At 40.3% G+C, this 144179-nt stretch overlaps 2 protein-coding genes across 5 annotated transcripts in view; one reads left to right on the forward strand and one right to left on the reverse strand.

The window, feature by feature from the left end:
* Positions 1 to 13994: 13994 nt before the first annotated feature.
* On the reverse strand, positions 13995 to 110504 carry wu:fa11c10 (protein FAM110B). 4 transcript variants are annotated; one of them, XM_061902726.1, is made up of 3 exons: positions 110486 to 110504; positions 18291 to 18557; positions 13995 to 15642 (listed from the first exon to the last, which is right to left on the reverse strand). In XM_061902726.1, exon 3 carries the CDS (start codon positions 15630 to 15632, stop codon positions 14244 to 14246), a length of 1389 nt encoding a protein of 462 aa, XP_061758710.1. In that variant the 5' UTR covers positions 15633 to 15642; positions 18291 to 18557; positions 110486 to 110504; the 3' UTR covers positions 13995 to 14243. The 4 variants fall into 4 exon arrangements, with proteins under 4 accessions (XP_061758710.1, XP_061758709.1, XP_061758708.1 ...); XM_061902725.1 differs by lacking the exon at positions 110486 to 110504 and adding an exon at positions 105911 to 106000; XM_061902724.1 differs by lacking the exon at positions 110486 to 110504 and adding an exon at positions 54903 to 55135.
* An 18334-nt stretch (positions 110505 to 128838) lies between these two features.
* LOC133554237 (cytochrome c oxidase subunit 4 isoform 2, mitochondrial) overlaps positions 128839 to 144179 on the forward strand; it is an 18950-nt gene continuing 3609 nt past the window's right edge. Inside the window, exons 1-4 of the mRNA XM_061902728.1 lie at positions 128839 to 128959; positions 138135 to 138243; positions 138317 to 138472; positions 141838 to 141969. Coding sequence (XP_061758712.1) covers positions 138135 to 138243; positions 138317 to 138472; positions 141838 to 141969 — 397 coding nt within the window. The 5' untranslated portion in view covers positions 128839 to 128959. The remainder of the gene's footprint in view (positions 128960 to 138134; positions 138244 to 138316; positions 138473 to 141837; positions 141970 to 144179) is intronic.

Consider the following 144179-nt stretch of genomic DNA (forward strand, 5'->3'; position numbering starts at 1 on the left):
GGCTGTTTTTCTGCTAAGGGGACATGACGATTGATCCGTGTTAAAGAAAGAATGAATGGGGCCATGTATCGTGAGATTTTGAGCCAAAACCTCCTTCCATCAGTGAGAGCTTTGAATGCTTGACCAAATACTTATTTTCCACCATAATTTACAAATCAATTCTTTAAAATTCCTACAATGTGAATTCCTGGATTTTTTTTTTCACATTCTGTTTCTCACGGTTGAAGTGAACCTATGATGAAAATTACAGTCTTTTGATTTTTCCCAAACCTACACATTGCGCTCTACCACGGTATCGAGCACTATTCTCTGGATAATCCAATCAAGACATATATATATATATATATATAAATATATATACATATATATATATATATATATATATATACATATATATATATATATATATATATATATATATATATATATATATACGCACAGGCATCCTCCATAAAGGGATACACCCCTACCAGGCGGATCGTCATACTCGTTCGAGTGACCGCCGATGATGACGACGTTAGCAACATTAGCAGACCTATCTGAGCTACACGCTAACAGGTTAGCAACGCTAGCATAGCTATGTGAGCTACATGCTAACACTACATTGCATTTAAACACCATAATAAGTTTATCCTTGCAAGAGTCTTCATTTAAAAAAAATAGGACATTTAGAGAAGCCTGCCTTCTTTATAATTATTTTTCTTGGTGAAAGTGCGGATTTATGAGCAAAACATTTTTTCCTTCATAATGTCAAGGAAAAAACTTTGGAAAATTTCAGCGCCTCTTTTGTCAAAAGTGACGCAAAAAAGTGAAGAAAATATATTTTTTATTTGATCACATATTATTGATGCAACGTTATTAAAAAAGTAGGCGTATGGATGCAGGTCCTTAAACGTAATAATCCTTTTTTGCTGAGATTTTTTATATTTTTTTATTTACTCATGACAACTACTTACAGCGCAAATCAGTAATATTGGAATAAAATAAGTTAATGTTTTATATGGTGAAAAGTAGAAGGCGGAAGATAATCAACTGAGCAAAGTAGCAGCGATTAGCGTACTCATCTCAGCACGCACAAACAGGCAACGGTAAAGGACGCCTCTCGGGGCCTTCGATGAAACATTTATGTTATGGTCTGGCCCTGTTTGCTGTGTCAGCTAAATATTTCATCGGGCTCACTCTTTTTGCGTTCATGTTGGCGAGTGTATGTGGGACAGGAAGTGCACCTCTGCCACTTCCTGTCTGATAACGCCCATCTTTGAGGAAACAGCAGGGAGGGAGAGAAGACAAAGGTGGGGTGGAGGTGGGAGGGGGGGGTACATTGATGACTGACAGGTGAAGAACAATAAATGACCATTGAACTTCTTAATTGAAAATATAATTACACCAAATAAAAGACACAGAGGATGTCCAAGTACGCGCGTGTGTGTGTGTGTGTGTGCGTGTGTGTGTGTGTATGTGTGTGTGTGTGTGTGTGTGTGCGTGTGTGCGTGTGTGTGTGTGTGTGTGTGCGTGTGTGTGTCACACTGAAAAATAATAAATGAAAAAACAGGACTGAAATGAATGAATCCATGAGGAAAACAATCTGAAAAGAAATGGATGAGAAAAAATGACTAATTATTAGTCAATGAGGGAGAAAAGGGCTGAAAATGAATGGATGAGAAGAAAGGACTGACAATGAATGGATGAAAAAAAAAGACTAAAAATTAGTCAATGATGGGAAAAAGGGCTGAAAATGAATGGATGAGAAGAAAGGACTGACAATGAATGGATGAAAAAAAAGACTAAAAATGAGTCAATGAGGGGAAAAAGGGCTGAAAATGAATGGATGAGAAGAAAGGACTGACAATGAATGGATGAAAAAAAAAGACTAAAAATGAGTCAATGAGGGGAAAAAGGGCTGAAAATGAATGGATGAGAAGGACTGACAATGAATGGATGAGAAAAAAAAGGACCAATAAATGACCTTTGAACTTCTTAATTTAAAATATAATTACACTAAATAAAAGACACAGAGGATATCGAAGCACGTGTGTGTGTGTGTCACACGGTAAAAGAATAAACGAAAAAACAGGACTGATATGAATGAATGAATAAATCCATGAGGAAAACAATTTGAAAAGAAATGGATGAGAAAAAAGGACTAATAAAAAAATCCTGACTTTGGAGCAATGTTCACGGACTCTAGTATTTGGCTCTCTATTAGATGCAATGGATGAGAAAAAAGGACAAAAAATTAGTCAATAGGGGAAAAGGGCTGAAAATGAATGGATGACAAGACATGACTGACAATGAATGGATGAGAAGGAAGGGCTGAAAATGAATGGATGAAAAATAAGGACCAACAATGAATGAATGAGAAAAAAGGACTAAAAATTAGTCAAAAAGGGGAAAAGGGCTGAAAATTAATGGATGGCAAGAAAGGACTGACAATGAATGGATGAGAAGAAAGGGATGAAAATGTATTGGATGTGGGGAAAAAAGGACCAACAATGAATGGATGAGAAGGACTAAAAATGAATGGATGAGAATAAAGGACTGAAAATGAATGGATAAGAAGAAATTAATAAAAATGAATGAATGAGAATAAATCAATAATAAATGGATGAGAAAAGAGGACTGAAAATTAATGGATAAAAATAAATTAATAAAAATGAATGGGTGAGAATAAATCAATAATAAATGGATGAGAAAAGAGGACTGGAAGTGGATGGATGAGAAGAAAGGACTGAAAATGAATGGATGAGAAGGACTGAAAATGAATGAATGAGAATAAAGGACTGAAAATGAATGGATAAGAAGAAATTAATAAAAATGAATGGATGAGAATAAATCAATAATAAATGGATGAGAAAAGAGGACGGAAAATTAATGGATAAAAATAAATTAATAAAAATGAATGGGTGAGAATAAATCAATAATAAATGGATGAGAAAAGAGGACTGAAAATGAATGGATGAGAAGAAAGGACTAAAAATGAATGAATAAGAAAAAAAGACTAACAGTGAATGGATGAGAAGAAAGGACTGAAAATGAATAGATGAGAAGATTGGAAATCAATAGATGGAAAAAAGGATTAGAAATGAATGGATGAAAAGAAAGGACTGAGATTAATTGATGAAGAAAAAAGGACTGAAAATGAATGGATGAGAAAAGGGATTAGAAATGAATGGATAAAAAAGGATTGGAAATGAATGGATGAAAAGAAAGGACTGAAATGAATGGATGAGAAAAAAGAACTAAAATGAATGAATGAGAGAAAAAGGACTGAAATTAATGGATGAGAAAAAAAGGACTGAAAATTAATGGATGAGGAAAGAGGACTGAAAATGAATGGATGAGGAAAGAGGACTGAAAATGAATGGATGAGAATAAACTAAAAATGATTAGATGAGAAAAAAGGACTGAAAATGAACGGATGGGAAAAGAGGATCAGTACCAGATGAAGTGATGATGACATGATGACATGAATGTGGAAGTAAGAAGAGTGCAGGCGACATCAAAGGAGTTACACAATGAAATCCACACAATGCTAACTAACTAAAGCGGGTGATGGAGCAGCAACAACATGCTAAGATAACACTTTGCCTTTCCCACGACACACACACACACACACACACACACACACACACACACACACACACACACACACTGTTGACATTACACATGCAGTGATAAGCTGATTAAGACACTAAGCCAGATGGGATAACTGTCTTTTTTACAATGTGTGTGTGTGTGTGTGTGTGTGTATTCGTTCTTGCACTTTTCCCTTTCATGAGACATCAACAAGGAAAAGTAGCTTCCATATGAGGAGGTGTTAACAAGTTAGGCCCGAAATCATGGTCCCAATACGGAAAGCCATTGCATCTAATAGAGAGCCAAATACTAAAGTCCGTGAACATTGCTCCAAAGTCAGGATTTTTTGTTGATTTAATGTGCAAACAGACAGGTGCAAAGGCTATTGAATGTGTGAATTGTGTTTCATGTTCACAAAGGATCGTACGTTGAATTTATTGAAGATTACATCTTCTTTTATGTTTAGGGAAGAACCTACATAGTTTTTTTTATCAAAGACTAAATGATCCTATGTCAATCCTATGTTAGATTCATCAAAGACTAAATCAATCTCTATGTTTACATAGGATAATGCCTCATATTCATCCATACACTCATTTTCTACAGCTTGTCTCCTTCAGGGTTGCGAGGGTCCTGAAGCCTATCCCAGCTGCACTCAGGTGGAAGGCGGCGTACACCTTGGACAAGTCGCCACCTCACTGCAGGGCCAACACAGACAATGTTTACAAAAGAACGTAAAAACCCTGTTTCCATATGAGTTGGGAAATTGCGTTACATGTAAATATAAATGGAATTCAATGATTTGCAAATCCTTTCCAACCCATATTCAGTTGAATATGCTACAAAGACAAGATATTTGATGTTCAAACTCAACATTTTTTTTTTTTGCAAATACTAATTAACTTAGAATTTCACGACTGCAACACATGACAAAGTAGTTGGGAAAGGGCATGTTCACCACTGTGTTACATCACATTTTTATTTAACAACACTCAAACGTTCGGGAACTGTGGAAACTAATTGTTGAAGCTTTGAAAGTGGAATTCTTTCCCATTCTCGGTTTATGTAGAGCTCCAGTCCTTCAAGAGTCCAGGGTCTCTGCTGTCGTATTTTACGCTTCATAATACGCCACACATTTTCGATGGGAGACATGTCTGGACTGCATGCGGGCCAGGAAAGTACCCGCACTCTTTTACTGCGAAGCCACGCTGTTGTAACGCGTGGCTTGGCATTGTCTTATAAATAAATAAATGGGTTGTACTTGTATAGCGCTTTTCTACCTTCAAGGTACTCAAAGCGCTTTGACACTACTTCCACATTTACCCATTCACACACACATTCACACACTGATGGAGGGAGCTGCCATGCAAGGCGCCAACCAGCACCCATCAGGAGCAAGGGTGAAGTGTCTTGCTCAGGACACAACGGACGTGACGAGGTTGGTTCTAGGTGGGATTTGAACCAGTGACCCTCGAGTTGCGCACAGCCACTCTCCCACTGCGCCACGCCGTCCCTGAAATAAGCGTCTTGCTGAAATAAGCAGGGGCGTCCATGATAACGTTGCTTGGATGACAACATATGTTGCTCCAAAACCTGTATGGACCATTTAGCATTAATGGTGTCTTCACAGATGTGCAAGTTACCCATGCCTTGGGCACTAATGCACCCCCATACCATCACAGATGCTGGCTTTTGAACTTTGCGCCTATAACAATCCGGATGATAATTGTGACAGGTCTCGATCCAACCGTCATCGTGTGGGTTGCAGTGACCATCGATGCAAGACGCATTGTAGCAGGGTTGACTCGGGTTTATTATTTCAATAACCAAGTTTTCTTGCCAGTCGGTCACGCCAATTTCTAGCGCGCTCTCTTATCTTGCTCAGCGCGGGCCGGTGGCTGCGTCTTCCGCGGGGGCTCATCTCTGTCCTGGTCGCTCTCGTCGTCTTCGTCGTCTGGTGTTTCCTCTCCTACTTCTGCCGCGATTGTTCCTCCTTCTCCCCTTTTATGCTGCAGCAGAAGATGCAGAGATTGAGAGCAGGTGTGTCGTTTACGCACCTGCCTCCGATGGCCGCGGTGTCGCTCCAAGCGTGCCCCGCCTCTCCGCTCCGCTGCATGCTCCGCTTCCTAGCCGCCATCTCGGGTAGAACCGCTTTCTGTCCTATCCTGCTGTCGGCTCCGTCTCTCCACAGTTATTATCCTCTTTGATCCGGAGGACACCACGTCCACAGTTTACAAATATAATTTGAAATGTGGACTCCTCACACCACAGAACACTTTTCCACTTTGCATCAGTCCATCTTAGATGAGCTCGGGCCCAGCGAAGCCGGCGGCGTTCCCGGGTGTTGTTGATAAATGGCTTTCGCTTTGCATAGTAGAGTTTTAACTTGCACTTACAGATATAGCGACCAACTGTAGTTACTGACAGTGGTTTTACGAAGTGTTCCTGAGCCCATGTGGTGATATCCTTTACACACCGATGGGGGGTTTTGATGCAGTACCGCCTGAGGGATCAAAGGTCGTAATATCATGGCTTACGTGTAGTGATTTCTCCAGATTCTCTGAACCTTTTGATGATTTTACGGACCTTAGATGGTAAAATCCCTAAATTCCTTGCAATAGCTCGTTGAGAATTGTTGTTCTAAAACTCTTCGACAGTTTTAACATCAACTATGTTGTCTTTGTAGCATATTCAACTGAATATGGGTTGAAAATGATTAGCAAATCATTGTATTCCGTTTATATTTACATCTAACACAATTTCCCAACTCATATGGAAACGGGGTTTGTACAATATAGTTATCGGAGACTGAAAATTCCACGTTTACTAAGGACCATAGGGTGGATTTATTGAAGACTAAACCATCGTCTAGGTTTACAAAAGACCGTACGATTACACAAACACGTTTACATGTTCTGTTTTATTTATTATATACACTATTTCAATTAATGGAAAATATCTTGTGAAATCTGTGTTTTTGCGAAAAAAATCTGATGACTGATTGGGGTCAGTGAAGTTAGCTTAGTACTCAATCGTCTCCACTTACAAAAACATGAAGTTGATGCAAGTATTGAAAGTGTCCCAACTTGTTCCAGTGAGGGTTGCAAAAATAAAAATGACAGGACGGGGATGGGAGTCATCTAAATACATTTTGTACGTCATAGAAATCCAATGTAGCGAAATATATGCTAAGCTATTAGCTTAGCGCTGTGTTATAGTTGACAATAGTGGATACTGTTACCATCGGGTCGCATGGTAAAGCACTGGTCGTTTCCCCGAGATGCAGACGGAACTCCGGAGGCAGTGTGAAGCTAGGAAAACGATTTATTTACCATAAATGAGTCAGGAAATACAAATCAACAAAAAGGTGTCCTGATAGCGCGAAAGCTATGGAAAAGCTCAGAACAGGAATCAGTAGAATTACGAATGTAACTTGTTGCAGGAGCAAACAAGACAGTCAGATTGAGTGTGGCGGAAGGCAGGAATAAATAGCTCTCTGATTAGTGCCCGGGAGCAGGTGAGTGTCCCGAACAATAATCAGAGGCCGGTGAAAATAATCAGCACCCATGGCAACTAAGAAACACCAACCCAGGGGTGCTGAAAACAGAACTCAGGGAGTCAACCTAAAAAAAAAACATGATCCAGGCAATGGATAACAGATTCGATCCAATTCTATTCAGAACCGATTCTCGTTTTGAATCGATTATTTGGCATAATAATTATAATGATACTTTTTTCAAAGTATCATTATATAATAACGGAGTGGAGATTGCCCAAAAACGTATTTTTGAAAAGTGATTCTTATAAAAACAAATAAAAAAATTATATATACATATATATATATTTTTTAATTGACTTGTCCAGGGTGTGCACTGCCTTCCGCCCGAATGCTGCTGAGATAGGCTCCAGCACCCCTCTGTGACCTCAAAAAGGGACAAGCGGTAGAAAATGGATGTATAATTAGTTAAATATTAGGAATCTGGATTTGAATAAATTGTTTGTGCACCGCTACAAATTAGTGTCATATATATTAATATATTTGTAATAATTTATTTTCATTTTGCAAGACAGTTCAGTATCCAAAGGCCATCCCTCCATCTTCTCCCGCTTATCCGAGGTGGGGTCGCGGGGGCAGCAACCTAAGCAGGGTAGCCCAGACTTCCCTCTCCCCAGCCATATGGTCCAGCTCTTCCCGGGGGATCCCGAGGCGTTCCCAGGCCAGCCGGGAGACATAGCCTTCTCAACGTGACCTGGGTCTTCCCTGTGGCCTCCTACCGGTTGGACGGGGCATCCTTACCAGAAGCCCCAACCACCTCATCTGGCTCCACTAGCAGCGGCTTTACTTTGAGCTCCTCCCGGATGGCAGAGCTTCTCACCCTATCTCTAAGGGAGAGCCCCGCCACCCGGTGGAGGAAACTCATTCCGGCCGCTAGTAGCCGTGATCTTGTCCTTTCGGTCATAACCCAAAGCTCATGACCATAGGGGAGGACGGGAACGTAGATCGACCGATAAATTGAGGGCTTTGCCTTCCGGCTTAGCTCCTTCACCACAACGGATCGATACAGCGTCAGCATTACTGAAGACACCGCACCGATCTTCCTGTCGATCTCACGATCCACTCTTCCCTCACTCGTCAACAAGACTCCGAGGTACTTGAACTCCTCCACTTTGGGCAGGGTCTCCTCCCCAACCCGGAGATGGCATTCCACCCTTTTCCGGGCGAGAACCATGGACTCGGACTTGGAGGAGCTGATTCTCATCTCAGTCGCTTCACACTCGGCTGCGAACCGATCCAGTGAGAGCTGAAGATCTTGGCCAGATGAAGCCATCAGGACTATAACATCTGCAATAAGCAGAGACCTAATCCTGCAGCCACCAAACCAGATCCCCTCAACGCCTAGAAATTCTGTCCATAAAAGTTATGAACAGAAACGGGGACAAAGGGCAGCCTTGGCGGAGTCCAACCCTCACTGGAAACGGGTCCGACTTACTGCCGGCGATGCGGACCAAGCTCTGGCACTGATCATACAGGGAGCGGACCGCCACAATCAGACATTCCGATACCCCATACTCTCTGAGCACTCCTCACAGGACTTCCCGAGGGACACGGTCGAATGCCTTCTCCAAGTCCACAAAGCACATGTAGACTGGTTGGGCAAACTCCCATGCACCCTCAAGGACCCTGGTCCACAGTTCCACGACCAGGACGAGAACCACACTGTTCCTCCTGAATCCGAGGTTCGACTATCCGGCGCAGCCTCCTCTCCAGTACACCTGAGTAAACCTTACCGGGAAGGCTGAGGAGTATCCAAAGGCCAATTGGAGCCTGAATATTATCTTTGATACTTATTAAACCTACTCAGTGGCCTAGTGGTTAGACCAGGGGTCAGCAACCTTTTTGAAAGCAAGAGCTACTTCTTGGGTACTGATTAATGCGAAGGGCTACCAGTTTGATACACACTTAAATAAATTGCCAGAAATAGCCAATTTGCTCAATTTACCTTTAATAAATAAATATATACATATATATTAAAAAAATGTGTATTTCTGTCCGTCATTCTGTCGTATATTTTTTTTCCTTTTACGGAAGGTTTTTTGTAGAGAATAAATGATGAAAAAAAAACACTTAATTGAATGGTTTAAAAGAGGAGAAAACAGGAAAAAAAATGAAGATGTTAAGATCCATGCTCCGATCTTCCCATATTGTGGTTTATTGTTGCATTTTTGTATCACCCTGTTTGACGTCTTTATTTCCTGTTTAGTCTGTCACCATGGTAACTCATTAGTTCACCTGCTACAATCATGGTCCCTGCACACCTGTCACTATTGATTACTTCCTTATTTTAGCTCGCCTTTTCTGTTCACTCATTCTCGGATCCTAATTTGCCTACGTGCAACCGTGACGGCTCTCATCCTTCTACTGTATGTACTTTCTCGCCAGCTCTCATGCTATGCCACTTGTTTATTCCAGTTTTCAAACTGATGATTTGTTTTCTCGTTTGTGCTCTCGAGCCAAGTTTTAGTTTCCTAGTGTTTTATCCTAGCTTTCACGCTAGCGTCTTTTGTTTGCTTTCTCTTTACACCAGTGTTTTTGTTCCTAGCCTTTTGTTATTTAATAAATACCTTATATCTTACCTTTGCTGTGTTCTGCTTCAACGCATCCTTGGGAAAACAACACCGGCATTACCATGCCGAAGAAGAGTCTTCACAGAAGATGAAATTTTGAAACATAGTTTATCTTCAATTTCGACTAAAATTCAAAATTCCACCGAAAAAAAGAAGAAAAAAACAAGCGAATTCGAATCTTTTTGAAAAAAATTATTTATGGAACATCATTAGTAATTTTTCCTGATTAAGATTAATTTTACAATTTTGATAGCATGTTTTAAAGAGGTTAAAATCCAATCTGCATTTTGTTAGAATATACAACAATTTGGACCAAGCTATATTTCTAACAAATACAAATCATTATTTCTTCTAGATTTTCCAGAACAAAAATGGTAAAAGAAATTCAAAAGACTTTGAAATAAGATTTAAATTTGGTTCTACAGATTTTCTAGATTTGCCAGAATATTATTTTTGAATTTTAATCATAAAAAGTTTGAAGAAATATTTCACAAATATTCTTTGTGGAAAAAACAGAAGCTAAAATGAAGAATTAAATTAAAATGTATTTATTATTCTTTACAGTAAAAAAAATACATTTACTTGAACATTGATTTAAATTGTCAGGAAAGAAGAGGAAGGAATTTAAAAGGTAAAAAGGTATATAAGTTTAAAAATCCTAAAATAATTTTTAAGGTTGTATTTTTTTCTCTAAAATTGTCTTTCTGAAAGTTATAAGAAGCAAAGTAAAACATTTTATGAATTTATTTAAACAAGTGAAGACTAACGCTTTAAAACATTTCCTTAGATTTTCAAATTCTATTTGAGTTTTGTCTCTCTTAGAATTAAAAATGTCGAGCAAAGTGAGACCAGCTTGCTAGTAAATAAATAAAATTAAAAAAATAGAGGCAGCTCACTGGTAAGTGCTGCTATTTGCGCTATTTTTAGAACAGGCCAGCGGGCAACTCATCTGGTCCTTACGGGCTACCTGGTGCCCGCGGGCACCGCGTTGGTGACCCCTGGGTTAGAGTGTCCGCCCTGAGATCGGTAGGTCGTGAGTTCAAACCCCGGCCAAGTCATACTAAAGACTATAAAAGTGGGACACATTATCTTCCCGCTTGGCACTCAACATCAAGGGTTGGAATGGGGGGTTAAATCACCATAAATGATTCCCGGGCGTGGCCACCGCTGCTGCTCACTGCTCTCCTCACCTCCCCGGGGGTGAACAGGGGGATGGGTCAAATGCAGAGAACAAATTTCACCACACCTAGTGTGTGTGTGTGAAAATCATTCGTACTTTAACTACATATTATGCTCAAGAATCAAGACTAAATCATTGGCATATTCTAGAACCACACAGAAACAATGAAAGGTTGGTGGCAACAATGAAACAGTGTGGAAACAAGACGGCGGTCTGCATTAATGGCGGTCCAGCTCGCGTGTTCTGAAGGCCCACATGACGATGATGATGATGATGTCACATGCAAGGAATGCAGTGTGACTTTTGACAAGACTGCAGAAGCACATTCCACGTGTTGGGACCACGTGAACGTTTTCACATGGGGGGAAAAAAAAAGTCAAAGCCGAGTTTGGAAAACAAATTGTGGGTTCGAGTCCGCAGTTTGGGGAATTCGGGACTTGTGGGGGAAACCCAGCAACCTCCTAAAGCATATCAAAATTAGCACAGACAATGCAATTTTTTGTTTGTTCTTTTATTCTACTGTACTTTCCAACACATCATTGTTTTAAAGCATTTTTGCATCTTCAGTCTCTTTGGCCGTCGGCTGGCAAACGTGTGTCCAAGGAACCGTAGCAAAATATACTGGGGACCACTAACTAGGGAGTATTTGACTTGACTTCTATCCTTGGCCATTGTGAACAGATTGCACGTTTTAAAAAAAAAAAAAAACAATAATTTACGCGACTTTCCAAATAAATATTGGTCCATTCGAGTCAAGTCTGGCAAGTCCTTCTTCCTGAGACGTCTTTTCCGTGAGTGAACTCTCTGAAAATAATCTTGTGTCACATTTGACGCTAAGCTAAGTGAATCGCATGCTTGTGTCGAATGTACGCCGACGTTTACTCGCATGCCAGCAACAAAACATCAACAGTCTTGCAGCCAAATTTTTTCTTTTTTTAAACATACAAACATCTTTTTACGCAAACTTTTTATGACTTTTCACAGCATCAACCTGGTTCTTTGTGCGCGCCGCACACACACACACACACGCACACACACACACACACTGTAAGGCTGCGTTCACACTGGTGGTTCAGTACTCTGGGTGAGATAAAAAAATTTCAGTCGGATTATTTTACCATCGGAAATTTGACCAAAAGCGTGTGAAATATACTTTTAAAGAGCACCTATGACAGAATGATCATGTCTGCATGTTTAACACTGTGATGTTTTCATGTGAGCTGAGGTGGACGGAACCGGAACTGAAGTTCACTCACAAGCCCATCTTTCAAGTGGTCCGGGTCCGCTTGTGTCTGGTGCGCTCGGGTAGGGATGAAGGCGGCGTGCCAGCAGAGCAAAGAACCAGGACAGTGTGAAGGCCACCTCAACATCAGACAGTACCTTTCAGGATTATTGCTTACGGATACAAAGTATATACAAAGTTATTACCAAGTCATTATTCAATAAAATACCATGTCAATACCAAGTAAATACAAGGTAATTACCATGTCATTACCAAGTGAATACCAAATAATTACTAAATAATACCAAGTAACTTCAAAGTATATACCAAATAGCTACAAAGTAAACAGAACGTAAAAACAAAGCAACTACCAAGTAAATACAGAGTAAAAACAAAGTAAATACCAGATAAAAACAAAGTAATTACCTAGTAAAAACTTTTAAGTAACTACCAAGTAAATACTGAGTAAAAAAAAAGTACTACCAAGTCAAAACATAGTAAATACCAGGTAAAAAAAAAGTAATTACCTAGTAAAAACAAAGTAACTACCTGGTAAAAACAAAGTAAACACCAAGTAGCTACAAAGTGAAAACAAGGTAACCACCAAGTAAATACTGAGTAAAAACAAAGTAAATACAATTTGAAAACAAAGTAATTACCTAGTAAAAACTACCAAGTAACTACCAAGTAAATACTGAGTAAAAACAAAGTACTACCAAGTCAAAACATAGTAAATACCAGGAAGAAACAAAGTATTTACCTAGTAAAAACAAGGTAACTACCTGGTAAAAACAAAGTAAACACCTAGTAGCTACTAGGTAAACAAAGTGAAAACAAGGTAACCACCAAGTAAATACTGAGTGAAAACAAAGTACTACCAGGTAAAACATAGTAAATACCAAGTAAAAACTAAATAATTACCTAGTAGAGACAAAGTAAAAACCAAGTAGCTACAAAGTAAACCCAACGTGAAAACAAGGCAAGCACCAAGTAAATACTGAGTATAAAAAAGCAAAAACATAGTAAATACCAGGTAAAAACAAAGTAATTACCTAATAAAAACAAAGTGAATACCAAGTAGCTACAAAGTAAAAACAAAGTAACTAGTATAAACAAAGTATTATCCAAGTAAAACATAGTAAATACCAAGTAAAAACAAAGTAACTACCAAGTAATTACCTAGTAAAAATACAGTAAAAAACAAGTAGCTACAAAGTAAACGGAAAGTGAAAACAAGGTAACTACCAGGTAAAAACAAAGTAAATACTAAGTGGCTACAAAGTAAACGCAAAGCGAAAACAAGGCAACTACCAAGTATAAAGTAAAAATGTAACTACAAAGTAAAAACATAGTAAATACCAGGTAAAAAAACTAAGTAACTACCAAGTAACTACAAAGTAAATACCTAGTAAAAACAAAGTAAATACCTAGTAGATCAAGTAAAAACAAGGTAAGAACCAAGTAAATACTGAGTCAAAACAAAGTAAGTACAAAGTAAATACCAAGTCAAACAAAGTATCTACCAAGTAAATACTAAATAAAAACAAAGTAATTATCAAGTAACTACAAAGTAAATACCAAGTAAAACAAAGTAACTACCAAGTAGCTACAATGTAACTACCAAGTAACGACTGAGTAACTACAAAACAATTACCAGGTAAAAACAAGGTAACCACCAAGTAAAATACCAAGTAAATACTAGGTAAAAACAAGGTAACTATCAAGTAAAATACCAAGTAAATACAAAGTAAATACCAGGTAAAAACAAGGTAACTACCAAGTAAAATACCAAGTAAATACTAGGTAAAAACAAGGTAACTATCAAGTAAAATACCAAGTAAATACAAAGTAAATACCAGGTAAAAACTATGTAACTACCAAGTAAAATACAAAGTAAATACCAGGTAAAAACAAGGTAACTACCAAGTAAAATACCAAGTAAATACAAAGTAAATACCAGGTAAAAACTACATTTCCTTTGTTTTAGTACAAAGTCCGATTGAGGAAGTCCAGGTAGATTTCAGACTTGAGTATTGAGAGTAAAAGTCTTCAGGAGAAGAAAAGGCCACAAAAGATGAAAAGTCTTCTCTTCTACATCAAATCCAAAATGGCGTCCATACGTTCAGTCCCTTTTCTGCCCTACACGTTTGAAGCGGCGCCGTTAGCGTCCCGCGCCTGCCGGATCCCGTAGAGCCACTTGATGACGCGGGCGTTCCTCTCGATGACCGAGATGCCGTACGGGACCCGCTCCCTGGCGGCGGCGTCCTCGTCCCGGCCGTAGTCCTCCCGGCCCGGCTCCGCCTCCTCCCCGCAGTCCGAGCTGGGCGTGCTGACGCTCCGCAGCTTGCAGATGGACACGATGTCCGAGTTGGCCCGGGTGAAGCGCTCCACCCCGCCCATGCCCTCCACCTCGTCGGGGTCCAGCCCGCAGTAGTTGAAGAAGCGCTCCAGGTCGGCCGTGGCGCGGGAGTAGCGGTCGCTCAGGTCCGACTTGGAGCGGTGCAAGGAGGGGTGCTTCCGGGCCGAGCCCCTGGAGCTGGCGTTGGACAGGCGGGTGAAGGCGGGCGAGGCGGGCGGGATCATGCCTGCGCGCAGCAGCATGGGGCTGGGGGGCGGATAGGGAGAGGCGGCCTTCGTTTGGGTGCCGGTTTTAGCTGGGGCTGGGTTCTGGGGGCCTGGGAGAGGCGGTGGAGGCGCCTGGGGGTGTGGCACTTGACCCTGGGGGCTCTGTCGCGGTCTGAGCGGGGGCCTCTGGGGCTTTCTGATATCCGCGTGGGGCCGGACGTCCACCCTGCGCACCGTGACCGCGTTTGGGGAGCCGTAGGCGGACGGGACAAGGATGCGAGGCGCCCGTATCGGGACAGGGGGAGGGCGGTGGCTGGGGTCGGCAGCGGGGGTCCGCAGGCTGTTGGCGAGGTGGGAGGAGGTACAGGAGGAGGCGGGCGAAGAGCTGGCGGTGTTGAGCGGCTTGAGGTTGTTGAGGAGGCGGTTGCTCCTCTCCTGCTCCGCCACCAGGCTGCTGCCGATGCTCTTGGCCCCGGACGACGGGGACGAGGACGACGGGGACGAGGACGACGGGGAGGTGGACGAGGACGACTGGGAGGAAAGCTGGGGGGCGTCGCCCACATCATTGATCAGATTGTTCAAAATATCCAAGTTGAGAGGCGGTCCTCTTCTCCCGCGCCCTTCCCCCATTCCGCCACCGTCCCCGCCGGCTGGGCACCGGGGACTCTTCCGGGCCGGGGGAGCGCCCATTTGGAACTGGAGCATCCTGGCCGGCGGTACCAGGGGCTTCCGGATGATCGGCGGCTTGACGGGCGCCTGGCGCGTGAGCGCCACCTGCTGGCTTTTCACGTACTTGGCCTTGTCCGCCTCCAGGCGCTCCACGGCGCTCAGCTTGCGGGTGGATGGCTCCGCCTGGCGACGGAAATAGTCGGGACCCTTGGTCAGCAACCGGAACGGCATGGCCGAGGCGAAGGGGGCCCCGGGCAGGCGGCCGTCTGAGGGCCGCAGGGTCTCCACTGGCATGATGGCGGCGCTGAAAGGAAATAATAGCGGGAATATTATGACCGCTCTGTATTCATTACAAATTCAATGTATGATAAAGTATTTATGGAACATGAATTAGCGCCCCCTGGTTTTCCATTGGAAGAATTTTGTATTGTGACTACCGTATTTTCTTGAATAGTATGCGCCTGCCTTGAATTACTGCCGGGTCAAACTCGCTTCGCAAAATAATAAGTGCATGCTTAGTATTACCGCCGGGTCACACTCGTGATGTCACGAGTGACACTTCCTCTGTCATCATTTTCAAAATGGAGGAGGCTGATTTCAATACCGGTAATTTGAAATCACATAAAGGGAAGAAGATTAAGAGCTATTCAGTAGGATTTAAGGTCCAAGCTTACATCACACTCAAATTTCTAATGCATGCCTTTGGTAAGTGCCGGAGTGAGAAGAGGTTTGAAAATATTTAGCGCATGCATACTTTTACCGCATGCCTTTGGTAAGCGCAGGAGTGAGAAGAGGTTTTAAATAAATTAGCGCCCGGGCGGCAATTCAAGGAAATACGGTATGTTATAGTAGTATTTATAAACATTGATATGACTTATTAAGACTATACAATGTTTTGACAAAAATATCTTAAAGTTTCTAGAACAATTTTTTAGTTACAAGCTTCCCCACCTCTAGTTGACGTAGCGCTTGTCAGAATGAACCCCTTAAGATCCGACCCAAAAATATCCCATCTTACTTGCAAGCATTAGCTTTTAGCTAAAGATGGATCGAACTTTCGAAAACGTGAGTGTGGAGGACAGTGCTGAGACGAGGGAGTCGATGTTATTCATTGAATTTAAAAAAAGAAATCATCAAAAACATGACAAAGTGTGGAGCTAGCTAACTTGGTGAAGCAGTTGCGACTCTGCACCAAACGGATTAAGAATGATTCGATAACGCCAGCCAAGGATGTGGAATTAATAGCTAAGCGGCGGACATTTATCCATGAAAATATGAGGAAGCTGCTGATGGTGTGTTTGACAGAGAAGCAGGTGGAATGTTGTACATCGGTGGTTCTTTACTTTTGTTCACAAAGCACCACCTGGTAAAAAAAATTGAGGGGTATTGTGTATATATAGTTGTATTATATAAATATTGATATTTATGTATTGTTAGTCACTAACAATGCACAAATATCAATATGTATTAAATACAACTATACATTCATATTTTATACATATTGATATTTGTATTTTATACTAGACATTAAGAATGTATACTTTAATTTTTTACATATTGATTTGTGTATTTGTGTATCAATATGTATAAAATACAACTATATATTAATATTGTACAGTTGTATTTTATACATATTGGTATTTGTGTATTGAGAATATGTAGTACTATTTAGTGACATTGATATTTGTGTATTAAATGAACATAAAAGGGTTGCAGTGATGTTTGAGGGGACAATAAATCATTTTTGGTTCTTTTTTTTTAAAGAAAATACAGCCTGAAAGAACTTTAAATAAAACTGTTAGCAGGTTTTGTGCAAATAAAAGACATGCATTCAAGTAAAACGTTTAAAAACATTCATGGACGACATTCTGACAATAAAATTGCGAGTTTAAGCAAATTTTTATTACGAGTAATCATGATTACCGGTAATCCAAATTCCAAAACGGGATTAATCTGATTTAAAAAATAATAATAATTTGACAGTTCTATTTCATAAATATTGATATCTGAGTATACATTTGTAGTTTATAAATATTGATATTTGTGTAGTAGATAGTGAAATAGTGCTATTGATATTTGGGTATTGATAATGTATAGTTGTATCCTATACATATTTATATTGGTGTGTATTGGTGACAATAAATATATTTTGTGTTCTTTTTTTTAAAAGAAAATACAGCCTGAAAGAACTTTTTATAAAACTGTTAGCAAGTTTTGTGCAAATAAACGACATGCATTCAAGTAAAACGTTTAAAAACATTCATGGACGACATTCTGACAATAAAATTGCGATTTGAAGCAGATTTTATTCATGAATAATCATGATTAATCCAAAATAAAAAATGGAATTAATCTAATTAAAAAAATAATAATAACTTGACAGCCCTATTTTATAAATGTTGATATTTGTGTATTGAGAATATATTGTGTATTAAATGAACGTAAAGGGTTTAAGTGATGTTTGGAGGGACAATCAATATATTTTGTCTTCTTTTTTTTAAGAAAATACAGCCTGAAAGAACTTTAGATAAAACTGTTAGCAGGTTTTGTGCAAAAAAATGACATGCGTTCAAGAAAAATGTTCATGGACGACATTCTAACAATAAAATTGCGATTTTAAGCACATTTTAATTATGAATAATCCCGATGAACCCAAAATCCAAAATGGGATTAATCTGATTTACAAAATACTAATCATTTGACAGCCCTATTTCATAAATATTGATATTTATGTATGTGAAAATAAAGGTGTGCCTTTTATAAATATTGATATTTGTGTATTGATAATATGTAGTAGTACTAAGAGGTGTTGATATTTGTGTATTAAATGAAAATAAAGGGTTGCATGTTGTAAATAAAAGTGACAATAAATATCCATTGTGTTTTTGTTTTAAGAAAATTATTCTTTTGTACTTTTACACCCCCCTCCCCCCCGCAGTTTAACATGATTACCGTCTGTGCTGATGCTGTCCTCCTCTGTTAGGCTTCTTATCCCCCCCCCCACAGTCGGGCTTCAGTGGACGGCTGGTGGAAGGACTGGGTCGAGAGTGAAATTCCACATCGGGGCCCCGGTCGGGACTCCGCCGCTTTGGGCTTGGTTCTGACCCAGATAGAGGGTGGGGTGGTGGTTGCGGATGGGGGGGGGTTAAGCCTCCTATCGGGGTCACAGGCGGGACTCTTTAAGCAGAGATCAGCACGTCCAGATGTGATGGTCAAGACCTGGAGAGTTGGTGGAGGGAGGGGTAGGGGGGGAAAGTCCAAAATCAGATGTAGTCCGGTCTGCACACACCCACACATACACTGTCACACACACACACAAACACTCGCACACACACACACACGCACACAAACACACGCTCTGGAAGGACTTCCTCAGTACTGAAGTGGAGCAGACGGGACAGCACTTTAATACCACGTCTGGCTCCTCCGGGCCTGGCCAATCGTGCGTCGTCACACGGGGGGGGGGGGCGGGGTTAGAGGCGGCGGTCGCGCTCCCATTGGTCATCCTCCGAAAGAATCCTGACCAATGGGACCCCTCCCCCCCACACCCTCAAGTGAGAACAAGTGAGGAGGCTTTTCATTCAAATGAAAATTCTTTGAAAAGGAGAAAGTGGGAGGAGGGCTTCAGTTTCAACGGTAAAAACAGCTGCAATGTTCTTGTTTGGTTTGAACATCCAGCTAATGTTACCATCCACTGTTCCCTCGCTTGTCTTCCTTGTTTGCACACCAGCGGCATTTAACAAAACATCACTTGGTCTTTGTTTACCTACTTAGTCTGTATTTACGCAGGCTTTCTGTCCAACCTCCGACAGTAAAGCATAAGAACTCATTGTGGCTTATTTCCATCTATTTTGTTTTGCTAGTGGTCGGCACTGAAAATCCAGGAGCGCACGTTAGATTATGCGAAGACTAAATTGTTTTCCATGTTTACGAAGGACTTTAAATCAGATTCATGGAAGACTGAATCGTCTTCCATGTTTTCGAGGGACCGTACGAAGGATTTATCAAAGACTAAATTGTCTTCCTTGTTTACGCAAGACGGTATATCGGATTCGTAGGTCGGACTTATCGAAGACTAACTCGTCTTCCATGTTTACTGTACGTCAGATTCATCGAAGATTGAAACAGATTCATCGAAGACCATGTTTACGAGGGACGATACGTTGGATTTATCAGACTAAATCGTCTTCCATGTTTACGAAAGACCACAAATCAGATTCATCAAAGACAAAATCGGATTAATCGAAGACTAAAGCTCCCCCCTACTTACAAGGGAGCGTAGGTTAGATTCATTGAAGACTAAATTGTTTTCCATGTTTACGAAGGACTTTAAATAGGATTTATCGAAGATTAACTCAGATTCATCGAAGACTGAATCGTCTTCTATGTTTACATGGGACGTATCAAACACTAAATCGTTTTCCAAGTTTACAAAGGATCATATGTCGGATTTATCTAAAACTAAATCAGATTATTCAAAAACTTAATTGTCTTCGATGTTTACAAAGAACCGTAGGTCTGATTTATCGAAGACTAAATCATCTTCTATGTTTACGAAGGACTGTACGACAGATTAATTGAAGACTATATTGTTTTCCACGTTTACAAAGGACTTTAAGTAGGATTCATCGAAGATTAAATCAGATTCATCGATGACTGAATCGTCTTCTATGTTTACGAGGGACCGTGCATGGGACGTATCAAACACTAAATCGTTTTCCACGTTTACAAAGGATCGTATGTCGGATTTATATAAAATTAAATCAGATTATTCAAAAACTTAATTGTCTTAGATGTTTACAAAGAACCGTAGGTCTGACTTATCGAAGACTAAATCGTCTTCTATGTTTACGAAGGACTGTACGACAGATTAATTGAAGACTAAATTGTTTTCCGTGTTTATGAAGGACTTTAAGTAGGATTCATCGAAGATTAAATCAGATTCATCGAAGACTGAATCGTCTTCTATGTTTACGAGGGACCGTACATGGGACGTATCAAACACTAAATTGTTTTCCACGTTTACAAAGGATCGTTTGTTGGATTTATCTAAAACAAAATCAGATTATTCAAAAACGTAATTGTCTTCGATGTTTACAAAGAACCGTAGGTCGGACTTATCGAAGACTAAATCGTCTTCTATGTTTACGAAGGACTGTACGACAGATTAATTGAAGACTAAATTGTTTTCCATGTTTACGAAAGACTTTAAGTAGGATTCATCGAAGATTAAATCAGATTTATCGAAGACTGAATCGTCTTCTATGTTTACGAGGGACCGTGCATGGGACGTATCAAACACTAAATCGTTTTCCACGTTTACAAAGGATAGTAAATCGGATTTATCTAAAACTAAATCAGATTATTCAAAAACTTAATTGTCTTCGATGTTTACAAAGAACCGTAGGTCTGACTTATCGAAGACTAAATCGTCTTGTATGTTTACGAAGGACTGTACGACAGATTAATTGAAGACTAAATTGTTTTCCGTGTTTACGAAGGACTTTAAGTAGGATTCATCGAAGATTAAATCAGATTCATCGATGACTGAATCGTCTTCTATGTTTACGAGGGACCGTGCATGGGACGTATCAAACACTAAATCGTTTTCCACGTTTACAAAGGATCGTATGTCGGATTTATATAAAATTAAATCAGATTATTCAAAAACTTAATTGTCTTAGATGTTTACAAAGAACCGTAGGTCTGACTTATCGAAGACTAAATCGTCTTCTATGTTTACGAAGGACTGTACGACAGATTAATTGAAGACTAAATTGTTTTCCGTGTTTATGAAGGACTTTAAGTAGGATTCATCGAAGATTAAATCAGATTCATCGAAGACTGAATCGTCTTCTATGTTTACGAGGGACCGTACATGGGACGTATCAAACACTAAATTGTTTTCCACGTTTACAAAGGATCGTTTGACGGATTTATCTAAAACAAAATCAGATTATTCAAAAACGTAATTGTCTTCGATGTTTACAAAGAACCGTAGGTCGGACTTATCGAAGACTAAATCGTCTTCTATGTTTACGAAGGACTGTACGACAGATTAATTGAAGACTAAATTGTTTTCCGTGTTTACGAAGGACTTTAAGTAGGATTCATCGAAGATTAAATCAGATTCATCGATGACTGAATCGTCTTCTATGTTTACGATAGACCGTGCATGGGACGTATCAAACGCTAAATCGTTTTCCACGTTTACAAAGGATCGTATGTCGGATTTATATAAAATTAAATCAGATTATTCAAAAACTTAATTGTCTTAGATGTTTACAAAGAACCGTAGGTCTGACTTATCGAAGACTAAATCGTCTTCTATGTTTACGAAGGACTGTACGACAGATTAATTGAAGACTAAATTGTTTTCCGTGTTTATGAAGGACTTTAAGTAGGATTCATCGAAGATTAAATCAGATTCATCGAAGACTGAATCGTCTTCTATGTTTACGAGGGACCGTACATGGGACGTATCCATCCATCCATCCATTTTCTACCGCTTATTCCCTTTCGGGGTCGCGGGGGGCGCTAACCCCTCTGCCACCGTGAAGCGTCAAACACTAAATTGTTTTCCACGTTTACAAAGGATCGTTTGTTGGATTTATCTAAAACAAAATCAGATTATTCAAAAACGTAATTGTCTTCGATGTTTACAAAGAACCGTAGGTCGGACTTATCGAAGACTAAATCGTCTTCTATGTTTACGAAGGACTGTACGACAGATTAATTGAAGACAAAATTGTTTTCCATGTTTACGAAGGACTTTAAGTAGGATTCATCGAAGATTAAATCAGATTCATCGAAGACTGAATCGTCTTCTATGTTTACGAGGGACCGTACATGGGACGTATCAAACACTAAATCGTTTTCCACGTTTACAAAGGATCGTATGTCGGATTTATCTAAAACTAAATCAGATTATTCAAAAACCTAATTGTCTTCGATGTTTACAAAGAACCGTATGTACGACTTATCGAAGACTAAATCGTCTTCTATGTTTACAAAGGACTGTACGACAGATTAATCTAAGACTGTATCGTCTTCCATGGTTAAGAGGGGCCACGCAAGTAATTGGACTGGAATGACAACTGAAAAAGCCGCGGGCCACGATTGAACAAATTAACCTTTTAATAGGGACCCAAACAAGTTTTGCATTGAATATTGAGCAAGCAAGGCTTATATAACTTTATAGTGACATGCAAAATCATATTTCAAATAAAAATTATGAAAAAATATCAATGGCATATCAAATAAAATGTAAATACAAATTGAATGCCTCTTATCTATTTGCAACCTTCTGAAGTGAATATCAAATAAAAACAATTTTACAGGCTAATAATACATTTGAAAATAAAATAACTAATGAATGAATCAAACATTCAAGCCTTGAAGTAGCAACAGAAAGTGCGAACATTATTTATTGCTCAGTTTGCTACACTGATTTGCTTTAACACTGAATATGGAATAATCAACGCTTATATAACTTAATAGTGCAAAATCTTAATAGTGGTGGTAGCGGAGGGTGTATATTGTAGCATCCCGGAAGAGTTAGTGCTGCAAGGGCTTCTGGGTATTTATTTTGTTGTGTTTATGTTGTCTTACAGTGCGGATGTTCTCCCGAAATATGTTTGTCATTCTTGTTTGGTGCGGTTTGACAGTGTGGCGCATTTTTGTAAGAGTGTTAAAGTTGTTCATACGGCCACCCTCAGTGTGACCTGTATGGCTGTTGACCAAGTATGCTTTGCATTCACTCATGTGTGTGTTTAAAAGCCGCATATATTATGTGACTAGGCTGGCACGCTGTTTGTATGGAGTAAAAGCGGACGTGACGACAGGTTGTAGAGAATGCTTTAAGGCAGTGCCTTTAAGGAACACCCCCAATATTGTTGTCCGGGTGGAAATTGGTAGAAATTCGAGAGTGTGGTTGCCCCGGGAGATTCTTGGGAGGGGCACTGAACTTTGGGAGTCTACCGGGAATATCGGGAGGGTTGGCGAGAATGAGTATTAGCGGTGAATGCGGTGTTACACCGGCGGGCCAGCACTAATATTAATTTGATATTGCCTTAAGGGCCAAAATAAATTACACGGCGGGCTTTAGGCCCGTGGGCCAGAATTTGACACCCATGTTTTAAACTATTGTAGTGGCGTTCTGTACGAAGAGTACAATTTAATTCAGTCTTGTTTTGATATCAATCAATCAATCAATCAATCAATGTTTACTTATATAGCCCTAAATCACTAGTGTCTCAAAGGGCTGTATATGTCATCTTAGTGACATCATGCACAAAAGTGCACTCATAGCTTGTTTTAAAATGTCTCTGACAATCTTGCACTTTCTGTTTTGAAATGACATGAATGTCTGTGCCACTGCTTAATAACGGTTTAATAAATACAGTTTTAGTTGTGATTTCCCTCTCTGCATGAAAGTTTAAAATGAGCATATATCAATGCAGTATGAGGAAGAATGTTTTAATGTAGACACATAGAATCATACTGCTGTGATTATATGCATCAAGTGTTCATTCAAGGCTAAGGCAAAATATGGAGATATATATCGTGTATCATGACATGGCCTAAAAATATCGAGATATTAATAAAAGGCCGTATCGCCCAGCCCTACGTGTGCTTATTGTCTTCATGGCAGCTTTCACCATTTTATTATTGTTGCAGCACCACACAGAAAATGCCATGTCTGATTATACGCTGCCCTGTGCAATGTCCGCAAGATGTTGGCGCTGACACCTCGCCGCCTCCGTCCGCAAAGAACGTGCATGCAGTCTTCTGGCCAGACGACCCCTTTGAGAACCTCTCCGTGTTACAAGTTGTGTTGCACACTTTACATGCCTGCTGCTTTCAACCACATTCATGAAACCCTTTTCCTGACTTGAGTTACCCCACACAGCCCGCAGTCACGTGATCAATGACCAGGCCCATAAATCTGAGTTAGCACATAAAGGGGAACATTATCACCAGACCTATGTAAGTGTCAATATATACCTTGATGGTGCAGAAAAAATACCATCTATTTTTTTAACCGATTTCCTAACTCTAAATGGGTGAATTTTGGCGAATTAAACGCCTTTCTGTTTATCGCGCTGGAGGCGATGACGTCAGAATGTGACGTCGCCGAGGTAACACACCCGCCATTTTCATTTTCAACACATTACAAACACCGGGTCTCAGCTCTGTTATTTTCCGTTTTTTTGACTATTTTTTGGAACCTTGGAGACATCATGCCTCGACAGTGTGTTGTCGGAGGGTGTAACAACACTAACAGGGAGGGATTCAAGTTGCACCACTGGCCCGAAAATGCGAAAGTGTCTCCACATTTTACCGGCGATGCTAAGGCAGACATGGCACAGAGATGTATGGATAACCTGCAGATGCATTTGCAACGATAGTCAACGAAATCACAAAGGTGAGTTTTGTTGATGTTGACTGCCATCTAATCGATGCTAACATGCTACGCTAATTCTATGCTAACATGCTATTTACCGGCGGTGCTAAAGCAGACATGGCACAGAGAGATGTATGGATAACCTGCAGATGCATTTGCAACTATATTACGTTTCCACCCACATTTAATGCGAAAAAAAACACTTACCAATCGACGGATTTAAGTTGCTCCAGTGTCAAAAGATGCGAAAGTCCTGATCGTTTGGTCCGCACATTTTACCGGCGATGCTAACGCAGCTATTCGGCCATGCTATGGCTATGAATAGCGTCAATAGCTATTCGCTCAATAGCTTCAGTTTCCTCTTCAATATTTTCATACTCCAACCATCTGTTTCAATACATGCGTAATCTGTTGAATCGCTTAAGTCGCTGAAATCCGAGTTTGAATCCGAGCTAATGTCACTATATCTTGCTGTGGTATTCCCATTGTTTGTTTACATTGGCAGCACTGTGTGACGTCACAGGGAAATGGCCAGTGTCTTCGCAGAGAGCCGAAAATAAGGCACTTTAAAGCTTTATTTAGGGATATTCCGAGACCGGTAAAATTTTGAAAAAAACTTCAAAAAATACAACAAGCCACTGGGAACTGATTTGTATTGTTTTTAACCCTTTTGAAATTGTGATAATGTTCCCCTTTAAGAACACTCTGAAATGGAAACGGCCACCGAAACCCGGAGCGCCACCAACAGGCTGTTTGGACCTCCTCTGCAGCTCTTTTAGCTATAAATTCTAAGAAGAATCACAAAACAAAACTTGCACGTAAGCCGAGAACACTTTATTGCACTGTTTTTCAACCTTTTTTGAGCCAAGGCACATTTTTTTCATTGAGGCACACCACCATCAGAAATCATTAAAAAATTAAACTCAGCAGCCAATAGACAATAAAAAGTCGTTGGCGCAATTTTCGGATATGACTTTAAACCAGGGGACTCCAAACTATTATATATATGTATATATCAGGGTTTCCCACACATTCATTTATTTGTGGCGGCTCGCCACGAAAGAATTACGGCCGCCACAAATAGATTTTTCGGCTTTTGACTCGCTCAACCGCTCACAAAAGCAATGGGACTCTGTCTGTGAATGGAGCTTGTAGTTACAGTAGCCTGATTTCTGACATACGTCACATACTGTCACGCGTCTTGCGTCATATGCTCTCGCCGAGAGCTAACGTAAAATACTATTAACACAATAAGCAGATAAGGGATTTTCCAGAATGATGCTAGTAAATGTGTCTACTTACATCTGAAACACTCCCACTGCCCCCGCTTTTTTTTATTTTTATATTGCTTCACTCAACTTTCCTCATCCACGAATCTTTCATCCTCGCTCAAATTAATGGGGAAATCGTCGTTTTCTGGGTCCGAATAGCTCTTGCTGCTGGAGGCTATGATTATAAACAATGTGAGGATGTGAGGAGCCCGACAACCCGTGACGTCACGCGCACATCGTCTGCTACTTTCGGTAAAGGCAAGGCTTTTTTATTAGCGACCAAAAGTTGCGAACTTTATCGTCCATGTTCTCGACTAAATCTTTTCAGCAAAAATATGTAAGTATGACACATAGAATGGACCTGCTATCCCCATTTAAATAAGAAAATCTAATTTCAGTAGGCCTTTAAACGTGTGGACAATGCTGAAGAAACAAGTCCGTGTCGGAAAACCAACAAATTAAGCTGAACTGCACCAATTTTGTCATGAGGAGTGGTCAAAAATTCAACCAGAACCTTGCCGGAAGCTTGTGGATGGCTACCAAAAGCGCCGTATTGCAGTGCAACTAACCAAATATTAACATTGCTGTGTGTATACTTTTGACCCAGCAGATTTGGTCACATTTCCAGTAGACCCATAACAAATTCATAAAAGACGCAGACTTCATGATTGTTTTTTGTGACCAACAAGTATGTGCTCCATTTACTCTATCAGAAAAAAATAAGAGTTGTAGAAAGTATTGGAAACTCAAGACAACCATCACATTATATTCTTTACAAGTGTATGTAAATGTTTGATCACGACTGTACATGTTTGCTTATTTTTTTAAATTTTACTGAGCATTTATTTATTGATGTTGTTTCAAACTCGAAAAACAGTTAGCTTGGCTATTAGGGCTATTGCCTTCTCCTGGCTTTCTATCTGTGTGTAACATGTTAAAGCTCGTATGCCAGTGATAATACTACTTGATGATACTTAATATGTTAAGAAATACAATATATTTGGTGTAATAGAGTTGATTGTTATTTACTTAGGGGAGTTTTTTGACACTGTATATGGCGGGGATCGGCAACCCGCGGCTCTAGAGCCGCTTTAGCGCCGCCCTAGTGGCTCTCTGGAGCTTTTTCAAAAATTTATGAAAAATGTAAAAAAAATGAGTGGAAAAAAATAATATTTTTCTTTTAATATAGTTTCTGCAGGAGGACAAACATGACACAAACCTCCCTAATTGTTATAAAGCACATTGTTTGTATTAAACATGCTTCGCTGATTTGAGTATTTGGCGAGCACCGTTTTGTCCTGCTAATTTTGGCGGTCCTTGAACTCATCATGGTTTGTTTACATGTATAACTTTCTCCGACTTTCTAGGACGTGTTTTATGCCGCTTCTTTTTCCTATCTCATTTTGTCCACGGAACTTTTAACGTTGTGCATGAATGCACAAAGGTGAGTTTTGTTGATGTTACTGTCGTGTGCAATGCTAATCAGACATATTTGGTCACTGCATGACTGCAAGCTAATCGATGCTAACATGCTATTTAGGCTCGCTATATGTACACGTTGCATATTTGTGCCTCATTTGTAGCTATATTTGAGCTCATTTAGTTTCCTTTAAGTCCTCTTAATTCAATTTATATCTCATAACACACTATCTGTATGTAGTATGGCTTTTAATTGTTTGGGGCTCCAGACAGATTTGTTTTTGTATTTTTGGTCCAATATGGCTCTTTCAACATTTTGGGTTGCCGACCCCTGGTGTATGGGGATACAGAATCAATTAGCTGCTAGTCAGTCAGAGAGGATCAGCGTTTGCGATTGACAAATCGGCCGATCACATAATTTTTTTCCCGAAAATCGTTCGATACCGATACCACATCCCTTATCTGAATGTTCTTTGGTGGCCTGGTTGAGCACCGACCAATCGGTTTTGTCTGTTTCGCTGCACTGTACATATGACATCATCTTTTTTCCTCTACCAGATCAATCCACACATTTTAATGAGTCTTTTTATAGCTTCCTCAACATGCGAGCCTGTTTTCTCCCCCACCTCGCTGGCTTTAGCAGCTTCCTCGGCACACAGCGAGAGATCAGCGGCAGGTTCGGCGCAAACAGCCAGCTTGACAGCCGACACTTAGGCAGGCGGACAGAAAACAAGCACGTGCAGGCTTTGCTTCTTTGACGTGAAAACGGTTTGCTCTTCAAACTGACGTGACGAGCGTCTGAAAGTAGCCATCTAATTGGCGGGGACACTTGATGACGCCACCCACACCTGCTGCGTTCAAAGGGCTTAATGATTATCAGTGACAGACACACCTGTCTTCACCTGTTCCCTCCATCTGCCAGTGAGTAAAGTACAGTATATACAAACAACCACCGTTCCCATTATGCAACCAGTCCAAATATACAGTAAATATATTTATTAAAAGGGAACTGCACTTTTTATTTTGCCTATCATTCACAATTCCTATGTAAGACAAGCACACGTTTTTTTTAAATGCATTGTAACTCGTAAATTAACATTAGCAGAAGTCAGCCAACAATTCACGCTATTCTGCCTATAAAGCGCTCTAAAAACATCTCTACACCTCCAACAATGTCTTTTATACATGATGTAAGTATATATATGTAAAATAACATGCAATATTTACGTATTTTGCTCTTTTTAAGCATATGGCGGCGCACTAATTTCATAGACACATCGTGAGAGACAGCAAACATAATAAAACAAACACGTAGTGTACAACGTCTGCTCTCACTGGGATGACGACTGATAGGATATTGATATATTTTCGTTTAGATGAAGAATGACGCATTATTCTTGTGAAGGGTTAAAAAAAAGATGGGTGCAATGAAGCTTTTTTTAAGTCTTTCTCGCCATCTCCAGGTCTCGGTTGGCTGTCAGAGCTGACCAACTTCTCGATTTCAAATTTTTTTATGCATTGTTACTTGTAAATTAACATTATCAGATGTCAACCAACAATGGAGCCACACTATTCCGCCTAGAAAGAGCTCTAAAAAATATCTTTACACCTCCGACAATGTGTTTTATACATGCTGTAAGTATATATGTAATGTAGTGACAGGCACATTTATAATAACATGCAATATTTATGTATTTTGTATACAGCAGTGCATTAATTTCATAGACACATCAAAACGTTCCTTTTCCCTTCAACAACACTGACTACTAATCATTGCAGACTTCGTGAGAGACAGCAAACATAATAAATCAAACACTTACTGTACAAAGTCTGCTCTCACTGGGATGACGACTGATAGGATAGTGATATATTTTCGTTTAGATGAAGAATGACGCATTATTTTTGCGAAAGGTTAAAAAAAAAAAAGGTGGGTGCAACGGAGTGTTTTTTCAAGTCTTTCTCGGCATCTCCATGTCTCGGTTGGCTGTCAAAGTTGACCAACTTCTCGATTTATTATTTTTTTTATGCATTGATACTTGTAAATTAACATTAGCAGAAGTCAACCATCATGGCAGACTTTGTGAGAGACAGCAAACATAATAAATCAAATACTTACTGTACAAAGTCTGGTCTCACTGGGATCACGACTGATAGGATAGTGATATATTTTCGTTTAGATGAAGAATGGCGCATTATTCTTGTGGAGCGTTTTTTTAAGTCTTTCTCGCCATCTCCAGGTCTCGGTTGGCTGTCAAAGTTGACCAACTTCTCGATTTCTAATTTATTTTTTGCATTGTTACTTGTAAATTAACATTAGCAGATGTCAACCAACAATGGAGTCACGCAAGCGCTCTAAAAAACATATTTACACCTCCAACAACGTGTTTTATACATGCTATAAGTATATATGTAATGGAGTGACAGGCACATTTATAATAACATGTAATATTTATGTATATTGCCCATTTTAAGTATACAGCAGTGCATTAATTTCATAGACACATCAAAACGTTTATTTTCCCTTCAACAACACTGACTACTAATCATGGCAGACTTTGTGAGAGACAACAAACATAAAAAAATAACACTTACTGTACAAAGTCTGCTCTCACTGGAATGACGACTGATAGGGTAGTAATATATTTTCGTTTAGATGAGGAATGACGCCTTATTCTTTCAAAGAATAAAAAAAAAGGTGGGAGCAATCGAGCGTTTTTTTCAAGTCTTTCTTGCCATCCCCAGGTCTCGGTTGGCTGTCAAAGTTGACCAACTTTTCAATTTATGGCAACTTCTTCCTACTATACAAGTGAGAGAAATTATTTATTATCTATAATTAACTTTCACCAGCTCAGAGGCGAGAGAGCAGCTCACCAGCTCAATATATATTTCAATATAGCAGCATAAGTTAGTTATCTCTCTGTGAACAATGTTCTGCTAAAAGTAAGTCTTTACCTTTAGCGCTTAAAATAAGAATGTAACTAATAGTTGGTTGATATTCAGGTCACAAAACGTAAATGGATTATTGTTGGTACTTTTCGGGTGGGTTTTAGTGGGTTTTATGGGCGCAATAGATGCAATGACGTCATGACTCCCATTAGCTGACCTTGCTAGCGTTTATTTACGAGTTAGCACTTGTTTTGTGAATGATGGGGGAAATTTCATAAAAAGTGCAGTTCCCCTTTAAGGAACCTCCACTGTAGTCATGGTTAACGTTTTTTAGGGAAACACTGTGGCAAAAATGGATACTATTAGTTTTGTGTTTCCATTCATAGAATTCCCCTCTGTAGAAGAACTTAAACGTGCGGTCATACAAACCTCCATCACCATCAACCTTGTCATTAACCTTGGAGAGGTCCATATTTAGAGAGCTTTTCCATGTCCACTAGACACATTTCTTACCTCACCAGGAATGGTGCAAATTTGTCTGGCGCTACAAAGATGACGCGAGTTTGTGTTATAAAAAGCTCTGTTATTTGAAGCCTTCATCCCGGCCTCTTGCGTTAGACTAGGCTAAACAAATCAGAAAAAACAATCACGAGATGTTTGTGAACACGATATACAGAAAACAAACCATTTCAAAGAAAACCAGGATGATAAAAGCCAACGGTAAATCAAAATGTATTGTCGACCGGGGCACCAAAACGATGTGATCTGGTCCTACACTGGTTCCTAAGCCTAAAATCTGTGTGGCAAAATATACTAAAATCTCTTGCAATAACAATATACTACTTGGCACATAAATGATAATAGAACTATTTCAAAACATGTTAGAAAGGCTCCCATTTGGCTGCTAAGATTTGCGTTAACAGTTAATTTAGTCAAAACTATTATTAATACGAACTTATATATTCTGTTTGTTTACTTTTCATTATTTTGGGGTGATATTACAAATTAGGATATTGATCCTGTCATGCCGATGCGCACTTATCAATGGGCACCTCAGGACACGCCCACAGCTGCTCATCTCCTGCACGCGTCACTCCGGCGGCAGCAAGCAGCTGCAATCAGTGCACCTGTCAGCGATGAGCTTCCTGGGTTTTTTAAGCCAGTGCAGACCTGCATTCCGGGCCAGAACGTAATCTTCTGTTCGCGTACAGTAAGCCACGTCATGCTGTATGCTCACTTTTGCTCTCTGTGCTTTCTTCCCTGATGTATTGATCGTTTCGCGTCCTCCTTGTCGATCCTAATGTGGACCTCCGTTCCCGCGTTGACGAGCTGTGTGCCTTGTCTTTTTCCTTGTTTCCTCTGCCTCCCTGACTGCCTCTTGGAGCTCGACCTCCCGCTTGGACACGGTCCTTCTACACCTCGTTGAGCCCCCTATTTCCTGGTTGTTTGACGGATCTATGAGCCTGCCCTGCCCCCTTTTGGACTTACCTCTCGCTCAACATTTACGGTAACACTCAACAGTTAATTCCTACACATAGTCACACAACTACACACACTTGGATTTGTCACACTCCATTTCCCTTGGTTTATAATATGATTGTTTTGTTATATATATATATATATATATATATATATATATATATGTATATAATAAACCACAGAGTTCAATACCAAGCCCTTGTCGTCTTTGCCATCTACTCCCCTCCGCCGTACGTAACAGATCCAATACCAAGTAGTGATACGGGCTGTATTGGTCACACAATGTTCGTACTTCTTCAGGATCAATAAATGATAATAAAATGTTTTCATCACAAATATAGTCCAATAATATCAATTTACATGCAACATTTATAAGGATGCAAAGAGGGCAAAATTACCCCCAAAAAATCAAACACTACTATTGTCTCTTTGTTTCCTGAATTTTTAAACGATAACCAAATCGACAAAAATCGATTTTGTGATAATAAAAAAAAATATCGATCGAATCACTGTATGTCCAACATATACGGATACTATACTTGGTATCGTTACTGACTATATTTGTATCGATATGCCCACTTGTTTACATTTAAAAGCTTTAGCTTAGCGGTTAGCTTTTTTGTATACACCTATGGTAATGGTACTTGTAGGGCTGGGCGATATATCAAATATACTCGATGTATCGCAGGTTTTCTCTGTGCAATATAGAAAAAGACTATCATGACATTCGAGTATACGTTCTTACTAGAGATGCGCGGTTTGCGGTCACAACCGCGGGTCGGGCGGGTGACATGACAAAAAAATCGATTTTAAATACATTCGAGCGGGTGGCGGTTGAACCAATTCGGATATATATATTGTAATAATCCCAGGAATGTAGGCTCATAAAACTTCTTCGTTTATCTTCTCTTTATTGCACAAGATGTAATACAACCACACAACAGCTCTCATGTCTCTAACGCTTTTCCCGGGACAACTCCAACTCTCACTTCCTGTCGAGAACGTCACTTCCCTATCTCTCCCGGAAGTCCCGCCCCCCAGCCGAAGTCATTGGCTAACACCCCGTAGCCAGCCGCTACATTATACATAGTTAAATGTTATGTTGAAGAGGTTCATTTAGCCTACTGACGTGTATTTATAAATGGTTGATTTATATAGGCTAGTAGGTAAAGTGTGGTACCTGACAACTCTTGATGGTACGATCCATATAACACGTCACGCTAACATCACGTGACACCTCTGATGCAAGGTAGCCCAAACTTGTCAGGGACAACACTTTACCTTACTAGCCTATAGAAATCAACCACTTATAAATAGTTAAATGTTGTTACCCACATACGAAAAACGAGCAGCACTCTTTGAAACAGTATGTGGGCATACTTTTATTTTGAAGTGTCTCATTTGGTCTGTCGACGGATGTAAGGAAGCTACTTCCGGGTATGGCCAATGAGGTATTTGTCATTTGTTGGTATTTTACTTGGTAAAATGTTTGATCCACATGCTGTGCATGTTATTATTTTTACGTTTGTAATGTGCTTTATTTATTACAGTTTTCACTGTGAATTTGAAGGGAAAGTAAGCCTTCAAATAAATCAGTTCAAGAAAGCCATTGTGTCTGAGCTATTTGGAGGGAGTTACACTTTCTAACCTCACTAATGCCTTGCATCGTCTATATTAGATATATAACAACGGGCGGGTGGCGGGCAGGTATGGTTTTGATGAAATGTTGGTTCGGGTGGATTGCGGGTGGATGACGACTTTAGTGATGCGTTTGCGGATTATATAATTGCCTATCCGCGCATCTCTAGTTCTTACGCTGTCGCATTTAGCTGCGGGCATTACACTACAGGTGTTTCCCACTCTTTCATGTCTCTCCTCAAAGAGACATAAAACAAGCGCACCTTCTTACATCCGTCACATACTGTCACGCATGCAACGTCATACGCCCTCGGGGAGCAGACGAGTAACGGCATAGTAACGCTAGCTGTGATGCTAGCGGAGCGGTGCGAGTGGAAACACGAGAGAGAGAAGGTGCGAATCTGGTAACAAATGAAGGGAGAATAATTCATTCCCAAGAAAAACAGCACAGGGTTCATCGTCTGGCATTGGTCTGGCTTCAAGCGGGAATATGTTGAACAGACAACCATAATATGTCAAGTATGCGCAATATGAAAAGTCAGCCACTAGAGAATGAAGAGTGCTTGAAAGTCCGCGTGTAAACATCTCCGATCATTGCAACACCAATAAAATGCCGAAGCAACCATTTCCAGATCAACACCGTATGAAAAAAAGAAGAAGTCAAAAACAGAAGGAGAGAACGTCCGCAGGAACCTACCACATAGTGAAGGACATACACTATTTGACATCCCATTATGCATCTCATTTTTATTTGACAGTTATTGAAATTTCTTGTGTGACATCATGCACAAAAGTGCACTTATTTGTTTTAAACTATTGTAGTGGCGTTCTGTACAATAAGTACACTTAAATTTAGTGTTATTTTGATATGTCATCTTAGTGACATCATGCACAAAAGTGCATTAATAGCTTGTTTTAAAATAGCTCTGACAATCTTGCACTTTTTGTTTTGGAAATGACATGAATGTTTGTGCCACTGCTTAATAACAGTTTAATAAATACACTTTTGGTCAATTGACTTAGTTTTGATTTCCCTCTCTGCATTAAAATTTAAAATGAGCATATATTAATGCAGTATGAGGAAGAATGTTTTAATGGAGACACATAGAATCATCATACTGCTGTGATTATATGCATCAAGTGTTCATTCAAGGCTAAAATATCGAGATATATATCGTGTATCAAAAATATCGAGATATTAATAAAAGGCCATATTGCCAAGCCCTAGGTACTTGTAAGAAACATTGGTTATTTGCTGCCGTGGAGGCAGGGATTAGTGATTTAAAAGCTGCACTGTGGAGGCACATTAGCTGCGAGCTTGCTAGCGAGGGTGCTAAGGATGCCTTTGTTTGCGTGTGCTGTAAAATGTGCTAGAACGTGTCATCAACATCCATTATAACTACAAAGCAATAGTATTAAAAGCTCTATCGTCGGCCAAATTTATATAATTATCGTTTATTGTCTATATCGCGCTACCCTGTATCCTAACAACTCTGCGTATGCAATGATTGAAGGAACAACTAAATCATAATGTAGATAACAAGAACACAGACATTATCACATTTGACATTACTGTAGCATTTCTGACTGCAATTCTCGCCTTTTATCAAAGAAATGCGTAAAAAAAAATCTACAAGGTCAAAACCCGTGGTAGGCTCGTTCAAATAAAGACGTGTCAAAAGATAACAAGACGGGCAAAGGCGGCAGACTTTGCTATCCAAGGATAAAGGCTACAACAACACAATTTTGGTTGGGTGTCTGTCGTTCTCACTGAAGCCGGTTCCAGGTTCAGTCATTGCAGCAAAAAAAAAAGTGTTTTAGTCAGAACTGTTTCTTTAGTACAAACCCCGTTTCCATATGAGTTGGGAAATTGTGTTATATGTAAATATAAACGGAATACAATGATTTGCAAATCCTTTTCAAACCATTCTCAATTGAATGCACTACAAAGACAAGATATTTGATGTTCAAACTCATAAACTTTGTTTTTTTTGGCAAATAATAATTAACTTCGAATTTCATGGCTACAACACGTGGCAAAGTAGTTGGGAAAGGGCATGTTCACCACTGTGTTACATCACCTTTTCTTTTAACGACACTCAATAAACATTTGGGAACTGAGGAAACTAATTGTTGAAGCTTTGAAAGTGGAATTCTTTCCCATTCTTGACTTATGTAGAGCTTCAGCCGTACATCAGTCCGGGGTCTCCGCTGTCGTATTTTACGCTTCATAATGCACCACACATTTTCGATGGGAGACAAGTCTGGACTGCAGGCGGGCCAGGAAAGTACCGGCACTCTTTTTTGACAAAGCCACGCTGTTATAACACGTGCTGTATGTGGCTTGGCATTGTCTTGCTGAAATAAGCAGCGGCGTCCATGAAAAAGACGGCGCTTAGATGGCAGCATATGTTGTTCCAAAACCTGAATATACCTTTCAGCATTAATGGTGCCTTCACGGATGTGTAAGTTACCCATGCCTTGGGCACTAATGCACCCCCATACCATCACAGATGCTGGCTTTTGAACTTTGCGTCGATAACAGTCTGGATGGTTCGCTTCCCTTTTGATCCGGATGACACGATGTTGTATATTTCCAAAAACAATTTGAAATGTGGACTCGTCAGACCACAGAACACTTTTCCACTTTGCATCAGTCCATCTTAGATGATTCTAGGCCCAGAGAAGCCGGAGGCATTTCTGGATGTTGTTGATAAATGGCTTTCATTTTGCATAGTAGAGCTTTAACTTGCACTTACAGATGTAGCGACAAACTGTATTTAGTGGCAGTGCTTTTCTGAAGTGTTCCTGGGCCCATGTGGTGATATCTTTTAGAGATTGATGTCGGTTCTTGATACAGTGCCGTCTGAGGGATCGAAGGTCACGGTCATTCAATGTTGGTTTCCGGCCATGCTGCTTACGTGGAGTGATTTTTTTAGATTCTCTGAACCTTTTGATGATATTATGGACCGTGAGGGCGGTATAGCGCGGTTGGTAGAGTAGCCATGCCAGCAACTTGGGGGTTGCAGGTTCGATTCCCTCTTCCGCCATCCTAGTTACTGCCGTTGTGTCCTTGGGCAAGACACTTTACCCACCTGCTCCCAGTGCCACCCACACTGGTTTAAATGTAACTTAGATATTGGGTTTCACTATGTAAAGCACTTTGATTCACTAGAGAAAAGCGCTATATAAATATAATTCACTTCTTTTCAACTTTATCAGTATTTATTGCCACCTTTCCCAACTTCTTTGTCACGTGTTGCTGGCATCAAATTTTAAACTTGATGATTATTTGCAAAAAAAAAAATGTTTATCAGTTTGAACATAAAATATGTTGTCTTTGTAGCATATTCAACTGAATACGGGTTGAAAACGATTGGCAAATCATTGTATTCCGTTTATATTTACATCAAACACAATTTTCCAACTCATATGGAAACGGGGTTTGTCGAAAGTAAAGACAACAAAAGGGTGAAAAGATTCAATTGCGCTGATATAAATACAAACGCTAAGTCCCAGCCTTAGGAAGGTGTCGACCTGCAAATTTGCTGAGGCCATTTCTAAAAAAAAAAAGAGCAGCCGTTGTCATGCATTTCCAAGTGGCTCCTGGTGGGCTGAATGGAACATAAGAGTGGCGCAACGATCACCCTGTCAATGGTTTGAATGGGGGCTGTCCAATGGCTGGGGAGTGGGGGTGGGGTGTAGACAGAGTTGTTGGCCCAGAAATATTGCAAGTCACATACATATTAAAGAGTGGTTAAAGGCCTACTGAAATGAGATTTCTTATTTAAACGGGGATAGCAGGTCCATTCTATGTGTCATACTTGATCATTTCGCGATATTGCCATATTTTTGCAGAAAGGATTTAGTAGAGAACATCGACGATAAAGTTCGCAACTTTTGGTCGCTAATAAAAAAGCCTTGCCTTTACCGGAAGTAGCAGATGATGTGCATGTGATGTCACGGGTTGTAGGGCTCCTCACATCTGAACATTGTTTATAATCATAGCCTCCAGCAGCAAGAGCGATTCGGACAGAGAAAGCGACAATTTCCCCATTAATTTGAGCGAGGATAAAAGAATTGTGGATGAGGAAAGTTAGAGTGAGGCACTAAAAAAAAAGAAGAAAAAAAAAAAAGGCAACGGCTCCAGTGTGAGCGTTTCAGATGTAATTAGACACGTTTACTAGGATAATTCTGGAAGATCCCTTATCTGCTTACTGTTTTAATAATGTTGTAGTGAGAGTCGGATGGCTGTGGTGAACGCCAGTGTCTCTTAGAGAAGCAAATGGACGAGCCAAGATCACAGCTGCCTTTTTGACAGCTGCAGGAGGAAGTTGCGTAATCCACTGAAGTCTCCGGTAAGAGCTGACTTAATATTACAATTTTCCTATCCAAAACCTTGCTGGTTGACGTTGAGAACCATGTTTGCTTGACCGCTCCGTGTTAAAGCTTCACAAAAAAAGAAACACCTGTGTTTCGGTGCTAAAGGTAGCTGCAATCCACCGCTTTCCACCAACAGCATTATTCTTTATAGTCTCCATTATTAATTGAACAAATTGCAAAAGATTCAGCAACATAGATGTCCAAATTACTGTGTAATTATGCGATGAAAAGAGACGACTTTTAGCCGTAAGTGGTGCTGGGCTAATATGTCCGCTACAACCGGTGAAGTCACAAACAGGCGTCATCATTCCGCGACGTTTTCAACAAGAAACTCCGCGGGAAATTAAAAATTGTAATTTAGTAAACTAAACCGGCCGTATTGGCATGTGTTGCAATGTTAATATTTCATCATTGATATATAAACTATGCGTGTTCGGTTGTAGTGGGTTTCAGTAGGCCTTTAAAGGGGAACATTATCACAATTTAAAAAGGGTTAATAACAATAAAAATCAGTTCCCAGTGGTTTGTTGTATTTTTTGAAGTTTTTTTCAAAATGTTACCGGTCTCGGAATATCCCTAAATAAAGCTTTAAAGTGCCTTATTTTTGGCTCTCTGCGAAGACACTGGCCATTTCCCTGTGACGCCACACAGTGCTGCCAATGTAAACAAACAATGGGAATACCACAGGAAGATATAGTGACATTAGCTCGGATTCAAACTCGGATTTCAGAGACTTAAGCGATTCAACAGATTACGCATGTATTGAAACAGATGGCTGGACTATGAAAATATCAAAGAAGAAACTGAAGCTATTGAGCGAATAGCTATTGACGCTATTCATAGCCATAGCATGGCCGGATAGCTGCGTTAGCATCGCCGGTAAAATGTGCGGACCAAACGATCAGGACTTTCGCATCTTGTGACACTGGAGCAACTTAAATCCGTCGATTGGTAAGTGTTTTTTTCGCATTAAATGTGGGTGGAAGGAAACGTAATACAGTTGCAAATGCATCTACAGGTCATCCATACATCTCTGTTCCACGTCTGCTTTAGCACCGCCGGTAAATAGCATGTTAGCATCGATTAGCGTAGCATGTTAGCATCGATTAGCTGGCAGTCAAAATCAACAAAACTCACCTTTGTGATTTCGTTGACTATCGTTGCAAATGCATCTGCAGGTTATCCATACATCTCTGTTCCACGTCTGCTTTAGCACCGCCGGTAAATAGCATGTTAGCATCGATTAGCGTAGCATCTTAGCATCGATTAGCTGGCAGTCAACATCAACAAAACTCACCTTTGTGAATCCGTTGACTATCGTTGCAAATGCATCTGCAGGTTATCCATACATCTCTGTGCCATGTCTGTCTTAGCATCGCCGGTCAAATGTGGAGACACTCTGGCACATTCAATGGGGGTCTGGCGGCAGACACTTTCGCATCTTCGGGCCAGTGGTGCAACTTGAATCCCTCCCTGTTAGTGTTGTTACACCCTCCGACAACACACCGTCGAGGCATGATTCCAAAAAAGAGTCAAAAAAACGGAAAATAACAGAGCTGAGACCCGGTGTTTGTAATGTGTTGAAAATGTAAATGGTGGGTGTGTTACCTCGGCGACGTCACATTCTGACGTCATCGCTTCCAGCGCGATAAACAGAAAGGCGTTTAATTCGCCAAAATTCACCCATTAAGAGTTCGGAAATCAGTTAAAAAAATAGATGGTCTTTTTTCTGCACCATCAAGGTATACATTGACACTTACATAGGTCTGGTGATAATGTTCCCCTTTAAAGAATCATGTATGTGTGTGAGAGAGAGAGCTACGACAAAAAAAAAAGCAATAAAACAAAAACACTCCTCGGCCTGTCTACCATTCACGTTTGCCACTGCAGCTCCAACGGACGAGCTTTCCAAAAAAAACAAAGCGCGCCACAGGAACCCACCGCAGCCTAAGACCAGGGAATGACGGTCCGCATTTATCACGGAAACTCTCACAATTCCGCGGCTGTTCAGTTATGCTGACCGCAATCGCATTGCTTTCTGACGCCGACATTAATGTGCATGAGGACACATGCACACAATGTGGAGGGGGGGGGGGGGGGGGGGGGGGGGCGGGGGGCGGGGGGGGTTGCCCATGAGGGGCCACAGCTGATTCTGGCCTGCATCCAGCCGGCCTGCTTTTATTCCTCACGCTTCAGTTTTGGGGGAGTAGTTGAAGTAGTAATGAGGAGGTAAGGATGGGGAAACATGGTCAATGTAAAAATAAACACGGCCAGCAAAGAGCATTCACGTGCATGTGTGTGTTCTGTGACGCAGGATGTCCTGTGGTATCGCAGCGGCCGTGATCCCGCCGGACGTTGCCCTCAGATAGCACACAAAAACAAACAGAGGCGGCGTCTAGGGTAGAGGCACGGTTTAGGGTGGGGAGGGGAAGAAACGGTGACATGTTTTAAGTGGGGAATAATCACCTTTCTTTTTGTCATGTTGACATATCAAAAGACCCCACAAGTCTTGATTGACTTCATTTTACGATGAAGTACGATGAAAAATAATCCAACAAAGAAAGTTGCCAGTGTTAGAGGGTGAGAAATACTGTTGAATTTAAGAAAGAACTGATAGCAAAGTATCTATGCACATTTATTCTACCCTACAACCATTGATCGATTAAATCCATTAAAAAAAACCTTACATTTATATTGCAGTGCTTTAATTAGGGCTGGGCAATATATATCGATATACTCAATAAATCGCGGGTTTGTCTCTGTACGATATAGCGTACCGAGAAGTAAAACATAATTTGCACAATCAGCCTTTTCATATAAAGACATAAAGGAATGGAACCACCTCGCAACAAACTTGAAAAGTTTAACGGATTACTCTTCATTTACAACTGAAGTTAAAAAGTGGCTTTGGAGCAATCAAAGCTGCTCACACGGTCACTAAGGTGGCCACTATGTTTGACAAAGGCTGGGCGATATGACTAAAAATATGTATCACGATATAAGTGTTTCATATCAGTAGATATCGATAATTATTGATAAAAAAAAAACTATTCTAAATAAAGACCAGGAGAAAAAAGGCTGAATTGAAATACTTTTATTTCAAATATAACCTTTAACCGTTAGAATGAGGTCAGCATTATGAAAAACAGTCAAATAAATGAAAATACTGGTCGATGTGCAAATAATGACAATAATAATAATAATGCTTAATCCAACAAAATGTGGAAAGTATTGTAATTAAGAAATTAGTACTGTACAACTCAGGCTTTAAAGCCGTATTGGTAAAAATATATGTAAATAAATAACAGTCACATTAAGCAAGCAGAAACAAACATGTCTTACAAAATATTGTAAACATCGGAATAAACTTGCGTCTGAACATCCATCCATCCATTTTCTACCGCTTATTCCCTTTCAGGGTCGCGGGGGGGCGCTGGCGCCTATCTCAACTACAATCGGGCGGAAGGCGGGGTACACCCTGGACAAGTCGCCACCTCATCGCAGGGCCAACACAGATAGACAGACAACATTCACATCTATGACAAAATACTGTTTCCTTTTTTTTTTTTTAACAATTTCCTCTCGTGCTGCCGCACTCATATTCCCGTTTAGTATCACTCCTCGTCGTCAGCTAGCCGTTGTTGCTATTTTTTTTCTAACAGAACTCAGTGAAATTATCGAACGTTCTATCGACCCCATTTTCTATTGATATTGATCACATGTCTATCGCGATATATATTGTTATTGTTTTATCGCCCAGCCCTATGTTTGACAGATCAACCTAATGTGTCTTATATTTATCCATGACAGCATTTTTGTTGTAAATTGTGAGGTGTGTGTATTAAAAACATGGTACCGTATTTTTCGGATTATAAGTCGCTCCGGCCGAAAATGCATAATAAAGAAGGAAAAAAACATATATACAGTACGTCGCACTGGAGTAGAAGTCGCATTTTTGGGGGAAATTTACTTGATAAAATCCAACACCAAGAATATAAATTTTAAAGGCAATTTAAAATAAAGAATAGTGACCAACAGGCTGAATAAGTGTACGTTATATGACGCATAAATAACCAACTGAGAAGGTGCCTGGTATGTCAACGTAACACATTATGGTAAAAGTCATTCAAATAACTATAACATATAAAACATGCTATATGTTTACCAAACAATCTGTCACTCGTAATCGATAAATCCCATGAAATCTTCTTTCTCAATGTCGCTTGTAAACAACTCTTCCAATTCGAAAGGTATGCGCCGCTTCCTCTTGTCGTTTTCTGAACGACTGAAGTTCTACATAAAACAAAAATGGGAAAGAATTCCACTTTCAAAGCTTCAACAATTAGTTTCCTCAGTTCCCAAACGTTTATTTAGTGTTGTTAAAAGAAAAGGTGATGTAACACAATGGTGAACATGCCCTTTCCCAACTACTTTGGCACGTGTTGCAGCCATGAAATTCTAAGTTAATTATTATTTGCAAAAAAAAAAGTTTATGGGTTTGAACATCAAATATCTTGTCTTTGTAGTGCATTCAATTGAATATGGGTTGAAAAGGATTTGAAAATCATTGTATTTCGTTTATATTTACATCTAACACAATTTCCAAACTTATATGTAAACAGGGTTTGTACAAGGCCAAGAAGAAAACGTATTCTTCACGCTGCATTTGTGCAATTGAAACTGATTAGCAATAACTCTGTATTCCACACAACTGGCAAACTTCGACACAACAATAGCAACCCTCATTTTAATTTGTATCAGGACATAAACGGTCTTCTCCTTAGGACATAAAATTCCTTCCATCAATCCGCAGAGCTTATTTTCTTTCCATTTTCCTTCGGAAAATTGCTTCAAAACAACTCTCTCCCATCAGTCTTTGCTTCGGACCCGCATCCAGCAACTCTGGAAGGACCTTTTTAGTAGTAGTGTCTTGTTCGTGGCGCAATCTCCAATATTTATTGGTGTTGTCTGCTATATACAGTCGTGGTCAAAAGTTTGCATCCACTTGTAAACCTAATGTCATGACTGTCTTGAGTTTCCAATCATTTCTACAACTGTTATTTTTTGAGACAAAGTGATTGGAGCACATACTTGTTGGTCACAAAAAACATTCATAAAGTTTGGTTATTTTATCAATTTATTATGGCTCTACTGAAAATGTGACCTAGTCTGCTGGGGTCAAAAGTATACATACGGCAATGTCCATATTTGCTTACATTTACCTCGGCAAGTTTTGCTGCAATAAGGCGCTTTTGGTAGCCATCCACAAGCTTCTGGTTGAATTTTTTACCACTTTTCTTGACAAAATTGGTGTTGGTTTTCTGACATTGACTTGTTTATTCAGCATTGTCCACACGTTTAAGTCAGGACTTTGGGAAGGCCATTCTAAAAGCTTAAAGGGGAATATTATCACCAAACCTATGCAAGCGTCAATATATACCTTGATGTTGCACAAAAAAGACCATGTATTTTTTAACCGATTTCCGAACTCTAAATGGGTGAATTTTGGCAAATTGAACGCCTTTCTGTTTATCGGTCTTTTAGCGATGACGTCAGAACGTGACGTTACCGAGGTAACACACGCGCCATATTCATTTTCACATTACAAACACCGGGTCTCAGCTCTGTTATTTTCCGTTTTTTCGACTATTTTTTGGAACCTTGGAGACATCATGCCTCGTCGGTGTGTTGTCAGAGGGTGTAACAACACTAACAGGGAGGGATTCAAGTTGCATCACTGGCAAGAAATCTGCCGCCAGACCCCCATTGAATGTACCAGAGTGTCTCCACATTTTACCGGCGATACTAAGACAGACATGGTACAGAGATGTATGGATAACCTGCAGATGCATTTGCAACGATTAAGTTAACGAAATCACAAAGTTGATTTTGTTGATGTTGTTGACTTATGTGCTAATCAGACATATTTGGTCAGGGCATGACTGCCAGCTAATCGATGCTAACATGCTACGCTAATCGATGCTAACATGCTATTTATGCTAGCTGTATGTACATTTGAAACTAGATACCCACATTTAATGCGAAACAAACACTTACCAATCGACGGATTTAAGTTGCTCCAGTGTCACAAGATGCGAAAGTCCTGATCGTTTGGTCCGCACATTTTACCGGCGATGCTAATAAGGCAGCCATGCTATGGGCCACTTCATTAGGTACACCCACGCTATGGCCGAATAGCGTCAAAAGCTATTCGCTCAATAGCTTCAATTTCTTCTTCAATTTCGTTTTCGCTATCTGCCTCCATACTCCGACCATATGTTTCAATACATGCGTAATCTGTTGAATCCCTTAAACCGCTGAAATCCGAGTCTGAATCCGAGCTAATGTCGCTATGTCTTGCTGTGGTAACCGCCATGTTGTTTGTATTGGCAGCCCTGTATGACATCACAGGGAAATGGACAGTCGCATCGCAAATAGCGAAAATCAAGAACTTTAAAGCTTTTTTTAGGGATATTCCGGGAGGTGTAACATTTTGAATAAAACTTCGAAAAATAAAACAAGCCACTGGGAACTGATTTTTATTCTTTTTAACCCTTTTGAAATTGTGATAATGTTCCCCTTTAATTCTAGCCTGATTCAGCTATTCCTTTCTATTCTATTTCCTTCTTCCTCCAAACACGACGAGTTGAGTTTATACCAAAAAGTTCTATTTTGGTTTCATCCGACCACATGACATTCTCCCAATCCTCTGCTGTATCATCCATGTATCCATTTTGGTAAAAACTCAACTCGTCGTGTTTGGAGGAAGAAGAATACTGCGTTGCATCCCAAGAACACCATAACTACTGTGAAGCATGGGGGTGGAAACATCATGCTTTGGGGCTGTTTTTCTGCTAAGGGGACAAGACGATTGATTCGTGTTAAGGAACGAATGAATGGGGCCATGTATCGTGAGATTTTGAGCCAAAACCTCCTTCCATCAGTGAGAGCTTCGAATGGTTGACCAAATACATATTTTCTACCATAATTGACAAATACATTCTTTAAAATTCCTACAATGTGAATTCCTGGTTTTTTTTTTCACATTCTGTCTCTCACAGTTGAAGTGTACCTATGATGAAAATTACAGACCTCTGTCATCATTTTAAGTGGGAGAACTTGCACAATCGGTGGCTGACTAAATACTTTTTTGCCCCACTGTATGTCGCACCCCCGGCCAAACTATGAAAAAAAACTGCGACTTATAGTCCGAAAAATATGGTAATGAAGAAATCAGACTAATTTAGTGCACGGTCAAAGAATGGCAATGGTTCTTCTGGAGATAGAACAAGCACAGACAGGTTCTTATGAGCAGAATTTTCTTTAAAAAAACTGCTGGTTTGGGCCAAGGGATGAAGTGTTGTTGCGCTACTTTGGAGTTTCTAACAAGTCACAGTCTGGCTGACTCACACTTATGAGCAAACCTGAGTGTGCGGTTATGAGCATGCAACACCGACATCACACAATAGTCGAAGAGACACACAACTTCCGTTTTCGAGTCAATACCAAAGTTAAAAAGGTTATCGACCTCTGGACGGATATAACGAGCCAATGAAAACACAAAGTTCAGAGGATTCCACCTTTCCAAAGCTCTGGTTTTGAAGACAAGAACACTTTCTCCCGCATGGCCGAGTGGAGAACATCACTGACACACACACACACGCATGACTGTGCAGTGTGTTATGCAACTGTTTTGCAAAAGGGTTTAGTCAGCTGCAGGAGCTGAAGCATCAGTGGTTGTTATTGCTCCATCTTTATTCTGTAAAGCACCAGCCATCAACTTAACCCTCTCCTCACTCCCCCATGCCAGTGGCCTCAGGAAATATTGCACATCCATACTCTATTGCACATGGGGGTGGTAGTTCTGATTACATCTTTTTCCAATGCGCCCCTATTTTCAGTGTGTGTGTGTGTCAGGAGGCATGTTTTGATAAAGTGGGTGATAAAAAAGGAGCAGGTGGCCGAAGAAATTAGCATACATTAGCCAAAGAGAACAATAGGAAGTAACCAGCAGCACCTAGCATGTTCATTTGCATTCAATGTTGACTGACTACACAGCTTAAAGGCCTACCAAAATGAGATTTTCTTATTTAAACGGGGATAGCAGGTCCATTCTATGTGACATACGTGATCATTTCGCGATATGTTGCCATATTTTTGCTGAAAGGATTTAGTAGAGAGCATCGACGATACAGTTCGCAACTTTTGGTCGCTAATAAAAAAGCCTTGCCTTTACCGGAAGTAGCAGACGATGTGCGCGTGACGTCACTGGTTGTAGGGCTCCTCGCATCCTCACATTGTTTATAATCATAGCCACCAGCAGCAAGAGCGATTCGGACAGAGAAAGCGACAATTTCTCCATTAATTTGAGCAAGGATGAAAGATTCGTGGATGAGGAAAGTTAGAGTGAAGCACTAAAAAAAAGAAGAAGAAAAAAAGCGACGGCAGTGGGAGCGATTCAGATGTTATTAGACACATTTACTAGGATAATTCTGGAAAATCCCTTATCTGCTTATTTTGTTTTCCGCGCTATAAGCCGCACCTAAAAACTACAAATTTTCTCAAAAGGTGACAGTGCGGCTTATAACCCGGTGCGCCCTATATATGTATTAATATAAATATTTATTTTCATAGAGTTTAGGTTTCGCAACTACGGTAAACAGCCGCCATCTTTTTTCCCCGTAGAAGAGGAAGCGCTTCTTCTTCTACGGCAGGGGCGCTCACACTTTTTCTGCAGGCGAGCTACTTTTCAATTGACCAAGTCGAGGAGATCTACCTCATTCCTATTTATAATTTATATTTATTTATTTATGAAAGAGACATTTTTGTTAACAAGTTAAAGGTGTTTAATGATAATACAAGCATGTTTAACACACATAGATTCCTTTCTTTCATGAAGACAAGAATATAAGTTGGTGTATTTGATTCTGATGACTTGCATTGATTGGAATTAGACAGTGGTGCTGATAACGTCCGCATTTTCAAATGGAGGGGAAAAAAAGTCCTTCTTTCAAATCCAACATGAAAGTGGTTGGATTTGGCATCTCATTTGTCCAACTTGTATACTCGTTTTTAAACACTTTGTTATGAGAGTAGCATATGTGTGTGGCCCTTTAATGTCTGGCAGCAGGTGAGTGACGTCAGTGAGTGCGGGTGGGCAAGCAAGTGAGAAAGCGGTCGCTGAGGGCGGGGGAGAAATACATTGGCATCAAACTCCGTAGCTTGCTAGCTTGTGCACGCTAGCTTTCTGAGACTCTTATTTTGTTAGCACAGGCAGGATGAAACAGGTCTTTTATGGTGAAGACAGGAACTGTGCAGTCGGTCTTTAGAGTTTTGACAGTAGGTACGGAGTCTCTAGAAATAAAATGTGTTTCTCTGCGTTTTTGATTGATTGATTGATACTTTTATTAGTAGATTGCACAGTACAGTACATATTCTGTACAATTGACCACTAAATGGTAACACCCGAATAAGTTTTTCAACTTGTTTAAGTCGGGGTCCACGTTAATAAATTCCTGTTAGTAATTTTTTTCTTAAATATGAGCTCGCAGCAGCCAGCGTCATCTCACAAGATCCTCGGGTGCCGAGAATGTCAAACAACTGACGAAAGGGAAGTCTTGGTATGATTGATGATTGCTCATTTTTATGTATATTTTTTAATGCCTGGCTTGAGATCGACTGACACACCCTCCGAGATCGACCAGTCGATCGCGATCGACGTAATGGGCACCCCTGTTCTACGGTAAGCAACCGCCAAGGTAAGCGCCCGCCCACCTGGAAAGAGGAAGCGCTTCTTCTTCTACGGTACGCAACCGCCAAGGTAAGCACCCGCCCCCGTAGAAGAAGAAGCGCGCGGCTAATCCGATTCATTTCATTTGTGTGTTTCTGTAAAGAGGACCACAAAATGGCTCCTACTAAGAGACACGCGTACAACGCAGAATTCAAACTCAAGGCAATAAGTCACGCAGAAGAACACGGAAATAGAGCTGCAGCGAGAGAATTGAACATAAATGAATCAATGGTGCTTAGGTGGAGGAAGCAACAAGATGACCTGCGCCAAGTAAAGAAGACAACACAGAGTTTCCGAGGGAACAAAGCAAGATGGCAACAGTTGGAGGACAAACTGGAACAGTGGGTTGTTGAGCAGAGAGCAGCAAGCAGAAGTGTCAGTACCATCACTATTCCAATGACGGCAACAGCGCTAGCAAGCGAACTTCACTTGGATGATTTTAACGGTGGTGTTTCTTTGTGGTTCCGGTTCATGAAAAGACGCAATCTCTCCATCCGCACACGGACTACTATTTCACAGCAACTGCCAAAAGACTTTCAAGAAAAGCTGGCTACTTTCCGCGCATATTGTAAAAACAAGATAGCTGAAAAAAAGATCCGGCCAGGAAGGCAGGATTCATGGAACTGCCGGACAACAACAGCGACACTGACTGATGACTTCGACGAGACGGAGCCCGCCATTTTGGATGCCGTATTCGCCCAATTTTTTAAGAATTCGAGGGATTTATGGATGAGGAATAACTTCTGAAGGTGAGCTTTAAATGTTTACTTTGTCTGCTGTGACATTAACGTTCGAGCAATGTTGAGTTATTGATGTTGCTATTGCTCTGCAATATTTTGAGTGTTACTATTGTTGTGATTGCACATTTGCACACTGGTTTGTATTATTAAAGTTTGACTGACATTCCCTTTAGCGCAGCGTGGGCGCGGCTTATGACCCGGTGCGGCTTATAGGTTAACAAAGTTTTTAAATATGCCATTCATTGAAGGTGCGGCTTATAACACGGGGCGGCTTATAGCGCGGAAAATAGTGTTTTAGTGAGATTATAAAGTCATACCTGAAAGTCGGAGGTTGGCGGTGACCGCCAGTGTCTCTGAGAGAAGCCAATGGAGGAGCCAAGATCACAGCTGCCTTTTTGACAGCTGCAGGAGGAGGTCGCATAATCCGCTAACGTCTCCGGTAAGAGCCGACTTAATATCACAATTTTCCCATCCAAAAACTTGCTGGTTGACATGTTGTAGAGCAGGGGTGCCCACACTTTTTCTGCAGGCGAGCTACTTTTCAATTGACCAACTCGAGGGGATCTACCTCATTTATATATATCATTTATATTTATTTATTTATGAAAGAGACATCTTTGTAAACAAGTTAAATGTGTTTAATGATAATACAAGCATGTGTAACACATAAAGATGTCTTTCTTTCACGAAGACAAGAATATAAGTTGGTGTATTACCTGATTCTGATGACTTGCATTGATTGGAATCAGACAGTAATGATGATAACGCCCACATTTTCAAATGGAGGAGAAAAAAAGTTGTCCTTTCTGTACAATACCACATGAAAGTGGTTGGTTTTTGGCATCTAATTCATCCAGCTTCCATACACTTTACAAGAAAAACATTGGCGGCAAATTCCGTAGCTTGCTTGATTGACATTCACGACACCCGAGGGTCTTGTGAGATGACGCTGGCTGCTGCCAGTTCATTATTATGAAAAAATGACAGAGAGGAAGGCGAGAAACACTTTTTATTTCAACAGACTTTCGCGCCGTCCCTTCCGTCAAAACTCTAAAGGCCGACTGCACATTTCCTATCTTCACAATAAAAGCCCTGCTTCATGCTGCCTGCGCTAACAAAATAAGAGTCTCGGAAAGCTGGCGTGCACAAGTGATGTGCACGCCAGCTTTCTGAGGGATCGCTTGTGCACGCCAGTTTTCCGAGACTCTGTATTTAGTTAGCGCTGGCAGCATGAAGCAGGGCTTTTATTGTGAAGATAGGAAATGTGCAGTCGGCCTTTAGAGTTTTTACCGAAGGTACAGCGCGAGAGTCTGTTGAAATAAAAAGTGTTTCTCTGTTGAAATAAAAAGTGTTTCTCGCCTTCCTCTCGCAGCCAGCGTCATCTCACAAGACCCTCCGGTACCGTGAATTTCATTTAAGTGACGTCTTGGTGAAGATTGATGATCAATAATTTTTAGGTCTATTTTTTTTAAAAGCCTGGCTCGAGATTGACTGACACACCCCCGCGGTCGACTGGTAGCTCGCGATCGACGTAATGGGCACCACTGTTGTAGAGAAACATGTTTGCTTGACCGCTTTGTGCTAAAGCTTCACAACAAACAAAGAAACACCGGCTGTGTTTCGGTTGCTAAAGGCAGCTGCAATCCACTGCTTTCCACCAACAGCATTCTTCTTTATAGTCTCCATTATTAATTAAACAAATTGCAAAAGATTCAGCAACACGGATGTCCAAAATACAGTGTAGTTATGCAATGAAAAGAGACGACTTTTAGCCGTAAGTGGTGCTGGGCTAAAATGTCACCTCCAACCAATAACGTCACAAACACGCGTCATCATACGCGTCATCATTCCGCAGCGTTCTCAACAGGAAACTCTGCGGGAAATTTAAAATTGTAATTTAGTAAACTAAACCGGCCATATTGGCATATGTTGCAATGTTAATATTTCATCATTGATACATAAACAATCAGACTGCGTGGTCGGTAGTAGTGGCTTTCAGTAGGCCTTTAACTATAACATTAGACAAAACATACCACAAAAAGTCATACTTGGGCTGATGCTGTAACCATTAGCAGTCAAAAGAGGAATTACATGAGTTGAGTGACTTAAAAGCCCCATATCCTGTTTTTAACCTGTGTTAAAATAAGTGTTAGAGGCACATAAAATACGTACAAATACTGTTTTTTTTTTACCAGTGTTTCTTAAAGGGGAACATTATCACAATTTCAAAAGGGTTAAAAACAATAAAAAAAATCAGTTCCCAGTGGCTTAATGTATTTTTTTAAGTTTTTTTCAAAATTTTACCGGTCCCGGAATATCCCTAAATAAGGCTTTAAAGTGCCTTATTTTGGCTATCTTCGAAACCACTATCCATTTCCCTGTGATGTCATACAGTGCTGCCAATACAAACAACATGGCGGTTACCACAGCAAGATATAGCGACATTAGCTCGGATTCAGACTCGGATTTTAGCGGCTTAAGCGTTTCAACAGATTACGCATGTATTGAAACAGATGGTCGGAGTATGGAGGCAGATAGCGAAAACGAAATTGAAGAAGAAATTGAAGCTATTGAGCGAATAGCTATTGACGCTATTCGGCCATAGCGTGGGTGTACCTAATGAAGTGGCCCATAGCATGGCTGCCTTATTAGCAAAACCGGTAAAATGTGCGGACCAAACGATCAGGACTTTCGCATCTTGTGACACTGGAGCAACTTAAATCGGTCGATTTAAGAGTTTGTTTCGCATTAAATGTGGGTATCTAGTTTCAAATGTACATACAGCTAGCGTAAATAGCATGTTAGCATCGATTAGCGTAGCATGTTAGCATCGATTAGCTGTCAGTCATGCCGTGACCAAATATGTCTGATTAGCACATAAGTTAACAACATCAACAAAACTCACCTTTGTGATTTCGTTGACTTAATCGTTGCAAATACATCTGCAGGTTATCCATACACCTCTGTGCCATGTCTGTCTTAGCATCGCCGGTCAAATGTGAAGACACTCTGGTACATTCAATGGGGGTCTGGCGGTAGATTTCTTGCCAGTGGTGCAACTTGAATCCCTCCCTGTTAGTGTTGTTACACCCTCCGACAACACACCGACGAGGCATGATGTCTCTAAGGGTCCAAAAAATAGTCGCAAAAACGGAAAATAACAGAGCTGAGACCCGGTGTTTGTAATGTGAAAATGAAAATGGCGGGGGTGTGTTACCTCAGTGACGTCACGTTCTGACGTCATCGCTAAAAGACCGATAAACAGAAAGGCGTTTAATTTGCCAAAATTCACCCGTTTAGAGTTCGGAAATCGGTTAAAAAAATACATGGTCTTTTTTCTGCAACATCAAGGTATATATTGACGCTTACATAGGTTTGGTGATAATGTTCCCCTTTAACAAAGAGACACACATATACAATAATAAGTAAAAAGCTAACATGCCAATTGGGGATGTATAAATAAACGGTATTGATGATAACCGCGATAGAAAACTCCCAACGGTTAGTATTACGGTTTTAAATAAAAAGTATCGAAAAACTGTGATGATAATTGCATTTTGATAAACTCCCGGACTGACTGGCGCCCACTTGCTAGTGTAGATGCTAACATAAAAACGAGAGACATTAATGTCTTTCCTATAAGGCTGGGCGATATATCGAATATACTCGATATATCGTGGGTTTGTCTCTGTGCTATATAGAAAATGACTATCGTGATATTATTCTCACGCAGTTGTTTTTAGCTGCGGGCATTACACTACAGGCTGTTCTCACTCTTTCTTGTCTCTCCTTCTCACTGAGACGTAAAACAAGCGCACCTTCTAACGTACGTCACATACGGTCGTGCGTGTAACGTCATAGGCCCTCGCGGAGCAGAGAGGTAGGAGCGTGGGTAACGTTAGCTGTGTTGCTAATGGTGCGGTGCGAGTGGTAATACAAGAGAGAGAGAAGGTGCCAATCTGGTAACAAATGAAGGAGTAATTAACTCCCAGGAAAAACAGCAGGGGGTCCATCATCTGGCGGTACTTTGGCTTCAAGTGGAAATATGTCAAAAACATTCTGTAATATGCAAAGTATGCGGCAAAAGCGTTGCTACAAAAAGTAGCAGCACTACTAATGTGTAGCATCATTTGAAAAGTCACCCACTAGAGCAGGGGTGTCAAACTCAAATACAGAGTGGGCCAAAATTTTAAACTGAACAAAGCCGCGGGCCAAGGTTGAACAAATTAACCTTTTAATAGGGACCCAAACAAGTTTTGCATTAAATATTGAACAAACAAGGCTTATATAACTTTAGTGACGTGCAAAATCCAGTTTCAAATAATAATAATAATAAAAATATCAATGGCATATCAAATAAAATGTAAACAAAAATGTTATGCCTTTTTTTCTATTTGCAATCTTTTGAGGTAAATATCAAATTTTTTCCACAGGCTAATAATAAATTTTAAAATAAAATAACAATAATGAATGAACCAAACATTCAAGCCTTGAAGTCCATCCATCCATCCATTTTGCTACCGCTTATTCCCCTTGAAGTAGCAAGAGAAAATGCATGAATAAAACGTTAATTGTTGGTCAGTTTGCTGGAAGTTTACCGGAAGAGTTAGTGCTGCAAGGGTGTCTGGGTATTTGTTCTGTTGTGTTAAGGTGCGGATGTTCACTCGAAATGTGTTCGTCATTCTTGTTTGGTGTGGGTTCACAGTGTGGCGCGTATTTGTAACAGTGCTAAAGTTGTTTATACGGCCACACTCAGTGTGACCTGTATGGCTGTTGACAAAGTATGCTTGCATTCACTTGTGTGTGTGTGTGTGTGTAAAAGCCACAAATATTATGTGACACGCTGTTAGTATGGAGGAAAAGCGGACGTGACGACAGGTTGTAGAGAACGCTAATGGCAGTGCCTTAAATGCACGCCCCCAATATAGTTGTCCAGGTGGAAATCGGTAGAAATTCGGGAGAATGGTTGCCCCGGGAGATTTTCGGGAGGGGCACTGAACTTCGGGAGTCTACCGGGAAAATTAGGAGGGTTGGCAAGTATGAGTGTAAGCGGTGAATGCGGTGTTACAGCGGCACCGATGCTGTATAACACCAGCGGGCTAGCTCTAATGCTAATTTGATATTGCCTCAAGGGCCAAATTAAATTACACGGCGGGCCAGAGTTTGACACCCATGCACTAGAGGATGAAGAGTGCTTGAAACACCGCATTTCAACATCTCCGGCCGGTGCCACACCCACAAAAAGCCGAAAGAACCATATCCACATCTACACCGTATGAAAAAAATAGTCAACAACAGAAGGACATAAAGTCCGCAGGAACCTACCACATAGTGAAGGACATACACTATTTTATTTCCTATTATGCAGCTCATTTTTATTTGACAGTCATTGAAATATTTTGTGTGACATCATGCACAAAAGTGCACTTTATTTGTTTTAAACAATTGTAGTGGCGTTCTGTATAAAAAGTACACTTTAATTTAATGTTGTTTTGATTTGTCATCTTAATGACATCATGCACAAAAGTGCACTTTATTTGTTTTAAACTATTGTAGTGGCATTCTGTATAAAAAGTACACTTTAATTTAATGTTGTTTTGATTTGTCATCTTAATGACATCATGCACAAAAGTGCACTTTATTTGTTTTAAACGATTGTAGTGGCATTCTGTATAAAAAGTACACTTTAATGTTGTTTTGATATGTCATCTTAATGACATCATGCACTAAAGTGCACTAATAGCTTGTTTTAAAATTTCTCTGAAAATCTTGCACTTTTTGTTTTGGACATTACATGAATGTTTGTGTCACTGCTTGATAACTGTTTAATAAATGCAGTTTTGGTAAATTTACTTAGTTGTGATTTAATTCTCTGCGTGAAAGTTTAAAATGAGCATATATCAATGCAGTATGAGGAAGAATGTTTTAATGTAGACACATAGAATCATACTGCGTTGATTATATGCATCAAGTGTTCATTCAAGGCTAAGGCAAAATATCGCGATATATATATCGTGTATCGTGACATGGCTTGAAAATATTGAGATATTAATAAAAGGCCAGCCCAAGTACAAACCAATATTTAAAACAATAAAAGCTTGGCCATTAACGGATAAAATACTAAGACTAAAACACTATCACTGAGCAAAATAAACACAAAAAATTTGTTTTTTTTTTGACAGTGTCTATTTATTTTAGTTAAAAAAAACTTCAAAGTATTTCAGTGTGTATATAACTAGTATTTGAGAACATTCAACAATGCTGCAATAATAACAATAACTGTAATAATTCTGGTTACGATAACTGTGATATGAAATTTTCACATCCTTACATCCCTAACGCCAATTTTTTTTATTTTGGACAGTGGCATGATGAGACACCTTTTATCTTTGGAAGTAGCGTCACAGCTGCGAAGGAGTATTTTTAGATTGGCATCCATGTAAGAAGCAGGCAACAGCTGCAAGATAAACATTAACTTGAACACGAAACCCCTACTTCTCCCTTAACGAGCTTGCCCATGTCCAAACAGCGCCCGAGCTAATGTTTACTTACAGGATGTCCACGGCTCAGCGGCAAACTGCCCAAAACTCCCAGGAAGACCAAAAAAAAAAAAAAAACAATCACACGACAGCAAGCTCAGCTTTCCCCAAAAAAAAAATATTGACGGTATGCCGACAGAGAGCGGCAAGCGCTTCTAGGCGAGCATGGCGCTACAGGCTGACAAGGCGCAGGTGATGTGCTCAGCAAATGCTCGGTAACCTGTATGACTTCCCCCTCCTCCTCCTCCTCTTACACCCTCAGTCAGACAGGCTCCGCCCACTCTGGCGAGAAGCAGGAAGAGGGTGTAAGAAAGCAGGAAGCTGTGATGCTGCCAACAGTTTTGTCAGTCATCCTGTCTGCTCTTTTACTTGGCACTTTCACCACGGTGGAATGAGCAGGTAATGGCAAACCCATGAGTCATGTTCCTGACTGGTACAGAACTAATTGATATACTACATGACTAATACAGAAAGTGAAAACCACATGGAGTTGCTACCTGTGTCCTATGCATGGCGTTAAAGGGCATCCGGAAGTGGAGGCTCCTCTATGGGGTCTTGGGGCGCTAGGAGGTTAACCCCATTCCTACTGTTACCCCAGGTGGCCCTTGGCAAAGGCCTAGTACCAAACTTCCCCCTAGCCAGGGATACGGTTAAGACCTCAACGGCGGAGCAGGCGGAAGGGGGTAGATTTAAAAACTACCACAACGGCGGAAGAAGGCTGCAGCAGAAAAGGGTCCCCAGTCGTCTTGGACTCCATGCCACTGGGCCCTGACCCGATCCTGTCAAGGATTGTGTGGTGACCGTCTGTTCACCAGTCTCCCCACGTTAAAGGCCTACTGAAATGAGATTTTCTTATTTAAACGGGGATAGCAGGTCCATTCTATGTGTCATACTTGATCATTTCGCGATATTGCCATATTTTTGCTGAAAGGATTTAGTAGAGAACAGCGTAGATGAAGTTCGCAACTTTTGGTCGCTAATAAAAAAGCCTTGCCTGTACCGGATGTAGCAGACGATGTGTGTGAGACGTCACGGGTTGTGGAGCTCCTCACATCCTCACATTGTTTACAATCATGGCCACCAGCAGCGATAGCGATTCGGACCGAGAAAGCGACGATTTACCCATTAATTTGAGCGAGGTTGAAAGATTTGTGGATGAGGATAGTGAGAGTAAAGGACTAGAAAAAAAAAAGACAGTGCAGTGGGAGCGATTCAGATGTTATTAGACACATTTACTAGGATAATTATGGAAAATCCCTTATCTGCTTATTGTGTTACTAGTGTTGTAGTGAGATTATACTGTCGTATCTGAAAGTCGGAAGGGGGTGGCCACGGGTGTGGTGACCGCCAGTGTCTCTGAGGGAAGCCACGGAGGAGGCAAGAGAGTCGCAGCTGCCTCTTTGACAGGTGCACGAGGAAGTTCGCAAGGTCCGCTCATGCCTACGGTAAGAGTCGACTTATTACCACAATTTTCTCACCGAAACCTGCCGGTTGACATGTGGTCGAGAACCATGTTCACTTGAACGTTCTGTTCCACAGTAAAGTTTCACCTTTGGGAATGTAAACAAGGAAACACCGGCTGTGTTTGTGTTGCTAAAGGCAGCCGCAATACACCGCTTCCCACCTACATCTTTCTTCTTTGACATCGCCATTATTAATTGAACAAATTGCAAAAGATTCAGCAACACAGATGTCCAGAATACTGTGTAATTATGCGATTAAAGCAGACTTATAGCTGGGATCGGGCTGGAAAATAATGTCCGCTACAACCCGAGACGTCACGCGCACGCGTCATCATACCGACGTTTTCAACAGGATACTTCGCGCCAAATTTAAAATTGCAATTTTGTAAACTAAAAAGGCCGTATTGGCATGTGTTGCAATGTTAATATTTCATCATTAATATATAAACTATCAGACTGCGTGGTCGGTAGTAGTGGGTTTTAGTAGGCCTTTAAAGTGCATCAGGCAGTGGAGGCTCCTCTATGGGGTCTTGGGGCGCAAGGAGGTTAACCCCTTTCTTACTGGTACCCCAGGTGGCCCTTGGCAAAGGCATAGTACCGGACTGTCCCCTAGCCAGGTATACGGTGAAGACCTCAACTGCGGAGCAGGCGGAAGAGGGTAGTTTTAAGAACTACCACAACGGCGGAGGAAGGCTGCAGCAGAAAAGGGTCCCCAGTAGGGCTGGTCGATATAGCCTTTTTTTAAATACTGCGATATAATTAGGCCATATCGTGATTTACGATGTATATCTGGATATTTTGCCTTAGCCCTGAATGAACACTTGATGCATATAATCACAGCTGTATGATGATTCCATGTGTCTACATTAAAACATTCGTGTTCATACTGCATTGATATATGCTCATTTTAAACTTTCATGCAGAGAAGGAAATCACAACTAAGTCAATTTACTAAAACTGTATTTATTAAACATTCCGCTTGAAGCCGAACCACCGCCAGAGGATGGACCCCGTGCTGTTTTTCTTGGAAATTAATTCTTCCTTCATTTGTTACCAGATGAACGTTTGTGCCACTGCTTAATAACTGTTTAATAAATACAGTTATGGTCAATTGACTTAGTTGTGATTTCTCTCTCTCCATGAAAGTTTAAAAATGAGCATATATTAATGCAGTATGAACAAGAATGTTTTAATGTAGAGACATAGAATCATCATACTGCTGTGATTATATGCATCAACTGTTCATTCAAGGACAAGGCAAAATATCGAGATATATATCGTGTATCGCGATATGGCCTAAAAATATAGAGATATTAAAAAAAGGCCATATCCCCCAGCCCTACTTATAATGAATGTACTGAAATGTTGCTTGACTTTCCCTGATTACAACAACTAAATGCGTGTATCCCTAATTCTTTTCAATAACATTGTTATTAAAAGACTCCGGCTTATTAGTGATTCCTAGAGCCCCAAAAAAGTCTGCGGGCTATAGAGCGTTTTTCGTTCGGGCTCCAGTACTCTGGAATGCCCTCCCGGTAACAGTTCGAGATGCTACCTCAGTAGAAGCATTTAAGTCTCACCTTAAAACTCATCTGTATACTCTAGCCTTTAAATAGACCTCCTTTTTAGACCAGTTGATCTGCCGCTTCTTTTCTTTCTCCTTTGTCCCCCCCTCCCTTGTGGAGGGGGTCCGGTCCGATGACCATGGATGAAGTACTGGCTGTTCAGAGTCGAGACCCAGGATGGACCGCTCGTCGGGACCCAGGATGGACCGCTCGCCTGTATCTGTTGGGGACATCTCTACGCTGCTGATCCGCCTCCGCTTGAGATGGTCTCCTGTGGACGGGACTCTCGCTGCTGTCTGGGATCCGCTTGAACTGAATTCTCGCGGCTGTGTTGGAGCCACTATGGATTGAACTTTCACAGTATCATGTTAGACCCGCTCGACATCCATTGCTTTCGGTCCCCTAGAGGGGGGGGGGGGTTGCCCACATCTGAGGTCCTCTCCAAGGTTTCTCATAGTCAGCATTGTCACTGGCGTCCCACTGGATGTGAATTCTCCCTGCCCACTGGGTGTGAGTTTTCCTTGCCCTTTTGTGGGTTCTTCCGAGGATGTTGTAGTCGTAATGATTTGATCAGTCCTTTGAGACATTTGTGATTTGGGGCTATATAAATAAACATTGATTGATTGATTGATTGATTGATTGTCATTCTGAATGTAACCAATAATGAATAAAATACTTTTGACCATTAATGCTACTTCTTGAACAGGTGCGATAGAAACGGATGGATGGATAAAAATGCATGAAAATGTTTTATATTTTGAACGTTACTTTTAACACTGTGATTACCAGCAGAATTATTAATTACTTATCATGTTAAGCAACATCAGCTAAGATTTATCTGAGAGCCAAATGTGGTCATCAAAAGAGCCACAGGTTCCCTACCCCTGTTTTAGGCTGTAGGAACTAGGGCTGGGCGATATATCGAATATACTCTATATATCGCGAGTTTGTCTTTGTGCGATATAGAAAATGACTCTATCGTGATATTTAGTATACGTTCTCACGCAGTTGTTTTTAGCTGCGGGCATTTCACTACAGGCTCTCTCCTTCTCACAGAGACGTAAAACAAGCGCACCTTCCTACATACGTCGCATAATGACGAGCGTGCCACGTCATACACCCCCGCAGAGCAGAGAGGTAGCAGCACGGTAAAGTTAGCTGAGGCTGGTGCAAGCAAAGTGGTGCGGGTGGTAATACGAGAGAAAGACGGTGCGAAGCTGGTAACAAATGAAGGAAGACATAATTCCCAAGAAAAACAGCAGAGAATCCGTCATCTGGCGGTGGTTTGGCTTCAAGCGGGAATAAGTTGAAGCGTTGCTACAAAAAGTAGCACGTACTGCAAGGGTTTTAACGGTAGACAAAAATTTCGGTTCGGTACGTACCTCGGTTTAGAGGTCACAGTTCGGTTAATTTTCGGTACAGTAAAAAAAAAACAAAATATACATTTTTTGGGTTATTTATTTACCAAATTTGTAAACATAGGCATAACATACATATACACACACAGGGTCCATTGCCAAGGTTAATGTGGTCAACATATATAAAATAAAAACTAAATAAGATAAGGCTCAGAATGGTTTCTTAACAAAACTTTTCTACACATAAAGTGCTTCTTTTTGATTGATTGAGACTTTTATTAGTAGATTGCACAGTACAGTACATATTCCGTACAATTGACCACTAAATGGTAACACCCCAATAAGATTTTCAACTTGTTTAAGTCGGGGTCCACGTTCATCAACAAAGATGTTGCTGTGGCTTGTGCAGCCCTTTGAGACACTTGTGATTTAGGGCTATGTAAATGAACATTGATTGATTGACATGACACACTTTAGCCTGCTCGCTAGCGTGGTTAAGTATGTTTGATTGATTGTTTGAAACTTATTAGTAGATTGCACAGTACAGTACATATTCCGTACATTGGACCACTAAATGGTAACACCCGAATAAGTTTTTCAACTTGTTTAGGTCGGGGTCCACGTTAATCAATTCATTGTATGTCAACAGTAAAACAACACATCACCCAAAACTACTGTCGTTGACTAATTGTCATGGTCAACTAAGTTGTCTAATCATATTCATTATTATACAGTGAAACCTCGATTCACAAACACCTCCATTTTTTCCGGTTTGCTCAGACATATACAGTATGCATCAATAAATGTACAAGAAGCAGCAACTCTGAAAATATTCATCATCATCATCATTTGTGTTGTATTCCTTAATGAAAATGCATATACATTATACAAGCCACATACAGTTGACACTTTCATTGTTATTTTTGTTTCATATACATTTAAATGATCAGAAAGGAGCAGATGGAAGAATACTATTCTTATATTTATCTGCCCCCTTTTAACACTAATTATTTTAGATGACTTTATCACTGTTGATTTGATTTGATTCCCTCCACCAACACCCGAACTCCAACATACTTTTTGATTTTCGTTTAAGCATTTTCACAATGACACGTCCCAATCAAAATAAAAAATCCACTTGATGTAATTAGGGTCCGCCCTGCCTATGGCAAAGGACTCCACAGGAGTCCTTTGCCATAGGCAAGGACCCTATTGTTCCTGCTGCGTTTTATTCTTTCTTTCTTTCTTTCTTTCTTCCGCACCGTCGCGCCCCAATTTCACCCTCTTAACATATTTCAAAACTCACCAAATTTGACACACACGTCGGTCTTTCATGCCTTCCCAACATATTAGGCAGCCAAATCATAAAAATCAAAATTGCGCAATAGCGCCCCCTAGGAAGAAAAAAAAAGAGACTGCTTGTAACTTCCGTTAGGAATGTCGTAGAGACATGAAACAAAAACCTCTATGTAGGTCTGACTTCGACCTAAATTTCATAATTGTATCTTCTGGGGCAAAAATTTACGGACATTTTGCAAAAACCCATTCAAAGCAAAATTTTCACAAAAAATGCAATTTTTGCCTCTTTGAGCTGTAATTTGAGCCCCTTAAAATGCTTCAAAACTCACCAAACTTGGCAGACACATCAGGAATGGCAGAAATTGGGATCTAATGAAAATTTTTTTTTAAAAACTCAAAATTGCGCTCTAGCGCAATTTTGGAGTAAAACACAGAAAAAACTGCTTCTAGGAAGAAAACACAGACAAAACTGCTTGTAACTTCCGGTAGGAATGTCGGAAAGACATGAAACAAAAACTTCTATGTAGGTCTTACTTAGACCTACATTTTAGTAATTGACAGCTAGCAGAAATAATCAACAGGAAGTTGGCAATTACCCCTTCAAAATAAAAGTTTTCGTGAAAACCCGTCACCTTTTTCAAATCGATACTCCTCCCAGTGCGTTTGTCGTTTCGGCTTCAAACTCGCACAGGAGAGAGTTTGAACCCTTCTGATTAAAAGTATAGATCAAAGTTTTGATAAGTTTTAAGGTTTTGATTTTACGCGCCTTCAAAGATCCCCTGCGCAAAGTTTCCTAAAAAAATTCATTTTTGCCTCTTTGAGCTGTAATTTGACCCCCTTAAAATGCTTCAAAACTCACCAAACTTGGCACACACATCAGGACTGCCAACAATTGCGATCTGATAAAAAAACCAAACTCCAAAACTCAAAATTGTGCTCTAGCGCCCCCTAGGAATACAACACAGACAAACTGCTCCTAGGAAGAAAACAAAGACAAAACTGCTTGTAACTTCCGGTAGGAATGTCGTAGAGACATGAAACAAAAACCACTATGTAGGTCTGACTTAGACCTACATTTGAATAATTAACATGCTTTGGCAAAAATCAACAGGAAGCTTGATATTTTCACTTCAATACAACAACTGCATTACTTTCACAATGCATTAAATAGTGTCACTAAGGCATCTTCGACAGTGGGGCTTGGGGGCAGCAGCCCAAGGCGCGCTCGCACCTTCGCACCCTAATTTGACCCCCTTAACATGCTTCAAAACTCACCAAAATTGACACACACATCGGTATGGAGCGGCAGACCAACTTATTAAGCAACCAAAACCCAAAAAATTAAAATTGCGCGCTAGCGCCCCCTAGGAAGAGACAAAAAACAGACTGCTTGTAACTTCCGTTAGGAATGTCGTAGAGACATGAAACAAAAACCTCTGTGTAGGTCTGACTTAGACCTACATTTCCAATAAAAAAAGTCTATACCCAAAATCAACAGAAATTTTGCAAAAACTCATTTAAAGCAACATTTTCGCAAAAAACGCTATTTTTGCCTCTTTGAGCTGTAATTTGACCCCCTTAAAATGCTTCAAAACTCACCAAACTTGGCACACACATCAGGACTGGCAGAAATTGCGATTTAGTGAAAAAACCAAACCTTAAAACTCAAAATTGCGCTCTATTGCAATTTTTGAAAAAAACACAGAAAAAACTGCTCCTAGGAAGAGGAAACGGATAAAACTGCTTGTAACTTCTGGTAGGAATGTCGGACAGACATGAAACAAAAACCTCTATGTAGGTCTCACTTAGACCTACATTTTGATAGGTGGCATCTTTCAGTTAAAATCAACAGGAAGTTGGCAATTACCCCTTCAAAATAAAAGTTTTGTAAAAAGCCGTCACCTTTTTCCAGACAAAACTGCTTGTAACTTCTGTTAGGAATGTCGTAGAGACATGAAACAAAGACCTCTATGTTGGTCGGACTAAGACCAGGGCTTCAGTCGCGGGGACAGCAGCCGAAGCGGAGCGGCCAACGGCGGACCCGACCAACGCTGCTTGCAGCTTTAATTCCAGTTGTCTCTTTTAAGTCTTTCTTTAGAGAATTCCATGCTTTCACACCAGCACAAGCACATTTGTTTGAAATTTGTTCGCAGTCTTGGATTTTTTTATATCATACAGCCTTCTGTGGTTCTCATCTTCAGACGTGAACACATAACTTCTGTAAGTCCTTCGGAAGATCTTTATTTCTAGCTTTGAACATCACTAATAGAGTATGCAATTCTACAATGTATTTTAGTTTTAATAATTCTGCCCTAATGAAAAGTGGATTTGTGAATTTTCCAGGGGTGTAACGGTACGTGTATTTGTCTTGAACCGTTTCGTTATGGGGGTGTTCCGAACGAGTTTCTAAGCTAAAGTCTTAACAAGCTGCTTTGCTTCTTCTGCCTCTGTCTCAACACCCAGCATTGTCCCACCCACACAACCATCTGATTGGTTACATACAGAGCGGTAACAGCCAATCAGCAGTGCGTATTCAGAGCGGCAACAGCCAATTCAATACGCATGTGGTAAATGCTTCAGCATCGAGCAGATAGGTGTTTAGCAGGTGAACATAAGGCAGCGTACTCTCCCCAAATGATAATAAACACCTCCCAGTCAACTACTACTAACATCACTATAAGCCCGTTGACCTTCTAGAAACTTAAACTGCAGCTCAGCTTGCTCGCAGTTCTGGCTTGAGGTGAAGGCTAATTAGCTTTTAGCGTAACATTAGCTCATTTTACTGTGTGTGTGTGTGTGTGTTTTAAGAACAGAAAAGCATTGAATGACAGGGTCCCTGCTATCACATGTTGATAAAAATATAACATTTACATAATAAAATCAACTACAGGCTTCCTAAATGCTGTGATAAATTAAGCATAATGAGTTGACTTGAAACTGTTTAATGTTGCACTTTTTATATGTAGAAGAAAAGTTTTGTTATTTTATTTAATCTGAGCAACAATTGGAGGCAGTTTAATGTTGATTAACGTGGGCAGAATTATTATAGTGTTCCCAATGTTAAAGGGATGAAGCCATTGTTTACAAATTTGGTAAATTTGGGGACGGCGTGGCGCAGTGGAAGAGTGGCCGTGCGCAACCCGAGGGGCCCTGGTTCAAATCCCACCTAGTACCAACCTCGTCACGTCCGTTGTGTCCTGAGCAAGACACTTCACCCTTGCTCAGTGGTCTCTATATCCTACTATAAAAATGATACAAATTACTCTTTTCTGTGAAAGAAATAAAGGCAATATGTTGCTGTGATATGTATTTCCCCATATTTCTTCACATTGATTGAAATAATGCAGAATAATTAAGGAATATAACATTCTCATTGTATTATACGAGAATATCTATTCAACCTTGTTCAAAATAAATAAGCTTTTAGATACCTTCAGACCAAGAAGTTCTCTATTAAACACCAATCCCAACTTTACCGTACTTCCAAATATAGTTCTAAAAAAACCTAATAGGTTCAGCTTGGGAAGAGGCCAATTTCCAGTAATGAACAATACATGGCAGTAAGTGAGAAAGTTGGGGGAAATGTGATAACATCTCTAGTATGAAGTAGGTTGCAGTCAAGGATATCCTGTCATCAAGTCCCATAAAGTTTGTGGCAAAAGAGAAATGTAGCAGATGAATACAATGTAGTTGTAGTGGTAGTACAAGAAGTAGTAGATAAAAAATAACTGTCCTTATGGAGACAGGTCATGTATGTCTTGTCTTACACGTGGTGGCTGGGCTGCTTGTTGCAATGCAAACAAAGGCAGGCATGCTTTTTAAAAAAAAAGACTAAGCAGTGCGGGGTACACCAGGTCAACCGCCCCACACTAAACATGTGTACACACACACACCAAAAAGGCAACCAGCTGGTACATGGGCACTGCGCCTTCATTCTACACAGGCTCCGGCAGGGAGCCGATTTGCAATCTGACTACTTCAACTCAGAGTCGAAAATAAACCAGTGGAATTTTATTGGACAGCACAATAAATTCTTCTGATGGGTCACCGTCATCTTCTTACCGATGAATCAGTACATTTACATGCCCAACAAAACAACTATTGCATGAACTGGCTTGGAAGCTGCAGAATATCTCGATATTTTTTGGCCATGTCACGATACACGATATACATATTTTGCCTCAGCCTTGAATGAAAACTTGATGCATATAATCACAGCAGTATGATGATTCTATGTGTCTACATGAAAACATTCTTCTTCATACTGCATTAATATATGCTCATTTTAAACTTGCATGCAGAGAGGGAAATCACAACTAAGTCAATTGACCAAAACTGTATTTATTAAACAGTTATTAAAGGGGAACATTATCACCAGACCTATGTAAGCGTCAATATATATATACCTTGATGGTGCAGAAAAAAGACCATCTATTTTTTTAACCGATTTCCGAACTCTAAATGGGTGAATCTTGGCAAATTAAACGCCTTTCTGTTTATCGCGCTGAAGGCGATGACGTCAGAATGTGACGTTGCCGAGGTAACACACCCGCCATTTTCATTTTCAACACATTACAAACACCGGGTCTCAGCTCTGTTATTTTCCGTTTTTTCGACTATTTTTTGGAACCTTGGAGACATCATGCCTCGACGGTGTGTTGTCGGAGGGTGTAACAACACTAACAGGGAGGGATTCAAGTTGCACCACTGGCCCGAAGATGCAAAAGTGTCTGCCGCCAGACCCCCATTGAATATGCCAGAGTGTCTCCACATTTTACCGGCGATGCTAAGACAGACATGGCACAGAGATGTATGGATAACCTGCAGATGCATTTGCAACGATAGTCAACGAAATCACAAAGGTGAGTTTTGTTGATGTTGACTGCCAGCTAATCGATGCTAACATGCTACGCTAATCGATGCTAACATGCTATTTACCGGCGGTGCTAAAGCAGACATGGCACAGAGATGTATGGATAACCTGTAGATGCATTTGCAACTATATTACATTTCCTTCCACCCACATTTAATGCGAAAAAAACATTTACCAATCGACGGATTTAAGTTGTTCCAGTGTCACAAGATGCAAAAGTCCTGATCGTTTGGTCCGCACATTTTACCGGCGATGCTAACGCAGCTATTCGGCCATGCTATGGCTATGAATAGCGTCAATAGCTATTCGCTCAATAGCTTCAGTTTCTTCTTCAATATTTTCATACTCCAACCATCTGTTTCAATACATGCGTAATCTGTTGAATCGCTTAAGTCTCTGAAATCCGAGTTTGAATCCGAGCTAATGTCACTATATCTTGCTGTGGTATTCCCATTGTTTGTTTACATTGGCAGCACTGTGTGACGTCACAGGGAAATGGCCAGTGTCTTCGCAGAGAGCCGAAAATAAGGCACTTTAAAGCTTTATTTAGGAATATTCCGAGACCGGTAAAATTTTGAAAAAAAATTAAAAAAATACAACAAGCCATTGGGAACTGATTTTTATTGTTTTTAACCCTTTTGAAATTGTGATAATATTCCCCTTTAAGCAGTGGCACAAACATTCATGTCATTCCATAACAAAAAGAAGTGCAACATTGTCAGAGAAATTCTAAAACAAGCTATTAGTGTACTTTTGTGCATGATGTCACTAAGATGACATATCAAAACAACACTAAGTTAAAGTGCACTATTTGTACAAAACGACACTACAATATTTTAAAAGAAATAAAGTGCACTTTGATGCATGATGTCACACAAGCTCTTTCAAAAACTGTCAATTAAAAATGAGCTGCATAATAGGAAATCATATCGCGTTCGTCCTTCGCTATGTGGTAGGTTCCTGCGGACGTTATCTCCTTCTGTTGTTGACTATTTTTTTCATATGGTGTTGATGTGGAAATGGTTGCCTCTGCATTTTTTTCGTGTGGCACCGAATGGAGATGTTGACATGCAGAGTTTCAAGCACTTTTCATTCTCTAGCAGGTGACTTTTCAAATGATGCTACATATTAGCAGTAATGCTACTTTTCGTCGCAACGCCTTTGCACCACACTTGATAAATTACGGTTGTCTGTTCGACATATTCCCACTGGAAGCCAAACCACCGCCAGACGATGGACCCCGTGCTGTTTTTCTTGGGAATTTAATCTTTCTTCATTTGTTACCAGATTCGCACCTTCTTTCTCTTGTATTACCACTCGCACCACAGCTAACGTTACCCATGCCGCTACCTCTCTGCTCCGCAAAAGCGTATGTGACGTATGTAAGAAGGTGAGCTTGCTGTCTGTGAGAAGGACGGACAAGAAAGAGTGAGAAACGCCTGTTGTGTAATGCCCGCAGCTAAAAGCAACCGCGTGAGAATGTATACTCAAATATCACGATATAGTTATTTTCTATATTGCACAGAGACAAAAACTGCGATATATCGAGTACATCGATTTATCGCCCAGCCCTAAGCTGCATTGTTTCTCTTGCACAGAGCTATCATTTTAACTTCATGCTAGGTTAGCTTATTCACTGAAGAAAAACTAAATGATCAAACTTAAAGCTCCCGCGTCTTATACTGACTGATGGATAGCTGGCAGTAGGCCTGGACCGACCGATCAATTAATCGAACAATAAATGAAAATGAATGTAAGTGTTTTTGTTTTCAGTTTTTCTGACTTTCAAAATAGGGCGCAAGAGGAATCGCTCTGTGTCGCTCTCAGTGCCTGAGTCCGTACGTTCAATGGCAGTGTGTGTGTGGACAGGGATAAGGTTAGGTGGGATTTACCCTGGGTAACCTTAGTGTAAACAGGGCCTTAGACACATGTAATAAAGGTGTTTGTCAAATCCCCTGATGTTTTTTGGTGCTAAATTAACCATAATATTTGCGCCACTTAAACATTGTTTGGCAAGCGAGACGGTTTGCAAAAGCAGTCACGCTTTGGCATCGGTTTCTGCGGCTGCAGGCGTTTGAACTACAAATAAACGTTAGTGATAAAAATTGCTGTAAAACTCCCGACGGTTAGTATTACTGTAAAAAATTAAAATACTCAAAAAACCACAAGCCTTTTCCCATTACGAAACGTCACTCCCCAATCTGAACTTGTAGAAACACATAACTGTCTAAACAACTGAGCTACGGTATTCACATTAAACATAAAGGATGTGCTGTTTTTGAAACAGATGGACACAAACTCCGTGCAACAGGAAGTGAACTCACTTGACGTTACATAAACCGGAAGTGAAACAAATGATCACTCTTTACAATGTAAAATGGAAGAAGATAAACATATCTAAACAAACCGATAAAAATAATATGGCTCTTATGGAGCCAGAACGATATTTGATGTTTCTTCTGCCAAAAACGTATAATCAATCAATCAATCAATCAATCAATCAATGTTTACTTATATAGCCCTAAATCACTAGTGTCTCAAAGGGCTGCACAAACCACTACGACATCCTCGGTAGGCCCACATAAGGGCAAGGAAAACTCACACCCAGTGGGACATCGGTGACAATAATGACTATGAGAACCTTGGAGAGGAGGAAAGCAATGGATGTCGAGCGGGTCTAACATGATACTGTGAAAGTTCAATCCATAATGGATCCAACACAGTCGCGAGAGTCCAGTCCAAAGCGGATCCAACACAGCAGCGAGAGTCCCGTTCACAGCGGAGCCAGCAGGAAACCATCCCAAGCGGAGGCGGATCAGCAGCGCAGAGATGTCCCCAGCCGATACACAGGCAAGCAGTACATGGCCACCGGATCGGACCGGACCCCCTCCACAAGGGAGAGTGGGACATAGAAGAAAAAGAAAAGAAACGGCAAATCAACTGGTCTAAAAAGGGAGTCTATTTATAGGCTAGAGTATACAAATGAGATTTAAGGTGAGACTTAAATGTGTGGCTATTTATTTTAGTCATTTAAAAAAAAAACACTTGGTTAAAATATGTTTGTGTGTTTATAAGTAGTCTTTGAGCAGATCTAACAATACCATTCTAATAATGATAACTGTGATCATTTTGATCACAATAACTTTGTTTTAGCCATTTTGTTTATTATTTTAGTAGTAGCACACAGTGAAGCAAACGGACTGGTTTTAAACCTCAACAAAACCTAAAACATGACAGTTTCCAAAAAAACACATGCACCTGCATGTAACCTCACATGAAAACAACCAGAAAAATAAACAAGTGAATCAATACAAATACTTGGGTGTCACAGTAACATCTGATGGTAGGTGTGAAAAGGAGATAAACATAAGAATTTCTGTGTCAAAAGACAGCTTCAACAAAATTAGTCTTATATTTAAAAATAGAAACATCTCATTTGACACCAAACTCAGAATCCTTAAAACGTATGTATCGTTTGTCATACTTTACAGCTGTGAATACTGGAGTTTAAACAATAAACAACTGAGAAAATCAGAGGCAACTGATATGTGGTTCTTCAGAAAAATACTCTGCATATCATGGACTAAAAAGAAAAATAATGAAGAGGTATTGGCAAAGGCTAAAACAAGAAGATCTCTAATTGCAACGATTTGAAATAGGCAGCTGAAATTCCTCTGACATATCATTAGAAAAGATAGCTTAGGAAAACTGATGTTAACAGGAAAACTAGTAGGAAAGAAAGATCCAGGTCGACAACAAACAACATATATCAACAGCCTAAGACATTTTTATCGGTAATAACAATAATATAGAACTCATACATAGAGCGGACGACAGAGAAGACTGGAGAGCCCTGATCATCGATGCCTGCGAACAGGTCTGATACCCCATGATGATGATATTTGAGGGTACCCCACCTCTTCCTTAACAAAGACACAACCTATTTTATTAAATGTGGTTGTTATTTTTATTCAAGTGCAAAATTTTGCTTACAGACAGAGTAGATTTTATTTGTATTATGCTTGTTTTATTTAACTTGGTGTTTAAAAAAAGTGTACATTAAATTTTTTTCAATTTGAAAAACACGAGTTGGTTGCATTCGAAAGGGTATACTTCCATTATTCTTTTGTGTTGACATTAGAGATGTCCGATAATATCGGACTGCCTATATAATCAGCCGATAAATGCTTTAAAATGTAATATCGGAAATTATCGGTTTCAAAAATTTAAATTCATGACTTTTAAAAGCCCGGTGTACGGAATGGTACACGGACGTAGGGAGAAGTACAGAGCACCAATAAACCTTAAACTACATTTGCGTGCCGGTCCAATCACATAATATCCACGGCTTTTCACACACGCAAGTGAATGCAATGCATACCTGGTCAACAGCCATGCAGGTCACTCTGAGGGTAGCTGTGTAAACAACTTTAACACTGTTAGAAATATGCGCCACAGTGTGAACCCACACCAAACAAGAATGACAAACATATTTCGGGAGAACATCTGCACCGTAACAACATAAACACAACAGAACAAATACCCAGAACCCTTTGCAGCACTAAGTCTTCCGGGACGCTACAATATACACCCCCGTTACCCACTCAACTCAACACCCCCCTCCCAACCCAGCCCACCTCAACCTCCTTATGCTCTTTCAGGGAGAGCATGTCCTCAAATTCCAAGCTGCTGTTTTGAGTCATGGAAAAAAAAATACACTTTGTGACTTCAATAATAAATAACTTCAGTTTTTTTGGGGGGGGGGAAACTTTGTTACATTGTTTAATGCATCCAGCGGGGCATCACAACAAAATTAGGCATAATAATGTGTTAATTCCACAACTGTATATATCGGTATCGGTTGACATCGGAATCGGTAATCAAGAGTTGGACAATATCGGAATATCGGATATCGGCAAAAAAGCCATAATCGGACATCTCTAGTTGACATTACATCAGCTGTTGATTTGGTCTCAAAAAAATAATGACAACAATACAGTTTATCGGCAATATTTTGTAGGTCAATGTATCGTCAAGCAAAATTTGTTATTGACCCAGGCTTAGGCACATCCCTCGAAGAGACGCAACTTCAAGAGCAACTATTTTCTCCGAAGGGAAGCAGCAAGAAAGACAGACTTTGTTTCTCGAACGTCGTCTACATGCTCTGGAGGAGAAACCTCTCTTAATGTACTGATCTTGTGAGAGCTCCTGCCAGCTTTCCGGAGGGTAAGAGCATGGCCTTGGCAGGCAGCCACAAACTGCGGTGACAGGTGGATTATCAAGAAGGTTACAGAGTCTGTGGCAAACTCTTACTTAAGAGCAAAACACTCCAGGATCCAATTAGATCCTCTGAGCCTCCACCTTGAGACGGCTAATAAAACGAGGAGGGTGAGATCACAGCAGATCGAGATCGTTTCTCAGTCATCTCTTGTATCCAATGCCACCCCACACACATTCCACCAACGCAACGGCACTCATGTTACTTCTCACATTACACACATGCCCAGACAGGCTTCATCTGGGTCACCCACATGGCGACAAACCCAAAAGTCTGTGGTTCCATGTCGGAATTCGTCCCTTTTTGACAAATGCCTGTTTACAATGAACGTTATTTTCAATACTGTCTTTGAACACCAGAATCCTGTATGTGTGCCTGTTGGCCTCCCCATACTTCAACGTGAGCAGAGTAAATATTCTTTGTTTGAACATGAAGAGTTCTTGAGGGCAACACGTGACCCGTTTCTAAGCACCCCCCCTGGCCAAACCTCTGACAAACGCGGCAGATAAGCAAAGCATTGTGCTACAATGAAAAAAGTTGTATCCACGTGTCCTTAGGATTTTATGGATATGTTTTACCCAACAGAGCTTTAGGAACACTGACAACTGACACAGCCTTTGAAAATGTGTGTCAAAGTAGTTGCAAAGGAAATCATTCTTCTATTTAACTAGGGCTGCAGAAAAAAAGTGGAATCCGGATTCACGCTTCCTTGTATTATATTGCTAGCATTCATCAAGTAGCGGGAAGAGCAATCGCAGGAACTATTTGACATGTTTTTATAATGTGGATGGATGTTACATCCAGAGAGCAAGCGTGGGTACATCCTAAACTTCTAGAAGACGTGGTCTTCTTTACACTCAAATGCTCACTCATCTGTTCCACAGTCACAAGGCCAGGATTTTTTTCACAATTATAATATTTTTTCGATAGTGAGAAGTCAAAATCCCAATCCCATTATTGTCCGGCCCAACTTCGAAGTCAGCAATCCTCTCACCCATCGTGGCAAATATACAAAGTTTCTTACTAGTATCATCATTGGAGGACGAGGAACAGCTAGTAAACATTCTACAGTGCACACCCTAAGAGGATATGCTAACCGCTTACCCTAAACCAGGGCTAATGAACAAAGGTGGACTAAAAGATACAAATATTGACAGTAACAACTGACAGCTTTAAGGGCAAAAAACAAAGAATGCAAACATTAGAGCAAATAGTTGGAAGTAATTTTAATATTTAATAGGTACTGTTAAACTGCCCTCCTGTGTTTTTGTCTGATTATAATTGTGATGAAAAATGTAATCATTCAATGATCTTGAAATTTTTAAGTGACAGTATCAGCATTGGTATAGTGCTCCTCTAACATGGATACCCAAATGTGTAATATCGCCCAAAACTTACATGAAGAATAGGTGCTTAATATATTTTACCAGCTGTGTAGTTACAACAGTAGGTATCAAAAGTAAATAAGCAAATAGATCAGGGGTCTCAAACTCAATTCACCTTGTGGCCACTGGATGCAGAGTCTGGGTGAGGCCGGGCCGCAAGAAAACATTTCTTAAAAAAAAATGTTGCATACTCCTCAACCTGTCTAGCTGTATAATGACGTTTCAAATAGTATCCCTTGTATTTTGTATTTTATTTTTTATTTTTCTGTGCAAATAAGACAAGTCCGGGTGCCCCTGCGCTCAACAAAGAAATATTGCATCTCCCACTTTTCCAGGAATTGTCTTTGCTCATCACGAAACTTTCTCTTCACTGCAGGCTTTGAAAAAGACATGGTTGGGGTTGTGGATATTTGTATTTAGCCGGCGCACAGAGAATAATGTTATTTCCGCAATGTGTGTCATTCCGCTTTTCCTCACTACAGCAACACAGCGGTCGGCGGATAATAGCTGGTAAAGTACCAGGATAGCGAGCGCAAAAAAGGGACGGTTCCCGGAGTGTTATCCGGTGTCATAGAAATATATGTAGTGTTCATTGTGTGAGGCAATGCAAATCAAGCAATAAAATAAATAAAAATAACGGTTTGAATTGGTCCAGGTTATCGGGGACTGTTATTACTGACGGACAGGTGACGCGGTGTGACTGCAGCCAGGAACGTAAGAAAACCCTCATCTCCATGGCAACGTCTCTGTCGCTTTTTCCACTAATGCAGGGGTAGGCAACCCAGAACGTTGAAAGAGCCATTATGGACCCAAATAACCACGCTGTCAAGCGGCAGTCATATAAAACCCGCGGGCCGCACTAACATTAAAGGCCTACTGAAATGAGATTTTCTTATTCAAACGGGGATAGCAGGTCCATTTTATGTGTCATAATTGATCATTTCACGATATTGCCATATTTTTGCTGAAAGGATTTAGTAGAGAACATCGACGATAAAGTTCGCAACTTTCGGTGTTAAGAGAAATGCCCTGCCTCTTCCGCATGGGTGTCAAACTCTGGCCCGCGGGCCAAATTTGGCCCGCCGTGTAATTTCACTTGGCCCTTGAGGCAATATCAAATTAACATTAGAGCTGCTGTAACACCGCATTCCCCGCTAATACTCTTACTTGCCAACCTTCCCGATTTTCCCAGGAGACTCCCGAAGTTCAGTGTCCCTCCCGAAATTTCATCTTGGGCAACAATATTGGGGGTGAGCCTTAAAGGCACTGCCTTTGGCGTTCTCTACAACCTGTCGCCACGTCCGCTTTTCTTCCATACAAACAGCGTGCCGGCCTAGTCACATAATATATGCGGCATATACACACACACAAGTGAATGCAAGGCATACTTGGTCAACAGCCATATAGGTCACACTGAGGGTGGCCGTATAAACAACTTTAACACTGTTACAAATATGCGCCTTACTGTGAACCCACACCAAACAAGAATGACAAATTTTGGGAGAACACCTGCACTGTAACACAACATAAACACAACAGAACAAATACCCACAACCCCTTGCAGCACTAACTATTCCGGGACGCTACAATATACACCCCCGCCGCTATCACCAAACCCCGTCCACCTCAACCCCGCCGCCGAAAAGAGGCATTCCATTTTTATTTGAATTTTATTTGGTATGCCATTGATATTTTTTAATTATTATTATTATTATTTGAAACTCGATTTTGCATGTCACTATAAATGTATATACTGTAAGCCTTGCTTGTTCAAGATTCAATGCAAAACTTGTTTGGGTCCCTATTAAAAGGTTTATTTGTTCAACTTCGGCCCGCTGCTTCTTTCGGTTTTAAATTTTGGCCCACTCTGTAGCCTTGCTTGTTCAAAATTCAATGCAAAACTTGTTTGGGTCCCTATTAAAAGGTTTATTTGTTCAACTCCGGCCCGCTGCTTCTTTCGGTTTTAAATTTTGGCCCACTCTGTATTTGAGTTTGACACCCCTGCTCTACCGGAAGTCGCAGACGATGAGGTCACACGTGTGGGGGCTCCTCACATATTCACATTATTTTTAATGGGAGCCTCCAACAAAAAGTGCTATTCGGACCGAGAAAACGACAATTTCCCCATTAATTTGAGCAGAGATGAAAGATTCGTGTTTGAGTATTTTGATAGCGAAGGACTAGAAAAAAAAAAAGATTAAAAAAAAATTTGTTTAAAAAAAAAAACGCGATTGCATTGGGACGGATTCCAATGTTTTTAGAGACATTTACTAGGATAATTATGGGAAATCCCTTCTCTTTCTATTGTGTTGCTAGTGTTTTAGTGAGTTAAATAGTACCTGATAGTCGGAAGGGTGTCTCCACGTGTGTCTTGACGCGCAGTGTCTCAGGGGAGTCGACGGCAGCTATGGACGGCACAAGCTCAGCTTTTGAACTGACTTTTTAACCACAATTTTCTCACCGAAACCTGCTGGTTGACATGTGGTCGGGATCCATGTTCTCTTGACCGCGCTCTGATCCATAGGAAAGTTTCACCTCCAGGAATTTTAAACAAGGAATTACTGTGAATTGAAGTGAATTATATTTATATAGCGCTTTTCTCTAATGACTCAAAGCGCTTTACATAGTGAAACCCAATATCTAAGTTACATTTAAACCAGTGTGGGTGGCACTGGGAGCAGGTGGGTAAAGTGTCTTGCCCAAGGACACAACGGCATTGACTAGGATGGCGGGAGCGGGAATCGAACCTGCAACTCTCAAGTTGCTGGCACGGCCGCTCAACCAACCGAGCTAAACCGCCCCACCGTGTGTTTGTGTGGCTAAAGGCTAAAGCTTCCCAACTCCATATTTCTAATGTGACTTCTCCATTATTAATTGAACAAGTTGCAAAAGATTCAGCAACACAGATGTCCAAAATACTAGGCCGTTTAAGCAGACGACTTTTAGCTGTGTGTGTGTGCAGCGCTCATATTTCATAACAGCCCGTGACGTCACCCGTACACGTCATCATTACGCGACGTTTTCAAGAAGAAACTCCCGGGAAATTTAAAATTGCAATTTAGTAAACTAAACCGGCCGTATTGGCATGTGTTGCAATGTTAATATTTCATCATTGATGTATAAACTATCAGACTGCGTGGTGGGCACTATTGGGTTTCAGTAAGCCTTTAAACTTTCATATTAAAGGGGAACATTATCACCAGACCTATGTAAGCGTCAATATATACCTTGATGGTGCAGAAAAAAGACCATATATTTTTTTAACCGATTTCCGAACTCTAAATGGGTGAATTTTGGCGAATTAAACGCCTTTCTGTTTATCGCTTTGGAGGCGATGACGTCAGAATGTGACGTCGCCGAGGTAATACAGGCGCCATTTTCATTTTCAACACATTGTAAACATTGGGTCTCAGCTCTGTTATTTTCCGTTTTTTCGACTATTTTTTGGAACCTTGGAGACATCATGCCTCGTTGGTGTGTTGTCGGAGGGTGTAACAACACTAACAGGGAGGGATTCAAGTTGCACCACTGGCCCGAAGATGCGAAAGTGTCTGCCGCCAGACCCCCTTTGAATGTGCCAGAGTGTCTCCACATTTTACCGGCGATGCTAAGGCAGACATGGCACAGAGATGTATGGATAACCTGCAGATGCATTTGCAACGATAAAGTCAACAACATCACAAAGGTGAGTTTTGTTGATGTTGACTTATGTGCTAATCAGACATATTTGGTTGTGGCGTGACTGCCAACTAATCGATGCTAACATGCTACGCTTATCGATGCTAACATGCTATTTACCTTGGTGCTAAAGCAGACATGGGACAGAGATGTATAGATAACCTGCAGATGCATTTGAAACGATAAAGTCACAGAAATCACAAAGGTGAGTTTTGTTGATGTTGACTGCCAGCTAATCGATGCTAACATGCTATGCTAATCGATGCTAACATGCTATTTACCGGCGGTGCTAAAGCAGACATGGGACAGAGATGTATGGATAACCTGCAGATGCATTTGAAACGATAAAGTCACAGAAATCACAAAGGTGAGTTTTGTTGATGTTGACTGCCAGCTAATCGACGCTAACATGCTATGCTAATCGATGCTAACATGCTATTTACCGGCGGTGCTAAAACAGACATGGCACAGAGATGTATGATAACCTGCAGATGCAATTGCAACTATATTACGTTTCCTTCCACCCACATTTAATGCGAAAAAAACACTTACCAATCGACAGACTTAAGTTGCTCCAGTGTCACAAGATGCGAAAGTCCTGATCGTTTGGTCCGCGCATTTTACCGGCGATGCTAACGCAGCTATTCGGCCATGCTATGGCTATGAATAGCGTCAATAGCTATTCGCTCAATAGCTTCAGTTTCTTCTTCAATACTTTCATACTCCAGCCATCCGTTTCAATACATGCGTAATCTATTGAATTGCTTAAGCCGCTGAAATCCGAGTCTGAATCCGAGCTAATGTCGCTATATCTTGCTGTGGTATTCGCAATTGTTTGTTTACATTGGCAGCACTGTATGACGTCACAGGGAAATGGATAGTCGCATCGCAAATAGCAAAAATCAAGCACTTCAAAGCTTAACTTAGGGATATTCCGAGACCGGTAACATTTTGAAAAAAAACTTCAAAAAATACAACAAGCCACTGGGAACTGATTTTCATTGTTTTTAACCCTTTTGAAATTGTGATAATGTTTCCCTTTAAGGTGGGGTCCGCAAAATAACCTCTCGCGGGCCGCAATTGGGCTTAAGGCCACGTGTCTGATTCCCCTGAAATTGATTATTAATAGTTTTGACAAAATAATACAACCGGAGATGGTGCAAAACGTTACCGCGTATATCAGCAGCTAAATTAGGTTCCTTTGTAACCTATTTTAAAATGGTTCAACATTTTTTATGCCAAAAATTATATTGTTATATACATCTATATTGCAGGAGGCTGCAAGATAGATCGCGATATAGATTCTAGGACATATCATCTTAAAATCTGACCCAGCTTAAATGAAAGAATGATTTATTTTTAAATGTAAGCACATAGCCTTGAACATGGAGCAGTTTTACATATTTCAAATGCTATATAAATCATGGTGGCTTCTGTACAAAACATATTGACCAGTTTTATATTTTCATATAGCGTGCAAAAAGGAGTTAATTGATCCCAACATTACAAAAGAAGATGTATTCAAACCTACTGACGGTTAGTGGTTTGAGTTTTTCTGGTCAGTGGGTCAGTAGGTTCCGTTTGGAGGAAGGGGGGAGGTCAATAACAGTCAAAGCAGAGGCATGTTGCTAAATAGTGTCCTCAAAACAGCCGCCAGCATTGACAAAAAGCAAAAGAGCAGAGTCTGTATCATGCTGGGAAGGCTGGGGGCAGAGGGTATGCAAGGCATTCTGGGAGTTTAAATAACAGGGCATGATGACCACAAACAAACACTTCCAACATTCAGCTAGCAGGTGAGGAGCATTTACAGAAAGATATCCATTTATAAACAAAATGACTCCGGACTGCATTCTTTACCACATTTGGTGTATTCATACTAGGGCCGGGAGATATGGCCTTTTATTAATATCTCGATATTTTTAGGCCATGTCACGATACACGATATACTGTATATCTCGATATTTTGCCTTAGCCTTGAATGAACACTTGATGCATATAATCACACTAGTATGATGATTCTATGTGTCTACATTAAAACATTCTTATTTATACTGCATTAATATATGCTCATTTTTGTGCATGATGTCACACAAGATATTTCAAAAACTGTCAAATAAAAATGAGCTGCATAATAGGAAATCAAATAGTGTATGTCCTTTACTATGTGGTAGGTTACTGCGGACGTCATCTCCATCTGTTGTTGACTATTGTATTCCTATGGTGTTGATGTAGAAATGGTTGCTTCGGCATTTTGTTGGTGTGGCACCGGCCGAGATGTTGACATGCAGAGTTTCAAGCACTCTTCATTCTCTCGCAGGTGAGTTTTAAAATGATGGTACACATTCGTAGTAATGCTACTTTTTGTAGCAACCGTTTTGCCGCACACTTGACATATTACGGTAGTCTGTTCAACATCTTCCCGCTTGACACCAAACCACCGCTAGAGGATGGCCCTGTGCTGTTTTTCTTGGGAATTAACTATTCTTCCTTCATTTGTTACCAGATTTGCACCTTCTTTCTCTCGTATTACCACTCGCACCACAGCTAATGTTACCCATGCCGCAATCTCTCTGCTCCGCGAGGGCGTATACATATGTTAAGTGAAGTGAATTATATTTATATAGCGCTTTTTTTCTAGTGACTCAAAGCCCTTTACATAGTGAAACCCAATATCTAAGTTACATTTAAACCAGTGTGGGTGGCACTGGGAGCAGGTGGGTAGAGTGTCTTGCACAAGGACACAACGGCAGTGACTAGGATGGCAGAAGCTGGGATCAAACCTGGAACCCTCAAGTTGCTGGCACGGCCACTCTACCAACCGAGCTATACTGCCCCGACGTGACGTATGTAAGAAGGTGCGCTTGTTTTACGTCTCTGCGAGAAGCAGAGACAACAAACGCCTGTTGTGTAATGCCCGCAGCTAAAAGCAACTGCGTGAGAACGTATACTCGAATATCACGATATAGTTATTTTCTATACCGCACAGAGACAAACCCGCGATATATCGAGTATATTCGATACATCGCACAGCCCTAGTTTGAAGCATAATTGTGTAAATGTAAATGTAAGTGCTTTAAGTACATTATGCTTGTGTAAGGTACATTTTGTTACCCTTATTTTGTTAGCGCAGCCAGACCGGATGTGTGCTGTGGTGTTGTTCTCAGCTTGGCGAGTAAAGAGGCGCAAAACTCTCAAGTTGGCACTACTATTTGTAGATTGATGTAAAATTGATGATGTTGTTCACAACAACACAAGCAGATGAGATGTGTTGTAGTGTATGGAATGGTCGTGCTAGTTTTACCTTTGTAGTTTAGTCGCGGTTTCAAGTGAGCGTCTCGATATTGTTGAGTTCAAGACATCCGGCGGTTTAGTGTGTCGTGGATAAATGAGCTTTACCGAGACTCATTATTTCCCCAAATAAATTTTCTCTTCTCCTCACAATGGCAACCTTTTTACTTACAATTATTTATTTACATTTTCCCTGATATTATTTTCCATTTATCAGCGGATTTCATTGTAGTGTGACTTTGCCCGCGATTACGTGAACTTGGAAATCATACGCCTGAGTGTAATGATTATTGGCTAGGCGTACTAGAGCTGTATCAAATAAAAAGTAGCAACCATGGTGAGATCCCAAACTTCTAGTAGATATGCTCTTTTTTCACTCATTCGCTACTCATGTTTCACCGTCACAACCTCCGAAATTTGCATGCATGTTGCGCAGCCCATTAAAGGGGAACATTATCACAATTTCAAAAGGGTTAAAAACAATAAAAATCAGTTCCCAGTGGCTTGTTGTATTTTTTGACATTTTTTTCAAAATTTTACCGGTCCCGGAATATCCCTAAATAAAGCTTTAAAGTGCCTTATTTTCGCTATCTTCGAAACCACTATCCATTTCCCTGTGACGTCATACAGGGCTGCCAATACAAACAACATGGCGGTTACCACAGCAAGATATAGCAACGTTAGCTCGGATTCAGACTCGGATTTCAGCGGCTTAAGCGTTTCAACAGATTACGCATGTATTGAAACAGATGGTCGGAGTATGGAGGCAGATAGCGAAAACGAAATTGAAGAAGAAATTGAAGCTATTGAGCGAATAGCTATTGACGCTATTCGGCCATAGCGTGGGTGTGCCTAATGAAGTGGCCCATAGCATGGCTGCCTTATTAGCATCGCCGGTAAAATGTGCGGACCAAACGATCAGGACTTTCGCATCATGTGACACTGGAGCAACTTAAATCCGACGATTGGTAAGTGTTTGTTTCGCATTAAATGTGGGTATCTAGTTTCAAATGTACATACAGCTAGCGTAAATAGCATGTTAGCATCGATTAGCGTAGCATGTTAGCATCGATTAGCTGGCAGTCATGCCGTGACCAAATATGTCTGATTAGCACATAAGTCAACAACATCAATAAAACTCACCTTTGTGATTTCGTTGACTTAATCGTTGCAAATGCATCTGCAGGTTATCCATACATCTCTGTGCCATGTCTGTCTTAGCATCGCCGGTAAAATGTGAAGACACTTTGGTACATTCAATGGGGGTCTGGCGGTAGATTTCTTGCCAGTGGTGCAACTTGAATCCCTCCCTGTTAGTGTTGTTATACCCTCTGACAACAGGTTCCAAAAAATTGTCAAAAAACCGGAAAATAACAGAGCTGAGATCTGGTGTTTGTAATGTGAAAATGAATATGGCGGCTGTGTTACCTCGGTGACGTCACGTTCTGACGTCATCGCTAAAAGACCGATAAACAGAAAGGCGTTTAATTTGCCAAAATTCACCCAATTAGAGTTCGGAAATCGGTTAAAAAAATACATGGTCTTTTTTCTGCAACATCAAGGTATATATTGACGCTTGCATAGGTTTGGTGATAATGTTCCCCTTTAATCGTTTTTTTCCATCCATCCATTTTCTACTGCTTGTCCCTATCTGGGGTGCAGGAACCTATCTCAGCTGCATTTGAGCGGAAGGCGGGGTACACCCTGAACAAGTCGCCAGCTCGTCATTTTTTTCCCGATTAATATATTCTCATAATTGTGAGAAGCCATAATTAAAAACAAAATTTGATTATTGTTCGACCCTAACAGGTAGTAAGTAGCAGACGGAAAGACACGTGTTTAGGTAAACCAAAACTAAAAATGATCTTTGGAGAAGCACTCCAACAGTCTTCAACAATTGTGAAATCTTCAGGTCACTCGATCCATCAAATGTTGAATAACAATAAACACTCCAATTCAACTCTATTTGTCTTTCTGGCCTCTCATTGTTTCCATGTGGATTTTCCACTGCAACAGCGACAATATGATAGGATTGTGGTAGGAAAAATACTTTAATGCGTTTCTGGCTAGGTGTCAAAGTAGACGTTGCGGACGCGCCAAGAGAAAAGAGAAAGAAGAACATCATCAGCATGAAAGCACAGTGCTTAGTTCTAGCACAGGAGAATGATGCAATGGTGACTCAATGTTCCAAGTGTGTGTGTTCCATCAGTGTTTAGACAGCAAAGTGACAATGACACATTAATAAAGTAACAGATACAGAAAATTACATCAAGCATCACATTTCCCAAACCAAACAAGGTTATTTTCTCAAAAAGAAGCAATAATATCAACGAACATGTACATTTCTATATTTGGACTATCTACCAAAGCAAAGTTGGTGTTACATTGGCCTGCGATAAGGAGGAGTGAGTCGGTTACCATGGCAATGCTGAACTGCCTACTTTGGAAGTCTACAATGTTTGGACCAGCCAGGACAGCTCTCATTTTGTTGCAACTAATGATTACATGACCACTAATCTTTCATTTTTAGGCCTTGACTATTTGAAAATGGTATGACTGTATTCCATTTTATAAAATGAGTTTTTTTTTTCCTTTTATCCAATCCAAATTGTTCAGTAATGCAAACAACAAACAGTCTGTTAGCATATTTAATTCCAAAGGTTTTTAATGAAAAAAGTTAAAAGTCCCTTCTCTATCTCAACTACTTTTACACCTGAGATGATATGCAATATTAATTATATATACTTGGCCAACAATAACGCTTTTAGACATTATATCATGATAATGCATGTGGATGATGCATTCCAGCTGTTTACTACAAATTTGACAGCGACTAGCGAACAAAAGCATTATCAACTCAATGTGGCTAATGTCCTTCTACAGTGTAGTTTGTAAATACCTAATCCTCACTTCCATGGCAGCAAATAAACTTTGTTTCTTCAGTGTTTCCCCCAGAATATGTGTTAGTTAAGGTACTGCAGAGACATACTGACAGAGGCAAAGTCAGTACGAAGCGTAGCAGCTGGTTAAAGGGGAACATTATCACCAGACCTATGTAAGCGTCAATATATACCTTGATGTTGCAGAAAAAAGACCATGTATTTTTTTAACCGATATCCGAACTCTAAATGGGTGAATTTTGGCAAATTAAACACCTTTCTGTTTATCAGTTTTGTAGCGATGACGTCAGAACGTGACATCACCGAAGTATACACCCGCCATTTTCATTTTCACATTACAAACACCGGGTCTCAGCGCTGTTATTTTCCGTTTTTTGGACTATTTTTTGGAACCTCGGAGACATCATGCCTCGTCGGTGTGTCGTCGGAGGGTGTAACAACACTAACAGGGAGGGATTCAAGTTGCACCACTGGCAAGAAATCTGCTGCCAGACCCCCATTGAATGAGCCAGAGTCTCTCCACATTTTACCGGCAATGCTAAGAGAGACATGGCACAGAGATGTATGGATAACCTGCAGATGCATTTGCAACGATTAAATCAACGAAATCAAAAAGGTGAGTTTTGTTGATGTTGTCGACTTATGTGCTAATCAGACATATTTGGTCGCACCCTGACTGCCAGCTAATCGATGCTAACATGCTACGCTAATCGATGCTAACATGCTACGCTAATCGATGCTAACATGCTATTTACGGTAGCTGTATGTACATTTGAAACTAGATACCCACATTTAATGCAAAACAAACACTTACCAATCGACGGATTTAAGTTGCTCCAGTGTCACAAGATGCGAAAATCCTGATCGTTTGGTCCGCACATTTTACCGGCGATGCTAATAAGGTAGCCATGCTATGGCCCACTTCATTAGGTACACCCATGTTATGGCCGAATAGCGTCAATAGCTATTCGCTCAATAGCTTCAGTTTCTTCTTCAATTTAGTTTTCGCTATCTGCCTCCATACTCCGACCATCTGTTTCAATACATGCGTAATCTGTTGAATCGCTTAAACCGCTGAAATCCGAGTCTGAATCCAAGCTATTGTCGCTATATCTTGCTGTGGTAACCGCCATGTTGTTTGTATTGGCAGCACTGTATGACGTCACAGGGAAATGGACAGTCGCATCGCAAATAGCGAAAATCAAGAACTTTAAAGCTTTTTTTAGGGATATTCCGGGAGGTGTAAAATTTTGAAAAAAACTTTGAAAAATAAAACAATTGATTTTTATTGTTTTTAACCCTTTTGAAATTGTGATAATGTTCCCCTTTAAGACTTTAGTTTAGCACCAGATGATAATATAAATACATTTAATAATTTCAAATACAAATAAGGCAATTAGAGAAGTATCCTACACTTCTCTTTTGTAAAGTAAATCTGAACAGTCGATATGGGCATCTACATTAACTATATGATTTGCCTGAGAAGCTTGACAGAACAAAAATAATAATAATGATAAAAAAAATTAAATATTTATTTATTTATTTTTTTTAGGACTTTATATTAGGCGGGCTCTTTGTTGTTAAGGCGGCCGTCTTGACAACAAAGCGCTGCGGGAAAACCTGTTCTTACTGGAGGACGATGAATAGCTAAACTACACACAGAAGAGGATATAAAAAAAACATTACTTCTAAGCTGGAGCTCTTAAATGTAAACAAAGATGGGTGGAATGATGAAAATATCAACAGAAGCGATACCAAGTATGGTATCAATATAAGACAATGATCAATGATTTTTTTATTATAAAAAATGTTTTTGTTGTTGTGGGTTTTTTTTGTTTTTTACAAACGTGAGAAATAAGAGCCAATAGTAGACCTCAGACTGTACAGAATGCGACTGGCAGACTTTTAACCGGTGCACCCACAACAGCCCATATCACCCCCATTGTATTCATTCTTCATTGGCTTTTCAGTCAAATTTCACGTAGAGTTTAAGATTTTAGTCCTAAGTTTGCGTGCGTTGCATTGTGGCCCCAAAGTATATCACTATTTGGTTGTGCCCCTACAATTCAGGACGCAGCCTTTGGTCTTTAGGCCAGGGTCTCCTAACGAGCCTAAAAACTAATTTTAAAAACCCGTGGAGACCTGGCATTCCAGGCTGTAGCCCCCAGACTCTGGAATGACTTTGTGAGCTTGACTGTGTCTACTTAAAAAAAAACAAAAAAAACAATGGAGGACTTTGCTTTTCAGTAAAGATTTTGTTAATGGACTTTAACTTTTTTCAATTTACTTTAAAAAAAATCTTTTTTATGATGTTGGCCCTGTTGTTTTAATTTAATTGTTTTAATTCGCCTTTGTTTTGTTCAGCGCTTTGTGATTTCTATCTGGAAAAAGTGCTTTATAAGTGCTTTGGGACGGCGTGGCGCAGTGGCCGTGCGCAACCCGAGGGTCCCAGGTTCAAATCCCACCTAGTACCAACCTCGTCACGTCCGTTGTGTCCTGAGCAAGACACTTCACCCTTGCTCCTGATGGGTGCTGGTTGGCGCCTTGCATGGCAGCTCCCTCCATCAGTGTGTGAATGTGTGTGTGAATGGGTAAATGTGGAAGTAGTGTCAAAGGGCTTTGAGTACCTTGAAGGTAGAAAAGCGCTATACAAGTACAACCCATTTATTTATTAAATGTACTTACTCAACCATACTAATTTTCTGTACTATATAGTACAGACTGTTTTTATAATTAAATCCTTTTTTTTTTAAATCGGAAAAATTCGAAATGAGCTGATTGTGATAACTTCTGTCCAGCTGTTGTAACTTGTTTTATTATTACATTTCTGAGTTAACTTATTTGCTGGCCTTTGCTCTCAGTGCTGCTGGAGGGATGGCCAAGTGCAACGATATGAACATTTTACATCACGGTTATTGTGACCACTATTAAAACTGCAATTATAATTGCAATGTTGCTGTAATCTTGACTAATTGAATAATGAGCTCGACAATTTTAAATATCAGTATTGGTATAATCAATACTGCCTCTGTAACTACTTTGTATTGGATCGGGACTCAATTTGTTGTGATCGCTTAAAACTTAAGTACCTTCAAAAAAAAAAAAAAACTAAAAATTATCGCTTTGTGCATTTCAACAGAAGTCTAGACAGAAACATGTTACAACAGATAGTAACCAGATATTAAAAGTAAATGAACAAGTGTATTAGTAACTATTTTGAGGAAAAAAATGGCTGCAATGCAATGGCTCCTAACAGCTCAGTTAGGAGCCATTGCAACAAGTTTTGAAATGTTTCTATTGTTATTTACATACCAAATGATATATTGTGATGTATGCAATGTATGCTGTACATCACATTGTAAACATTAACCATTTTAGGCCGTATCGCCCATACCTCATGTCAACTGACGAATTTGAAAGTGGTATGTGTTAGATCAAACTCTAGGTGTTAGCATAGTGCAGTAGCAGAAAATATGTCATATTAATTACAATATTATTTTGCTGGGATGCAACCACTTTTATGGCGGCACATCATTTCTTTATATCTAGTTGGGATATGAATTAGACACAAATGAATGAAAGACAATGTTGGAAATATTCATGTTTGAGTAACTACTGTATTTGATGGATGTCGCTGCAGCACTTTGGTTATGTAGGAAAAAAAATTTTGTTCCCAGATTTTTTTTGCTGCTTTACTGCTCTAAATTTGCCTCAGTTTCTAGGTCACACCATGTAATGCAACATCAAACATGAATAATTACTCTAGGCTGCGAAAACTCTGTATCTTGTTAGCGTCAAAGTTTTACATCTAACAGACAGCTTAAAAGGAGCGATATATAGTACTTTCATGTCAAGTCATCATTAAATGGCCCTGATATGACAAAAGCCATTAATAAATCAGGTTCTTTTCGAGTAACTCTATAACTAGTAACAGTAGTTCAGCCGGGATATGTTCATTTCAAAACTGGATTTACAGCCTCTTGTTATTGTTTTCACTTGATGCCCCGCCGTCTACCGTTTGACCAATTAGAAAGTCAATGAGTGCGTCACATCCAAGTTGCCAGGTACGCACCGCCATCTTCATCTAGCTACTGCCACTGGTAACGTTACTAAACATGTCAGACCTTAGTACAGCTAAAAGGCCATGTTACGATTCTCAACTTATTCATGACAAAGCCAGGAACAAAAAAGAGGGTTTGTATCCTTTGAAAGATAGAGACGATTGAAGTCAGAGAAATTTTTTTTCTTCTGATGCCAAACTTGATAATTTTCTCTTTGATAGGTAAGAAAGGCATTTACCGCATTTTTCGGACTATAAGTCACAAATTTTCTCATATTTTTGCCAGGGGTGCGACTTATACTCAGGAGCGACTTATGTGTGAAATTATTAAAACATTACCGTAAAATATCAAATATTATTGTTTAGCTCATTCACGTAAGAGACTAGACGTATAAGATTTCGTGGGATTTAGCGATTAAGAGTGACAGATGGTTTGGTAAACGTATAGCATGTTCTATATGTTATAGTTATTTGAATGACTCTTACCAAAATATGTTAGGTTGACATACCAGGCACGTTCTCAGTTCGTTATTTATGAGTCATATAACGTACACTTTTTCAGCCTGTTGTTCACTATTCTTTATTTATTTTAAATTGCCTTTCAAATGTCTATTCTTGGTGTTGGGTTTTAGCAAATAAATTTCCCCCAAAAATGCGACTTATACTCCAGTGTGACTTATATATGTTTTTTTCCTTCTTTATTATGCATTTTGAGCAGGTGCGACTTATACTGCGATAAATACAGTAATCGATATCAGAGTGATTAGGTCAATATTTTTATTGTATTATTATTATTATAATCAGTTGTTGGTTAATGTTTACAAATTCAGTGAGTAAGGCCTTGGACACCTCCTCTCTGAGCTGCTACCTTACCGTGGTAGAGGAGTTTGCGTGTCCCAATGATCCTAGGAGCTATGTTGTCTGGGGGCTTTCATGCCCCCTGGTAGGGTCTCCCAAGACAAACAGGTCCTAGGTGAGTGATCAGACAAAGAGCAGCTCAAAGACTTCTATGGAATTACAACAAAATGAACTCAGATTTCCCTCGCCCGGACGCGGGTCACCGGGGCCCCGCTCTGGAGCCAGGCCCGGAGTTGGGGCACGATGGCGAGCGCCTGGTGGCCGGGCCTGTCCCCATGGGGCCCGGCCGGGCACAGCCCGAAGAGGCAACGTGGGTCATCCCTCCAATGGGCTCACCACTCATAGGAGGGGCCATAGAGGTCGGGTGCAATGTGAGCTGGGCGGCAGCCGAAGGCAGGGCACTTGGCGGTCCGATCCTCGGCTACAGAAGCTAGCTCTTGGGACGTGGAACGTCACCTCACTGGGGGGGAAGGAGCCTGAGCTAGTCCGCGAGGTAGAGAAGTTCCGGCTGGATATAGTCGGACTCACCTCGACGCACAGCAAGGGCTCTGGAACCAGTTCTCTCGAGAGGGACTGGACCCTCTTCCACTCTGGCGTTGCCGGCAGTGAGAGGCGACGGGCTGGGGTGGCAATTCTTGTTTCCCCCCGGCTTAAAGCCTGCACAGAGTTCAACCCAGTGGACGAAAGGGTAGCTTCCCTTTGCCTTCGGGTGGGGGGACGGGTCCTGACTGTTGTTTGTGCTTACGCACCAAACAGCAGTTCAGAGTAACCACCCTTTTTGGGCACACTCGAGGGAGTACTGGAAAGTGCTCCTCCGGGTGATTCCCTTGTCCTACTGGGGGACTTCAACGCTCATGTTGGCAACGACAGTGAAACCTGGAGAGGCGTGATTGGGAAGAATGGTCGCCCGGATCTAAACCCGAGTGGTGTTTTGTTATTGGACTTTTGTGCTCGTCACAGATTGTCCATAACAAACACCATGTTCAAACATAAGGGTGTCCATATGTGCACTTGGCACCAGGACACCCTAGGCCGCAGTTCCATGATCGACTTTGTAGTTGTGTCATCGGATTTGCGGCCTTATGTTTTGGACACTCGGGTGAAGAGAGGGGCGGAGCTTTCTACCGATCACCACCTGGTGGTGAGTTGGCTGCGATGGTGGGGGAGAATGCCGGACAGACCTGGCAGGCCCAAACGCATTGTGAGGGTCTGCTGGGAACGTCTGGCAGAGGCTCCTGTCAGAGAGAGTTTCAATTCACACCTCCGGGAGAACTTTGAACATGTCACGAGGGAGGTGCTGGACATTGAGTCCGAGTGGACCATGTTCCGAACCTCTATTGTCGAGGCGGCTGATTGGAGCTGTGGCCGCAAGGTTGTTGGTGCCTGTCGTGGCGGTAATCCCAGAACCCGTTGGTGGACACCAGCAGTGAGGGATGCCGTCTAGCTGAAGAAGGAGTCCTATCGGGTTCTTTTGGCTCATAGGACTCCGGAGGCAGTGGACAGGTACCGACGGGCCAAGCGGTGTGCAGCTTTAGCGGTCGCGGAGGCAAAAACTCGGACATGGGAAGAGTTCGGGGAAGCCATGGAAAACGACTTCCGGACGGCTTCGAAGCGATTCTGGACCACCATACGCCGCCTCAGGAAGGGGAAGCAGTGCACTATCAACACCGTGTATGGTGCGGATGGTGTTCTGCTGACTTCGACTGTGGATGTTGTGGATCGGTGGAGGGAATACTTCGAAGACCTCCTCAATCCCACCAACACGTCTTCCTTTGAGGAAGCGGTGCCTGGGGGAGCTGCAGTGGACTCTCCTATTTCTGGGGCTGAGGTCGCTGAGGTAGTTAAAAAGCTCCTCGGCGGCAAGGCCCCGGGGGTGGATGAGATCCGCCCGGAGTTCCTTAAGGCTCTGGATGCTGTGGGGTTGTCTTGGTTGACAAGACTCTGCAGCATCGCGTGGACATCGGGGGCGGTACCTCTGGATTGGCAGACCGGGGTGGTGGTCCCTCTCTTTAAGAAGGGGGACCGGAGGGTGTGTTCCAACTATCGTGGGATCACACTCCTCAGCCTTCCCGGTAAGGTTTATTCAGGTGTACTGGAGAGGAGGCTTCGCCGGATAGTCGAACCTCGGATTCAGGAGGAACAGTGTGGTTTTCGTCCTGGTCGTGGAACTGTGGACCAGCTCTATACTCTCGGCAGGGTTCTTGAGGGTGCATAGGAGTTTGCCCAACCAGTCTACATGTGCTTTGTGGACTTGGAGAAGGCATTCGACCGTGTCCCTCGGGGAGTCCTGTGGGGAGTGCTCAGAGAGTATGGGGTACCGGACTGTCTTATTGTGGCAGTCCGCTCCCTGTACGATCAGTGTCAGAGCTTGGTCCGCATTGCTGGCAGTAAGTCGGACACGTTTCCAGTGAGGGTTGGACTCCGCCAAGGCTGTCCTTTGTCACCGATTCTGTTCATAACTTTTATGGACAGAATTTCTAGGCGCAGCCAAGGCGTGGAGGGGTTCCGGTTTGGTGGCCACGGGATTAGGTCTCTGCTTTTTGCAGATGATGTAGTCCTGATGGCTTCATCTGGCCGGGATCTTCAGCTCTCACTGGATCGGTTCGCAGCCGAGTGTGAAGCGACCGGAATGAGAATCAGCACCTCCAAGTCCGAGTCCATGGTTCTCGCCCGGAAAAGGGTGGAGTGTCATCTCCGGGTTAGGGAGGAGACCCTGCCCCAAGTGGAGGGGTTCAAGTACCTAGGAGTCTTGTTCACGAGTGGGGGAAGAGTGGATCGTGAGATCGACAGGCGGATCGGTGCGGCGTCTTCAGTAATGCGGACGTTGTATCGATCCGTTGTGGTGAAGAAGGAGCTGAGCCGGAAGGCAAAGCTCTCAATTTACCGGTCGATCTACGTTCCCATCCTCACCTATGGTCATGAGCTTTGGGTCATGACCGAAAGGATAAGATCACGGGTACAAGCGGCCGAAATGAGTTTCCTCCGCCGGGTGGCGGGGCTCTCCCTTAGAGATAGGGTGAGAAGCTCTGCCATCCGGGAGGAACTCAAAGTAAAGCCGCTGCTCCTTCACATCGAGAGGAGCCAGATGAGGTGGTTCGGGCATCTGGTCAGGATGCCACCCGAACGCCTCCCTAGGGAGGTGTTTAGGGCACGTCCAGCTGGTAGGAGGCCACGGGGAAGACCCAGGACACGTGTGGGAAGACTATGTCTCCCGGCTGGCCTGGGAACGCCTCAGGATCCCCCGGGAAGAGCTAGACGAAGTGGCTGGAGATAGGGAAGTCTGGGCTTCCCTGCTTAGGCTGCTGCCCCCGCGACCCGACCTCGGATAAGCGGAAGATGATGGATGGATGGATGGAGGCCTTGGACACATTTTGATGGCAAAAACCAAAGGATTTAGATGAGCGTTTTTTTTTCTTCTTCTAGCTACTGAGTTTATAGTACTAATGAAGAAGAAACTAAGTTAAATATTGTGTTGATATTGTTGAACTGACAATAGCATTCATAAATGACATAAAAAAATGTACAGTTAATACATGTGATCGGTAATGGTATTGGCCAATCTCCCCCATGGATGATCAGTATCTGAATCAGCAGCATAAAAGAACTGTTTATATGTAACTATTTAAGGAATAATTTCCCTTGTCGATCATTAAGTTTGTCTAAGTCAAGTAAATAAATGACTAAAAAGTATATTTTAAGTTCATGCCGACGTTGATTACTGTAAACCTGATTGTTATGTTGACTCAGCTCCACTCATGACATATTTAACAGAAGCAACATCTTCATATATTTTAAAAACTTGTTTGCTTTCATGGAACTCTATGTTAACTTTTAAAATAGATCCATCTATCCCAGGGGTCACCAACCTTTGAAACCAAGAGCTACTTCTTGGCTACTGATTAATGCGAAGGGCTACCAGTTTGATACACACGTAAATAAATTGCCTGAAATAGCTAATTTGCTCAATTCACCTTTATTAAATAAATCTATATATATTAAAAAATGGGTATTTCTGTCTGTCATTCCGTCTTACTTTTTTTTTCCTTTTACGGAAGGTTTTTTGTAGAGAATAAATGATGAAAAAAACAGTTAATTGAACGGTTTAAAAGAGGAGAAAACACGAAAAAAAATAAAACAAAAATTTTAAACATAGTTTATCTTCAATTTCGACTCTTTAAAGTTCAAAATTCACCTGAAAAAAATGAATAGAAAAACTAACTAATTCGAATCTTTTTGAAAAAAATTAAAAAATTATTTATGGAACATCATTAGTAATTTTTCCTGATTAAGATTAATTTTAGAATTTTGATGACATGTTTTAAATACGTTAAAATCCAATCTGCACTTTGTTAGAATATATAACAAATTGGACCAAGCTATATTTCTAACAAAGACAAATCATTATTTCTTCTAGATTTTCCAGAACAAAAATTTAAAAAGAAATTCAAAAGTCTTTGAAATAAGATTTAAATTTGATTCTACAGATTTTCCAGATTTGCCAGAATATTTTTTTTGAATTTTAATCATAAGTTTGAAGAAATATTTCACAAATATTCTTTGTCGAAAAAACAGAAGCTAAAAAGCAAGAATTAAATTAAAATGTATTTATTATTCTTTACAATAATAATAAAAATATATATACTTGAAAATTGATTGTCAGGAAAGAAGAGGAAGGAATTTAAAAGGTAAAAAGGTATATGTGTTTAAAAATCCTAAAATCATTTTTAAGGTTGTATTTTTTCTCTAAAATTGTGTTTCTGAAAGTTATAAAAAGCAAAGTAAAACAATAAATGAATTTATTTAAACAAGTGAAGACCAAGTCTTTAAAATATTTTCTTGGATTATCAAATTCTATTTGAGTTTTGTACCTTTTAGAATTAAAAATGTCGAGCAAAGCGAGACCAGCTTGCTAGTAAATAAATACAATTGAAAAAATAGAGGCAGCTCACTGGTAAGTGCTGTTATTTGAGTTATTTTTAGAACAGGCCAGCGGGCGACTCATCTGGTCCTTACGAGCTACTTGGTGACCCCTGATCTATCCATATTGGAACTATTTCCACAGGCGAGAACATTACATGTAAGCAACATTTTTTTCACTGGACCTCCTGCTAGGAAGGCGCTTGTTTTCCCACGAAACGCTTAAGTCCAAGGCGACAGCAACCAGACGTGACGTCATATCAAAGTCAGCTATTTGTAATGTTTACAAAAAGCAAAAAAAATCCATGGCCAACTACTGGCCTGGTATGCAAATCGCAGAGTCTTGCAGGTCAATGTCCATGGAGACCACCAAATAAAAAAACAGTTTTTATACTAGGTTGTTTTCGTACTTAAAATGGTAATAGTTAATTTTGCTGGCGAGCACTCCATCCTGAATGAACTCCACGAAAGCTTTTTTCCAGATGAGTCCGTGGTTTCCCCCCTTGCTGGTTTTCCTCAATGAGGGAACATAATTCATAGCGCTTATGTGAAGAAACGACAGTGATGTAACACGTGCCTTGACACAAACTGTTATTAGGCTTTAAAAAGTGGCCTGTTTTTTCCATTAGGACTTTAGGAATAATCGACGACCCGGTCGGTCCTCGTTGCTCTTCCAGAGAACAATCTCCACGCTGACGAGTATGGGAATGATTAAGAGTTTAAATTACAAGGTAAGGTTCTTGTTGCCTAAGGTGAACAGCAGTTTGCACGCTAGTTGTCCTCTTTAAGCATGTTTTGTTCTTTCAACAGCTTGTTCCTATTTGTTTGCTTCGACTCGCAAAGAAAAGCACTCCGCCAGGGTGGCCATTGGTGGATACCGGGGGTCAGCAACCCGTGGCTCTAGAGCAGGGGAGTCCAGAGTGCGGCCCGGTGGCCATTTGCGGCCCGCAGCTAATTGTTTACCGGCCCCCCACACAGTCTGGAAATGCTATTGCAAAAATAGAAAAGAACATTAAAAACATTAGAATGAGGTGAAATCTAACGAGAAAAACTTGCAATGTTGGCCAGGCAGGCCGTTTTTTTTTCTTTTGCCATTATTTTACCATGTAAAAACCATCTTTACCAAGAATTGATTGACATGGACCCCGACTTAAACAAGTTGAAAAACGTATTGGGGTGTAGAGATGCGTGGATAGGCAATTATATCATGCGCAACCGCATTACCAAAGTCGTCATCCACCCGCCGTCTACCCGAACCAACATTTTATCAGAACCGCAACCGCCCGCCACCCGCCCGTTAAAATACATCAGAGGTCGGCCACCTTTACCACTCAAAGAGCTATTTAAACCCGTTTCACAGAGTAAAGAAGACAATGGGAGTCGCTAACATTCTAACGAATATCCAATGGTGTTCATCCTGATGACAAGAATAAGGGAGTGATGTGAAACCATTGCCTTTGACACCTTCAACAACATCCATCCATCCATTTTCTACCGCTTATTCCCTTTTGGGGTCACGGGGGGCGCTGGCGCCTATCTCAGCTACAATCGGGCAGAAGGCGGGGTACACCCTGGACAAGTCGCCACCTCACCGCAGGGCCAACACAGATAGACAGACAACATTCACACTTACATTCACACACTAGGGCCAATTTAGTGTTGCCAATCAACCTATCTCCAGGTGCATGTCTTTGGAGGTGGGAGGAAGCCGGAGTACCCGGAGGGAACCCACGCATTCACGGGGAGAACATGCAAACTCCACACAGAAAGATCCCGAGCCTGGATTTGAACCCAGGACTGCAGGACCTTCGTATTGTGAGGCAGACGCACTAACCCCTCTGCCACCGTGAAGCCCCCTTCAACAACATCTACAAACCAATTGTTAGTACAGCAACATGTTGTATGCAGCTTCCGTAATCACACGTACAAGATTGAAAGGCATACTGGGTGATACAGAGTACACTGATGGTTGTGATATAAACAATTTTAACACTCTTACAAATATGCGCCACGCTGTGAAGCCACACCAAACAAGCATGACAAACACATTTAGGGAGAACATCCTCACAGTAACACAACATAAACGCAACACAACAAATACCCAGAATCGTTTGCATCCGTGACACTTCCTGAATATATTTTACACCCCCGCGCCCCCAACCTTGCCCACCTTACCGACGCACGGGGGGCGGTTTGCTGCTAGCTGAGTGTATAAAATAGTCAGGAAATCTCATGGATGCAAAGGATTCTGGGTATTTGTTGTGTTGCGTTTATGTTGTGTTACTGTGAGGATGTTCTCCCGAAATTCGTTTGTCATTTTTGTTTGGTGTGGGCTTCACAGCGTGGCGCATATTACTAAGAGTGTTAAAATTGTTTATATCACAACCATTAGTGTACTCTGTGTCACCCAGTATACCTTGCAGTCGTGTGCGTGTGTCTGCGAAAGCCACACACAACATGTTGCTGGACTGACAAGCAGATCGTACATGTTGTAGAAGGCGTCAAAGCCAGTGGCTTCATAGCACGCCCTAATACTTATTAATTAGGTGACTGCCGGCAGTCATTCTAGAGGATGTTTGCGTCTCCTATTTTCTTCTTCGTTTGTGACACGTGTCCTAAATGGCTCTTTGTATGGTAAAGGATACCGATCCCTGAACCATGTATATCAAATATTTCCGAATGGTTCAACCGCCACCCGCCCGAATCTAATTAAAATCTATTTTTTCGTCATGTCACCCGCCCGACCCGCGGTTTATCCGCGTACTCCGCGGATGAGACCGCAAACCGCGCATCTCTATTGGGGTGTTACCATTTAGTGGTCAATTGGACGGAATATGTACTGTACTGTGCAATCTACTAATTAAAAGTTTCAATCAATCAATTTTTTTTTTTTTTTTTTTTTGCCATTGCTCAAAAAAAAAAAGACAAAAAAATCCATGCTGTAATGAATGATTTTCAAAGCTCCAAATAGTTCAATTATTTCACTTTAAAATGTTTTATGTGGTAAATATTGCATATATTGTGTAGTTGCCATATAAAAAAATCATCGTTTTCTTTGACAAAAGAGCATAAAACAAACAAAATAATAGTTTAAACGTAAAATCAACAGATATATCTGAAGTTGATCTTGTAATGTAAGTGTTGAAAGTTTAAAAAAAATTTTTAAATAAAAAAGTAACACTTTGTGAGTGGGGCACCTTTTGTATCCCAAATATATTTAATGGTATTTTATTTATCTTTTCACTGTGATTACTCAAAAATAATAAATAAATTAAAATCAATGGTGTCCTGCATTATTGATCTTTTAGGGCTCTAATTACTAAATACTGCATATTTCAGTTTTAATATTAAAAAAAACAAAGGTTTTTTTGACAGAAATGCCATAAAACCTTTTTTTTTTTTTTAAAGTTGATATAAAGATTTACTGTAAGCGTTAAATAAAAAATAATAATAAAAATGTGACTTATTTTTAACATTTTATTAACTGAGACCCTTTATGATCCCCGGGGCCCCTAAAGGTAAAATACATTTTAAAAATACAAATATTTTGTTACGGTTTGAAAATGAAAAATATCAAAATGGCCCCCACATCCTTTGATTTTCCGTGTGCGGCTCTCAGTGGAAAAAGTTTGGACACCCCTGCTCTCTTCAGCGCCGTCCTAGTGGCTCCCTGGAACTTTTTCAAAGATGTGTGAAAATGGAAAAAGATGAAAAAAAAAAAAAGAAGTTCTTTGTTTTACTATGGTTTCTGTCGGAGGACAAACATGACATAAACCTTAATTGTCAGAAATCCCATGAAACATACAGGTAATTCACTAGTGAGAGTATTTGGTAAGCACTATTTTGTCCTACTAATTTAACACAATCCTTGAACTCATCGTAGTTTGTTTACATGTACAACTTTCTCCGATGCTGCCACAGAAAGTGTTATATGCCACTCCTTCTTTGTCTCATTTTGTCCACCAAATGTTTAATGCTGCACAAAAGGTGAGCTTTGTTAATCCAATTGATTTTCTGGAGTGCTTATCAGGCATATTTGGTCAATCCATAACTGCAAGCTAATCGATGCTAACATGCTATTTAGCCTAGCTAAATATACATATTGCATCATTATGCCTCGTTTATAGGTATATTTGAGCTCATTTAATTTCCTTTACTTATGTCCTCTGTGTATTTTATTTATATTTTTGCATGTCTCATGGCACACTATCTGTTTGTAATATTGCCTGTGGTGTTTGTGTGCCATATTGTTCCAGACCACAGCAAATATTACCCAGCTTTCAAAGATTGTAATAAATCCTCTAGAAAAAGACAACCTGCTGTTTCCTTAAGCTTGGACAGACACATCTTTACCTTCGGCCAATAAAAGCCAGTATTTTCCAGAAGTTATCTCATCCTGTGAGAAGCCTCCATTTTACTAACGATTTCCAATGTTGCAAAAATGTGTAGAATAAAAATTAAAATACGACATTTCTGTCAACAGAGATGTGGTTCAGCCTTTGATAGTAGGCTAATATAGCTATTATAGACACTTACATCATGCGTTGCCTTCATTATAACACTTAAATAAGGCTTTTATTTTTTTTGCGGCTCGAGACAGATTTCTGTTTTGTACTTTTGGTCCAATATGGCTCTTTCAATATTTTGGGTTGCCGACCCCTGGTGTATACTGTAAAAGCAAAAGCAAAATTGTGGAAAAAACTGTCTCTGTTCAAATACTTACAGTAGCAACAACAACACTGACAGCAAAGGTTGTAACATTGTGTTTCAAATTTCCTCAAATGTTTGCATATACAGTGGGGCAAAAAAGTATTTAGTAAGCCACCGATTGTGCAAGTTCTCCCACTTAAAATGATGACAGAGGTCTGTAATTTTCATCATAGGTACACTTCAACTGTGAGAGACAGAATGTGGACAAAAAAATCCAGGAATTCCCATTGTACGAATTTTAAAGAATTTATTTGTAAATTATGGTGGAAAATAAGTATTTGGTCAAGCATTCAAAGCTCTCACTGATGGAAGGGGGTTTTGGCTCAGAATCTCACAATACATGGCCCCATTCATTCTTTCCTTAACACGGATCAATTGTCCTGTCCCCTTGGCAGAAAAACAGCCCCAAAGCATGATGTTTCTACCCCCATGCTTCACAGTAGGTATGGTGTTCTTAGGATGCAACTCAGTATTCTTCTTCCTCCAAACACGACGAGTTGAGTTTATACCAAAATGGATACATGGATGATACAGCAGAGAATTGAGAGAATGTCATGTGGTCAGATGAAAGCAAAATAGAACTTTTTGGTATAAACTCAACTCGTCGTGTTTGGAGGAAGAAGAATACTGAGTTGCATCCCAAGAACACCATACCTACTGTGAAGCATGGGGGTGGAAACATCATGCTTTGGGGCTGTTTTCCTGCTAAGGGGACAGGACGATTGATCCGTGTTAAGGAAAGAATGAATGGGGCCATGTATCGTGAGATTTTGAGCCAAAACCTCCTTCCATCAGTGAGAGCTTTGAATGCTTGACCAAATACTTATTTTCCACCATAATTTACAAATACATTTTTTTTAATTCCTACAATGTGAATTCCTGGATTTCTTTTTCACATTCTGTCTCTCACAGTTGAAGTGTACCTATGATGAAAATTACAGACCTCTGTCATCATTTTAAGTGGTGGCTGACTAAATACTTTTTCGCCCCACTGTGATTACTAGTTACTTGGGATGCGGCGATGGATCGGCCTACGTTCAGTTTCAGACGATTTTTGAGTAAAAAAATGTGATCGCTATTGTCATTTGAAGTCTTTTAATGCCAATCCCAAATACCGATCCCCTATGGCTGACACTGTATTAAATGTATAATAGACTGTTTTTATATTATTCACATGTGAATAATGCTGTATAATAGACTGTTTTTATATTATTCACATGTGAATAATGCTGTATAATAGACTGTATTTATATTAGTCACATGTGAATAATGCTGTATAATAAACTGTTTTTATATGATTCACATGTGAATAATGCTGTATAATAGACTGCATTTATAATATTCACATGTGAATAATGCTGTATAATACACTGTTTTTATATTATTCACATGTGAATAATGCTGTATAATAGACTGTATTTATATTCTTCACATTTGAAATAATTTTTTATAATAGACAGTATTTATATTTTCCACAAGTGAATAATTCTGTAGAATAGACTGTATTTATATTATTCACATGTAAAAAAAATACCTAAGTTTTTATTGTTTTTTGTGAGCGAACTGTGGTGCTGAATTTCCCCCAGGGATCAATAAAGTACTTTCTATTCCAATCTATTCTAAATCCAACTGGGTAGTTTTTGGTGGGAACACAGGGAGAACTTTATTTACCCAGGTAAATGGGAACGTTTCTGAACAAATTCCTGCTGTGGATAAGAGCCTTATGTTTACATTTTCACACTTGGCACTATTTTGTTTCACTTTACTGAGCTTTTTTTTATTTTTATATTCCTTATTTTTGCACCTTAATTTTAAGACGTTATTGTTAAGGGTCCAATGTGATTTTAAAATTTAGTTTTCATTTTTGCTTTCCTCCTCTCCAAGGTTCTCATAGTCATCATTGGCACCGACGTCCCACTGGGTCATTATTGTCACCGATGTCCCACTGGGTGTGAGTTTTCCTTGCCCTTATGTGGGCCTACCGAGGATGTCGTGGTGGTTTGTGCAGTCCTTTGAGACACTAGTGATTTAGGGCTATATAAGTAAACATTGATTGATTGATTGATTGATTTACTGTTCTCCATGGTTGTGTTGACATTTTCTTTCCTTTCAGCCTTGATAGCTGAGGGAATTATAATCAGAGGAAGGTTACATTTCAAATAAAAATGTTTACATTTAAATATGTTTTTCTCCAAATTCTTGTTTTCAAAAGGTCATAAAAAATATCGATAGCAAGTGATATTAAAAACTCCTATTGTTTTAGGCCAGTTTTAGGCCACGTCGCCCAGCCCGAGTGTCAGCTTTGTCACAGTCAGTACATGACACTCAAAGAGGACAGCTCGATCAATAAAGTGGTAAGTGTTGATACCAAAGGTAGTGTTAGAAGACGATTGATACTAGAGTGATTAGATCTTTTTTGTTGTTGTTTTTTGTCATGTTTCCGAATTCAGGGAAAAAATCCCTGGATACCAGAAGACTTTGAGGAAAAAAAAACAAAGAATTAAGTTAAAGTACCAATGATTGTCACACAAACACTAAGTGCAGCGAAATTATTCTTTGCATTTGACTCATCACCCTTGATCACCCTCCTGGGAGGTGAGGGGAACAGTGAGCAGCACCGGTGGCCGCGCCCGGGAATCTTTTTTGGTGATTTAACCTCCAATTTCAACCCTTGATGCTGAGTGCCAAGCAGGGAGGTAATGGGTCCAATTTTTAAAGTCTTTGGGTTGACTCGGCCGGGGTTTGAACTCACGACCTACCGATCTCAGGGCGGACATTTAGCAATTTAAATGACAATCCATTTAAATGACACCCATTCCTCCATTCATTTTATACCGCTTGTCCCAATTGACGTCGAGAGGGGTGCTGAAGCCTCACTCAGCTGCATTCGGGCAGAAGGCGGGGTACACCCTGGACAAGTCGCCACCTCACTCCAATAGCGATTCTACTACTGCTAAAAAAATTAGATGTTTTTAAAACTTTTGACCAGTATTGTATGTATTTGTCCAGTTAAATACAATTAAACTTATTTTAAATATCTTCCCAATATGGGGTTGGTTGACACTATGTGTTATGATCCGCTACTTGGATCATGGCATATTCTGGTTTTGTTCTGTTCTGTATTACATCTGGTTAGTTTGTCTTCCTTAGTTCCTGGTGGCACTTCCTGTTTTGTTTCCGTTGCCATAGTAACGTATTGCGTCACCTGACTTCTGTCTTTCTCGCGCACCTGCCTCCTAATTTCTGTCGCTATTTAAGACTGCCCTGGTTTGTCATTCACTCTCTCAGTCTCAATTTGCTCTTGATGCAACAGGTGACGTCGCTATCCCGCATTGTGGTAAATACCTTTCGAACTCGATTAGCTTCCACGCTATTTGTCTGTTTATTTCCCTAGCTCACAGGCTAGCGTCTTTTGTTCCTTCTAGCTCACATGCTAGTTCTGTTGGTTTTGGCTATAGTGCCTTTGTGCAAGTGTTTTTGTTCTTAGTTTGTTCTTTAGCATAAATAAATTATTTCTTACCTTTACGCTGTGTCTTATCCGACTACCTCATTGAGAGAACGCAACCCCTTCACCGCAATACCAGCAAACCGTCACATGTGTCTTGGACAGTTGAATATGTCGGTTACATTGAGTTGGAAAAATAAAATATGACGCATTTCAAGCCAACGCCTTAAAGCTACTTTGTATCATCGGCTTTTTCATCAAAAAATGTTACACGGCTACCAACGGCTACCATTTGTTACCATAAGGGGTTTGAACTGATTCAACAAATAAACGTCTCCATTTGTGATGATTAGAAGTATAACTTTGTAAAAAAAAAAAATTGCAGTGCGGCCCACGTAACCTGACTCATGACTGTCAATCACGGCTGTCTCGTGGGCAGGCACACGGCCGCCGAGCGTGCACACACAAAAGATAGCTTTGAGAAGAAAATAATTTAATAACGGACTCGATGCTTGTTGTAATCCTGTTACTCTGTGAGTGAAATCGTAGGCTTTTCCAAACGCTGCTTTTGCAACCAGTGGTGTGCCGTCAGGGCCAGGGAGGCCTTCTCTGCTGGCTGAACATTACAAGAAATCATAATTAAAGATAAAAGTAATTTTTATTTACTTTCCCTAAATATCTAAAAGTACTTATATTCTCTTCATGTCATATTATGCTCCTTCCAGCGCTGTTGTTTTTAGGTCATAGACTTTTCATCCAATCAGAAATCAACTAGCTTAGGTGGCCAAAAACCAACGGCATGTCTTTGTGGCACATGCACGTATTGTGAGCAAACAGACACTGAACTATATGTATTATTTTGAGTAATGGGATGCTTTTTATGACGCAAGGTGGTGGCTATCATGAAAACTTTGCAAAAAGAAAGCATCTAACACTCAGCACACGGTTATCATAACTTGTGAGAGGAGCCCTTAAAAAAACAACACAGTGTCTATGTTGCGCATGCGTCTATTGAGAGCACACACTCATTGGACTTAATGATGTATTTTGAGTAATGTGTGGCTTTTTATGACGCAAGGTGGCGGTTATCATTCCTAACTTGGGAGAGGAGACAAAAACAACAAACAGCATGTGTATATTGCACAAGACTGTATTGTGAGTAAACGCTCATTGGATTTTATGGATTACTTTGAGTAATGTGTTGCTTTTGAGGACGCAAGGTGGTGGCTATCATGAATAATTTGCAAAAAGACACCATACTACAATCACCACACGGATATCATGAATAATTTATGAGGAGCTGTTAAACACAACCACAGTGTCTATGTTGCGCATGCGTGTATTGGGATAACATACTTATCAGGTTTTATAAATTATTTTGAGTAATGTGTTGCTTTTTATGATGCAAGGCGGTGGTAATCATGGCTAACTTGGGAGAGGAGACAAAAACAACAAACAGCATGTGTATATTGCACAAGAGTGCATTGTGAGTAAACGCTCATTGGATTTTATGGATTATTTTGAGTAATGTGTTGCTTTTTATGACGCAAGGTGGTGGCTATCATGAATAACTAGAAAAAAAACACCATACAAGAATCAGCACACGGTTATCATAAATAACTTTTGAGAGGAGCCCTAAAAAAAAACCACAGTGTCTATGTTGCGCATGTGTGTATTGTGAGCAAACACTCATTAGGCATTTGACTGTGTGGATTATTTTTGAGTAATTTGTTGCTTTAGATGGCACAAGGTGACAGTTTTCATGAATAATTTGCGATAGGAGACCATTAAAACAAAACGGCATGTCTTTGCGGCACATGCGCGCATTGTGAGCAAACACACATTGGACTTGATGGATTATTTTGAGCAATGTGTTGCTTTTTATTACGCAAAATGGTGGCTATCATTAATAACTTGCAAAAAGAGACCATACAACAATCAGCACACGGTTATCATAGATAACCTGTGAGAAGAGCCCTTAAAAACAAACACTGTCTATGTTGCGCATGTGTGTATTGTGAGAAAACACTCATTGGACTTTATAGATTATTTTGAGTATTTTGTTGCTTTTTATGATGCAAGGTGGTGGCTATCATGTATACCTTGCAAAAAGACACCATACAAAAATCAGCACATGGTTATCATAAAAAACTTTGGAGAGGAGCCCTTAAAAACAAACACAGTATCTATGTTGCACATGTGTGTATTGTGAGCAAACACTCATTAGGCTTTTGACTGTGTAGATTATTTTTGAGTAGTTTGTTGCTTTTGATGGGACAATGTGACAGTTTTCATGAATAATTTGCGATAGGAGACCATAAAAACAAAACGTCATGTCTTTGTGGCACATGCACGTATTGTGAGCAAACAGACACTGAACTATATGTATTATTTTGAGTAATGGGATGCTTTTTATGACGCAAGGTGGTGGCTATCATGAAAACCTTGCAAAAAGAAAGCATACAACACTCAGCACACGGTTATCATAACTTGTGAGAGGAGCCCTTAAAAAAAACACAGTGTCTATGTTGCGCATGCGTCTATTGAGAGCACACACTCATTGGACTTAATGATGTATTTTGAGTAATGTGTGGCTTTTTATGACGCAAGGTGGCGGTTATTATTCCTAACTTGGGAGAGGAGACAAAAACAACAAACAGCATGTATATATTGCACAAGACTGTATTGTGAGCAAACACTCATTGGATTTTATGGATTACTTTGAGTAATGTGTTGCTTTTGATGACGCAAGGTGGTGGCTATCATGAATAATTTGCAAAAAGACACCATACTACAATCACCACACGGATATCATGAATAATTTATGAGGAGCTGTTAAACAACCACAGTGTCTATGTTGCGCATGCGTGTATTGGGATCACATACATATAAATTATTTTGAGTAATGTGTTGCTTTTTATGATGCAAGGCGGTGGTAATCATGGCTAACTTGGGAGAGGAGACAAAAACAACAAACAGCATGTGTATATTGCACAAGAGTGCATTGTGAGCAAACGCTCATTGGATTTTATGGATTATTTTGAGTAATGTGTTGCTTTTTATGACGCAAGGTGGTGGCTATCATGAATAACTAGAAAAAAAACACCAGACAAGAATCAGCACACGGTTATCATAAATAACTTTTGAGAGGAGCCCTTAAAAACAAACACTGTCTATGTTGCGCATGTGTGTATTGTGAGCAAACACTCATTGGAGTTTATAGATTTTTTTGAGTATTTTGTTGCTTTTTATGGGACAAGGTGACAGTTTTCATGAATAATTTGCGATAGGAGACCATAAAAACAAAACGGCATGTCTTTGTGGCTAATGTGCGTATTGTGAGCAAACACACACTGGACTTTATGGACTATTTTGAGTCATGTGTTGCTTTTTATGACGCAATGTGTTGGCTATCATGAATAACTTGCAAAAAGACACCATACAACAATCAGCACATGGTTATCATAAATATCTTGTGAGAGGAGCCCTTAAAAACAAACACTGTCTATGTTGCGCATGTGTGTATTGTGAGCAAACACTCATTGGACTTTATAGATTTTTTTGAGTATTTTGTTGCTTTTTATGAGGCAAGGTGGCGGTTATCAAGCCTAACTTGGGAGAGGAGACACAAACAACAAAAAGCATGTATGTAATGCTCAAGAATGTATTGTAAGCAAACGCTCTGTGGATTGTATGGATAATTTTGAGTAATGTGTGGCTTTTTATGACGCAAGGTGGTGGCTATCATAAATAACTTGCAAATCAGCACACGGATATCAAGAATAACTTATGAGAGGAGCCCTTAAAAACAAACAGTGACTATGTTGCGCATGTGTGTATTTTGAGCAAACACTTATTAGGCTTTTGAATGTAGAATAGAATAGAATACAATAGAAAGTACTTTATCGAATGTGTGGATTATTTTTGAGTAATTTGATGCTTTTTATGGCGCAAGGTGACAGTTTTCATGAATAACTTGCGATAGGAGACCATAAAAACAAACGGCATGTCGTTGCGGTACATGCGTGTATTGTGAGCAAACACTCATTGGACTTTATAGATTATTTTGAGTAATTTGTTGCTTTTTATGACGCATGAATAACTTGCAAAAAGACACCATACAAGAATCAGTACTAGGTTATCATAAATACCTTGTGAGAGGAGCCCTTAAAAACAAACACAGTGTCTATGTTGCACATCTGTGTATTGTGAGCAAACAGTCATTTGGCTTTTGACTGTGTGGATTATTTTTGAGTAATTTGTTGCTTTTGATGGCACAAGGTGACAGTTTTCATGAATAATTTGCGATAGCAGACCATAAAAACAAACGGCATGTCTTTGCGGTACATGCGTGTATTGTGAGCAAATACTCATTGGACTTTATAGATTATTTTGAGTAATTTGTTGCTTTTTATCACGCATGAATAACTTGCAAAAAGACACCATACAAGAATCAGTACTAGGTTATCATAAATACCTTGTGAGAGGAACCCTTAAAGACAAACACAGTGTCTATGTTGCGCATCTGTGTACTGTGAGCAAACACTCATTGGGCTTTTGACTGTGTGGATTATTTTGGAGTAATTTGTTGCTTTTGATGGCACAAGGTGACAGTTTTTATGAATTATTTGCGATAGGAGACCATAAAAACAAACGGCATGTCTTTGCGGTACATGCGTGTATTGTGAGCAAACACTCATTGGACTTTATAGATTATTTTGAGTAATTTGTTGCTTTTTATCACGCATGAATAACTTGCAAAAAGACACCATACAAGAATCAGTACTAGGTTATCATAAATACCTTGTGAGAGGAACCCTTAAAGACAAACACAGTGTCTATGTTGCGCATCTGTGTATTGTGAGCAAACACTCATTGGGCTTTTGACTGTGTGGATTATTTTGGAGTAATTTGTTGCTTTTGATGGCACAAGGTGACAGTTTTCATGAATTATTTGCGATAGGAGACCATAAAAACAAACGGCATGTCTTTGCGGCACATGCGTGTATTGTGAGCAAACACTCATTGGACTTTATAGATTATTTTGAGTAATTTGTTGCTTTTTATCACGCATGAATAACTTGAAAAAAAGACACCATACAAGAATCAGTACTAGGTTGTCATAAATACCTTGTGAGAGGAACCCTTAAAGACAAACACAGTGTCTATGTTGCGCATCTGTGTATTGTGAGCAAACACTCATTAGGCTTTTGACTGTGTGGATTATTTTTGAGTAATTTGTTGCTTTTGATGGCACAAGGTGACAGTTTTCATGAATTATTTCCGATAGGAGACCATAAAAACAAAACGGCATGTCTTTGAGGCACATGCGTGCATTGTGAGCAAACACAAACTGGACTTGATGGACTATTTTGAGTAATGGGATGCTTTTTATGACGCAAGGTGGCGGTTGCCATGCCTAACTTGGGAGAGGAGACAAAAACAACAAACACCATGTATATAGTGCACAAGACTATTGAGAGCAAACGCTAATGGCATTTTATGGATTATTTTGAGTAATGTGTTGCTTTTGATGACGCAAGGTGGTGATTGCGAGAGTAGACCATCAAAACAAATCAGCATTTAGTAAAGGCAGATGTTATTTCATTGTATATGTGTCCCTAATGTTGTGGTCAGTGAACCTCAGCAGGTTTAGGTGACCTTCTCACCAGACAATGTGTATTTTTGAGGTGGACTTCCTCTTTTCTCTCACAATGTTAACAAAAGGAGACAAACAGCATGTCGGCAACAACATTAAACAGACTATTACTGAAATAGAAACGCCACAAGTCGCTGCCAATATGTTGTCAGTTAGCTGCACACACGTGAATTAGCGTGCGCGTTAACGCTGGGACCAAAATCAACAATTCTTTACACAACTTTGTAAAAAAAAATAAAAATAAAAGTGAAGTGACCGTATATTAACATTAAAACGTGTTCTTACCTTGCATTGGCGATGTTTTAGCGTTGTTAGTAAACGATGCAAGGAAACGTGAAGAAGCAATAAAAAAAACAAGCGAAAGTTAAAACGAACGTTGGCGCGGATCATACCAATATTGAGCACCGTTCGTTTTAACGTTTAAAATTAAATTAAATCATAAAACAGCCTTTTAAATGGTGTCTGTCACTTGAAAATAACTACATTGTATTCCGTTAATGTAAAAAATTGTATCTTCAACGTCTGTTTTCTTTGTATAATTCAAAAGAGCAGTGAGTCTCTTCCCCTCCATTATTCACACGTTGGTAGAGTCCGGGTCCCTCATTGGTCAGTCTGACCTTCCCTCAATCGAAAATCGTTTCCTTAGCAACCACGTACGCAACGTGCCTATTTGGCGGCCATCTTAGTAAGGGCCATTTCCCATTGAATGCAGTGCAATACTATGTGTTATAATCAGGGGTCGGGAACCTTTTTGGCTGAGAGAGCCATTCAAGCCAAATATTTAAAAAAGTATTTCCGTGAGAGCCATACAACTTTTTTTTTCTTTTTTTTTTTTAACACTGAATACAACTATATGCGTGCATTTTTAAGAAAGACCAACATTTTTAGAGTATAATAAGTTTCTTATTCTTTTTAATAACATTGTTATTCTGAGGCTAGCCAAAAAAAGAATAAAATACTTCTTACCATCAATGCGACTTCTTGAACAGGTGCGGTAGAAACCGGATGGATGGATGAAAATGCATGAGAATGTTTTATATTTTGAACGTTATTTTTGATACTGTGATTTCCAGTGGATTTATTCATTATTTATCGTGTTAAGCAATGTCAGGTAAAATTTATCTGAGAGCCAGGTGCAGTCATCAAAAGAGCGACATCTGGCTCTAGAGCCATAGGTTCCCTACCCTAGAGTTATATATAGCAAATAAATCAGAGCTTGCTTTTTTCTTAATCGATTTTCATGCAGTTCACCTTATTCAGGGTTATAGATAAACCTATGGATAACGGAGACATACATAATAGTCTCCTTTTCAGGTGAGAGAGGACGCTAAAGGCCGTACCTTTAAAAGGCCTACTGAAATGAGATTTTCTTATTTAAACGAGAATAGCAGGTCCATTCTATGTGTCATACTTGATCATTTCGCGATATTGCCATATTTTTGCTGAAAGGATTTAGTAGAGAACATCGATGATAAAGTTCGTAACTTTTGGTCGCTAATAGAAAAGCCCTGCCTTTACCGGAAGTATGTGCGCGTGACGTCGTGAGTTGCAGGGCTCTTCACATATTCACATTGTTTATAACGGGAGCCACCAGCAGTAAGAGCAATTCGGACCGAGAAAACAACAATTTCCCCATTATTTTGAGCGAGGATGAAAGATTTGTGAATTAGGATATTAAAGTGAAGGACTGGGGAAAAAAAAAAAAGAAAAAAAAACGACGGATGTGATTACACACATTTACTAGGATAATTCTGGAAAATCCCTTATCTGCTTATTGTTTTAATAGTGTTTTAGTGAGATTTTAAAGATTGTAAAAGATTGTAAAGACATACTTCCAGGTCAGATGGCTGCGGTGAACACGAAGTGTCTCAGAGAGAAGCCAAGGAGCCAAACTCACAGCTGCCGCAGGACGACGAATAATCCAATGATGTCTCCGGTAAGTTGTATATCACAATTTCCCCATCCAAAAACATGCTGGTTGACGTAGAGAAAACATGTTCGCTTGACCGCTCTGCTTCACAACAAACAAAGAAACATCGGCTGTGTCTCGGTGCTAAAGACAGCTGCAATCCACCACTTTCCACCAACAGCATTGTTTTTTATAGTCTCCATTATTAAATGAACAAATTGCAAAAGATTCAGCAACACAGATGTGCAAAATACTAAGTAATTATGCGGTTAAAGCAGACGACTTTTAGCCGCGAGTAGTGCAGCTGCTAATATTTCCTGAAAGTCCGTGACGTCACACGTACACGTCATCATTCCGCGACGTTTTCAACAAGAAACTCGCGGGAAATTTAAAATTGCAATTTAGTAAACTAAAAATGCCGTATTGGCATGTGTTGTAATGTTAATATTTCATCATTGATATACAAGCTATCAGACTGCATGGTCGGTAGTAGTGGGTTTCAGTAGGCCTTTAAGGCACGTCCCCAATATTGTTATCCGGGTGGAAATCGAGAGAAATTCGGGGGAATGGTTTCACCGGTCGATTTTCGAGAGGGGCACTGAAATTCGGGAGTCTCTCGGGAAAATCGGGAGGGTTGGCAAATATGTCTTCTAATACTAATCAAATAACATCCCGGGGGCCATGGATAATTCGACCAGACCTGGCACGCGGGCCTTGACTTTGACACATAGGCACTATATCAGGGGTCTCAAACTCAATTTACCTGGGGGCCCACTGGATGCAGAGTCTGGGTGAGGCTGTGCCGCAAGAAAAGATTTCTTAAAAAAATATTTTTAAATGTCTTCATTTTTATTTTCAACACAAAATAAAATCAAAATATAAATGAACAAAATGAGAATTAAGTAATGTAAGGCAATGCAAATTAAACAATAATTTTAAAAAAATAACGGTTTGAATTGGTCCAGGTTACTGGAGACTGTTATTACTGACGGACAGGTGTCACGGTGTGACTGCAGCCAGGCACGTAAGAAAACCCTCGTTTCCATGGCTACGTTTCTGTCGCCGGGGGGAAGGGAGGGGGTTGCTTACCGTGGAGTTTACAGGTCGGTAGCATCGGGCTAACATCACAACTAACGCTCCACCCAGCGACTCTCTGCCGGAGTATCAGCGCTGGGGTCCAGTGCACCACAGTTTTGTAATGTCGCTCGGCCCTTCTGCGGAGTGCTACGGAAGCTACCGGAACCACACGTCTCCCCGGCCCGGACCGTTTACAGCGGCGCCGGGGGAAAGGCGCGTGAGGGTCTAGTGAAAAAGCGGCAAAACGTTTCTCTCCTTGCATCACGCAAGTGAGGTCTGTTCGGCCCTGGGGAGCCACATACCACACCATGATTGGTAGATTCCTTCAGCTCCGCACACAATGCTGTCAAGCGCCATTCATATAAAACTTGCGGGCCGCACTAACATTAAACTTTCATATTAAGGTGGGGGGCCGCAAAATAACATCTACCGGGCCGCAATTGGCCCGCGGGCTGCATGTCTTAGACCCCTGCAATAGATAGAGCCTTTGCACCACAAGTTTGAGAATGACTAGTCTAACAGTTTGTTGTTCTTCAGTAAAAGCTTGTTACATGTTAAAATGTGGTGTTTTTAAGAGACTTAAAATGGAATTTAAAGGCCTACCAAAATGAGATTTTCTTATTTAAACGGGGATAGCAGGTCCATTCTATGTGTCATACTTGATCATTTCGCGATATTGCCATATTTTTGCTGAGAGGATTTAGTAGAGAGCATCGACGATAAAATTCACAACTTTTGGTCGCTAATAAAAAAGCCTTGCCTTTACCGGAAGTAGCGGACGATGTGCGTGTGACGTCACGGGTTGTAGGGCTCCCCACATCTTCACATTGTTTACAATCATAGCCACCAGCAGCTAGAGCGATTCAGACTGAGAAAGCGACAATTTTTGCCCATTAATTTGAACGAGGATGAAAGATTTGTGGATGAGGATAGTGAGAGTGGAGGACTAGAAAGAAAGAAAAAAAAGGCGATCGCAGTGGGAGCGATTCAGATGTTATTAGACACATTTACCAGGATAATTCTGGAAAATCCCTTATCTGCCTATTGTGTTGCTAGTGTTTTAGTGAGATTATGGTACCTGAAAGTCGCAGGGGTTTGGCCACGGGTGTAGTGACCGCCAGTGTCTCTGTCGGAGGAGGTAATAGTCGCCGCAGCAGCTGCAGGAGGACGCAGGCTCCACTCATAACTACGGTAAGAGCCGACTTATTACCACCATTTTCTCACCGAAACCTGCCGGTTGACATGTGGTCGGGATCCATGTTCACTTGACCGCTCTGTTCCATAGTAAAGCTTCACCTTCGGGAATTTTAAACGAGGAATCACCGTGTGTTTGTGTGGCTAAAGGCTCAAAGCTTCCCACCTCCATCTTTCTACTTTGACTTCTCCATTATTAATTGAACAAATTGCAAAAGATTCAGCAACACAGATGTCCAGAATACTGTGTAATTATGCAATTCAAGCAGACTACTTATAGCTTGGATCGGGCTGGAAAATAATGTTTGCTACAACCCGAGACGTCAACACGACACTTTGCGGGAAATTTAAAATTGCAATTTAGTAAACTAAAAAGGCAGTACTGGCATGTGTTGCAATGTTAATATTTCATCATTGATATATAAACTATCAGACTGCGTGGTGGGTAGTAGTGGGTTTCAGTAGGCCTTTAAACTAATTCCAATGGGGAATATTGATTTAAGTTATGAGTATTTTGGTTTATGAGGACCATAACTGTAATAGAGTACCACAGTATATCTTTATTTATTATTTCATGTATTGCTGCCGTGATTACAGTAGTCGACAAAGAGAGTGATAGCTTTTTAACACAGGGTCAAACTTCTTAGTGTTTTTTTGGTTTGATTTAACAACCGTCTTACCTTTACGATGGACCATCTTAACTTTTAAACGTTTCCACACATTCCTCCGTGAAGTTGTCAGTCCTGGGATGAGGGGGTCCATGGGGGGGGGGGAGCTTGCTGTGATGGCAAACAAGCTGTGTGAGGATGAGCTCATGTTTTGGCAACACGCTGTTTTAATGAACTAATTCAGCATAAGCTCACACGCACACAGGAGTCTTCCCATGAGGACGAGCTGCTTGAAACGTGTCGAAAAGTAGAGCCGACTCGTCTGCACACTCTAGGTGTTGATAAGCGCCAGCTGAAGCAAGCCAGGAGTGGTTTTCCTTGTCATAATCTGCATCTTTATAGATCCTGTCCATGAACAACAACATAGTTAGCACTTTATACTGCGTCAAACATACTACTTTATTTTAAGCCAAAACATGTTTGGGAGATTAAAACGGCAAATAGAGTAGTTTCCAAAGTTAAACCCTGTTCCCAGGTGTAGAGGACACATTGTCATCATATTGGGTAAGGATATCTATTTTTGTCAGGAGAAGTCTGCTGTTTGACTGACGTTAGTCAAAGATCATCTGTCCCCGGGGGACATAGGAGAGAACTTTGTCCATGAGGGGGCAGCAAAGGAGACATCTGTGTCCATGAGGGGCCGCCAACCAATGGGACAAAGGAGACAACTGGGTACATGAGGGGGCGCCAACCAAGGGGACAAAGGAGACAACTGTCGATGATGGGGCGCCACCCAGGGGGACAAAGAAGACAACTGTGTCCATGATGGGGCACCAACCACGGGGACAAAAGAGACAACTGTGTCCATGAGGGGGCGCCAAAGGAGACATCTGTGTCCATGAGGGGCCGCCAACCACGGGGAGAAAAGGAGACAACTACGTCCATGAGGGAGTGCCAAACACTGAGATATAGGAGACAACTGTGTTCATAAGGGGATTCCAGCCATGGGGATAAAGGAGACAACTGCGTCCATGAGGGGGCGCCAAAGGAGACATCTGTGTCCATGAGGGTGTGCCAACCACGGGGACAAAGGAGACAACTGTGTCCATGAGGGAGCACCAACTACGGGGACAAAGGAGACAACTGTGTCCATGAGGGGGGGCCAAACATGGGGACAAAAGGAGACCGCTGTGTCCATGAGGGAGCACCAACTACGGGGACAAAGGATACAACTGTGTCCATGAGGGGGGGGCCAAACATGGGGACAAAGGAGACAACTGTGTCCATGAGGGGGCACCAAGCACTGGGACAAAGGAGACAACTGTGTCCATGAGGGAGCACCAACTACGGGGACAAAGGAGACAACTGTGTCCATGAGGGGGGGCCAAACATGGGGACAAAAGGAGACCGCTGTGTCCATGAGGGAGCACCAACTACGGGGACAAAGGATACAACTGTGTCCATGAGGGGGGGGCCAAACATGGGGACAAAGGAGACAACTGTGTCCATGAGGGGGCACCAAGCACTGGGACAAAGGAGACAACTGTGTCCTTGAGGGGGCGCCAAAGGGGACATCTGTGTCCATGAGGGGCCGCCAACCACGGGGACAAAGGAGACAACTGTGTCCATGTGGGGGCCAAACATGGGGACAAAGGAGACAACTGTGTCCATGAGGGGGCACCAACCACGGGGACAAAGGAGACAACTGTGTCCATAAAGGGGTTCCAGCCACAGGGACATACGAGACAACTGTGTCAATGAGGGGGCTCCAAAAGGAGACATCTGTGTCAATGACGGGGGCGCCAACCACGGGAACAAAGGAGACAACTGGGTACATGAGGGCGCGCCAACCAAGGGGACAAAAAAGGCAACTGTATCCATGAGGGGGGGCGCAAACCATAAGGACAAAGGAGACAATTGTGTCCATCAGGGGGCGCCAACCACGGGGACAAAGGAGAAAACTGTGTCGATGAGGGGGCGCCAACCACGGGGACAAAGGAGACAAATGTGTCCATGAGGGGCCACCAACCACGAGGACAAAGGAGACAACTGTGTCCATAAGGGGGGTTCCAGCCAAGGGGACACAGGAGACAACTGCGTCCATGAAGGGGCGCCAAAGGAGACATCTGTGTCCATGAGGGGGCGCCAACCAAGGGGACAAAGGAGACAACCCTGTACATGAGGGTCCGCCAACCACAAGGACAAGGGAGACAACTGTATCCAGGAGGGGGCACTAACCACGAGGACAAAAGAGACAACTGTGCCCATGAGGGGGCCCAAACCACTGTGACATTGGAGAAAACTGTGTCGATGACGGGGCGCCAACCACGAGGACAAAGGAGACAACTGTGTCCATAAGGGGGGTTCCAGCCAAGGGGACACAGGAGACAACTGCGTCCATGAAGGGGCGCCAAAGGAGACATCTGTGTCCATGAGGGGGCGCCAACCAAGGGGACAAAGGAGACAACCCTGTACATGAGGGTCCGCCAACCACAAGGACAAGGGAGACAACTGTATCCAGGAGGGGGCACTAACCACGAGGACAAAAGAGACAACTGTGCCCATGAGGGGGCCCAAACCACTGTGACATTGGAGAAAACTGTGTCGATGACGGGGCGCCAACCACGGGGAAAAAGGAGACAAATGTGTCCATAAGGGGGTTCCAGCCACAGGGACATACGAGACAACTGTGTCCATGAGGGGGCGCCAAAAGGAGACATCTGTGTCAATGACGGGGGCGCCAACCAAAGGAACAAAGGAGACAACTGTGTCCATGATGGGGCACTAACCACGAGGACAAAGGAGAGAACTGTGTCCATGATGGGGCACCAACCACGAGGACAAAAGGAGACAACTGTGTCCATGAGGGGGCTCCAACCACGGGGCCAAAGGAGACAACTGTATCGATGAGGTGGCGCCCACCATGGGGACAAAGAATAGAATAGAATAGAATAGAATAGAGTTTTATTGTCATTGTTGCAATGAACAGGTTCAAAGAACAACGAAATTGGAGCAGCTCCTCCTAAGGTGCATATACAATATGGTAGTATAAATTAAAAAAAATAAATAAAATAAATAAATTAAAAAAAAATAAATAAAAAAAAAAAGATAGAGATGACAGATGTATCTATGTATACATACATAAAACATTATTTCACATGGGGAAAAGGAAACAACTGTGTCCATGATGGGGCACCAACCACAGGGACAAAGGAAACAACTGTGTCCATGATGGGGCACCAACCACGAGGACAAAAGGAGACAACTGTATCGATGATGGGGCGCCAACCATGGGGACAAAGGAGACAACTGTGTCCATGATGGGGCGCCAACCACAGGGACAAAGGAAACAACTGTATCCATGAGGGGGCACCAACCACGGGAACACAGGAGACAACTGTGTCCATGAGGGAGCGCCAAAGGAGACATCTGTGTCCAAGAGGGGCGGTCAACCACCGGGACAAAGAAGACCACTGTGTCCATGATAGGGCGCCAACCACAGGGACAAAGGAGACAACTGTATCCATGATGGGGCACCAACCATGGGGACAAAAAAGACAGCTGCGTCCATTAGGGAGTGCCAAGCACGGGGACAAAGGAGACAACTGAGTCCATGAGGGGCGCCAAAGCAGACATCTATGTCCATGAGGGGCCGCCAACCAATGGGACAAAGGACACAACTGTGTCCATGAGGGGGCGCCAACCACGGGGCCAAAAGGAGACAACTGAGTCCATGAGGGGCGCCAAAGGAGACATCGATGTCCATGAGGGGCACCAACCAGGGGGACAAAGGAGACAACTGAGTCCATGAGGGGCGCCAAAGCAGACATCTATGTCCATGATGGGCCGCCAACCAATGGGACAAAGGACACAACTGTGTCCATGAGGGGGCGCCAACCACGGGGCCAAAAGGAGACAACTGAGTCCATGAGGGGTGCCAAAGGAAACATCTATGTCCATGAGGGGCACCAACCAGGGGGACAAAGGAGACAACTGAGTCCATGAGGGGCGCCAAAGCAGACATCTATGTCCATGAGGGGCACCAACCAGGGGGACAAAGTAGACAACTGAGTCCATGAGGGGCGCCAAAGCAGACATCTATGTCCATGAGGGGCCGCCCACCAATGGGACAAAGGACACAACTGTGTCCATGAGGGGGCGCCAACCACGGGGCCAAAGGAGACAACTGTGTTCATGAGGGGGCGCCAACCAGGGGGACAAAGGACACAACCGTGTCCATGAGGGGGCGCCAACCACGGGGCAAAAGGAGACAACTGAGTCCATGAGGGGGCGCCAAAGCAGACATCTATGTCCATGAGGGGCCGCCAACCAATGGGACAAAGGACACAACCGAGTCCATGAGGGGCACCAACCAGGGGGACAAAGGAGACAAACAGCATTGTGGAGACAGCGATAAAGAGTAGGAGGAAGAGGAGTGGCTGCTGCATGGTGACCCACTTACACACACACACACACACACACACACACACACACACACACACACACACACACACACACACACAGTAGAAGACCAAATACACAGTAAAACACAACGCACAGTAACACACAAAATACACAGTACTACACTCACAATACACAACATACACAAAATACACAAAAACACAAGACACACTTTCCATATTGCAACTAAACATTTCGATACGTGTCATTACTGCATGTACACACTTTGATACTCGTCATTACTGCATGTACACACTTTGATACTCGTCATTACTGCATGTACACACTTTGATACTCGTCATTACTGCATGTACACACTTTGATACTTGTCATTACTGCATGTACACACTTTGATATTTGTCAATACTGCATGTACACACTGATATTTGTCAATACTGCATGTACACACTTTGATACTTGTCATTACTGCATGTACACACTTTGATACTCGTCATTACTGCATGTACACACTTTGATACTTGTCATTACTGCATGTACACACTTTGATACTTGTCATTACTGCATGTACACACTTTGATACTCGTCATTACTGCATGTACACACTTTGATACTTGTCATTACTGCATGTACACACTTTGATACTCGTCATTACTGCATGTACACACTTTGATACTTGTCATTACTGCATGTACACACTTTGATATTTGTCAATACTGCATGTACACACTTTGATATTTGTCAATACTGCATGTACACACTTTGATACTTGTCATTACTGCATGTACACATTTTGATACTTATTACTGCATGTACACACTTTGATACTTGTCATTACTGCATGTACACACTTTGATATTTGTCAATACTGCATGTACACACTTTGATACTCGTCATTACTGCATGTACACACTTTGATACTCGTCATTACTGCATGTACACACTTTGATACTCGTCATTACTGCATGTACACACTTTGATACTTGTCATTACTGCATGTACACACTTTGATACTTGTCATTACTGCATGTACACACTTTGATACTTGTCATTACTGCATTTTTAGATTTTGATACTTATTACTGCATGTACACACTTTGATACTCGTCATTACTGCATGTACACACTTTGATACTCGTCATTACTGCATGTACACACTTTGATACTCGTCATTACTGCATGTACACACTTTGATACTTGTCATTACTGCCTTTTTAGATTTTGATACTTATTACTGCATGTACACACTTTGATACTTGTCATTACTGCATGTACACACTTTGATACGTGTCATTACTGCATGTACACACTTTGATACTCGTCATTACTGCATTTTTAGATTTTGATACTTATCATTACTGCATGTACACACTTTGATACTTGTCATTACTGCATGTACACACTTTGATACGGGTTGGGGAGGAGACCCTGCCCCAAGTGGAGGAGTTCAAGTACCTAGGAGTCTTGTTCACGAGTGGGGGAAGAGTGGATCGTGAGATCGACAGGCGGATCAGTGCGCCGTCTTCAGTAATGCGGACGTTGTACCGATCCGTTGTGGTGAAGAAGGAGCTGAGCCGGAAGGCAAAGCTCTCAATTTACCGGTCGATCTACGTTCCCATCCTCACCTATGGTCATGAGCTTTGGGTCATGACCGAAAGGATAAGATCACCGGTACAAGCGGCCGAAATGAGTTTCCTCCGCCATGTGGCGGGGCTTTCCCTTAGAGATAGGGTGAGAAGCTCTGCCATCCGGGAGGGACTCAAAGTAAAGCCGGTGCTCCTTCACATCGAGAGGAGCCAGATGAGGTGGTTCGGGCATCTGGTCAGAATGGGAGGTGTTTAGGGCACGTCCAACCGGTAGGAGGCCACGGGAAAGACCCAGGACACGTTGGGAAGACTATGTCTCCCGGCTGCCCTGGGAACGCCTCGGGATCCCCCGGGAAGAGCTAGACGAAGTGGCTGGGGAGAGGGAAGTCTGGGTTTCCGACCTCGGATAAGCGGAAGATGATGGATGGATGGATATTATATTATTAACACAACATTATTATTACCATATTTTTCATTTATAGCTAAAAGAAAAAAGAGAATGAATCATTTGCAGTAATTGTATTAATTTAACAGTAATAACAATCACAAATAAATAACTCATGCATATTTTATTAATGTTTGATCAAATTTATGTGTAATAAATATAATTAAGTTAAATATACTTTAGATTTTAAATAAATCAAAGTGAAAGTACGACACTGCTATCTAGTGGAAGATAGTGGTATCTACGTAGACCGACCAATAAATCAAGCACTTTGCTTTCACTTTTCCACGACAGTCCGATTCAAAGTGTAGCGGTAAAGTCCTATACTATTACTGCTACTGGTTGCCGAATATAAATGAAGTTAGTTCAGACGTGTGCAGCCGGCTAATAATTGATGTCCAAAATTGTGTCCATATTGAACAAAAATATTTAATTTCATAAAGTCACATTTATATAACACAAACACACGTTGTAAAAAAAAAACTGAAAATACACAGGAGCAAACAAACACTAGCCTGGCACAGTCAAAAACTGTTGCGCCTCTACTCAGCAACACCTGAGCAAGATCCTGACTCCTCCCTAAATAGACAGGCACTTGGCCTTGGAGCCAACCCCTTTAGTGACGTCATCAATTTGACAGACAGAAAGTGTATTTGGCTCTAACACACCAGCCCCTAATTGCTACTGGCGTCATGAACAGAGCAATTCAATTTGAAATAAATAAAACAAAAATAGAGCCATAATACTAAAACAAACACTCTTGGGGTTTTATGTTCCCTTTTGCAATAATGGAGTTATTTTACTCCATGCCTTCACATTCACAGCCTGCATTTCCTCATGCACATCCAATACTGGTGATCTATTACCAATAGTACATGTAGACTGTAGCTGTCTTCTTTTCCTACTCCTTGCCATCAGCTTACTTCGTCACCTTGGGGGTAGGAGAGCTTTTCTTCTTCTCAGTTTCCTCCTCTTCTTCTCCCAAAGGACTCTCTGGGACATTTTCTTCCTCCTCTTTCGGGGAACTCTTTTCTTTTTGGACTTGCCATAGTCGCTGTCTTCGTCATCTTCCACCATGAAGTCTTCATCACTGCCAGACTCTTCAGGATCCAGGTAAGCTTCCTCTGGGTCATCCTGCTCTTCATCCTCACGGCCTCCGTCACCCAGAAGGATTTTCCGCTGTTTCGACACGGCCTTGGAGGCTGCCTGGCGTGTTGTTCGCATTCGAATTACATTTTTTTCATCGTCACTGTCATCTGCGCTCTGTTTTCTTTTTGGTGTCTTCCTGCTGTTCTTGGGCTTCTTTCCCTTTTTTGACATATCCTCTTGATCTTTGGAACCCTGCTCATTGAAATCATGCATGTACTGGTTCATAAGCAGTTCCTCCAAACTGTTAACTATTGTGCGGTTAACAGTAACTGTGGGGATCCCATTATGCGTGTCATTGCCTTGTAATGGCCCATTAATTACCCACCCCAATAGGGTTCTAACAACATAAGGTCCATCTTCGTGGCTGTTAATCACCTCCCGTGGTTCTATTAACTTGGAGGCGTTGGTACCAATTAACAGGTCCACGTCGGCAGTTATCCCAGGAATTTTGATGCCTTGGAGATAAGGCCACTTATCAAGTTCTGCCTCACTAATCAGATTGTTTGTGTACACGGGCATCTGCCTTTGAGTGAAGACATCAGGAAGCTCAAAAAACTTACTACAAGTAAGCTCAGAGATTTGCAGACCATTTACAATGCTGCTCGGGACCACCTTACTGTGCCCCATGGTGCGCAAGTGGATTTTTGTTTTTCAGCCTTCTGTGTTCAGCCTGTTTACCAATTGTTCAGAACAGAAGGTCCCTGTGCTCCCTGGATCTAGGAAAGCATATGTCTGGACTATCTTGCTGCCGTTTGAGTACTTCACTTGAACGGGTAGGATAGGTAAAATTCCATATTTGCCAGCCCCTGTATGGCCACAAGTAGATGATGTAGTGCAAATATCTGCTTTTACCTTTGGAAGTTGGCTATTTTCTCCACTTTCCAGAGGCCTCCTGTCAATGCGTAGCACTTTGGGATGCGTCTTGTTGCAGTAAGAGCAAGTGATGCGCCTGTCGCAACTCTTGCTCAGGTGCCCTGTGCACAGGCAACAAAAACACAGGCCTTTTTCCTTTAAAAAGTCAAACTTTTCCCTGTGTGCCTTATTTTCCAGTATCGGACAGTGCTCCAATGCATGTTCACTTTTACAGTAAAGACAGGAGGTATTCACAAATTTATTAAATGATAAATGGGTTGTACTTGTATAGCGCTTTTCTACCTTCAAGGTACTCAAAGTGCTTTGACACTACTTCCACATTTACCCATTCACACACACATTCACACACTGATGGAGGGAGCTGCCATGCAAGGCGCCAACCAGCACCCATCAGGAGCAAGGGTGAAGTGTCTTGCTCAGGACACAACGGACGTGACGAGGTTGGTACTAGGTGGGAATTTAACCAGGGACGCTCGGGTTGCGCACGGCCACTCTCCCACTGCGCCACGCCGTGTGGAACCGGTTTATGTCTAGTGGCAACTGTCACATGAGTTGCGAAACTGTTCCTTCTGAACTGTGATTTGCTTTGATGTATAGGCTTGGGTTTGGTTATTGTTTTATTTTGAGGGATGTCCTGAATGTCGCCAAAGACAGGATCTGAAGCAATTCTGACCTGCTGTTCAATGAATTTAACAATGTCTGTGAAACAAGCACGTCGCTTTTGTTGGTCAACAATGTCGGCTGCTTTTCCTCTCCACTGGTCTCTTAATTTGTATGGAAGCTTTTGTATGAGCATCTTCATGCTAGCTGGCATGTTGAGCTGGTCCAAGTACTGCAGCTCATTCATGGCATTGGAGCATTCTCGCAAGTACAGTGCAAAAGCTTGGAGATTTTTTACATCCTCAGACTTGATGTTTGGCCATGCCATAATTTTGTCCAGGTAGGCTGCTGTTATTTTTGAAGGATTTCCAAAGTGTTCCCTTAGTAGGCATTTTGCTGTAGCTTAACCTCTCTCTGTAGCCATATAAAGGCAACTACGCACCAACTCTCTGGGCTGTCCTTTGGTAAACTGCTCCCGATAATACAAGCAGTCACCACAATCATTGGGTTTTGCCTCTATACAATATTCAAAAGCTTTTATGAAAGCCTGAAACAGCAATGGGTCACCTTCAAAAAACGGAATTTGTCCGTGTGGAAGTAATTGGGAGGTTTGTGATTGAACCAGGAGTGCCATCATTTAATTTTGCCTCTGTAATACAGTGTAGAGTTCACCTGGTATTGTGTTGCCTTGAAATGATTGAAATGCTTGAGGTAAATTTTGCCTTGATTGGTTTTCCACAGGATCCAAAGTTGATGAGCGAAGTGGTTGGTTGTTTGGTTGAGGGTGTGAATGGACCTTGTTTGGGGCATTCTTGGCTGTGTGAAGCTCTGAAGGAGCAGCTTTAACAGATGGCTGAAGTTGTTGTACAGGCGGAGTAGGCACTTTTTTCGGTTTTGTCCCTTGCCTGTAACAGGACTCCATTCCATCAGACATTTGGCTTCTGCCAGAAACACTGGCTTCATGGAGGACGGACAATTTCGCATCGTGGGCTGCTATTTCAGCATCAAACTCCATTTGCTCCTTTTTTCTCCTTATGGCCTCTGCTTGCGCCTCCAATGCATGGATCTCTTTTAAAGCAATAGCACGGGCGACAAGTGCTGCCTTATCTGCCTCTCCTATTATGCGAGCAGAAGAAGTGGAAGACATGTTGCTTTTGTTTGAGACTGTGGATTGAATGAGCTTTGATAAAGACAATAGATGGAACATTTGAAATGCTGTCGTGGGGTTGTACACTTTCATTTTCAAAACCATCAACAGCGGAATCCTTATTTTCAACTTCATCATCTTTAAAACACATCAACCTGTCAACCTTTTCAATAAAACCATCAAAATTCAACATTTTTGCTTTGTACCATGTCTCATGTTTAGTACTCTCATATTCTGGCAACAGAGACAATAAAATTATGTGCACTTTTCTAATTTCATGATATAAATCCATAAACCTGCTGAATTCCTCCTTTAGCTCATGTGAACGTGTTTCATCATTTAACACTTTAATGACCCCCTCTTTTAGTAATGAGAGTCTTTGCAACTTTGATTTTCTTTCCCCGTGCAAACTTTCAATTTTGTGACCTAAAGCTTTGGGTGTCATTTTTAACCACACGTTTTTTTCCCTTCAACCCCTTGTCCAACATTGTCACGTTCAGCCACAGTGTCCCCTTGTGGCTGTTTATGTTCATCAGCGCATGCGTGTGCTCCCTCCTCCTCCATTTGGACAAGTCAAAGTTCTTCAACCCGTGCGCAAGTCAAGTCAAATAGTCACCAATAAATTGGAATTTTCAATATTTGTGTGCACACAATTTAACAATGGCCATTTTTTTTTTTTTTTTTTTTGAATTGGGCGCGCCGCTAAAACATACCACACTCAACGCTGTTCCGCGTCCTCCTCCACGCACGGCACGCACGTGCACAGCTTGGTCCGATAAGATGATCTGCAGGTGCTGCTGCTGTCCCCGATGAGATGAGCGACCCTGTTGCTCTCCAGTGGGACTCGGAGCTGTCGATGCAGAGCTTGATTGCAGGAATGTGTCCGCCGCTTCGCCGATCCCTTTCTTCCGCCGCCGCCCGTCAATCAAATATTGACAGCGGCAGGTGCGATCCTCTTCCAAAACAAGCCTCGCAGCTTGTTGCTTCCCAATAAACAACTCGCCTTTAGGTGAGGCAGTTTTTGACTTAAATGTAGCGGTAAAGTCCTATACTATTACTGCTACTGGTTGCCGAATATAAATGAAGCTAGTTCAGACGTGTGCAGCCGGCTAATAATTGATGTCCAAAATTGTGTCCATATTTAACAAAAATATTTAATTTCATAAAGTCACATTTATATAACACGTTGTACAAAAACAGAAAATACACGGGAGCAAACAAACACTAGCCTCGCACAGTCAAAAACTGTTGCGCCTCTACTCAGCAACACCTGAGCAAGATCCTGACTTCTCCCTAAATAGACAGGCACTTGGCCCTGGAGCCAACCCCTTTAGTGACGTCATCAATTTGACAGACAAAGTGTATTTGGCTCTAACACAAAGGAATCCATTCATCGATATCACACTCCATCTTTCCTTCCCTTACGAACAAGATCCAAGATACTTCAACTCCTCCAAACCCTTAAAGTACAGTACACATAAACACACTGTACATAAATATACTGTACATACATAAATACACTGTGCATAAATATACTGTATATACAGTACACATAAATACACTGTACATAAATATACTGTACATACATAAATACACTGTGCATAAATATACTGTATATACAGTACACATAAACACACTGTACATAAATATACTGTACATACATAAATACACTGTGCATAAATATACTGTATATACAGTACACAAATAAACCTTATATCCACGTACTGTACATCAATCAATCAATCAATGTTTACTTATATAGCCCTAAATCACTAGTGTCTCAAAGGGCTGCACAAACCACCGCGACATCCTCGGTAGTCCCACATAAGGGCAAGGAAAACTCACACCCAGTGGGACATCGGTGACAATAATGACCCAGTGGGACGTCGGTGACAATAATGACTATGAGAACCTTAGAGAGGAGGAAAGCAATGGATGTCGAGCGGGTCTAACATGATACTGTGAAAGTTCAATCCACAATGGATCCAACACAGTCGCGAGAGTCCAGTCCAAAGCGGATCCAACACAGCAGCGAGAGTCCCGTTCACAGCGGAGCCAGCAGGAAACCATCCCAAGCGGAGGCGGATCAGCAGCGCAGAGATGTCCCCAGCCGATACACAGGCAAGCAGTACATGGCCACCGGATCGGACCGGACCCCCTCCATAAGGGAGAGTGGGACATAGAAGAAAAAGAAAAGAAACGGCAGATCAACTGGTCTAAAAAGGGAGTCTATTTAAAGGCTAGAGTATACAAATGAGTTTTAAGGTGAGACTTAAATGCTTCTACTGAGGTGGCATCTCGAACTGTTACCGGGAGGGCATTCCAGAGAACTGGAGCCCGAACGGAAAACGCTCTATAGCCCGCAGACTTTTTTTGGGCTTTGGGAATCACTAATAAGCCGGAGTCCTTTGAACGCAGATTTCTTGCCGGGACATATGGTGCAATACAATCGGCAAGATAGGATGGAGCTAGACCGTGTAGTATTTTATACGTAAGTAGTAAAACCTTAAAGTCACATCTTAAGTGCACAGGAAGCCAGTGCAGGTGAGCCAGTACAGGCGTAATGTGATCAAACTTTCTTGTTCTTGTCAAAAAGTCTAGCAGCCGCATTTTGTACCAACTGTAATCTTTTAATGCTAGACATGGGGAGACCCGAAAATAATACGTTACAGTAGTCGAGGCGAGACGTAACAAACGCATGGATAATGATCTCAGCGTCTTTAGTGGACAGAATGGAGCGAATTTTAGCGATATTACGGTGATGAATGAAGGCCGTTTTAGTAACGCTTTTAATGTGTGCCTCAAAGGAGAGAGTTGGGTCAAAGATAACACCCAGATTCTTTACCGTGTCGCCTTGTTTAATTGTTTGGTTGTCAAATGTTAGAGTTGTATTATTAAATAGAGTTCGGTGTCTAGCAGGACCGATAATCAGCATTTCCGTTTTTTGGGCGTTGAGTTGCAAAAAGTTAGCGGACATCCATTGTTTAATTTCATTAAGACACGCCTCAAGCTGACTACAATCCGGCGTGTTGGTCAGCTTTAGGGGCATACGTTAGACATAAATACATACACAAACTAGAGAGGTTCTGATCAGGGTTTCATGCGGCCGATTCCAATACCGATCATCCGTGTGTAAAATCAGCCGATACCAATACTGATACCAATTGCATAATGTAGCTTTTTTCCATTTATTTATGATGAGCGCTATTGACAATTTGACATTGTAACAATATTAACATAATGGTTAAACAAGCTTCTTATTTTAGTTCATTAAATACAATTGTTTATCCATGAAAACAAAGTCCATAGTTTTGTTTCTGCTTAGTTATTGTGTAAATGAACAAAACACAAATAAAAAAAATACAACCTAACTGTTTTAAATTATTTGGGGTTTGTCTTATAAGTCCTCCTGTGTCCAGGGAAGTATTGTCTCCTCCAGACTTGACTGGAGGAGACAACTCACTTCTTGTTGGGTTCCACTCAGGATTGAATACAAGTCTCCCTACTAATTCACCAGTGCCTCCATGGAAATGCCCCCCTCTACCTCAAAGTATTCCTCACTCCCAAATCCTGCACACGACACCTCCGCTCCGGACAGGCTTACCTCCTCCAACCTCCGAGGACAAAGCGCCGAACCATGCTCCGCCGCTCCCAGTCTGTGGAACGCACTCCCTGACCACCTGAGGGCGCCACAGACTGTGGATGCTTAAAAATCCTTCTGTGCCACCTCCAGGTTGAGGAGGAGATCTTGCCCTCAAGTGGAGGAGTTCAAGTACCTCAGAGTCTTGTTCACGAGTGAGGGAAGAGTGGATCGTGAGATCGGTGCGGTGTCTTCAGTAATGCGGACGCTGTATCGATCCGTTGTGGTGAAGAAGGACATGAGTCGGAAGGCATAGCTCTCAATTTACAGGTCGATCTACGTTCCCATCTTCACCTATGGTCATGAGCTTTGGGTTATGACCGAAAGGACAAAATCACGGGTACAAGCGGCCAAAATGAGTTTCCTCCGCCGGGTGGCGGGTCTCTCCCTTAGACTCTCCCTTAGAGATAGGGTGAGAAGCTCTGCCATCCGGGAGGAGCTTAAACTAAAGCCGCTGCTCCCCCACATGGAGAGGAGCCAGATGAGGTGGTTCGGGCATCTGCTCAGGATGCCACCTGAACGCCTCCCTAGGGAGGTGTTTCGGACACGTCCGACCGCTAGGAGGCCACACATAAGACCCTGGACACGTTGGGAAGACTATGTCTCCGGGCTGGCCTGGGAACGCCTCGGGATCCCCCGGGAAGAGCTGGACGAAGTGGTTGGAGAGAGGGAAGTCTGGGCTTCCCTGCTTAGGCTGCTGCCCCCGCGACCCGACCTCGGAAAAGCAGAAGAAGATGGATGGATAGATAAAAACCCTTCTTTTAAAAAAAACAAAAACCCTTTTGATAGATTTATGTGTGCTAGTTCTAGCTATTAGGCTGTTCTTTTTTGTCATGAAAAAGGGAGGTGTCTGGGGTTGGTGCACTAATTGTAAGTGTATGTTGTGTTTTTTATGTTGATTTAATTAAAAAAAATAAAATTTAAAAAATAAATAAAAAATTGATAAAAAATTATTCTGCGGCCCGGTACCAATCGAGCCGCGGCCCGGTGGTTGGGGACCACTGCTCTAAAGTATAGACTCCCTCTGAAGTACACTGAAGTATACGTTTCCTCTAAAGTACTGACTGCCTCTGAAGTACACCAAAGTATACTTTTCCTCTAAAGTACAGACTCCCCCTGAAGTACACTGAAGTATACTTTACGTCTAAAGTATAGACTCCCTCTGAAGTACACTGGACTGTACTTTCCCTCTAAAGTACAGACTCCCTCTAAAGTACATTGAAGTATACTTTACCTCTTAAGTACAGAATTTCCGTGAAGTACACTGGAGTATACCTTTCCTCTAAAGTATAGACTCCCTCTGAAGTACACTAAAGTATACTTTTCCTCTAAAGTACAGACTCCCCCTGAAGTACACTGGAGTATACTTTTCCTCTAAAGTACAGACTCCCTCTGAAGTACACTGAAGAATACTTTTCCTCTAAAGTACAGACTCCCCCTGAAGTACGCTGGAGTATATTTTTCCTCCAAAGTACAGACTCCCCTTGAAGTATACTTTTCCCTTAAAGTATAGACTCCCTCTGAAGTACACTGGAATATACTTTTCCTCTGAAGTAAACTGAAGTATACTTTTCCTCTAAAGTATAGACTCCCTCTGAAGTACACTAAAGTATACTTTTCCTCTAAAGTACAGACTCCCCCTGAAGTACACTGGAGTATACTTTTCTTCTAAAGTACTGACTCCCTCTGAAGTACACTGAAGAATACTTTTCCTCTAAAGTACAGACTCCCCCTGAAGTACGCTGGAGTATATTTTTCCTCCAAAGTACAGACTCCCCTTGAAGTATACTTTTCCCCTAAAGTATAGACTTCCTCTGAAGTACACTGGAGTATACTTTTCCTCTGAAGTAAACTGAAGTATACTTTTCCTCTAAAGTACAGACTCCCCCTGAAGTACACTGGAGTATATTTTTCCTCCAAACTACAGACTCCCCCTAAAGTATACTTTCCCTCTAAAGTACAGACTCCCTCTGAAGTACACTGAAGTATAGACTCCCTCTGAAGTACACTGGAGTATACTTTTCCTCTGAAGTACAGACATCCTCTGAAGTATACTTTTCCTCTATAGTACAGCCTCCCCCTGGAGTACACGAGTATCTTTTTCCTCCAAAGTACAGACTCCCCCTGAAGTATACGTTTCCTCTAAAGCAGGGGTAGGGAACCTATGGCTCTAGAGCCAGATGTGGCTCTTTTGATGACTGCATCTGGCTCTCGGATAAATCTGAGCTGACATTGCTTAACAGGATAAGTAATGAATAATTCCACTTGTAATCACAGTGTTAAAAACAACGTTCAAAATATAAAACATTCTCATGCATTTTTATGTTCAAGAAGTTGCGTTAATGGTAAGAAGTAATTTATTTATTATTGGTTAGTGTGGGGCTTGCCCTCCTGGGGGTTCCTCAGACCACCAAGAGCCTGTTTTAGGGTTCCAATATTGTTTTATTTTATTTTTCTCTCAGTTGCTTTAGAGCAATTGTCTTTTTCTCTTTCGTCCTCACTTGCGCTCTGGCTCCAGCCCCAGCCCCAACCCTGTCCCTCCTCCTGGCTGCTGCTTATAACAGAGCGACAGGTGATTAGATAAAAAGGCCCAGGTGGGCCGTCTACGCACCTGTCGTTGATTTCGAGGCCAGTCCTGGCAACATCCCGCTTTGCTGCAGGCCCGCAGGCCACGCCCCCTCCACAGTTAGCTTCAGAATAACAATGTTATTACAAATAATAAGAGACTTATTATACTCTGGAAATGTTGGTCTTACTTAAAAAATGCACGCGTTTAGTTGTGTTCAGTGTTAAAAAAAAATATTATACGGCTCTTAGGGAAATACATTTTAAAATATTTGGCTTCTTGGCTCTCTCAGCCAAAAAGGTTCCCGACCCCTGCTCTAAAGTATAGACTCCCTCTGAAGTACACTGGAGTATACTTTTCCTCTGAAGTACAGACTCCCCCCTGATGTACACTGGATTATACCGCTCCTCTAAAGTACAGACTCCCTCTGAAGTACACTGAAGTATACTTTTCCTCTAAAGTATAGATTCCCTCTGAAGTACACTGAAGTATACTTTTCCTCTAAAGTACAGACACCCCTGAAATATACTTTAACTCTAAAGTATAGACTCCCTCTGAAGTACACTGAAGTATACAATGCCTCTAAAGTACAGACTCGCTCTGAAGTAAACTGGAGTATAGTTTTTCTCTGAAGTAGACTCCCTCTGCAGTACACTGAAGAATACGTTACCTCAAGTACAGAGTCCCTCTGAAGTACACTGGAGTCTACTTTTCCTCTAAAGGACAAACTCCCTCTGAAGTACACTGGAGTATACTTTTCCTCTAAAGGACAAACTCCCTCTGAAGTACACTGGAGTATACTTTTCCTCTAAAGGACAAACTCCCTCTGAAGTACACTGGAGTATACTTTTCCTCTAAAGGACAGACTCCCTCTGAAGTACACTGGAGTATACTATTCCTCTAAAGGACAGACTCCCTCTGAAGTACACCGGAGTATACTTTTCCTCTAAAGGACAAACTCCCTCTGAAGTACACTGGAGTATACTTTTCCTCTAAAGGACAGACTCGCTCTGGAGTACACTGGAGTATACTTTTCCTCTGACTCCCTCTGAAGTACACTGAAGTATACTTTTCCTCTAAAGGACAAACTCACTCTGAAGTACACTGGAGTATACTTTTCCTCTAAAGGACAGACTCGCTCTGGAGTACACTGGAGTATACTTTTTCTCTAAAAGACAAACTCCCTCTGAAGTACACTGGAGTATACTTTTCCTCTAAAGTACAGACACCCCTGAAGTATACTTTAACTCTAAAGTATAGACTCCCTCTGAAGTACACTGAAGTATACAATGCCTCTAAAGTACAGACTCGCTCTGAAGTAAACTGGAGTATAGTTTTTCTCTGAAGTAGACTCCCTCTGCAGTACACTGAAGAATACGTTACCTCAAGTACAGAGTCCCTCTGAAGTACACTGGAGTCTACTTTTCCTCTAAAGGACAAACTCCCTCTGAAGTACACTGGAGTATACTTTTCCTCTAAAGGACAAACTCCCTCTGAAGTACACTGGAGTATACTTTTCCTCTAAAGGGCAAACTCCCTCTGAAGTACACTGGAGTATACTTTTCCTCTAAAGGACAGACTCCCTCTGAAGTACACTGGAGTATAATTTTCCTCTGAAGTACAGACTCCCTCTGAAGTACACTGAAGTATACTTTTCCTCTGAAGTACAGACTCCCTCTGAAGTACACTGAAGTATACTTTTCCTCTAAAGGACAAACTCCCTCTGAAGTACACTGGAGTATACTTTCCCTCTGAAGTAAACAGTGCAAGCGGAAGACATTTGGCAGTCGCCTGTAGGAGGCGTGTCATCACGACCATAAATGGCAGAGAGACGAACAAGCTGGTGTCCTCATGTAACCTTTGTCCTGACGCCGTTCTCCAAAGAGAGCAAAAACAAGTCAAAGTCAAAACAGTCAGCATTTCTTCATGCACACAACGTATTCAATGAAACAATGCTGCTCTACTTTTTATTTTTATTTTGTTCCCCAACACTTGGTGTCCATGTGTCCCACCCACTAGACAACTACTTCCTGTTGTCCATGACATCCACACACACACACACTGAAACAAACACACACGCAGAAGGTTTTCCTGGAATACTTTGCTGGTGTTTGCAGCAGCGTGAGTATAACTGCATCGGCAGTATAAATAGTATTACTGTATTTAGATATGATAGAACACAAGCTCTCCTCCTCCACGTCCAAAACTTTCCAACTTTCCAGAGTGGCAGACGTGCAGCCGAGACGGCAACAAGCATAGAAAACAAATATAGATGAAATATAGCCTTCATTGTTTGCATGCATTCAATGCAAATTCAGGACTTATAACACAAAATATAATATTTTACTCATGTGACGTCTTTTCTCTCTTAGAAGGTCATCATGTACTCTAACTTTGACAACCTGCCAATTTAAACCGCCATTTTTACTTTGTGTGTGTGTGTGTGCGTGTGTGTGTGTGTGCGAGTGCGTGTGTGTGTGTGAGTGGGTGAAAGGAGCATCAAGTTAAGCAGAGGCGTTAAAGCATGATTAAAAGATTGATTGTTGCTTCTTGTTTATTGCATATTAGTGATATTGTTATTATAAGTGCTAACGCAGACAAACTATTTATCAATAATGATTCAGATCTAGTCTCAAACTTTATTTTTATCTGACATATGTGAATTATAATAATAAAATACAAAAAATTCCAAAGTAAAAGAAAAATGTGGAGCAAAAATGATAAACAATATAAAAAATGATAATAATAATAATAATAATATTACATAAGCATTAAAGGGGAACGGCACTTTTTTTAGTGTTCACAAAAATGTTTTATTTTTAATGGATTCTAACTTGTAAACAAACTTCATTATTCCGCCGGTAAATCCCAATATTTAGTGATATTGTTATTATAAGTGCTAACGCAGACAAACTATTTATCAATGATGACTCAGATCTAGTCTCAAACTGTATTTTTATCTGATTCACGTGTGACATATGTGAAATATAATAATAAAATACCCCAAAATTCCAAAGTAAAAGAAAAATGTGGTGCAAAAGTGATAAACAATATCAAAAATGATAATAATAATATTATATAAGCATTAAAGGGGAACGGCACTTTTTTTTAGTGTTCACAAAAATGTTTTATTTTTAATGGATTCTAACTTGTACACAAACTTCATTATTCCGCCGGTAAATCCCAATATTTAGTGATATTGTTATTATAAGTGCTAACGCAGACAAGCTATTTATCAATGATGAATCAGATCTAGTCTCAAACTGTATTTTTATCTGATTCACGTGTGACATATGTGAAATATAATAATAAAATACCCCAAAATTCCAAAGTAAAAGAAAAATGTGGTGCAAAAGTGATAAACAATATCAAAAATGATAATAATAATAATAATATTATATCAGCATTAAAGGGGAACGGCACTTTTTTTTAGTGTTCACAAAAATGTTTTATTTTTAATGGATTCTAACTTGTACACAAACTTCATTATTCCGCCGGTAAATCCCAATATTTAGTGATATTGTTATTATAAGTGCTAACGCAGACAAACTATTTACCAATGATGAATCAGATCTAGTCTCAAACTGTATTTTTATCTGATTCACGTGTGACATATGTGAAATATAATAATAAAATACCCAAAAATTCCAAAGTAAAAGAAAAATGTGGCGCAAAAATGCAAACGATATCAAAAATGATAATAATAATAATATAAGCATTAAAGGGGAACGGCACTTTTTTTTAGTGTTCACAAAAATGTTTATTTTTAATGGATTCTAACTTGTAAATACATTATATTATTCCGCCGGTAAATCCCAATATTGCGTCTTGTGTATTGAGTATTAATGATATTGTTATTATAAGTGCTAACGCAGACAAACTATTTATTTAGACTTAGACTTAGACTTCCTTTTTATTGTCATTCTAATTTGAACTTTACAGCACAGATAAGAACGAAATTTCATTACATATCAAAGATGAATCAGATCTAGTCTGAAATTACTTTTTTTTTACCTTTTCTGATTTAATTCATGTATGACAAAATATAATAATAAAATACAAAAAATTACAAAGTGAAAAAAAATTTGCCGCAAAAATGCTAGACAATATTATCAAAAATAATAAAAAGGATATATTATATAAGCATTAAAGGTTAACGGCACATTTTTTTTAGTGCTCACAAAAATGTTTTATTTTTAATGAATTCTAATTTGTAAATAAACGTTAAAAAAAGCCAATGGAAGGTCCCCTATTTCGCCCGTAAAACCCCCCCCAAAAACATCCAAAAAGCGCCAACAATACTCCATTTACATTTCCTGACCTAAATATTAACCAAGTATTAGTGATATTATTATAAAAGCTAACACAGACAAACTATTTATCAAAGGTGAATCAGATATAATAAATAATAAAATAATAATAAAATACTAAAAATTCCAAAGTAAAAAAAAATGTGGCGCAAAAATGCTAAACAATATTATCCAAAATAATAATGATACTAATATTATCCAAGCATTAGAGGGGAACGGCACTTTTTTTTAGTGTTCACAAAAATGTTTTTTTTTTTCAATGGATTCTAACTTGTACATAAACTTCATTATTCCGCCGATAAATCCCAATAAAGGATTGATTATTGCGTCTTGTGTATTGCGTATTAGTCTTATTGTTATTATAAGTGCTAACGCAGACAAACTATTTATCAATGATGACTCGGATCTAGTCTCAAACTTTATATTTATCTGATTCATGTGTGACATATGTGAGATATAATAATAAAATGCAAACAATTCCAAAGTAAAAGAAAAAATGTGGAACAAAAATGTTAAACGATATCAAAAATGATAATAATAATATTATTATATAAGCATTAAAGGGGAACGGCATTTTTTTTTAGTGTTCACCAAAATGTTTTATTTGTAATGAATTCTAACTTGTAAATAAACTTCATTATTCCGCCGGTAAATCCCAATATTTAGTGATATTGTTATTATAAGTGCTAACGCAGACAAACTATTCATCAATGATGACTCAGATCTAGTCTCAAACTTTATTTTTATCTGACATATGTGAAATATAATAATAAAATACAAAAAATTCCAAAGTAAAAGAAAAATGTGGCGCAAAAATGATAAACAATATCAAAAATGATAAGAATAATAATATTACATAAGCATTAAAGGGGAACGGCACTTTTTCTTAGTGTTCACAAAAATGTTTTATTTTTAATGGATTCTAACTTGTAAATAAACTTTATTATTCTGCCGGTAAATCCCAATATTTAGTGATATTGTTATTATAAGTGCTAACGCAGACAAACTATTTACCAATGATGACTCAGATCTAGTCTCAAACTTTATTTTTATCTGACATATGTGAAATCTAATAATAAAATACAAAAAATTCCAAAGTAAAAGAAAACTGTGGAGCAAAAATGATAAACAATATAAAAAATTATAATGTAATAATATTATATAAGCATTAAAGGGGAATGGCACATTTTCTTAATGTTCACAAAAATATTCTATTTTTAATGGATTCTAACTTGTAAACAAACTTTGTTATTCTGCCGGTAAATCCCAATATTTAGTGAGATTGTTACTATAATCAATCAATCAATCAGTGTTTACTTATATAGCCCTAAATCACTAGTGTCTCAAAGGGCTGCACAAACCACCACGACATCCTCGGTAGGCCCACATAAGGGCAAGGAAAACTCACACCCAGTGGGACATCGGTGACAATAATGACCCAGTGGGACGTCGGTGACAATGATGACTATGAGAACCTTAGAGAGGAGGAAAGCAATGGATGTCGAGCGGGTCTAACATGATACTGTGAAAGTTCAATCCACAATGGATCCAACACAGTCGCGAGAGTCCAGTCCAAAGCGGATCCAACACAGCAGCGAGAGTCCCGTTCACAGCGGAGCCAGCAGGAAACCATCCCAAGCGGAGGCGGATCAGCAGCGCAGAGATGTCCCCAGCCGATACACAGGCAAGCAGTACATGGCCACCGGATCGGACTGGACCCCCTCCACAAGGGAGAGTGGGACATAGAAGAAAAAGAAAAGAAACGGCAGATCAACTGGTCTAAAAAGGGAGTCTATTTAAAGGCTAGAGTATACAAATGAGTTTTAAGGTGAGACTTAAATGCTTCTACTGAGGTGGCATCTCTAACTGTTACCGGGAGGGCATTCCAGAGTACTGGAGCCCGAACGGAAAACCCTCTATAGCCCGCAGACTTTTTTTGGGCTTTTGGAATCACTAATAAGCCGGAGTCCTTTGAACGCAGATTTCTTGCCGGGACATATGGTACAATACAATCGGCAAGATAGGATGGAGCTAGACCGTGTAGTATTCTATACGTAAGTAGTAAAACCTTAAAGTCACATCTTAAGTGCACAGGAAACCAGTGCAGGTGAGCCAGTACAGGCGTAATGTGATCAAACTTTCTTGTTCTTGTCAAAAGTCTAGCAGCCGCATTTTGTACCAACTGTAATCTTTTAATACTAGACATGGGGAGACCCGAAAATAATACGTTACAGTAATCGAGGCGAGACGTAATAAACGCATGGATAATGATCTCAGCGTCTTTAGTGGACAGAATGGAGCGAATTTTAGCGATATTACGGAGATGAAAGAAGGCCGTTTTAGTAACGCTTTTAATGTGTGCCTCAAAGGAGAGAGTTGGGTCGAAGATAATACCCAGATTCTTTACCGTGTCGCCTTGTTTAATTGTTTGGTTGTCAAATGTTAGAGTTGTATTATTAAATAGAGTTCGGTGTCTAGCAGGATCGATAATCAGCATTTCCCTTTTTTTGGCGTTGAGTTGCAAAAAGTTAGCGGACATCCATTGTTTAATTTCATTAAGACACGCCTCCAGCTGACTACAATCCGGCGTGTTGGTCAGCTTTAGGGGCATGTAGAGTTGGGTGTCATCAGCATAACAATGAAAGCTAATACCGTATTTGCATATGACGTCACCTAGCGGCAGCATGTAGATGCTGAAGAGTGCAGGGCCAAGGACCGAACCCTGGGGAACTCCACACGTTACCTTAACGTAGTCCGAGGTCACACTGTTATGGGAGACACACTGCATCCTATCAGTAAGATAAGAGTTAAACCAAGACAGGGCTAAGTCTGACATACCAATTCGTGTTTTGATACGTTCTAATAAAATATTATGATCGACAGTATCGAAAGCAGCGCTAAGATCGAGGAGCAGCAACATAGATGACGCATCAGAATCCATCGTTAGCAATAGATCATTAGTCATTTTTGCGAGGGCTGTCTCCGTGGAGTGATTTGCCCTGAAACCGGATTGAAAGGTTTCACATAGATTGTTAGACGCTAAGTGTTCATTTAACTGCTCCGCAACAATTTTTTCAAGGATTTTTGAAATAAAGGGAAGGTGAGACACCGGTCAGTGCTAACGCAGACAAACTATTTATCAATGATGACTCAGATCTAGTCTCAAACTTTATTTTTATCTGACATATGTGAAATATAATAATAAAATACAAAAAATTCCAAAGTAAAAGAAAAATGTGGCGCAAAAATGATAAACAATATCAAAAATGATAAGAATAATAATATTATATAAGCATTAAAGGGGAACGGCACTTTTTCTTAGTGTTCACAAAAATGTTTTATTTTTAATGGATTCTAACTTGTAAACAAACTTTATTATTCCGCCAGTAAATCCCAATATTTAGTGATATTGTTATTATAAGTGCTAACGCAGACAAACTATTTACCAATGATGACTCAGATCTAGTCTCAAACTTTATTTTTATCTGACATATGTGAAATATAATAATGAAATACAAAAAATTCCAAAGTAAAACAAAAATGTGGCGCAAAAATGATAAATGATATCAAAAATGATAATAATAATAATATTATATAAGCATAAAGGGGAACGGCACTTTTTTTTAGTGTTCACAAAAATGTTTTATTTTGAATGGATTCTAACTTGTAAATAAACTTTATTATTCCGCCGGTAAATCCCAATATTTAGTGATATTGTTATTATAAGTGCTAACGCAGACAAACTATTTATCAATGATGACTCGGATCTAGTCTCAAACTTTATTTTTATCTGACATATGTGAAATATAATAATAAATACAAACAATTCCAAAGTGAAAGAAAAAATGTGGTGCAAAAATGCTAAACAATATTATCAATAATAATAATAATAATATATGAGCATTAAAGGGGAACGGCACTTCTTTTTTGTGTTCACAAAAATGTTTTATTTTTAATGGATTCTAACTTGAGGGAATAAGCGGTAGGAAATGGATGGATGGATTCTAACTTGTAAATAAACTTCATTATTCCGTCGGTAAATCCCAATATTTAGTGATATTGTTATTATAAGTGCTAACGCAGACAAACTATTTATCAAAGATGAATCAGAGCAAATCTCAAACTTAATTTTTTTTTACCTTATCTGATTTCATCCATCCATCCATCCATCCATCCATCCATCCATCCATCCATCCATCCATCCATCCATCCATCCATCCATCCATCCATCCATCCATCCATCCATCCATCCATCCATCCATCCATCCATCCATCCATCTATCCATCCATCCATCCACCCACCAACCAACCACCGCTTGAGGGCGGTATAGCTCGGTTGGTAGAGCGGCCGTGTCAGCAATTAGAGGGTTGCAGGTTCGATTCCCGCTTCCACCATACTAGTCACTGCCGTTGTGTCCTTGGGCAAGACACTTTACCCACCTGCTCCCAGTGCCACCCACACTGGTTTAAATGTAACTTAGATATTGGGTTTCACTATGTAAAGCGCTTTGAGTCACTAGAGAAAAGTGCTATATAAATATAATTCACTTCACTTTTGGGGTGGCGGGGGGTCGCTGGAGCCTATCTCAGCTGCATTCGGGCGGTAGGCGGGGTACGTGACTTAATTCATGTGTGACAAAAATATATTAATAAAATATAAAAAATTCCGAACTGAAAAAAAAAAAGTGGCGTAAAAATGCTAAACAATATTACCAAAAAATAATAAAATATAAGCATATATCATGAGCTGTCTTGTACACTCTTGGTCAATTTATACAAGCATTAAAGAGGAAGAGCATTTTTTTTTTAAATTCATATGTGCCAAAAATATATTGATAAAATACAAAAAATTACAAAGTAAAAAAAAATGTGGCGTAAAAAGGCTAAACAATATTACCAAAAAATAATAAAATATAAGCATATATCATGAGCTGTCTTGTATACTGTTGGTCTATTTATATAAGCATTAAAGGGGAACTGCATTTTTTTTTGCGTTCACAAAAATGCTTGATTTTTAATTAATTATAACTTGTAAATAAAGGTTAAAAAAAAGCCAATGGGAGGTCCTCTATTCCGCCCGTAAAACCCAATAAAAAAACATCCATAAAGCACTAACACCACTCCATTTACATTTCATGACTTGGATATTAAAGAAGTATTATTGACGAACTATTTATCAAAGATTAATCAGATCTAGTCTCAAACTACATTTTTTTTTAAACTTATCTGATTTAATTCATGTGTGACAAAATATAATAATAAAATAACAAAAATTCCAAAGTAAAAAAAAAAAAAATGTGGCGCACAAAAGCTAAACATTATTATCGAAAATAATAACAATAATATTATATCAGCATTAAAGGGTAAGGGCACTTTTTTTTAGTGTTCACAAAAATGTTTTATTTTTAATGGATTCTAAATTGTAAATAAACTTCATTATTCCGCCGATAAATCCCAATAAAGGATTGATCATTGCGTCTTGTGTATTGCGTATTAGTGATATTGTTATTATAAGTGCTAACACAGACAAACTATTTATCAAAGATGAATCAGATCTAGTCCCAAACTACATTTTTTTTACCTTATCTGATTTAATTAATGCGTGACAAAATATAATAATAAAATACTAAAAATTTCAAAGTAAAAAAAAAAATGTGGCACAAAAATGCTAAACAATATTATCAAAAATAATAATAATAATAATATTATTATATAAGCATTAAAGGGGAACGGCACTTCTTTTTAGTGTTCACAAAAATTGTTTATTTTTAATGAATTATAACTTGTAAATAAACGTTAAAAAAAGCCAACGGGAGGTCTTATTCTGCCCGTAAAACCCAATCAAAAAAATCCAAAAAGCGCCAATAATACCCCATTTACATTTCCTGACATGAATATTAACCAAGTATTAGTAATATTGTTATTATAAGTGCTAACCCAGACGAACTATTTATCAAAGATGAATAAGATCTAGTCTCAAACTAAATTTTTTCTACCTTATCTGATTTAATTCATGTGTGACAAAATATAATAATAAAATACAAAAAATTCCAAAGTAAAAAAAAATGTGGCGCAAAAATGCTAAACATAATTATTGAAAATAATAATAAAAATATTGTATAAGCATTAAAGGGGAACGGCACTATTTTTTTGGTGCTCACTAAAATGCTTGATTTTTAATGAATTCTAACTTGTAAATAAACGTTTAAAAAAAGGCAATGGAAGGTATTATATAGCGCCCATAAAACAAAATAAAAAAACATCCAAAAAGCGCCAATAATGCTCCATTTACATTTCCTGACTTGAATAAAAATAAGTATTAGTGATATTGTTATTATAAGTGCTAACGCAGACAAATTATTTATCAGAGATTAATCAGATCTAGTCTCAAACTGCATTTTTTCTACCTTATCTGATGTGTGACAAAATATAATAATAAAAGACTAAAAATTCCCAAAATATAACTGTTCAGTTTGGTAGAAAATGAACGGATGAATGGATGATTCAATAATGAAAGGGTTTGTAAGTATGGAGGGGCCATTTTGATGTATTTTTTTAAATGCTAAAAACAGATATTATATACATGAGGCGGCGACTTGTCCAGGGTGTACACGCCTTCCGCCCAAATGCGGCTGATATAGGCTCCAGCACCCCCTGCGACCTCTACAGGGACAAGCGGCAGAAAAGAGATGGATGGATTTACATTTAAAGATACAACTTTGAGTTATAAGTGTCTTATTATAGTATTATTTTTTATTCGTTTAAAATGTTTGGCTTTTTCTCAGATTTTTTGCTCTTTTTTTCTTACATTATACTGTTGCTGTTTTTTAAGATAAATATGTTATTATTTGAAAAGACACAGCTTTTGACGTTTTAGCAGACATGTTATAGGTATAGTTGAGCGAAGTATTGGTACTGGATCGCAGAGAAAATCAGTGGTATCGCACTTCTAAAATATTTAGTCCACCTGAGATCTACTACCACAGATGCTCGGCCTGATGGCGGCGGCGGGACATGTGCGAGCAATGTTCCTAAGAGGACGCGTGGCGGCGGCCCTGACCTCCAGCAGAGCCACCATGGCGAGCCACGGTCACGGTACGGCCAGAGCCGGAAGTTGTGCTTACCGTGTCTATGGATGTGTTTACTGGTCCTTGATGTCTTCCATCAGGGGTGGACCAGATGTCCAAGTCCAAGTACTGGGACAGTGTGGACACGCCGCTGCCTGACAGGCCTTTCAAGGACAAGCTGAGTGCTGCAGACAAGAGCCTGAAACAAAAGGAGAAAGGACCCTGGCAGCAGCTGAGCAAAGAGGAGAAGATAGCCTGTAAGACCTGAAACACATATATATATACATATACATAAACATACATACATACAGGTATATATATACATATATATATATATATATATATATATATATATATATATATACATATATATATATATATATATATATATATATACATATACATATATATATATATATATATATATATATATATATATATATGTGTGTGTATATATGTAGTATGAATTGTTGTAGTTATATTGTAAGACACGTCGTTTGGTTGTTGAGGTTATAATGTAATTATATTGTAAGACACGTTGTTTGGTTGTTGTAGCTATATTGTAATTATATTGTAAGACACGTCATTTGGTTGTTGTATTTATATTTGTTTGGTTGTTGTAATTATATTTGTTTGGTTGTTGTAGTTCATTTGGTTGTTGTAGTTACATTGTAAGACACGTCGTGGTTATATTGTAAGACACGTTGTTTGATTGTTGTAGTTATATTGTAAGATACGTTCTCTGGTTGTTGTGGTTATATTGTAAGATACGTTGTCTGGTTGTTGTGGTTATATTGTAAGAAACTTCGTAATTATAAGACACGTCGTAGTTATATTGTAAGACACGTTGTTTGATTGTTGTAGTTATATTGTAAGATACGTTCTCTGGTTGTTGTAATTATATTGTAAGACACGTTGTTTGGTTGTTGTAGCTATCCTGTAATTATATTGTAAGACAAGTCGTTTAGTTGTTGTAGTTATATTCGTTTGGTTGTTGTAATTATATTTGTTTGGTTGTTGTAGTTATATTGTAAGACACGTCGTTTGGTTGTTGTAGCCATATTGTAATTATATTGTAAGACACGTCGTTTGGTTGTTGTATTTATATTTGTTTGGTTGTTGTAATTATATTTGTTTGGTTGTTGTAGTTATATTGTAAGAAAAGTCGTTTGGTTGTTGTAGTTACATTGTAAGACACGTCGTGGTTATATTGTAAGACACGTTGTTTATTGTTGTAGTTATATTGTAAGACACGTCGTTTGGTTGTTGTGGTTACATTTTAAGACACGTCATTTGGTTGTGGTAGTTATATTGTGAGACACGTCGTTTGGTTGTTGTGGTTATAATGTAATTATATTGTAAGACACGTTGTTTGGTTGTTGTAGTTATATTGTAAGACACGTCGTTTGGTTGTTGTAGCTATATTGTAATTATGTTGTAAGACACATCGTTTGGTTGTTGTATTTATATTTGTTTGGTTGTTGTAATTATATTTGTTTGGTTGTTGTAGTTATATTGTAAGACAAGTCATTTGGTTGTTGTAGTTACATTGTAAGACACGTCGTGGTTATATTGTAAGAGACGTTGTTTGATTGTTGTAGTTATATTGTAAGATACGTTGTCTGGTTGTTGTGGTTATATTGTAAGACACGTCGTTTGGTTGTTGTAATTATATTGTAAGACACGTTGTTTGGTTGCTGTAGCTATCTTGTAATTATATTGTAAGACACGTCGTTTGGTTGTTGTAGTTATATTCGTTTGGTTGTTGTAATTATATTTGTTTGGTTGTTGTAGTTCTATTGTAAGACACGTCGTTTGGTTGTTGTAGTTACATTGTAAGACACGTCGTGGTTATATTGTAAGACACGTTGTTTGATTGTTGTAGTTCTATTGTAAGATACGTTGTCTGGTTTTTGTGGTTATATTGTAAGACACGTCGTTTGGTTGTTGTAATTATATTGTAAAACACGTTGTTTGGTTGTTGTAGTTACATTGTAATTATATTTTAAGACACGTCGATTGGTTGTTGTAGTTATATTCGCTTGGTTATTGTAGTCATATTTCAAGACCGGTCATTTGGTTGTTGTAGTTATATTGTAATACACGTCGTTTGGTTGTTGTGGTTATATTTTAGGACACATCGTTTGGTTGTTGTAGTTATATTGTAAAACACGTTGTTTGGTTGTGTAGTTATATTGTAATTATATTGTAAGACATGTTTGGTTGTTGTAGTTATATTGTAAGACACGTCGTTTGGTTGTTGCAGTCATATTTGTTTGGTTGTTATAGTTATATTGTAAGACACGTCGTTTGGTTGTTGTAGTTATATTGTAAGATACGTCGTCTGGTAGTTGTAGTTTTATTCGTTTGGTTGTTGTAGTTATATTGTAAGACACGTCGTTTGGTTGGTGTGGTTATATTTTAAGACTCGTCATTTGGTTGTGGTAGTTATATTGTAAGACACGTCGTTTGGTTGTGGTAGTTCTAGTGTAAGACACGTCGTTTGGTTGTTGTGGTTATATTGTAATGATATTGTAAGACACGTCGTTTGGTTGTTGTAGTTATTTTGTAATTATATTGTAAGACATGTTGTTTGGTTGTTGTATTGATATTGTAATTATAATGTAAGACATGTCGTTTGGTTGTTGTAGTTATATTCGTTTGGTTGTTTTAGTTAGTATATTGTAAGACACGTTGTTTGGTTGTTGTAGTTATATTGTAAGACACGTTGTTTGGTTGTTGTAGTTATATTGTCAGACATTGTGTTAGGTTGTTGTAGTTATATTCGTTTGGTTGTGGTAGTTATATTGTAAGACACGTTGTTTGGTTGTTGTAGTTATACTGTAAGACACGTTGTTTGGTTGTTGTAGTTATATTGTAAGTCACGCCGTAGTTATATTGTAAGACACGTCTTTTGGTTGTTGTAGTTATATTGTAATTATATTGTAAGACACGTCGTTTGGTTGTTGTAGTTATATTGTCAGACATTGTGTTAGGTTGTTGTAGTTATATTAGTTTGGTTGTGGTAGTTATATTGTAAGACACGTTGTTTGGTTGTTGTAGTTATACTGTAAGACACGTTGTTTGGTAGTTATATTGTAAGACACGCCGTAGTTATATTGTAAGACACGTCTTTTGGTTGTTGTAGTTATATTGTAATTATATTGTAAGACACGTCGTTTGGTTGTTGTAGTTATATTGTCAGACATTGTGTTAGGTTGTTGTAGTTATATTCGTTTGGTTGTGGTAGTTATATTGTAAGACACGTTGTTTGGTTGTTGTAGTTATACTGTAAGACACGTCGTTTGGTTGTTGTAGTTAAAAGTTTAACAGTACAGATTATACATATTTAACAAACTTACACGTTCACACACAAAAAGAAAAGAAAAAGAATGACGGAAAAAGGAATAGGCTGAAGCCAAAGCTTATATTTGCCTTTCCTATACCTCCACTGAAAATAAGACTACCTGGAACATCAACGTTAAAAAAAAAAAATGGGATGGAAGTATTTGTTACTATATTTTATCATTTTCAATCATTTCACTTTTCAAGGCTTTCTTAAACCTCATCAATCAAAAGTCTGCTCAAAAGTCGCTTTTAATGGGCCTGTTGTCTATTTTAGTGTACCGCCTGATGTTCCGTCAGACCTACCCTGAGATCAATCAGAAAACAGACGAGTGGAAGACGGTGGTGGGCGCCTCTTTCATCTTCCTGGGCTTCACCGGTCTGCTGGTCTGGTGGCAGGCAGTCTATGGTCAGTCTACTAACTTTGGTTTTAGTCAGTAATGCGGGTTTTATCGGCCTACTAGTGCTCCAGTGGTAAGTCCTCCATGCGCTCCCTAAGCCTTCTAGGGAATTATAATATAAGACACGTCGTTTAGTTGTTGTAGTTATATTGTAAAACACATTGTTTGGTTGTTGTAGTTATATTGTAACTACGGCCCATTTTTTTTTTTTTAGCATTCACAAAAGTGTTTTTATTTTAATGCATTCTAACTTATAAATAAACATTCAAAAGCCAATGAGAGGTCCTGTATTCTGCCCGTAAAAAACAAATAAAAAAACATCCAAAAAGCGCCAACAATACTCAATTTACATTTCGTGACTTGAATATTAACCAAGTATTAGTCCATCCATCCTTTTTCTACCACTTTCCCTTTTGGGGTGGCGGGGGGGGGGGGTCGCTGGAGCTTATCTCAGCTGCATTCGGGCGGTAGGCGGGGTACACCCTGGACAAGTCGCCACCTCATCGCAGGGCCACCAAGTATTAGTGATATTGTTAATATAAGCGCTAACGCAGACAAACTACTTATAGCTTGTGTGCCAATGTTGACATGATCGACTGATGAGGTGCTTCGTTTCCTTGCTCGTCAAACTTTATTTTAGATCATAAATCCCGCCTCTCATCGGGACAGTACAAGGATGAGGACATATTCCGACAAGTTGTAAGACACGTCGTTTGGTTATTGTAGTTATATTTTTTTGGTTGTTGTAGTTATATTGTAAGAAACGTCTATATTGGTTGTTGTACTGTAGTTATATTGTAAGACACACTGTAGTTATATTGTAAGACAGGTTGTTTGGTTGTTGTAGTTATATTGTAAGACACGTCATTTGGTTGTTGTAGTTATATTGTAAGACACGTCTATATTGGTTGTTGTACTGTAGTTATATTGTAAGACACACCGTAGTTATATTGTAAGACAGGTTGTTTGGTTGTTGTAGTTATATTGTAAGACACGTCATTTGGTTGTTGTAGTTATATTGTAAGAAACGTCTATATTGGTTGTTGTACTGTAGTTATATTGTAAGACAAACCGTAGTTATATTGTAAGACAGGTTGTTTGGTTGTTGTAGTTACATTGTAAGACACGTCATTTGGTTGTTGTAGTTATATTGTAAGACACGTCGTTTGGGTTCTGTAGTTATAGTCGTTTGGTTGTCGTAGTTATATTGCAAAACACGTCCTTTGGTTGTTGTAATTATACTGTGAGACACGTCGTAGTTAAATTGTAAGACACGTTGTTTGGTTGTTGTAGTTATATTGTAAGACACGTAATTTGGTTGTTGTAGTTATATTGTAAGACATGTCGTTTGGTTGTTGTAGTTATATTGTAAGACACGTCGTTTGATTGTTGTAGTTATATTCATTTGGTTGTTGCAGTCATATTGTAAGACACGCCGTTTGGTTGTTGTAATAATATTGTAAGACACGTTATAGTTATATTGTAAGACACGTTGTTTGGATGTTTTAATTATATTGTAAGACACGTCGTAGTTATATTGTAAGACACGTTGTTTGGTTGTTGTTGTAGTTATATGTAAGACACATTGTTTGGTTATTATAGTTATATCGTAAGACACGTTGTTTGGTTTTTGTAGTTATATTGTAATTATATTGGAAGACACTTCGTTTGGTTGTTGTAGTTATATTGTATGACATGTCGTCTGGTTGTTGTAGTTATATTGTAAGACGCGTTGTTTGGTTGTTGTAGTTATATTATAATTATATTGTAAGACACGTTGTTTGGTTGTTGTAATTATATTGTAAGACAAGTCGTCTGGTTGTTGTAATTATTTTGTAACACATGTCGTAGTTATATTGTAAGACATGTTTGGTGGTTGCAGTTATATTGTAATACACGTCGTTTGGTTTTTGTAGTTATATTGTAATGACATTATAAGACACGCCGTTTGGTTGTTGTAGTTATATTGTAAGACGCCTCGTTTGGTTGTTGTACAAGGATGAGGATGTATTCCGACAAGTTGGTGCACTTTGACAGCCAATTTAGACCTGGGTATTGCGATAACGACAGGAAACGATGCTTTGTTACACCCACCTTATCTTTGCGAGGATTAAGAGACATTCTTAATCTAAATGGGAATATATGAACATCCTAAAAATCGGCATCCTGATGACAACAGACATTGTACAGTAAGTGATGTTTTATTATGTTTGTTGGC

This window comes from Nerophis ophidion, linkage group LG06 (assembly GCF_033978795.1).
Source record: "Nerophis ophidion isolate RoL-2023_Sa linkage group LG06, RoL_Noph_v1.0, whole genome shotgun sequence".
In the NCBI taxonomy this organism is placed as follows: Eukaryota; Metazoa; Chordata; class Actinopteri; order Syngnathiformes; family Syngnathidae; genus Nerophis; species Nerophis ophidion.

What these genes read in the sequence shown, in the direction of transcription:
- wu:fa11c10 (XM_061902726.1), bottom strand. Translation starts at nt 15,632, where the DNA reads ATGCCAGTGGAGACCCTGCGGCCCTCAGACGGCCGCCTGCCCGGGGCC.